The sequence below is a fragment of the Arachis hypogaea genome, chromosome 18 (assembly GCF_003086295.3).
Source record: "Arachis hypogaea cultivar Tifrunner chromosome 18, arahy.Tifrunner.gnm2.J5K5, whole genome shotgun sequence".
Classification (NCBI taxonomy): domain Eukaryota; kingdom Viridiplantae; phylum Streptophyta; class Magnoliopsida; order Fabales; family Fabaceae; genus Arachis; species Arachis hypogaea.
In genome coordinates, this window is record NC_092053.1 from 34627424 (window position 1) to 34771602 (window position 144179).

At 35.1% G+C, this 144179-nt stretch overlaps 3 protein-coding genes, 2 long non-coding RNA genes, 2 other non-coding genes and 1 pseudogene across 14 annotated transcripts; 5 read left to right on the forward strand and 3 right to left on the reverse strand.

Annotated features, from left to right (window-relative positions):
• The first annotated feature begins 2437 nt into the window (after nt 1–2437).
• LOC140181189 (uncharacterized) lies at nt 2438–4789 on the forward strand. Its single transcript, XR_011876043.1, has 3 exons — nt 2438–2598; nt 2762–3218; nt 4215–4789. It is a non-coding gene; the product is annotated as an uncharacterized lncRNA (long non-coding RNA).
• A 15358-nt stretch (nt 4790–20147) lies between these two features.
• LOC112773326 (probable leucine-rich repeat receptor-like serine/threonine-protein kinase At3g14840) lies at nt 20148–31202 on the forward strand. Of its 7 annotated transcripts, none has more exons than XM_025818403.3 (24): nt 20148–20510; nt 21223–21406; nt 24023–24094; nt 24174–24242; nt 24325–24396; nt 24481–24552; nt 24897–24968; nt 25069–25140; nt 25248–25319; nt 25411–25482; nt 25635–25706; nt 25992–26063; nt 26650–26712; nt 26855–26920; nt 27004–27039; nt 27140–27180; nt 27584–27960; nt 28567–28762; nt 28861–29022; nt 29195–29313; nt 29445–29655; nt 29785–30022; nt 30250–30400; nt 30598–31202. In XM_025818403.3, the coding sequence occupies exons 1-24, from the start codon at nt 20420–20422 to the stop codon at nt 30985–30987; spliced, it is 3042 nt and encodes a 1013-aa protein (XP_025674188.2). In that variant the 5' UTR covers nt 20148–20419; the 3' UTR covers nt 30988–31202. The 7 variants fall into 7 exon arrangements, with proteins under 7 accessions (XP_025674188.2, XP_025674189.2, XP_072081900.1 ...); XM_025818404.3 differs by having other exon boundaries at nt 28861–29007; XM_072225797.1 differs by having other exon boundaries at nt 20190–20510; nt 24351–24407.
• Nucleotides 31203–65920: 34718 nt separating this feature from the next.
• Nucleotides 65921–66028, reverse strand: LOC112774881 (small nucleolar RNA R71). The gene has a single exon (XR_003189337.1). It is a non-coding gene; the product is annotated as a small nucleolar RNA R71 (small nucleolar RNA).
• A 25188-nt stretch (nt 66029–91216) lies between these two features.
• LOC112773379 (small nucleolar RNA R71) lies at nt 91217–91324 on the forward strand. Its single transcript, XR_003187932.1, has one exon. It is a non-coding gene; the product is annotated as a small nucleolar RNA R71 (small nucleolar RNA).
• A 16558-nt stretch (nt 91325–107882) lies between these two features.
• Nucleotides 107883–117504, forward strand: LOC112773325 (probable leucine-rich repeat receptor-like serine/threonine-protein kinase At3g14840). Of its 2 annotated transcripts, XM_025818402.3 has the most exons (24): nt 107883–108196; nt 108280–108457; nt 109187–109258; nt 109344–109412; nt 110185–110256; nt 110338–110409; nt 111539–111610; nt 111721–111792; nt 111905–111976; nt 112072–112143; nt 112276–112347; nt 112615–112686; nt 113293–113355; nt 113505–113570; nt 113659–113694; nt 113801–113841; nt 114099–114475; nt 114711–114906; nt 115002–115163; nt 115365–115483; nt 115595–115805; nt 115938–116175; nt 116293–116443; nt 116930–117504. In XM_025818402.3, exons 1-24 carry the CDS (start codon nt 108106–108108, stop codon nt 117317–117319), a joined length of 3036 nt encoding a protein of 1011 aa, XP_025674187.1. In that variant the 5' UTR covers nt 107883–108105; the 3' UTR covers nt 117320–117504. The 2 variants fall into 2 exon arrangements, with proteins under 2 accessions (XP_025674187.1, XP_029150863.1); XM_029295030.2 differs by lacking the exon at nt 112615–112686.
• A 6247-nt stretch (nt 117505–123751) lies between these two features.
• On the reverse strand, nt 123752–127653 carry LOC112773042 (probable methyltransferase At1g29790; annotated as a pseudogene).
• LOC112773043 (leucine-rich repeat receptor protein kinase HPCA1) lies at nt 123822–125407 on the reverse strand. Its single transcript, XM_072224896.1, has 4 exons — nt 125356–125407; nt 125038–125273; nt 124017–124409; nt 123822–123851 (listed from the first exon to the last, which is right to left on the reverse strand). The coding sequence occupies exons 1-4, from the start codon at nt 125405–125407 to the stop codon at nt 123822–123824; spliced, it is 711 nt and encodes a 236-aa protein (XP_072080997.1).
• A 386-nt stretch (nt 127654–128039) lies between the features above and the next one.
• Nucleotides 128040–128998, forward strand: LOC140181520 (uncharacterized). Its single transcript, XR_011876209.1, has 3 exons — nt 128040–128127; nt 128217–128285; nt 128875–128998. It is a non-coding gene; the product is annotated as an uncharacterized lncRNA (long non-coding RNA).
• Nucleotides 128999–144179: the final 15181 nt, after the last annotated feature.

The following is a 144179-nucleotide window of genomic DNA, read 5'->3' on the forward strand; positions in this document are numbered from 1 at the left end:
TTTCATTCTTTTGTTTTAGTGTTAAATTATTATTGTTCTGTCTACATGGTATGGAAGCTGTCTCAATTTTCTCTTCCAACTCATGATGTTATTGTCAGGGGTGTTATTCTTTTAGAATTCGAGGTATGTGCAAATTTTTCATAAGACTTGTGTAACTGTGTTTTGAATTGTAAGCTAATTTTTTAGAGGAATTTATTAGTCATGGCATGGTAATTAATTGGCATGTTCATTGATTTCTAGTCATAGGTTTGTTGTTAGTTATTTACTATTAAATTTTTTGGATTTAGAAAATCTATTTTATAATTTGAATGCTAAATGGATGATTAAGTATCATTTTTTCTATTTTTTAATTTAAAAAAATATTGTAAAATCTCGAAATATATTATATTGAAACCGTTAAAAAAATTTATTTACTTGCAGATAAATACAGTTGCACATGATGAGGGTCACCATATTATATTGAAAAAAAACAACTTATATTGGAAGATGCTATTTCTGATCTTTCTCTGGTATATTTTCATTTTTTATTCATCCTTTTATTGCCTTTATGTTTTATGATAATTTGGTTGTTGATGAATATTATTATCCTATTCAAATTGAGCATGATAAAAGTCATGATGTTCATTTGGTCCTTATATTATGTTAATTTACACTATATCGTTGTTTTCTTTAGTATTGAATATGATTTTATTCTTTGTTTGGTCACTAGTGAGTATGGTTGGACTACAAAATGGAGAGGATTATGAAGACTCAAGCCTTGAGAGATAACGGCATGATTGGCTATATATCTAATAACAAGACTATGGAAATCAACCCTGACATACATTGGCATTAGGGAAGAACTGACGAAGAGAATGGAAGCTGATGAAATTAGGCATTTATTTGGTTTTTTTTTTGTTGAAGTTCATGAGAAAACATGTATTTTTTTTTGGTTTAGTTATGTGTATTTTGATTTGAATTGGCAACTGAAAGTATATGTCTTAAAAATTTATTTAGTTGAATTTGAAATAACTTTTTAATTTAATATATATGCAATATATTAGCTTATTAGCTTATATTTTCTTTCTATTTATTAAATTTAGTTTAAATAATTAAATTTTATTAAAGTATGCTATATATCTTTTTAAAAAGTCAATTTCAAATAAATTTAGATAAATGTTACTTTAGATACCTGAAAAGGCAATACAGAAAAACTTAGATAAGTGTTGCTTTAGGTTTATAAAAAAAGGTAACTTAAAAAAAATTTGAACAAGTGTTGCTTTAGATACATCAAAAGGCAACTTAAAAAACTGGACAAGTATTGCTTTATGTATTAGAAAATACAACTCGTAAAAAGTGTTGCCATAAAGTTTTATCTAAAGCGTTGTGTTTGGATCCTCTAAGGCAACCCTTTCGTGGAGTTGCTTTTTTTTGTACAAAAGGCAACGTTTTTTAAAGGTTGCCATAAAAAGGATTCCCTTTGATACACAAAAGCGTTGCCTTAGACCAAAGGTAACGGCCGTATAGCCAACCCTCCAAAAAGCATTGCGTTTTGTCGGAAAGTGTTGCCTTTGATAAAAGGCAACACTTTTTCTTATTATAGGCAACGTTTTTAAAGGGTTGCCTCAGCCCGAATTTGTTGTAGTGTATAAAAAATATTAAAAAAGTGTTATTTATAATTAAGGATCCAACTCTTAGCTCATTCAGTTATGTTATATTTATAACTAATGACTCTATCTATTTGAATTTTAAAATAGGTTATAATCTATGGTATCCATAGCAAATATATTTATAACATTCTCCGATCCTTTGGATGTCCATAGTGATAGTAGTAGACTAGTGGTATACTATTTTATAATACGTTAAGTAGTTGCCTCGTTAAAAATCTTACAAAAAAAGTTCCAAGTGGCCCGCTACAATATTTTGGAGTTGAGACAACATTTAAAAAGTGTTGCCTAAAAATTAATAAAAGGTTGCCTTTGATCAATAGCAATGTTTTGGGACTTGAGGCAACGTTTTTAGGGGCCTTGCAGATGCGACCGTTGCCTTAGGTCAAGGCAATGCTTTTTTGCTTCAAAAGCAACGCTTTTGAAGACAACTCTTTAGAAGCGTTGCTTATTCTTTAAAATAAACAACGCTTTTAAACTGTCTTTTAGGCAACACTTTACACCTGTTCTTTTAGCTGTTACGCTTCAACTACTAGTAAAAAGCGTTACCTATTCTCTTGAGTATGCAATACTTTAAAATGTTGCCTATTGTTTAGAATATGCGACACGTCACTACTACATTTTGAAGATTTAGTAACATTTCTCTTTTAACATTTGTTAAAGTGTTAGTAATGGTCATAAAATTCAATATTAAGTAACATTTATTTATAAATGTTAGCAAATATATTTAGTTTTTAAAAAACTTCCTAAAAATGTTACTTATTGTCAATTAAAAGTCACTCCCAATTCCCAAATAAACAAATCTGAAGGGTAAATAGAAACCACTTACAATCATTCTCACTCCTCCTCACGTTGGGTAAAACGTTGTAAATCCTATCTCGTTCCTCTTGAGACCTCAATCATCTCTTGCTCTGCCTTCAGATTCAAATTCTCGATTTCACTCTCCACTGCGGTAAGCATTTTCTCTCTTCTTTAATTTTTTTTTCTATTCATGGAGTTGTTCAATTTCTCAATTGTTGTTGATTTCGAGCGATCCAGATCTGAATTATTGCTACTCATTGTTGCTGCCAATGCTTGTCTAGTTAACTATCGTTATTGTCACCATCGATGTGTAGGTAGGCCCTCCGTTGCTTCTGGCTTCACTACAAAAAAAGGGTTTAAAATGTCATTGATATTACGGCGGTTCTAATATCCGAACATTATGACATTTTTGGTTGCTGCCATAATTACCTTTGTGTTTGGTGGTGGTTCTGGTGATTATGGCAGTTTTGAACCACTGTTTTCACACGTATATAAAATAAAAAAACTGCTCGTTGTTGCTGCCAATGCTTGCCGAGTTAGCTATCGTCATTGTCACCGTCGATGTGTAGGTAGGCCCTCCGTTGCTCCTTGCTTTGTAGTCATCGCAGAACCGCCTCCGATCTCGGTCAGGCATCGTCTCTGTCACGACAAACGCGAACGTCACTACTGATGACCCCACGAGAAAAGCGAGTTTGCTGGACTCATCAAAAGATGTTCTGATTTCTCTATTATTGTTGCAATCTGCTACTTTCTTCGTAATTGTTTCTGAGAGTAAGTGATTTTCTGGATTTAGAGTTAAATTTGATTGTAGTTCTAAAATTAGATACTAAAATCCTGCATGATCTGACATTACTGTTGATTCGTGGTTGTTGTTTTGGTTGAAATTTAAATTTGAAATTTGAAATCCCTTTCATATAGATCATATCTATGTTACCATGGCAGTAATGTAAGTAATGCAAGAGTGACCTTCAAGTCTAATGCTTCATTGGTAAACCCTTACTCTGTTTCTCTCTGCATTTGCTTCATGTCTTTTTCCTTGTACTTAACAACTTTCGAAACTTTCTATTCGAAAATTATTTGCTTTCTTATTTTTACAGTTAGAATTAGTATAAAGTTCACTTTTTTATGAGCTTCTGTCTCTAAATTTGCACTTAAATTTTTGGTTCTGTAATTTGTAGTTCCATTTCCATGCAAGTTAGAGAAGGAAAATTGAAGTAGTACATAAGTTGATTTGATATATTATAATGGTAAATAGAATTAAATGGAAAATTATTATTCTCTATTAAAAATTTTGATTTTTTTATGAAGTAAAAATGATGTTAGGATTCACAGTTTAGGTGATCATTAGGTTTAACTCTTCCCATTAGAGGCTATTCTCCTTTATTGATGCAGAGTTGTTGAGATATATCTATAAATTAAGTGTTTAGTACTTTGTCGATTCAGATTTCAGAATGTGAAATAATTATCTTTTATATATCTTAAAGATGTACCTTTTTTTGCTTATCAAGGTTGGCAAAAAAAAATTCAATATAGAGTATAAGGTTCTGGTTCTGTGTATATTCTCTATGCTTACTTCTTCTACTCATAACAGTAATCTTGCTGTAAGTTTAGGGAATTATTTTGAGATTTTTTTTATGCACTGTAGGTTTAAATTTATGTTCATCAAGGGAAAGACTGGGTTCAATTGGTGCATAACTCTTTGAAATTGTTGGGAAATTTTTATATTTAATTTCAAACTTTCTCAAGTTTTTTTGTTTAATTTTACAGCAGCAGAAAATGCCAGCATCACACATGGAGTCATAAAACCATCTTGAGAAAATATTAACTAGTGTCACTCTCTTGCTATTTCTTTTGCTATAGCTATGAATCTAAAAGCAACTTTAAACATTTCTAACAATGACCTTAGAAAGGTGCTATCTAGTCACTCATTCAATATAAAGACCTAGTTTTGCATTTGTGATAGATCTTTTCTTTATTTTAGCCATTTCCTGATCATACCCTTTAGCTATTCAGTATTCAATCTTGTATCACTCAATTATTTGTATTTACTTTTACTGGGGATATCTCAGTAGCATTATTGATTTTGATTATGAAGCATGAGTTCATCAGAGGAACAAGGCGTTGGAGCACATTGAACACTATATGCTTGACGGAATTGTTTACTTTGCAGAGATAATGTGAACTCGCTTGAGTTGTTCGACACCTTGAAAGACATCAAGTATAAAACAATATAATCTAATTTCTTTCGCACCATGATTTTTATGTGGTTTTTTTTATTATATTGATGTGCTTGTGATCCGTGGCAGTTGCAATTATATAATGAAGGTTGAGTCTTTGTTGAATTTTGTTAATTTTCTTTCTTCAATCATCATGATTTGTATATGAGTTGTTAACATGTTATTTTTTGTTACTAATATATCACTAGTCATTCCAAAGAAAAGTTGAAGAATGATAAGAGATTAAAGACAAATGATGAATAACGCATATGCATTTTCTGAACCAACTAGATAGATATCTTCCTCATTTTTAACAAACATGCTAATTCATTTTATCTTGGTTGTATCAGTGCTAACAATACTATTAAAAATTACCGAAGTCACTCAATGACAAAGAAATGAGAAGTATCCTCATCTTTTGGTTTTTACCTAAATGTTTCTACTTCTAGTTTCTACACATTTCCAATAAAGCCAGCTAATATTTTAGAGAAATTGAGATAATAATAGTTCTTCTCTTTCTACCTTCATTCATGTTAAAAATGTTATAATGTAATTGGTTTATACCATTATAGTTATTTTTTTATCCTTCTTCTAAATTAGTATATGCATGTATGTTTTATACCTTAAGCAATCATTTTATTTAACTTTTTTAACTCTAGGGAATTTATTTTCTATATTGCAGGCAACTAAAGATTGTTTTACAAATATATTTAAAATATTAGAAATTTATATATGGGTAATCACAACGCATATTTACATATTATGTTTAATGTTTTGCTGATATAATGAATATGAAATTGAAAAAAGATGGTAGTGTTACTATATTTATTTTGTTTTAAAGTATTTTTTATTTAAACATGTAATATATTAATTTTCTTTTGAATATTTAATTTGTCTTGCTTCAATAGTTTTTTTAAACGATAATGACTAGTAGTGTCTATTAATTATAAAAGGTATATGTAGTTAATCTAGTTTATTTAAAGTCTAATAATATAATTTTAATTTTTACAGAATAATTTTTTAAAAATAAATATTAAAAGGTTTTTGGAGGTTCAGATCTTGTAGGGAATAACCAAATTTTTTTTAATTTGAAAATTCTATTTGGGGGAGGGGGTTTAAACCTCCACAAAAGTTGACGAAAATGGCCACTCAATGCCAATAAAAACTCCCACAAAAAGGACAAAAAATACCACTAATTAGAGTTGTGACGGTTTCATAAAAATGCCACAAAGAGCCTATGGCACCTCAAATTTTGGAGGCTTTTGAAACTGCCACAACTTTTTTTGTGGAAATTTTAAACCACTAGAATTAAGAAAAAACTACCACAAAAGAGAGAAATTCTTGTAGTGAATGCACCAATAGCATTAAAATAAGGTATTTCAGGACCATTGAGCTCTTCATTACTTTTCACAAGGTCAAAATAGATCTTTATCCACATCTAGTAATATCACTATCATTGGAGTACTCAATGGGTATGTCTTGTCTAAATAATTTTTTTTTAATTTTCTCAATATAAGTTGACTGATGGATGAATATACCATCTTTTAAATGTTCAATTTGTAAACCAAGGCAAAATTTTGTCTTGCAAAGATCTTTCATTTTAAATTCTCTTTTTAAATAATCCACAATTTTGGTATCCATCTTTCATTAAGTATTCACCGAGACATTTATACAACATAAGTCCATATTTTTTTAATCCATACAAGCATTTTTTAAGTATTACTGAACAAATATCCGAAGAAATATTATATGCTTCAGGCAATTTGAATCTCTCAAAGATTTTCATATAAATTTCTTTATCAATTGAGCCGCATAAATAGGCTGTAACAACATCCATTAGACGCATGTTAAGCTTTTCATACACATCTAGACTAATAAGATATCTTAATGTAATTAAATCCACCACAAAATAATATGTTTCCATATAGTCAATACGAGACTTTTGTGAGAATTCTTGTGCTACTAATCGTGCTTTATATCTTTCTATTTTATTTTTCTCATTTCGTTTGCACACAAAGACTCACTTGTATTTCATTGGTTATCCATACAAGCATTTTTTAAGTATTACTGAACAAATATCCGAATAACTATTATATGCTTCAGGCAATTTGAATCTCTCAAAGATTTTCATATAAATTTCTTTATCAATTGAGCCACATAAATAGGTTGTAACAACATCCATTAGACGCATGTTAAGCTTTTCATACACATTTAGACTAATAAGATATCTTAATGTAATTAAATCCACCACAAAATAATATATTTTCATATAGTAAATACGAGACTTTTGTGAGAATTCTTGTGTTACTAGTCGTGCTTTATATCTTTATATTTTATTTTTCTCATTTCGTTTGCACACAAAGACTCACTTGTATTCCATTGGTTCTATACCTTTAAGTGTTTTTGACTATAGGACCAAAAATTTCATATTTTCTAAGAGAAGTTAATTCAACTTGAATTACGTCTTTTTATTTTAGCCAATCATCTCTCTATCTATATTCTTTGACAGATTTTGATTCATGGTCTTCGTCTTGCTTTACTAGTTCAATAATAATATTATAAGCAAAAATATTGTCAAACCACTATACTTTCAGTCTCATATTTTTCTGATAGTGACATAACTTATCAAGATCTCTTCATTTTCAGATATCTGAACTTCTTCCAAGTTTTTATCAATATTTATGTTTCCTAGTCCTCTTTGAGTACTTGCCTCTATATTAATTATCTTTTTTTTTTCTGGGGATGTTTATTCTTAGAACCGATTGGCCTTCCACTCTTTAGATGTGATTTTCTTTCATTTGCACTAACAACTTGTCCTTATGAGATACTTATTCTTATTAGTGCATTTGCAGTTGGAATGTGAGATTTTGTTACTTTCTTTAGGTCAATAAATGCGTCTGACAATTGATTTGAAATATTTTGTATATGACTTAACTTTTATACTTCTAGTTCATATTGTCTAAGTACGAGGATCTAAATGTGATAACGACAATATATTTCAAGTAATTTCTTTTTTCAACTACTTATTTTTTACTCCTAATTTCGAAAAAATTGTTTCGTCAAAGTGACAATAAAAAAATCTTGACTTATATAAATCACCCGTCATAGGTTCAAGATATTTTATAATTGACGGGGATTCATAACCAATATATATCCCCAATCTTCTTTGGGGTCCTATCTTTGTGCGTTGTGATGAAGCAATTGGGATATATACTACACATTCAAATATCTTGAGATGAGAAATTTTTTACTCCTAACTCCAAGCCAATTATAATGAGGAGGATTTAAGAGAACTTGTTGGTCTGATGCATATAAATGCCACTACAACACTTTAGAGTTGAGATAATATTTAAAAAGTATTGCCTAAAAGTTAATAAAATATTATCTTTGATCTATAGCAACGTTTTGAGACTTGAGACAACGTTGTCTCAAAAAAGCGTTTAATTATTAAATAAATTTATACACAATAAAATTTAAAAAAAAATACCTCAGCTGAAATTCTTAAGAATTATAGGGACTTGAGACAAGGCATAGTTACCCAAATAAACAAATAAATAAAACTCCTCAATTGCATAAATTCAGATAGCAGAAAATTTTTGCTTAAATTATAAAGTTCACTTGAGTTGAGTCTTTGCCACAAACAACTATTTACAGTTACGTATACACACATGCAAAATGCATTATAATGCATATAATTTGAATTTAGTTCAGTAGTCAACAGTAACTAGAGACTAAATTAATAGTAATTAGATAAGTTTGTAAGATGTATGGATCAGTTTCTAAATCTATTTTGTCTTTATATAACAATGAAAAGAAGTTTGGAGACCCCTTGAGTTCAGATATCATATTCCCATTAATTTCTACACTCAATTTTCACAATTCCCTTTACATTTATCTTAAATCCAAAGTATTTCTGCTAAGGTCAAATACATCACATTTTTGTAACTTTTCTCAAATATCTCTTTTAAGAAATTTAGTTTTGTTTTCCATTTATTTATGAAAATTTTCGTTAAAATGTACCTTTATTTTTACACATTTTTTACCTAAGAAATATTTTAAAAACTTAAAAAGTTTTCTTAATAAGTAAAAGCTTTAATATCTTAACAAATGTATCAAACAATAACTAATAGCAATGGAAAAAATTTCAATTATCCTCTTAGTAATAATTATAAAATTAAAGAGTAAGAATATAGATAAACAATTTGGAGACTTCTTTATAATTATTAGTGATGGTTATCAGTGGCTAAGAGAAGGGGGAGTTGAATCTTAGCCCCTTTTTGCTGAGTAACACTTGCTGCCTTTTTAAAATGATTTAGGAGATATTTCTATTTTTTGTCTCGTCACTAGTCAAGAGACATTTTCTTTTTGTCTCGTAACCAATGAGGAGATATTTTTCAATTTTTTCTCCTACGAACAAAATCAGATACTGAGTAGAAGAGAGAGAAAGAATCACACCCAAAAGTATCCTAGTTCAGCTGCTAAGTGCAATGCAGCCTACATCCAGTCTCCATCACAACTATGATGGAATTTCACTATAATCAAACAGATTACAGACACCAATTCTCCCTAGGAACTACCCTTCCTATCCGGGACAAGTCCAGAATTTATCCCCAATCCTGAACTTGACTTGGTCACCTACCAAGCTTTCAACTGCTAAGTGCTAACCCAACTTGTAAGGGGATTCCCGCAGAATCATGATACATAACATATAGATGTACAAAGGACCTCTAAGATACCTATGGCTTTTTCTTTAATTTTGTACACTCTTCCTTTTTCCGCTCACTAGCTTTTTCATACAAACCTCACACTGTTTTTCTTTTTCACCATGAGACTCAGACAGAGAAAACTAAAGAAAATACAAAATAAAATACATTGAAAGAGAAGAACTTCTGTTAGCTTGGGTAGCTATGAGAACTCTGTGCTTACTCTCCTTGCTTCAAACCTTGGCTGTTCACCCTTATTATAGAAGGGGAAGCCTCCAAGGTTGAAACGGTTCAACCGAGCCAACTTTTTCTTCTTCAACATCAAGACCGGTTCGGCCAGAGAGAGAAGAGGAAACCGAATGCAAAATCCAACATGAAATTACCTCACTCTCATCCCATCTCATCAAGCTTCATCAATCTGAGCCTTCCATTTTGACTTGGTCCCCAAGAAGGATTCCTGACCCTTGATGAACACTTGATCCTTGACAGCTCCTCATGCTCCACTTCTGCTTCCTCCTTCACATAGCTACAGTAGCTACCTTTTGTGATGGATGACCACAAAGTAGAGACGAGCCATATCCAAGGGATCTTTTTCTCTGACCGAATGGATCGCTTCCATCTTTAGGCATGGTGATCTTGAGGCTTTTTCATCACATCTTACCATTAGTGGTAAAGATCTCAGCCACACCATACCTTGGATCTTCTTTTTGTTAAGGCCATCATCACCTTAGCCTCTTGCTTGTTCATAGTTTCTCTGTGATTTTCTCTGATAGTTTGCTTCAATCTTCTTTTCCTAGTAGACATGACCGAAAGAGAGAAGAGAGAGAAGAGAGAAAAGCTTTGGAAGTAATGAGTGAAATCAATTAAAATCAATTAAAACTAACTTCCCCTATTCTTTGCTTAGTAACGTGTAAAACATTAAAGGCCATCAAATCAATTTGAACTTTCTCTTTCCTATTTCCAAGGCATGCAATAAATTCAAGTTAATAAATTTTGAATTCCATAACCCATTGGAGATGGGAATGGTAACCGTGGAAAGCATGCAATCAATTTAATTAAAATTTGGATTCCACCAAAGTGAATTAGTAACCAAAATATGCTTCAACAAAATTGGGCCCCTTTGTTTTTGTGATCAACGTATGGCATCCTTGGGCCATTTCCTTCTTTATGTGTTTTATCAATATGGGCTTATGATTTAGGCTTATCTTCATTTCAAATTTCAGCCACTTTATGTTTGAATTGACTTTGCACACAGCTAAAATAATTCTTTGACTAAAGTGGGCTGCTCTATCTTTTTGACCCAATAGGAAATTAATTTCTTCCTTCTGCATACTAATAAACATATCAAACAAACCATTGGAAGCATTAAATAAGACACTTAATTTTACTAATTTCTTAATTTATATTTTAATAATGTTTGATCATCATTTAATTAATTATAAGTTTTCTAAACTCAACAATCTCCCCCTTGATGACAAACATTATTAAAGCTGAATTGAAAGGGATTTGGATTAGAAAACTCCCTTGATGATTTGGCCGAATCCTCCCCTTTCAATTGTTCAAAATACTCCCCCTTAATGTGTGCTTGATTAACACAATATTCAAAAAAGCAAAAATTGTGTACAAGCTCCAAAGGATTCCTAAAATATAAAAATTTCAAGAATTTAGATCCTTTAAGACCGAGCCATATTTTCACAAAAAAATATTTTTCAAACACCTTAATAAAATTCCATAGTCTAGTCAGCACATATGCATTTGAGCAAATAAATTTATCAATGACAATCAAAGCTCAAGTCGAAATTAATCCACTAACACAAAGTGCTCAAAACAGAACCAGATCAGAACATAAAACAGAGCAAAATAGGACAACAAGTCAATGAAATATAACAGTTTTAATTAAGCCCTTTTTCTCTTCTCCCCCTTTTGTCATCAAGGAGGGACCCTACAAAAAAATAGAGAAAAAGCAATGCAGTCCATAATAATTCAAGACAAATGAAAATAGTTCTACTGAGTCAAATACACAGAGAGCAAAATAACAGAGCATTCAGTAGCAGCAGCAACAGGGAGCAAACTTAGGCATCAGAATTTTCTTCATTAGATTCCAGAACATCATCTTCTTTCTCGAAAGGAGCTATGTCCTCATCAACTGAATACAAATACTTTAAGAGCAAGTTTACCCTTTCATGAGATTTTAGCCAAGCCTTTTTATTTTGCAATGCAAGCTTTCTAGCTTCTTTGCTGGATTTTACAATTTGCTTGGTCATGGTAGCAAACTCCAAGAGAACATCTTTACCTTTATCATGTTGGTACACCACCACCTTTGATCGTGGACACTTTATTCTCAACAGGCTCATTACTCAAATCAACATTAAATTGCTCAAGCAAGTCAAAAACATACCATATGGCAAGTTACTCCTTTTATCACTTTTCACACAGTCTCATAAATGACGAATCATAAAGTAAGCTAAAGATATGGGAATGGAGTTCAAAACAGCATAAAGAACAAGGGTTGTCACAAATAGCTATCCTCTTATATGATTCGCTTTTTAGGAGTAAAAGAACTGTCATTAATGCTAGGAACAAACCTTCTCTTTTAAAACAAAATCATTAATGAAAACAGTTTCAAAAATTAATTTGTTATTATTTTAAAAAAAAAAAACATGAAAATTGAAAATACAAATCATGAGGAATGACAAAAGATTAAAACTGACATGAATTGAAATGGAGTAAAGTGATGGCATGTTGAAAAATTAATTTCAAAAATTAAAAGAGTTTTATGATTTAAAGATAATGAGTCCATATTATGTTAACAAAGTTTGTCTTACATAGGCCCAAAAGATGGTTACAGCATGCTGGATGGGCAATAGGGCACAGTTCTCCAAGTTTAATCCACAAATTTTCTGGGCTTTATATAAGTCTTCCTTTGAAGATTTCATCACTTGCCCAGATTTGTCTCCTTGCTGCCTACGAGACAAAAATAAACAAAATCAATAAAATCACAATTTTTCAACAGAACTTAAATCCAGCATACCCAAACTGTTCCTTAATGAACAGAACCTATCTTCACACAAAGGTTTAGTGAATATATCAGCAAGTTGTTCTTCGGATTTCACAAATTAAATATCAATAGTACCTTTTTGCACATCTTCTCTTATAAAATAATATCTACCTCAATGTGCTTAGTTCTAGAGTGTAGAACAGGATTTTTAGAAATGTTTATTGCACTCATATTATCACAAAATAAAGGTATACTATTGATTTTTAATTTATAATCCTCTAATTGTGTTTTTAACCAAATTAATTGAGAACAACAAGCAAAGACAAATATGTATTCAGCTTCAGCTATGGATAGAGAAACTATGACTTGTTTCTTGCTTAACCACATGTTTAGTGAGCTTCTAAGGAAGCAACACATTCCGGATCTGCTCCTTCTATCCACCCGATCTTCCACATAATCTGCACCACAAAACTCTACTGCACAGAAATCATTAGATCTAAGATACCATAAACCAAAGTTACATGTTCCCTTAATGTATCTAATGATTCTTTTGACGGCTGAAAGATGGGATTCTTTTGGGTGAGATTGAAACCTTGAACATACACCCACACTTTGAACAATATCCGGCTTAGAGGATGTAAGATACATAAGTGAGCCAATCATTCCTCTATACCGTGTTTCATCTACATCTTTTCCACTTTCATCCATTTCAAGTTTAGTATTCGGATGCATAGGTGTTCCATTGGTTTAGAGTTTTCAAGGCCAAATTTCTTGATTAAATCTTTAGCATATTTTTCTTGGTGAAAAAAAATGCCACTAGGAGTTTGTTTAATTTGGAGACCAAGAAAGAATGTTAGTTCTCCCATTAAACTCATTTCAAACTCACTAGTTATGAGTTTTCCAAAATCTTCACACAAGGATTCATTGGCTGATCCAAACACTATATCATCCACATAAACTTGAACAAGAAGAATATCATCATTAGATTCTTTGATAAATAAATTAGTATTGGTGGTACCCCTTTGAAACCTATTTTCCAACAAGAATGCACTAAGCCTTTCATACCAAGCTCTTGGAGCTTGTCTAAGCCCATAAAGAGCTTTTGAAAGTTTGAAAACATGATTTGGAAATTCTTTATTTCAAAATTGGGGGGTTGTGCCACAAATACTTCTCTATCTATAAATCCATAAAGGAAAGCACATTTGACATCTATTTAGAACATTTTAAACCCCTTGTGAGCAGCATAGGCAAGAAGCAACCTAATTGCTTCCATTCTTGCTACCGGGACAAAAGACTCATCAAAATCAATACCTTCTTCTTGATCGTAACCTTGGGCCACTAATCTAGCCTTGTTACAAACAACACTACCATCCTCACCCAATTTATTTTTGAAGATCCACTTAGTACCGGTTACCTTCTTACCATTAAGATTGGGTACAAGTGTCCAAACTTCATTCTTTTCAAATTGAGCAAGCTCCTCTTCCATGGCTTTAACCCACGAGGGATCTTCAAGTGCTTGCTTTATGTTGAGAGGCTCTAATTGGGATAAGAAAGCAACATTGCTTGGCTCAACTTGCTTCTTGCTTGAGGATCTAGTGGTCACGCCTTGGGATGGATCACCAATGATAAAATCATGGAGGTAACCCTTCATAAACTTCCATTCTCTTGGCCTTGGAGGTAAGGGTCTGCCTTGATGAGCTTCAGCAATCTGATCTGTTCCGGATTCTCTTACTGGTTCAGAAGACAAAACTGAAATGTCTTCTCTATTCTGATGAGACAATTCTGGACAGACAGATTCTTCACTTGGGACAGTTTTGGGGTTTTCTTCACTGACTTCCTGGTTGACCATATCTTCACAACCTACATCATCCTCTACCACAACACTAGGAATAGAATTAGTATCACAAAAAGACACGTGTATAGATTCCTCTATGGTTCTATGTTCTTTGAGGTAAATTCTATATGCTTTGCTAGTGGTGGAGTATCCAACAAACATTCCCTCATAGGATTTTGGATCAAATTTTCCAAGATTTTCTTTATTATTAAGCACAAAACATTTGCATCCAAAAATATGGAAATACTTAAGATTAGGAGGGGTTCCTTTTCATAGCTCATAAGGAGTTTTCTTTAACCTTTTTCTAATGATAGTCCTATTCAAAATATAACAAGCTGTATTTACAGCTTCAGCCCATAGAAATTTTGGAACCTCATTTTCACATAGCATAGCATTTCTTGAAGGCTTCTATTCCTTCATTCAATCATCCCATTTTGTTGAGGTGTTCTAGGACATGAAAAATTATGAGCAATTCCAAAATCATCACAGAATTTATCAAAATCTTGATTTTCAAACTCTTTTTTGTGATCACTTCTCAAGTGGGCAATTTTCAAATCTTTTTCATTTTGAATTCTTTTGCAAAGAGTTGAAAAATCATGGAAAGCATCATTCTTATAAGCTAAGAAAAGCACCCAACCGAATTTAGAGTAGTCATCCACCACCACCAAACCATAATATTTTTCTCCTAAACTTTGAGTTTTTGTTGGACCAAAAAGATCAATATGCAATATTTCCAACGGCCTTTTGGTAGAAATTCCATCTTTTGGTTTAAAAGAGGATTTTACTTGTTTGCCTAATTGACAAGCATCACAAGTAATATCCTTATCAAATTTAATGTTCGGAATTCCTCTTACTAAGTTTTTCTCAACAAGTTTAGAAATTTGGTACATGCTTGCATGACCCAATTTCTTATGCCATAGCCATTTTTCAGATTCAAGAGAAGTAAAGCATGCCACTTTTTGATCTTTTAAATCCTCAAGAGTTAATCCATACACATTATTACATCTTTTGGCTTCAAACAAGATTTCACCAGATTTTTCACAAATAACTAAGCAATCCAATTTTCTAAAGATAACTTCATACCCAAGATCACATATTGGCTAATTCTTAGCAAGTTGTGTTTCAAACCATCAATAAGAAGAACATCATTTATGAAAGAAGAGAAACTTTTACCAACTTTTCCAATGGCCACTATTTTTCCTTTTCCATTATCGCCGAAAGTGACAAACCCTCCATCATATTCATCAAGCTTAATGAGGAAGGTTGTCTTTCTAGTCATGTGCCTTGAGCATCCACTATCCATATACCACATATTGTCCGTTCACTTAGATGCTAGGCAAACCTACAAAATAAGCTCAAGTGACCTTAGGTATCCAAATCTTTTTAGATCCTTTCACGTCAAACCATCTTCTTTGTCCCAAGCTATTGTAGTCACAAACAATTATACAAACTTTGTTTCCAATCATTCTTTTATCAAAGAAGCACTGAATAGGAAAGTGACCATTCTGGTTGCATAATCTACAAAATCTGTGAGTAGCTATTTTCACAAAGCTTGTTGGGTTTTGAAACCTTACATCATTTGATGATGATGCCATGTTTGTAAAAGAAGATTTTTCAACAGATTTTGCAGTTTTATGAAAATCCAACGCAACATTGTCATAAAGAGGTTTTTGACTAGCCAAGAGTTGATTTAAATTTTCTGAACTTTGAGCAAAAGTGGCTAAGTCTTCTTTTAGTCTTTTTACCTCTTTGAGCAGCTTCTCATTTTTTTAAAACAATTTAGATATGCAACACAGAATGCTATTTTTCACAACCTTTTATTTCAGCTTTCAACCGCTTGTTTTCTTCGACAAGATTAACAGCGGTTTCAGCCTCTCTCAATTTTTCTTTAAGAAAACTATTTTCAGCTTTAAGAATTTCAATTTGAGACTCAATATTTTGGTTTTCATTTAAGAAGTATCTAATTTTTTCAGAAAGGTGATCTATCATGAGATGAAGGTCTTCAGTGTCAGGGTTATGAAAAACTACCTGTTCTACGTAATCTGCCATGAGGCAAGTTTGAGATTTGGTTTCTGATTCTTCATCTTCATCAGAATCATTTTTCAGGTCTTCCTAAGAGGCCATTAGTCCTTTCTTGTTTCCCTTCTTTGGCTGGTCCTCCTTCTTCAGTTTGGGGCAATCAAATTTGAAGTGCCCCACCTCTTTGCAGTTGTAGCAGATCACTTTACTAGAATCTTTCCTTGGTTTCCTTGAACCACTTCCTTTGCTCCTTTCCTTTAGCTTCACAATTTTCCTGAATTTTTTAGCAAACAAAACAAATTTATTTTCAGAAGAATAATCACTGTATTCATCATCCAGGGGGTCAGTAACCGATTTAAGAGCTATTCCTTTCCTTTTTGTATCCTTTTTCAAATAAGTGTTTTCAAAAGCAAGTAAGTTTCCTCTCAAATCATCATAAGTCATGGAATCAAGACCACTACTCTCAGAGATTACTATTGCCTTAGTTTCCCATTCTTTTGTGAGACTTCTCAAAATTCTCCTCACAAGCACAGATTCAGGATACGTGATCCCCATAGCATCCAAACCATTGATGATGATATTGAATCTTTCGAACAGTTCATCAATTGATTCTCCTTCCTTCATTGAGAACATTTCATACTCTCTGTTTAGCATGTCAATTCTAGTCTTCTTCACTAGGGTTGTGCCTTCATGAGTGATTTGTAATTTGTCTCAGATTTCCTTTGCTGTTGTGCATCTTGATACCCGTCGGTATTTCTCGAAGCTGATTGCACAGTTAAGCAAGTTGATAGCTTTGGTGTTGAGCTCCACATTTTTTCTGTCCTCTTCGGTCCAGCTAGCTTCACCTTTGAGAGAGACCGCACCATTAGCTCCTGTGGTAGTTGGGAATTGAGGACCTTCTAGGATTATCTTCCAGAGTCTGTAATCTACTGATTGGACAAAAATCTTTATCCTTTCCTTCCAATAAGTGTAGTTCTTTCCATTATAGAGATGAGGTCAGTTGCTTGACTGTCCTTCTGTTAGAGTGTAGGCCACCAGGTTTGAGCTACTATTTTCTACCATTAGGATCTTTTCTCTAAGCTGCAAAGCTTGATCTTTTTGAGACCAAGCTCTGATACCAATTGATGGTTATCAGTGGCTAAGAGAAGAGGGTTGAATCTTAGCCCCTTTTTGCTGAGTAACACTTGCTGCCTTTTTAAAATGCTTTAGGAGATATTTCTGTTTTTTGTCTCATCACTAGTCAAGAGACATTTTTTTTGTCTCGTAACCAACGAGGAGATATTTTTCAATTTTGTCTATTACGAACAGAATCAGATACTGAGTAGAAGAGAGAGAGAGAGAGAGAGAGAGAATCACACCCAGAAGTATCCTGGTTCAGCTGCTAAGTGCAATGCAGCCTACATCCAGTCTCCATCACAACTATGATGGAATTTCACTATAATCAAACAGATTACAGACACCAATTCTCCCTAGAAACTACCATTCCTATCCAGGATAAGTCCAAAATCTATTCCCAATCCTGAACTTGACTTGGTCACCTACCAAGCTTTCAACTGCTAAGTGCTAACCAACTTGCAAGGGGATTCCCACAGAATCATGATACACAACACATAGATGTACAAAGGACCTCTAAGACACCTATGGCTTTTTCTTTAATTTTGTATACTCTGCCTTTTTCCGCTTACTGGCTTTTTCTTACAAACCTCATACTGTTTGCCTTTTTCACCATGAGACTCAGATAGACAAAACTAAAGAAAATACAAAATGAAACACTTTGAAAGAGAAGAACTTCTGTTAGCTTGGGTAGCTATGAGAACTCTGTGCTTACTCTCCTTGCTTCAAGCCTTGGCTGTTCGCCCTTATTATAGAAGGGGAAGCCTCCAAGGTTAAAACGGTTTAACCGAACCAACTTCTTCTTCTTCAACATCAAGACCGGTTCGGCCAGAGAGAGAAGAGGAAACCGAATGCAAAATCCAACATGCAATTACCTCACTCTCATTCCATCTCATCAAGCTTCATCAATCTGAGCCTTCCATCTTGACTTAGTCCCCAAGAAGGATTCCTGACCCTTGATGAACACTTGATCCTTGACAGCTCCTCCTGCTCCACTTCTGCTTCCTCCTTCACGTAGCTACAGTAGCTACCTTCTGTGATGGATGACCACAAAGTAGAGACGAGCCATACCCAAGGGATCTTCTTCTCTGACCGAAATGGATTGCTTCCATCTTTAGGCATGGTGATCTTGAGGGTTCTTCATCACATCTTACCATTAGTGGTAAAGATCTCAGCCACACCATACCATGGATCTTCTTTTTGCTAAGGCCATCATCACCTTAGCCTCTTGCTTGTTCATAGCTTCTCTGTGATTTTCTCTGATAACTTGCTTCAATCTTCTTTTCCTGGTAGACATGATCGAAAGAGAAAGGAGAGAGAAGAGAGAAAAGCTTTGGAAGTAATGAGTGAAATCAATTAAAATCAATTAAAACCAACTTCCCATATTCTTTGCCTAGTAACGTGTAAAACATTAAAGGCCATCAAATCAATTTGAACTTTCTCTTTCCTGTTTCCAAGGCATGCAATAAATCCAAGTTAATTAAATTTTGAATTCCATAACCCATTGAAGATAGGAATGGTAACCGTGGAAAGCATGCAATCAATTTAATTAAAATTTGGATTTCACCAAAGTGAATTGGTAACCAAAACATGCTTCAACAAAATTGGGCCCCTTTATTTTTGTGATCAACGTATGACATCCTTGGGTCATTTCCTTCTTTATGTGTTTTATCAATATGGGCTTATGATTTGGACTTATCTTCATTTCAAATTTCAGTCACTTTATGTTTGAATTGACTTTGCACACAGCTAAAATAATTCTTTGACCAAAGTGTGCTACTCTATCTTTTTGATCCAATAAAAAATTAATTTCTTTCTCTTGCACACTAATAAATTAAACAAACCATTGAAAACATTAAATAAGACACTTAATTTTAATAATTTCTTAATTTATATTTTAATAATATTTAATCATCATTTAATTAACTATAAGTTTCCAAACTCAACAATTATTATTTGAACAGCTAATTATTATTAAAAATATCTGCAGAGTCACTGTCCTCAACTTTCTCACTTTTGGCTTCCCATATTTAACCCGTTTTTAGAGAAATAATTAGACATATTAATTAATTCCTGAATTAATTAAATTACTACTATTGCTTTGTTGCTGTATCATCTCAGCAAATCAACTCGATTCTCTCTCTCTCTCGTTCACATGTATCCAACTTGGAAACACTGTTTTTCTTTTACTTAATTTCATGCCTAATTGACTTCAACTTACCTACATGTTAAGCTATTCATACTTTTAAAATACTACTGTAATTTATTCAAATCAAATAAACCTTAATAAATAAAGTCAACAGTCTTTCTATATACTAACTCAGATTCAATAATTAATTTATATTAATACCAAATTGACAATTTTCAATTTGTGGAAGAAAACTAGTAAATCCAATTTACAATCAAACGCAAGAAGAACACGTATTTCAAGGTTTGAAAACGTATACTACTATTCATCAAAACACATATAATTTAGAGTTTTAGACCCTGCTATTATTTTACTTTTTATGAATTTATATCTACTTTACAAAAACATTTTAAATTAATTTATTTTTATTAGTCTTGCATGCATATTTATTTATTTATTTGAATAATAAATGTTTATTTTTCCATAATAATTTACATAAAATATGACTACTAGCAGGGTAGACATACCAAAAATTTGTCTACAATTTGTTGTTAAGACTCAAGTACGTAGTCCGTAGAAAAGCAGCATCATCAATTATATTTTATTTCTAACAACTTTTCCATGAAGAAGAATATAAGCTGGCAACTGGCAAGCTAAGGATCTTTTTGGCTTCATCTTTATATCTTTATACTCGATCTTCTATATACTAGTACTTTTTAGTTTCTATCATTAGTGTTATCTTCTATTTTTCTTTCCTTCGTTATCTCTTTCACTGGCCTCTTATCTTTCACCAAGCTGCCACCATCATCAATTTTTATTTTGTTTTAGGATAATTCATAGTTAGTGTTATAGTAAGGTTCAATAATTAAACTTTTCAATTGAGAAGATTCATTTCCTAAACTTAAGATTATATTCTTCTTGCTTTGGCATAAAAAGAGTCACTAAGACTATAATAAGTAACATGAATTTTTCTCCTCTTTTCTACTTTTGGCTTCTTGCTTTTTGTTGCTTCGCTTTTTTGGCTAATGGAGCTACTCTCGTAGAAGATGAAGGTACGTACATATGTAGATGAATATAGTTTTTTTTTTTAATCCAATTTAATATTAGTAGAACTGCTTGATTCTGCAAGCTTAATTGTTGTTTTATATAGTTTAGTTTTTCTTTTATTTATTTATTTATTTTTAAAGTATAGTTAGTTTATAGTAGAGAAAACTTAACACTGCCACTATAAGTCACCCCATTGTTTTCGGAGTTTGGGGTATGAAAGTATTGTCTTTGATTGAAGACAACACTTTCTTGATGTTTAATTAAGACACTGCTTCAACTTTTTGTTGTGTTATATATGGTTTTTATAATGTCATTTTTTTTTAAATTTAAGTTGATAAAAAATAACACATAAAAGATTATATTTTTAATACATCTTTTTACATAAGAGTTTTTTTAGAATTTGTATGAATTTTTATAAGTTTTTTTTATTTGTCTTATGTTAAAATTTATTTTTTAGGTTCACTAAGAATCAAACTTTAAATTTTTAGATTTAAAAATTTTAATAATATACCATGAAATTAATTCTTTTAAAATTTTAAATTAATAAAATGAGGAACATAACAGTGATATCTCTAAGTTAATAATATCAACGTAATATAGTCTCATATAATATATAGTTAAAAGATACAAATTGAAATTAGGAGGAAAAAAAATATAGTATGAATCTCTAATTTACTTTTAATTTGAATTTTTATTTGAATATTTATGTATATGTAGTGGAAGTGATGAAAGAGATAGCAAAGAAGGTTGGGAAGAATGACTGGAACTTCAGCGTGGATCCATGCAGTGGATTAGAGAACTGGAACTCATCAAACGCAGTCAAAGGAATGCTAATAAATGCAGTGACATGTGACTGCTCCTTTGCCAATGCCAATGTTACTGTTTGCCATGTTGTTAGCATGTATGCCTCTCAACTTGATTATTCTGTGTGCTTTTGTCTCATCTTTTGCATTTCTTTTATACAAAGTAGTATATTAATTATAATAGGTTATATATATATATATATATATATACTACTATTATTATTAGGATAAATACCTTTTTTGACCTCTGATCTTTTATCCGAAAAACGATGCGCACCTTAATCATACTTAAACTTCAACTAAGTCTCCATCCATTAAAAAAAATAGACAGATCAACTTCTGCTATCGGATGACAAAAAGTTGTCACTCACGTATCAGGTAACAGTGCCCGTATCATCACCTCCAAATAATTGCAGGGACTAAAAGCTCCATCCCTGTTCCTTCTTCTTCTTTTTCCTTCTCCTTCGGTTTCTCCTTCTCCAGTTTCTCATCCTCATCTTTTTTAAAATTCCAACCTATAATATAGCCAAACTCACCATACCCTTGTGATTAACATAAATTCCAATCATATTCACTTACGATTATGATAATCATACAATCAATAATCAACACAACAAACACAATTAAGTTCACCAATTTTATCATAATCGCATAACCTAGGGTTTAAGAGAATAATACTTAATTTCACTAAAGATCTGCTACCTCAAAGTAATTAGGTGACAGAGATTGTGAGGTTGGTTAATGGTGGCTGGCGGTTTCTCTGGTGCATTTTCAGCAACTAACAACAGCAGCGACAAGATGGCGGCAGTGACGATTTGACAGCTCAGAAACTACGACATAAACAAGGGAAGCAAGATGCAGAGACGGCGACAGCAGTAATGGCATCGGCAACTCCGGCGGCATCAGTTCTATGGAATTAGAACGACAATCACAGTAGAATAAGCAGAACAAATGCAAGATAGCTATGGTGCAGGAGAATGGGGAGCAGAAGAATGACGGCAAAAGTACACATGGTAGAGACGATTACAGTGCAGAAAGGCAAAAGCAACAACTAACGAAGACTCATCCTCGAATCGGCAAATGCAACAGCAATGGGGGACTGGGGAAGAAGTAGGGCATGACATAGGAGTAGGAAAGGAAGAGGAAGAAGAAAAGAGAGGTTGGTTCGATGATGGTGGTGCCGCGGTAATGGTGGTGAAGGTGAAGCTTGATGATGATAGTGATGGAGAATGGAGATGATGGTGACTTGCCAAAGAAAAAGGAGAAGAAGAGGAGAAAAAAAAAGAGAGGAAGAAGAGGTGAAGAAAAGAAGAGGATTTTTTTTGGAGATAGATTTTTAATCTCTATAATTATTTGGAGTTGACACATCAGCTTCAATCTGACACGTTACTCTTGCAACCGTTTATCAACTATCAAGAGTTGATTTGTCTATTTTCCTTAATGAATGAGGGTCTGATTGGAGTTTAAATATGATTAAGGTGCATTATATCTCACAAAAAAAATTAAGAATTAAAAAAGATATTTACTCATTATTTAATCATTATTACCTTTTTGTATTCAATGTTCAGTTTGTCTACTTATTTAATTATTATTATTATTATTTTATTGTTATGAAGTCATGAAAATTATTTTTTAGAATTATATATTAAATGATATATACAGTATTTTAATTACTTTTAGTTTTACAATCCCATTTTAATTTATTGGCAAGGGAGCTGAGAGTCTTTTTCTATAAAGTGAATTCTGTCCTTTTTTTTTTAAACGTTTTATTTTTTTCACATTTTTATGGTTTCTTTGATTAAAATTAAATCTCTTCATATTTTATATCCTTTTATTATCATCTTCTTTTAATTAATGATAATAACCATAATTATAGTGGTTGTAGTAATAATTTATAATAATTTGAGTTCAAAAATAACAAGAATAGAAAAAGAAAAAGATAATAACATAAAAAAATTTCCAAAAAAAATTAATTTTAAATAAAAATACAGTATAACAAAATAAAATATTTGAAATATATTTAAAAACTAAAAAAAATATTAAAACTCATTTCAAACATTGAAATAAAAAGGGTAGCCTCAACCAAATTGAAATAATCTCCTTTAAAAATGGAGCGTAGAAGAATAATTTTAACTTTTTTAGATATGTTTTTGTTTTATTTTTTAGATTATTTAAAATTTAAAAATATAAAATTAAAGTTAGTTATATTTTAAAATTTGATTAATTTAAAAGAATAATTTTTGTCTAACATAAGAAAATATTTAAGTATTTTTATAAAATTAAATAATAATTTTTTATTTTATTAAATTATAAAAATATTTTAATATAAATAATAATATAATATATATTTTTTAAAATAAATTTAAATATTAATATAAATAATATAAGAGGAATGCTAGGGGCTAGTAACTTTTGTGATTTGTAGCCATCAAATAGCCATCAATGATAATTTTAATGGTGTGAGATTGGTGTGAAATTTCATCCAATGGCTCACTCTTCTTTGCTGATTATATGCTGGCCAGAATTTAACAAAGTTACTGGTCCCTAGACTTTTCCATAATATAATCCACATATCGTTTTTTTATTCGTGCAAAATTTTATCGTACCAATAAGTAATGAGTTATAATTTTATTGTATGGAAGCAAACACCATAATAATTTATGAATTTTCATGATTGGATTATTGAACGGGGGCAATGATATTGGTACGTACAGTGTTCTAAAGTACCAGAATCTTACGGGCACACTCCCAAGTGAACTAGTGAAGTTGCCATACCTCCAAGAAATGTAAGTATTTAATTCACTTTTCAAGTTTTCATCATCACCATCTATCATTCTTAGTTTCTTACTTTGTTTATTGTTACAGTGACCTCACCCGCAACTACCTTAACGGCACAATTCCACCACAATGGGGCTCCATGAAACTTGTCAACATGTAACTCCTCTCTCACTCACCCTTCGTTTCATTATATTAGTTCCATGAAACTAATTCTGCACATTTTCTTAAATTGTGACAGTTCCCTTCTTGGAAATCGACTAACAGGTTCAATTCCAAAGGAGTTGGGAAACATTACCACCCTGAAAAGTTTGTAAGTTACTGGTAATAATGTACACAAAATTTCTAAGCTTTAAAGTGTGATGAGAATTTCTGAAGGAATTTCGGAATTGTGTAGGGTTTTGGAGTTCAATCAACTCACCGGAGAGCTTCCTCCTGAGCTTGGAAATCTTTCCCAGCTTGAAAGACTGTAAGCGCTTTATATACAGTTGCCATTTTGTAATTGTTGTGGTTGAGTTTGTTATTTATATTGTTGAGAAATGGTTTTGAGTTTTCGGATCATGGAAGTGCTAGTTTAGCATTTAGCATTTAGGGTTTACGTTTGCAAGAGTCAAGCAGCATAATTATTTGTTTATTGACTGATTTTTCAAAATTTTAACTTATTTGCCTGTGATTTGGTTATTTTACAACAGTTTGGATAATCATTTGACGCAAAATTCATTTCCAAGTTCACTAATTGCTTTAAGTTGCTTGCATTTTTATAGAAACCTAAAGTGTTGAATTTATCAATTCTAAACTTCAACTTTTCTGTAGGCATCTTACTTCGAACCATTTTACTGGGAATCTACCTGCTACATTTGCTAAGCTCACTAAATTGAATCACGTGTAAGTAATTGGTTTTACATATTCCATTTACAATTCTCTACACTGTTGTTTGATAACAATAATGTAATGTTTCTGTGTTCCTTTCTTTCTGATACTGCAGTCGACTAGGCGATAATCAATTTTCTGGAACTATACCAAATTTTATTCAGAGCTGGACTACTCTTCAGAGGCTGTGTGAATCTTTACCTTATTCCCCTGAAATTTAACCTTTAGCTGTTTCTTTTGAAATACATATTAGTTATAATTGGTTGACCAAAGAATTGTTCTTAATTGTGCCAGGGTGGTGCAAGGGAGTGGTATGAGTGGACCAATTCCTTCTGGAATTTCACTTTTGAAAAACCTCACCGACTTGTAAGAATGGTGTTCGAATTGTAGCCAGTGAAGTTTCAAAATTAAATTTCTCTGTGATTGTTTCTTGACATGCTTAAAACCTGTCATGCAGGAGAATCGCTGACTTGAAAGGACCAGGATCTTATTTTCCACCACTTAGTAACTTGACAAATCTAGAAACATTGTGAGTATTATTCTTGGAGCATCATTTCTTTTCCTTGTCATTTTCATTTTGTGAGTTAATAATGCCTCGGTAAGGAATCTATTTTAACAATGAAAAAAAGAGATACTAATGCCTTTATGTTCCAAATTGAGATTTTGTTGAACTGTTTGCAGAGTACTGAGGAGTTGTAATCTGATAGGAACAGTGCCTGACTATCTAGAGAATGTGACTACACTAAAATCACTGTAAGTAATGCTTTATAATCTCTTTTCGACACTTTTTTTGTTGGCATTATGCTTTAATTTTTTCTTTTGGCTGTTCTAAAGATTAATTTTTTATTCAGAAATTGAAGCCACTCATAATTCTTGCTTTTTTTTTATTTGATGAAGTGCATGCATCAACAATCAACATGCTTCTCAGTTCAGTCTTTTGATTACAATATAGGAGGTTAAAATATTTTAAGTTGACTTTTTGAAGCCATTTCTTTTCTCTCTTAAATAATACTTGCTTTGGACATAACTTCTTTTCAGAGACCTTAGTTTTAACAAATTAAGTGGAACCATTCCAAGCTCCTTCAGTCGCCTATTGAACATGAACATACTGTAAGAAATCTTCTCTAACTTTTTTATTTTTTGGTATGAGGACAGATATTTCTCGGTAATCTGGTTATGTTACTCATTTTCCTCTGGTGTCTAAGATTCATTAAGGAGTTAAGTATACCTGCGTACTTTAACACTATAGAATGTATCAATAATTGTAAGATTCAAATGTATATGATTCTGACACTAAAAGTGGTATCCGAAATTTCGAATCAGTTGATAAAGTTGAAATGGATTCATAAAGATTGTAAGAGAACCTAGTTTAATTGATTAAGAACTAGGTTAACTTGTTTGCAACAAGACGCCAAGCACCTTTATAAATATGTAATATGGTGAGTTGGGCATAAACACATGAATATATTCTAAAAGAGTGAATTTAATTGACTTTATTGCTAGTTATGTTCTCATTTCTGACACGAGATTATGCTATCATGTCATTGATCAATCTCATCTTAATCAAAATAAATATTGATATTGCAAATCCAGATGAATCAATTAAAGGATTTTAGGTAAAGATCCAAATTACCATTCTAAATTTCTGATTATTCTAAGTTGTAGAAATTGATTTCTTCACATTGTGTTTACGTAGGTACTTAACTGGAAACCTTTTTACTGGACCGCTACCTAATTGGATAGCTAACCCAGACTATACGTGAGCAATTTTTTCATATTACTTTATTGAATTGTAGTATATGTTTTGCTTGGTACGTTACTAGACCATTATTCTTTGTATTCTTCTTTGCTACCAAGTGCTCCATTTACTTTATTCTGAATAAGTTCATAAATTGATACAGAGATCTTTCATATAACAACTTCAGCATCAAAGAGCCAGAGCTGTTGACTTGTCAACAAGGAAGCGTGTATGAATCATTTCATCTGTACCTTTTGTTTTTGATAATTTTAGGAATTTATCTGAGACTTGTTTATTTACTGTGTGCTTCAGGAACTTGTTTGCATCATCTATGAAGGAACATAACTTGTATGTTCTATAACATCTCTGCTAAATCATTTCCCTCTAAAGCTGGAACTGATATGATGTGATTATGCTCACTTATTATGGCATTTTTTATTTTTCTCAGGGGAGTTGTTCCATGTTTGGGAAACATTAATTGTTCTAAACGTAAGTTGATTTCCTGGAATTCCTAGACTATTAAGATTTACTATTGCTCAAGGGACAAAGGGAAACATAGAATTATCTTATCAAAGTTTTCATGCTTGTAAATTGATCACTGTTGGACCTTGAACTTAACTGCTAAAGTGAAAAGATGACAAGAAATAACATATCATATTTAGTACTCCATCCAGCTCAAACGAACTGTCATTTTGATATTTTCTAACATTCATACATCAATATATACTTCAGTTTATCGCCCTTTTCTTTTTTAGTTAATGAGAGAAGAAAATAGATGCCAGAAATAAGAGAATAGAGAAACAATATTTGGTTAGATCTCTTTTTTTATTTGATTAGATCTTCTTTTTGTGCTGGCTTCCTTTGATTTTTTTTCACCCATTTCTTGTCCCAGCTTCATATTCTCTCCATATAAATTGCGGTGGGAAACTCATAACTTCTAGTGGGAATATTACATATGATGAAGATACACAAGAAGCTGGACCGGCAAGATCTCTTCGTGCCGGATCAAACTGGGCAGTTAGCAACACTGGTCACTTCTTTGATAGTAGTTTTGGGGACTATTATACATGGTCTAATACATCTAAGCTTACCATGAACAATGCTGAATTGTACACGAATGCACGTGTTTCTGCACTTTCTCTGACATATTATGGTTTTTGCATGAGAAATGGAAGCTACACAGTAAATCTCCATTTTGCTGAGATAATGTTTACAGATGATCAAACATATAGCAGCCTTGGAAGGCGTGTATTTGACATCTATATTCAGGTTTGTGTTTTCATTGTATTACCATTTCCATCTAAATGTTTAATAATAACAACCTCATTTAGGGAAAAGGATTTCTTTTTCTTATTGTTGTTGTTGTTTGTTTAACATTAATGAATTGTCCTTTAGTATCCTCTTTAGGCCCATCTTTTTTAGGAGTTTCAAGTGTAAACCAAAATTTCTCAACCATAACATGATCATATCAAGTTTCCAAATGAATGGATTTCCGCTACTTTATCTGTCGAATTAGGGAATCCTGAAGCTTGACCGGCTTGACAGGTGCCTCTTTATTTCTATTTCTTTTCCCGTCAAGAGATCTTCTTTTATTAGTACTTTTTTCCAAGATGGAGAATGTTGCCCGACTCTTCTTCTTTCTTTACCCGCTTTTCCTCGAAGACTGCAGAGCGTAACTGGCTTTTCTCTTGTCTCCTGAGCCCGAACTTAGCGACTTGACTGTGTGAAGCATATTCAGTTGTGCCAATTGTTTGATTTGATTCGATTTGATTCATTAGATTCACTCACTACTAGTATTTGAAATCAATTTCTGGACTAAAAATATGAAAGCTGTAGCCAACATGAACCATGTGTATTTGAATTGAAATATTGCAGAAGAAATTGGTCCTAAAAGATTTTGATATTGCAAAAGAAGCAGGAGGAGTTTGTAAGGCAATCATAAAGAAATTTACCGCTAATGTGACCAGCAGCACCTTGGAGATTCGCTTACAATGGGCTGGGAAAGGGACAACAGCTATTCCATTTGGATCAGTATATGGTCCTCTAATATCAGCTATATCTGTAAATCCTGGTCAGTTGTACTTTTCTTTCAAGTTCTATTTTTACTTTTCTGCCGTAATCTTCATCATCTGATCTAATATGTAAATGTCCTATATCTTAATCAAGCAGACTTTATGCCACCAGTGGAAAAAGAAACTAACAAAAGTGGAAGTGGCATATCTGTGGGGGCTATAGTTGTAATTGTAATTGCTGGAGCACTTGTTATCGTCTTCGTATTTGGTATATCCTGGCGGCGAGGATGTTCAGGACAAAAAGGTTCATTATATAAAGGTCCAATACCATAATTTAACACATGAACTTTGCCTCCTTGTCCTTTAAATCGACTTTCCAGCTCGGCTATGACGAATTTGTTTTCATTGTTGCTGATCAATGTTCTTGCCAATGACTTCAGAATAATTTTTCCAGAATGATTTGTCTTAATATGTTTGGGTTCAATTAACAGATCTACAGGGTTTGGATCTAAAAACCGATGTATTTACCTTGAGGCAAATCAAAACAGCAACTAACAATTTCGATATTGCTTATAAGATTGGACAAGGAGGGTTTGGTACTGTTTACAAGGTATTCTGGACATCCAACATATTCATTTTGTTTAGTGTTTGAAGATGTATAAATAGCATTGCTTTCTTTTTGCTTCACTAAAAAAATTAGAAATAAGAAAACTTCATATTTATACCAATCTGAAAATGCAGGGTGTTCTTTCAGATGGCACAGTAGTGGCAGTTAAACAGTTTTCTTCTAAATCGAGGCAAGGGAATCGCGAGTTCATAAATGAGATTGGCATGATTTCGGCTTTGCAACACCCCTGTCTAGTTAAGCTCTATGGCTGTTGTATGGAGGGAGATCAATTGTTGTTGATATACGAATATATGGAAAACAATAGCCTTGCTCGTGCTTTGTTTGGTAATTTGTTTTCCTGTCTATGAATGCTTGGTATCTCTTCTGTTGATAATATATAATGCTGCACACATGTATATATTTTAGTGAACACTTGGTTATGTCTTCTAATTCCTATGACAACTGAAAATGTAGCCCAAGAAAAAGGTCAACTGAAATTGGATTGGTCAACAAGGCGCAAGATTTGTCTTGGCGTTGCTAAAGGCTTGGCTTACCTCCATGGAGAGTCAAGGTTAAAGATAGTTCATAGAGATATCAAGGCCACCAATGTATTACTGGATAAAGATCTAAACCCAAAGATATCTGATTTTGGTTTGGCCAAGCTTGATGATGATGGACTTACCCACATAAGCACTAGAGTGGCTGGCACCTAGTGAGTTCTATACTTTATTTATTTTTAAGTCAGTCTAGTAATTTTATTATTTAACACTTGTATATTGCAGCTAAGATGTAGAGAGAGATGGTTACTAAGATACTCTACTAGTCCCTAAATCATCAATCTTAAACCTCAGCCTATGCTACAATTTCGGCTATTTATAACTTATGAATTTGAAAAATGGATATCTACCACTACTAATGTATGAATTTTCTATATTGCAGTGGATATATGGCTCCAGAATATGCAATGCGCGGTTATTTGACGGACAAAGCAGATGTTTATAGTTTTGGAATTGTTGCCTTGGAAGTAGTTAGTGGCAAAAGCAACAATATGAACTGGCAAAAGGAAGAATGCTTTTCTCTTCTTGATTGGGTAATACATAACCTCATGATCCTAATGCATATTATCTTCTTTGCTAAATCTGTCAAGTCTAATTGCTTCTTGGCCAACTACCTATATCGATTCTATACTTCATTTTCACTGCATTTGGTTAGAAATATTAATGCCTTAGATTCAGTTGCAGATTGCTGACAGGATTTAACAAAAATCTTGAATTTTGTGTTTTGCAGGCTCTTCTCTTGAAAGAAAAAGGTGATCTATTGGACCTAGTTGATGAGAGGTTGGGTTCAGACTTGAACGAAAATGAAGCAATGCTCATCATCAATGTGGCTCTTCTATGCTCAAATTTCTCTTCATTGCACAGGCCAACCATGTCTTCAGTGGTAAGAATGCTCGAAGGCAAAAGCGCAGTTCAAGAGGCCATGCCGGACACAACCCAGGTATTCGATGAGAAGAAGTTAGAAATGATGAGAAACTGTTACCAACAGAGAGGAAAACATAAGATTCCAGACACTCATGAACATAGCACCTTAATAGTTGAAACTGCTGCTTTTATGACTAATTCAGAGGTCCATTCAGCCAACATGGATTCTTCTTCCTGGGAGGAAAGTACTAGATGATCTTCAAAAATTGCATAACTTTGTAGCAACCAAGGTGGAAATATCTGCCTTCTTTTTATTAAAAGTTTATTTTGGTACCATAAAATTAAAATTACAAGTGTATCATAGTTTTTTCTTTCCTGAAATTTCAAAATTAACCATTGCCCGATCAACTAACCAATATTGCATGACGTTGACCTGTGATGGTATAAAATATGATACTCTTTTTGTCAGCATCATTTGGCATTTTAAAATATCATTTATCATGATATATCAATAAAACCATAATAGTGGATTAAAGATTCTAGTAAAGCATGAAATGATATACAGATTATAGAATGTAATTCTAAGGATTAAAGGGAAGCACACTTGTGATTTTAGCATAGGTATCAAAACTAAATCGACAGTTGACTCGACTAAACTACTGGGTCATTAGATTAATGATTTGACTGTTGGATTACTGATTGAACTGTTTGATTCGATAATAATTAATTAAATAAATAAAATTATAATAAAATAAAATTCTAAATAATAAAATAAATAAATACATTTATGATTTAATACAATATTATAAAATTAAAAGACAAAATTATTGTTAAATGATAATTAAATTATATGTAAATTATAATGTAATCATTATTTTTATATAATATATAGTTTTGTTGGCACTTAATAACAATGTTGGCTGATTAGTAGAGGTAAGACTATGACAAGGTTAGTGGTTCAATTTCCAGCTGTAGTACCTTTTTTTACTCTAAATTCAAAAGTCTAACTGCTAGTATATGGTGGACTACCTAGTTGCTTGTGAAATAAAAGAAATGTCAGAAGATCATTGGAATTTATTATCTTTAGTTATTAATTTATTATTTAGTTATCAATTTAATTTTATTAATTTAGTTTTTTTTTAATTTAATAATTAAATAATATATTTTATTTTATTTTTTTTAAATATTAATAATTAATCAATAGTTAAAAATAATAAATTCTGATGACTTTTTAATATTTTTTATATTATAATATTATAATTATTCGGATAAAAAAGAACATAACTGACCAAGGGATTAAAGTCGTAATTGATCTCACAGGATAAGGCCGAATACCACAACGGATATGTCACCGCATTCCGTAACCATTGAATCCTGACATATAATGTGCCATAATGAGCACTAAATGCCGGGAAAATGGCAGTTTCAAAGGGCAAAGACTAAAAGGGAGAAGCAACCAACAGGTAAACACACGAGAAACTCATTTTTTACCTTGCACACTACTGACTTTAATATCAGAGTGTCTTGCAGGTTGCCCACCTGGCCTGGTTCTGCATTTGTCGAAGTTAGAATCTCATGTCAACACCTCTCTAGATTGTGACCTCACTCCGAGCTCGAACATTTGGCGCTATCTGTGGGGATCCCGCTTTAGTAAGAATCATGGCCAAACGAGGGATTCAATTTACCATTAATTTAGAAACTCCATTGAAGAGCCAACAACTGGAAGATGGACACGAGACAGACGTCACACCAAGTCGCGAGGAAGTCCCTCTTAGCTATGAAAATCGTGAACCTATCAACCAAGAAGCCCGTCATTTCGCTGGCCTTAGAGATGACTATCACCATGCCATGCAAGAAATGCGACATAGGGTGCAAGAATTGGAATGATACCAATTGGAACTTCAACGGCAATTAGCTGACTGCTTGTTATCCAGGCAGTCTCGTTCCCAAAGTCGCCCAGCTAAGGAACGGGAGGAACCTCACCTTGGAAATCGTGAACACAAAAGGGAACACCGGCGAATTTCACCTTCTCTCCTGCGTCGTAAAGACGATAGAAGGTCACCTCGACGATATGGCGATTCTCGGGCAAGAGAAGAGTCACGATCTACCCACTCTAAAAGGAGGCGGACTCCGCAAAGGAGTCTGACTCCGCAAAGGAGTCTGACTCCTAAAAGGCATAGGGAGTCTCGATAACACATCATCATGGATCAGACCCCATTTGCCTCCCACGTTCTTCAAGTTCGATTGCCAAAGAATTTTGAAAGCCCACGGACTTAAAGTATGATGAAAAGATAGATCTTCAAGAGCATATTGATGCCTTTGAGGGCAAGATGAATTTAGAATGAGTTGAAGATGCAATCTAGTGTAAGGCTTTCCTGATAACGCTGTCGAGACCTGCCATGGTATGGTTTAACATGCTACCTACTGGGTCAATCTCCTCCTTTGTCGATATTAAGGTCAAACTTTTAGCTCACTTTACTATTAAGAGAACTCAAACAAAATACCCAATTTCCTTGTTAGGAGTAGATCAAAGGGTGGGTGAGAGCATTGGAGACTACTTGGATTGGTTCAACAAAGCGCTTTTAGAGGTGAACACATGAACCCCTGAAGTTGTGTGCTTATGCTTGATTGCTGGATTATTTGAAGGAGATTTCCGTAGGCACCTGACCTCCAAGGACATAAAATCCATGGAAGAAATTCACTAGATCGCATTGGAGTACATGCGAGACGAGGATGTGTCAAAGGTAGTTTCCATCAAAAGAAAGAATCCAGCACCATCTCCTCAGAAAGGTGGGAGCTCGAGACAAACCTCAACTCCAAAACCTTCAGTTCCTCGAGTCAGAAAGTTCACTTCCTACACTCTCCTAGTGACCTCACTTTTCGAAGTTTATCAGCAAGTCTCTCATCGAGGCATCTTACCGAAAGCAAGGCAGATCCGACCAAGAGCCTCGTTAAATAAATCCCAGTATTGTGACTACCACAAGACTGAGGATTGTATGATCTGAAAGATGCCTTGGATCAAGCAATCTAAGATGGGAAGCTTCCTGAATTCGTTCAACACGTACGATTGCCAAGACAGCGTAACGAGGATGAAGATTGGGAAACCAAAAACCCGAGGAGCTCCAGACCTCCAGAGAGTATGGAAGATACAACCCAAGTCATGGTCAATATGGTAATTGGAAGAAATGGGTTGCCAAGGTCCAACAATATTGTAAAAAAAGATTTTAAAGCCTCGACCTCGGAAGTTCTCAAGGTAACAAGCATTCCAGTAGTCCAGTTCACAACGGAAGACTTTCAGATGGCCATATCAGATGAGGACAAACCCCTAGTTATCATGGCTAGATTGGGTAATGGCATTATAAAGAGGATTCTCATCGATATCGGCGCGGACTCAAACCTTCTTTTCAGGAATGCATTCGATGCCCTAAGGTTAAAGAATCAGCACCTAAAACCTCATCTCCCGGGAGTTGTTGGCCTGGGGGATCATTATATCAAGCCAGATGGAGCCGTGGATCTCCTTTTTACGTTAGGAGAAGGCATGAATATAAGTGCAATACAAGCCAAGTTCGTTGTCCTTCAAGATTCTACAGCCTACAATGTCATTTTGGGGAGGAAGACACTTAATGATTTGTGCGCGTTCATCTCAACCAAGTTCTTGATCATGAAGTTCCTGATGGCGGACAATTGGCTTGCAACGATTTGAGGAGATCGGGTGTCTGTAGTCAAGTGTAGCAAAGCTAGTCTCACACTCTGCGATAAGACCAAAGAGTCTACTAGAGTCTTCCTTGTTGACTTAGACACCCAAATTCAAGAGAACCTGAGGCCTGAGCCTAACAGAAAGCTTGAAAATTTTTAGATCAGGGACAAGTGAAAGAAATACACAATGATTAATAAAGAGCTACCTTACCCCCTGAAATCAGAACTTCAAAATTTCTTGAGAGGTAATGTAGACTTATTTGCTTGGGAACCTGCTGATATGCCCGAAATAGATCCTGGATTCATGTCTCATCAATTGGCTATTGATTCCACCTTTAAGCCGGTTGCACAGCAACATCGAAAGATGTCACCCGACCGAGCAGTCGAGGTCAAAACCCAAGTCTAGGGATTATTGGATGCCAGATTTATTTGAGAATTAACTTATTCCACTTGGTTGTCAAATGTGGTGATGGTGAAAAGTCTAATGGGAAGTGGTGAATGTGTATAGACTACACCAATTTAAACAAAGTATGCCCAAAGGACTGTTTCCCTTTACCCAACATAGATAATATGATCGAATCTTCCTCGGGACATCGGGTTTTAAGCTTCTTGGATGCTTATAATAGTTATAAGCAAATCCCGATGCACAAAGCTAACGAGGAAAAAACAGCTTTCATTACCCCGGAGGGGATTTATTGTTATACTATAATTCCTTTTGGTTTAAAAAATGCAGGGGCAGCATACCAAAGGCTAATGGCGAAAGTTTTCAAGCAACATATGGGGAAGAACATGGAAGTATACATTGATGATATGCTGATCAAAACCAATGAAGACTCTAATCTGATCAAAGACGTCAAAGAAGTATTTGATTGCCTCCCGACTTCACAGGATGAGGTTGAACCCAGCGAAGTATGCCTTTGGAGTTTAGGGAGATAAATTCTTAGAGTTTATGGTTACCCAAAGAGGCATAGAGGCCAATCCCGAGAAGTGACAGGTAATCTTAGACTTGTCGAGTCCTCGGAATCTCAAAGAGGTTCAAAGGCTGACAGGTCGGTTGGCTGCCCTATCAAGATTTTTGGGAGCCTCTGCCACTAAAGCCAAACTATTTTTTAATTTAATGAGGAAAGATGTTGACTTTGCTTGGACGAAAGAATGTGAGGCTGCTTTTCAACATTTTAAAAACTTACTTTCATCCCCTCCTATTTTGGCAAAACCCAAGCATGGTAATGCTCTGTATCTATGTTTGTCTGTGACTGAAAAGACCATGGCTTCAGCCTTGGTCTTAGAAGATAAGGACAAACACTAACGACCAGTATATTTCATTAGCAAGGTCCTTCAAGGACCTGAGCTGCGATACTCAAAAATTGAAAAACTTGCTTTCGCATTACTCACATCGGCACGTCAGTTTACGCCAATATTTTCAAAGCTATCTAATAATTATGCGAACCGATCAACCGATCAAGAAGATTTTGCAAAAGCCCGACCTCATAGGTGGATGATAAACTGGTTCATTGAGTTATTCCAATTTGACGTGTGTTATGAACCACGCTCAGCCATCAAGACTCAAGCGATGGTCGACTTCCTAGCTGAGATTATGCACCCTGATCCCAATATACCGATATAGGAGATTCACATGGATAGAGCTTCCAATGTCTGGTATGGAAAAGTAGGCCTCATCTTAACCAAAGGGAAAGACGTGGTGATTGAGGCCTCCATTAAATTTAACTTTCTTATTTCAAACAATCAAACTGAGTATGAGGCTTTGCTTATAGGGGTGGCATTAGCTCGGGATGTCAGAGCAATGGATGTAACTGTGTTCAGTGATTCGCAGTTAGTGACCTCTCAAGTTAATGAGGAGTACCAAGTAAGGGACCCGATATTACAACAGTACTTGAAAAAAGTACAACATGAGGTAAAGACCTTCGATTCTTTAGCGACCTCCACTAAGCGCCACCGCATGAGCTCGTATCCGTCATCCCGACTTGGCCATTCGCTAAATGGAGGTTGGACTTATTGGGACCTCTTTCACAAAGTCCCGGGTAGGTAAAATATCTTTTAGTTGCTAGACTATTTTACCAAATGGATCGAAGCTGCACCATTGTCTAGCATCAGCTCTGCCCAATGTTGAAAATTCATCTGGAAAGACATCATAGCGAGGTTTGGAATTCCCAAGTCCATATTCACGGATAATAGGACCCAGTTCACAGACGTGAGATTCTGAGAATTTCTGTCCGACTTAAAATCCAACAAATATTTGTCTCGATGGAGCATCCTCAGGCAAATGGGCAAGTCGAGGTCGCAAACAAGGTAATCCTAAATGGATTAAAGAAGAGACTGGATGAACATCTCGATTCTTGGGCTGACGAGGTGTTGTCAGTGCTGTGGTCATACCAACCTACAGTGCACTCCACCACCAATGAAACTCCATTGAGACTCACTTGCAGTAAAGAAGTCATAATCCCAGTAGAACTCAGAGAGCCAAGCCCAAGAATGATTTTAGGGACATCGACAACCCATGAAAGCTTGGATTTAATTGATGAAGTCAGAAATATGGCCAACCTAACAGAACAAGCTCTGAAGCAAAGGGTGGCCAAGAGATACAACACAAAAGTCCGGCCTAGAAGTTTTCAAAAAGGGGACCTGGTTCTAAGGCAAGCTGATGCCGGGGTACCAAGAATACGGGATAAGCTAGCTCCAACCTGAAAAGGACCCTTCAAAGTGAAGGAAGTGTTGAAAAAAGGTGCATACAAGCTAGAAACCTTGGATGGCACCGAGATATCGAGAAGCTGTAATGCAACCCATTTAAAGAGGTACTTTTCTTAGGAGATACTAGCACCTTCAAATAATCCTCTTTTACTTTATAGAATAAAGGAACTCTTTTGGTAGGAAATTAGGTTTTTAATGAGGCCCCACTTGTACTATTCAAAACTCTCTTTTGTAATCTTCAACATACATATTTGAATTGTTTAAAGTCTTTTGAGTTTTGAGTCTTACTATGAATCCGATATTACGTGTGAAAAAACGTCAGTTTACTCGTTTAAAATCGAAATCGAACTAAAAGTAAAGTTCGAAGCAAACAATTTAACGAATGAAAAGGCATGCGATGAAGTAGTATAAAATGAAATGCTAAGAATTCAATAACCCCAGACATAACGGGAATAATAAATGTTAAATCCCAAAAAAGAAACGAAAAAGTTACTGTAAAAAGTGTCACAAACACCGAGGTACCAACCTCAAAACACTTAGAAAATAAGTAAAGAAAATTGTATGTAAATTATAACAGGGAAACAACTTTCCCATCCATGACTTTTTTGAAAGCATCGACTTTAGAGACGTCCAAGTCGGGAGCCTTCAGTTTGATCTGTTCCAAAATATTTTTCTTAGCATAAAAAACGTCGTCGATAGCAGCTTGCTCGTCCTTCCTGACAGAAAGATTGAGTTCTTCAATCTTCTTCAACTCGGAAACCTATTTCTTCAAGGTTGCCTCCCTCAAATCTGAAGCAGCTTGAGCTGGCTTCAAAGATTTTACCTCATCCTTCTGGAAAGTTTGCTTGGCCTGAAGAGCAATAACCGAGCTATTGAGATCCTTAACTTGGTTGGTGGCCTCAGCAATCATCTTTTCCTTAGCAAGGAATTCTGAGTGGAGACTCATAATCTCCACCTCTGCATCCTGAACGTAAGTCGCAGAACACATAAGCATCATTTGGACCCGAGGAAGGGTATCCTCCAGTGGCATCTTGGCAAGAGCTGCCCGAGTGTCTTCATCCATGAAGTGTTTGTCCACAAACTCAGGAGTCTGGAATCCCTTATCCAAAACAAGCCTGAAGGTCAGAGGTGCAGAAACAATAGCATCATCTTGGTCAATATTCCTAGGCCGTGTTCAAGAAGGAGAGTTGGTAAAAGAATTTTCCTCCACAACGTATACCTCAGGGCATTGCCCCTCCCCACTCCCTTCCACTCCCCGAGACTGTGGTTGAGGACTTATGGTAGCAGAAGACGAAACCCTGTTGCCACTAACTATGATAGGAGGTTGGATGCCAACCTCCTCATTATCTCGGCGATAGCGGCAAGTCCCTTAGCCATGTCAACTGAAAAAAAAAAAAAACAAAGGGTAACTGGTAAGATGAAGAAGTTGAAAATGAAATAGAGACATGAAAAGTTGAAAGCTTACTAATGGCAATTTGAACAGCCTGCTCGTTTATGAGAATATCTCTCAGAATTAGTGGACGCTCATTCCACAGCATTGTTAATAAATTGATACTAAGGAGCTCGTCAGTGTTCACGCTGGAAAGTTGAATTTTCAGCAAAGAGACATTCTAGTTCCAATAAAGATTACATTTTTTGGCACCCTCCAAAGTCAAGAAGAAAGGAGTGGTGCCCTCAATCCCCTCAATATTAAAAAACTTTGTTTTGAATCCATGGTAGGATTCTTTAAATAAAGTAAAAATTCTTCTATCCGGGACACCTCGAAAAGAGATGAACCCGCGACCTATGACCTATATGGAACTGTCAAAGTAAAAATGTAGAAAAAGACCCTAAGTATGGATACAATATCCAAAAACAAGCACAGGAACTCAAAACCTCGGATAATCGTCTAAGTATTGGGGTGAAACTGTGAACGAGCACACCCGGTGTGAGTCAAAATACTCACCTGAAAATCAAAAAAGGGTAAACGAATCCTAATTCTAGAGAACAAAGTTTCATACATCCATAACCAATCCATGACAGTGTCGGTGTGCTTATTTATGTGACACAAACGGTTTTCGAATCTCAAAAAACAGAAAAAATGTATAAATTACTAACATCAAAATAAAAAATGATTTGGGCTTCTCGTAGATTATCGAGCTCTTCTTGCGTGATAGTGGATGGAGTGGTTTGGATCTCCTCGGATACCCAGATGTAGATGTATGTCCACCTCTAGTTCGTTATTCATCCTCTGGATAGGAGCAGCTCAGGGTCTCGGCAAGTTCGCACCACCACTCACACGAGTCACGATTACCTTTTTCCTAGCCATCACTACAGGGGGACCACCACTACGTCAGTATCACCACCAAAATGTAAAATTCTAATGGTACAAAATTTCGACTAAAGAAGCAAAACAAAGTCTAGGAAGCACAAAAATGGGGGCAAGCAAAATCACCAAAAACTTTTGGAAAAAACTCAAAACAAGTGGTGTCCCAACTACATTTAGCCTAATCAAAAGAAAAATAAAACACGTGGAAAACTACAAGAAGCATCAAACAGCGTCCACAAAACAGGGAGAATGAACAAAGATTCACAAACGAAAAACTTCAAAAAAGAGAAAATTACATGCAAGAACAAAAGTGTATCAGAATCACTAACCTTAAAAATGTTGATAGAAGGAGTATCGATGATAATGAACGCATTGAGAGAAGAGAAGAAACTGCTCGCATAAAGGAGAAAAAGAAGAAGAAGACTCTATTCACGCGAGTGGAAGAATTTTTGGAGAGAGTGGGAGAGTTTTAGTAAAACATGAAAATAAAAGGTAAAGTAAAAAATAAAATGTTATTTAATTTCAAACTAATATTGTACCAGAGAAAAAGTAGAATTGATGGTTCGTGGAATGAGGAAATTATAACCATTTTTCAAATTAAAGAAAATTGAACAGTTTCCTTCAATGAACCCTTTAAAATTTCTATCTAAGGTTGCCCTAACCCTATAAACTCGAATGTCATCGACTCGAAAACCCGGGTCTAAGAATCCGAGTTGGAGGTACTGTTCCGGACAAAAGAGAACATAACCGATCAAGTGATTAAAGTCGTAACCGATCTCACGGGGATAACGGCCGGATACCACAACAGATACGCCACCGCATTTTGTAACTGCCGAATCCCGACAAATAATGTTTCATAACGAGCACTAAATGCCAGAAAAACGATAATCTTAAAGAACAAAGGTTAAAAAGGAGAAGTCTTAACAAATATACACACGAAAAATTCACTTTTTACTTAACATACTACTAATTTTAGTATTAAAATATCTTACAAGTTGTCTACTCAATTTAATTCTACATTTGTTAAAGTTAAAATCTTCTGTCTCGACCTTTTTAAACCGTGACCTCGTTTCGAACTCCAACAATAATATCCCAAGTGCATGATAGATGCACAGTTGTCAGGTTCAGCAAGGATCGATTTTATTCGGGTTCAACTGATTTTTATCGGGTTTAACAGCTTTGACAGCAGAAACAGTCTTGGACTTCGATTGGACTAGCTTGAAATCTGACTCGCTAATTTTTTTACTCGAAACATCGGTCCAATCCGAGTTAGATAACTAGGATTATTTTAGGCACATCAACTCGAGTATTTGCACGCAAATTTGTAGACTTTGGGGTTCATCTACTTCAAGGAAAGAGACTGCTAGAGAGTATCAACTACCATAAATTTATTGACAGGCCGAATGAGGCCGAAATAAGAGTCTCATGAGAATTTGAAATATAGCAATAGCTCATTTTTCCACATAATAATAATTTAGTAAAAAACGAGTCTCAAGAAAACGTGCTAGATTTTGCAAATTACTATATTAACTTGCTGACAATAACACGTAATTTATTTTGGTCTTGTGTATGAAAAATGATAGCATCTTTCCAAAGGTGGTGGTTGTTTACGTGTCAATTTAAGGTCATGTTCAGTGTAATAGACCAATAATTAATAAATCATGTTTCTTTTGTATTATTCTAAGCCAATCATGTTTGAATATATTAATGTAGATCCGTGTAAATCTTAGCTTACATGTTATATGTGGAGTATTTATTTAATTACTTTGCCTTATGGTAACATTGATAATGATTTCAATGGTATATGGGCCAAAATTCAGATTCAATACCATAGGTGTTGTGAATGTGATTTTACCACATGAAACGAGAATAAAAGATAGATGGAGTCATGGATTATTGGATTTAATGAAAGGTGCTTGCTGTTTAGTTAGGACGGATAGAGAAATTTTAATACGGAGGGTAGATGAACTTTTTTATTATTTTTTATTATATTTTTATTTTATAAAAATAATTAATATATAATTATTTTTTATGAGTTGGTTTTTCAAAAAAATTATGTATATATATTTTATAATTTTATTTTTAATATGACAATTACATAAAAAAAATAATAATATCAATAGTATATTATAAAATTGTAAAATATTAATAATTTATAGTGTATTTAATTAAAAATTATCACATATTTTATTAATTAAAATTAATTCTTTTAAAAATTTTAAAAAATTTAAAAATAAATTATAAATTATTAATTATTTGAAAGATATAATATCTTTATAGAATATAAGATATAAGATATTTTTTTATATTTTTTTAAACAACATAAATTTAGAAAAAAATGAGTATTTTTTATAAGAAAAGAATATCTAAAGTATATAATATGATTACTAAAATATAACTACGTAAGTCATCATTAATATTGTATATAATAATATAAATATTAATATGTTAATATAAAAAAACAAATGAATTTTTTTAAACAGATATATAAATTATTATATAAAAGCTAATTTGAAATATACAAATACTTAAAGGTATAATATTAAATTGGTTAAGCAAAAAATATAATGAGTTAAATAATTAACACATAAATTCATCACATAATAAAAAAATATAAATAAAACTACTAAATTATTTAATATTTTTTATTTCTTCAAACATATATCTCATATATAAATATAATTTTTTTTTAAATTTTAGGGGGTCTCGTCTCCCTCCGTCCCTGTGTCTAGCTACTTTTCTGTATACAGGACAAAAAATAATTAAGAATTTTGTTGAAATAAAAAGTTCCTCAAAAGTTCCACCCTACCCAAGATTATGAAGGTGGATTGTGATTTTGGGATATTTGAAAGGTGAAAATTTTTTAATTTACATCATTTTATTCTATGGTTTTCTTTTCAACAATTTGTTCCGATTTTTACGTTAATTTTTGTATTATAAATTTATAGTTGTGCTTTGGCCACATTCTTTTTATTCTATTGTAAGACAATTTCTCAATTGGGAGATGATATATTTTAATTTCAATCAGAAGAAATTGGTTGATCTTTGATTATGGTTTTAGAAATATAGAATTATATATGGATTTAGCTTGCTTTTGAATATTCTAATCTTTTGATTCATCGTTGAATATTATTCCTTCAATGCCTTCTCGTTTTTTATTTGGACTTTTCAAGTCTCAACTAACCAAAGCAAGCTAAATCATTTCCTTTCATTTTCTCCTCTTGTCTTCTTTATTAGAAAAAGCGGATCAGGTTGACCCATTTCCAAATTTCTTCATTTCACGGATTGGTAAAACATATTCCATCAACATCAACTAATTATCTGTATATATTTATACATTTTACATATTTTACATATTTTTAACTAAGACTTTAGTAAGCTCAAATAAATATTTTAAATTGGTTAATTAGATTTATTTTAGTTAATTAATTTATATTAGTGTAAATATTAAAATGAGCCTAATTAACTATTTTAAAATGCTTATTTGATCATACAAAAATTTTAGTAAAGTTATCTTACGATTGAGATGTTGAGATTGTCACGTTATTATTATTATTAGGGATAAGTACTTTTTTCGTTCCCAAGGTCTGGGGTCGAAATCAAAATCGTCCCCAACCTTTTTTTCTTATTAAAATCATCATCAACGTTACAAAACGTTATAAAATCGTCCTTTTTTACTTCAATTTTATTTTTTTACCAAATTACCCTTCATTATTAAAAAATTATAAAATAAAATAAATAAAAAAAGAAGAAAAGGGGTGGGGACTGGGGAGAGAAAGAAATGGGGGAGGGGGGAGGCCGCGAGAAAAAGGGGGAGGGGAGGAAGGAGGGGGGAGAGAAGGGGGACCGCCGCCCTGCCCTGCTACTTTGCCGTCCTGCCGCACCGCACCGTATCACTGCACCACCGCACGACCATCTTCTTCTTCTTCTTCTTCTTCTTCTTCTTCTTCTTCTTCTTCTTCTTCTTCTTCTTCTTCTTCTCCATATCGCTGCACCACCGCACCGCCACCCTGCCGCACCGCACCGCACCGCACCACCGCTTCTTCTTTTTCTTTTTCTTTTTCTTCTTCTGTGAACTGGATTTTTGATAAAATTTGTTGTTGTTGATGAAATTTATTGTTGCTGAAATTTGAATTTCTGGATTTTTGATGAAATTTTTTGTTGTTGATGATGATGATGATAACCATGAAGAGACGAGCATGAGGAAGGGGGTGGGGGTTATGGTGAGGGGGTGGGGGGTTACAGTGAGGGGGTGAGAGAGTGGGGTGAGGGGTGGGGGGTTACGGTGAGGGGCTTGATGGTGGTGGTGGTGGTGGTGGTGGTGGTGTTGATGGTGGTATGGTGTTGTTGCTGTTGTTTGGTGTTCTTGGTGTTGGTGTTGGTGGTGGTGTTTGTGTTGGTGGTGGTGGTGGTATTGGTGTTGGTGTTGGCATTGGTGGTGGTTGTGGTGGTAATGTTGGTGGTAGTGGAGGTGGTGGGGTGAGGAAGGTGAAGAGGAGAATGATGATGATGAGGGTATTTTGCTCCAAAAATTCGAAAAAGGATGATTTTAAAGCGTTTTTGAAGGTTGAGGATGATTTTAATAAGAAAAAAAGGTCGGGGACGATTTTGATTTCGACCCCAGACCTTGGGGACGAAAAAAGTACTTATCCCTTATTATTATCATGTTTCAAGTTCGCACAATATTAACGGCGAGTTGCACTGATTTAGTCTTTAAGATCTTAATTGTATTAAATTAGTTTTTTAGATTCGAAAAAATACACCACATTAGTCCTTTTTTATTTTCTGTCACTAGAGCACTGACGCCTGATGAGCGGATAATTTATACGCTTTTTGGCATTGTTCTTACATAGTTTTTAGTATGATTTAGTTAGTTTTTGGTATATTTTTATTAGTTTTTAAATAAAAATCATATTTCTGGACTTTACTATGAGTTTTTGTGTTTTTCTGTGATTTCAGGTAATTTCTGGCTGAAATTGAGGGACTTAAGCAAAAATCTGATTCAGAGGCTGAAGAAGGACTGCAGATGCTGTTGGATTCTGACCTCCCTGCACTCGAAGTAGATTTTTTGGAGTTACAGAAACCTAATTGCCGCGCTCTTAATTGCGTTGGAAAGTAGACATCCAGGGCTTTCCAGAAATATATAATAGTCCATACTTTGCCCGAGTTTAGATGACGGAAACTGGCGTTTAACGCCAGTTTTCTGCCCTATTCTGGCGTTAAACGCCAAAAACAAGTTACAAACTGGCGTTTAACTCCAAGGAAGACCTCTACACATGAAAGCTCAATGCTCAGCCCAAGCACACACCAAGTGGGCCCGGAAGTGAATTTCTGCATCATTTACTTAATTCTGTAACCCTAGTAACTAGTTTAGTATAAATAGAACTTTTTACTATTGTACTAGGGGTCTTTTTCCCTATTTTCGAATTCATATGCCATTTGGGGAGGCTGGCCATTCGGCCATGCCTAGACCTTGTTCTTATGTATTTTCAACGGTAGAGTTTCTACACACCATAGATTAAGGTGTGGAGCTCTGCTGTTTCTCATGAATTAATGCAAAGTACTATTGTTTTTCTATTCAACTCAAGCCTATTTCTTCTTTAAGATATTCATTCGCACACAAGAACATGATGAATGTGATGATTATGTGACGCTCATCACCATTCTTACTTATGAACGCATGCCTGACAACCACTTCCGTTCTACATGAAAACAAGCTTGAATGCGTATCTCTTAGCCTCCATTCCGAAAGATCGGAGTCTTCGTGGTATAAGCTAGAATTATTGCCGGCCATTCTTGAGATTCAGAAAGTCTAAACCTTGTCTGTGGTATTCCGAGTAGGATCTGGAAAGGAATGACTGTGACGAGCTTCAAACTCACGAGTGTTGGGCGTAGTGACAGACGCAAAAAGATCAATGGATCCTATTCCAACATGATCGAGAACCGACAGATGATTAGCCGTGTGGTGACAGCGCATTTGGACCATTTTCACTGAGAGGATGGGATGTAGCCATTGACAACGGTGATGCCCAACATACAACTTGCCATGGAAAGGAGTAGGAATGATTGGATGAAGACAGTAGGAAAGCAGAGGTTCAGAAGGAACAAAAGCATCTCCATACGCTTATCTGAAATTCTCACCAATGAATTACATAAGTATCTCTATCTTTATTTTACGTTTTATATATCTTTTAACTATTAAAACTCTATAACCATTTGAATCCGCCTGACTGAGATTTACAAGGTGACCATAGCTTGCTTCAAGCCGACAATCTCCGTGGGATCGACCCTTACTCACGTAAGGTTTATTACTTGGACGACCCAGTGCACTTGCTGGTTAGTTGTGCGAAGTTGTGAAAAAGAATTAAGATTATGAACGTGCGCACTAAGTTTTTGGCGCCGTTACCAAGGAATGAACAATCACAATTTCGTGCACCAAGTTTTTGGCGCCGTTGTCGGGGATTGTTCGAGTTTGGACAACTGACGGTTCATCTTGTTGCTCAGATTAGGTAATTTTATTTTAATTTTAAGTTTTTATTTTTATTCTTTTTATTTTCGAAAAATTTAAAAAAAAAATTATTCTATGGCTTCAGAATTTTTAAGAATGAATTCTAGAGTTTCACGATGATCTGTTGAAGTCTGGCTGGCTGTGAAGCCATGTCTAATCCTTTGGACTGAGATTTCAACTTATCATCACAAGAGTCCGTGGACTCCCATCTGATCAGCTGTTATATGCCTGATTTGTATGCTAAAAGCTTGGCTGGCTAGTAAGCCATGTCTAATTCCTGGACTGGAGCTTTAGACTAACATTGCATGATTCCTGGAATTCTCATTAGAAATTTTGAAATTCTTATTTTTCTTTTTCCAATTAATTTTCAAAAAAATAATTTAATAAAATCATAAAAACCAAAATTTGATGTTTCTTGCTTGAGTCTAGTGTCAATTTTTAAGTTTGGTGTCAATTGCATCTTTTTAATTTTTCATTAAAATTTTCGGAAATTCATCATATGTTCTTCGTGATCTTCTTTGTTTTGATCTTTGCATTTTCTTGTTGTGCATCTTTTCTTGTTTCTCATATGCATTTTCAATTTGTTAGTGTCTCAACATTAAAAATTTTTAAGTTTGGTGTCTTGCATGTTTTTCTTTTCTTGAAAATTTTCAAAAACATGTTCTTGATATTCATCTTGACATTCAAAGTGTTCTTGGTGTTCATCTTGACATTCAAAGTATTCTTGCATATTTTTCTTGTTTTGATTCATAATTTTTATGTCTTGTGTCTTTTTTTATGTTTTTATCTCTCCTCATTAAAAATTCAAAAATAAAAAAAAAAATCTTTCCCTTATTCTCTCATAAATTTTCGAAAATTTGAGTTGACTTTTTCAAAACTTTTTAAAATTTAGTAGTTTCTTATGAGTCAAGTCAAATTTTCAATTTAAAAATTCTATCTTTTCAAAAAATTTTTTAAAATCAAATCTTTTTCATTTTTCTTTCATATTTTCAAAAATTCAAAATGATTTTCAAAAATCTTTTTCTTATTTTTGTTTCATATTTTCGAATTCATTGCTAACTTTTAATATTTTGATTCAAAAATCTCAAGTTGTTACTTGCCTATTAAGAAAGGTTCATTCTTTCAATTTTAAAATCCTATCTTTTAGTTTCTTGTTAGTCAAGTAATCAACTTTAATTTTCAAAAAATCAAATCTTTTTAATTTTCTTTTTAAATCTTTTTCAAATTAAATTTCAATCATATCTTTTTCAATTTCAATAATATATTTTTCAAAATCAATTTCAAAATCTTTTATAACTTCTCACCCTTTCAAATTTGATTTTCAAATCTTTTTCAATTAACCACTTAACTTTTTGTTTGATTTTAAAAATTTACTATTTCAATCATATCTTTTTTTAAAACCACCTAACTACTTTTCTCTCTCTTATTTTCGAAAATCACTAACTTCTTTTTCAAAAAAAAATTTCTTTTCATTAACTAATTGTTTTAAATTTTAATTTAATTTTATTTTCCTTCTTAAATTTCGAATTCTAATTAATAGTCAAAATAAAAACAAAAATATTTTGATTTCATTTTATTTAATTTTCTAATTCTTCCCCCTCTCATCTCTTTCTATTTATTTATTTATTTACTAACACTCCTCTTCCACTTAAAATTCGAACCCTCTCCTCTTCTCTGTGTTCGAGTTTTTCTCTTCTCCTCATTCTATTCTTCTCCTCTTATACTCACATAAGGAATCTCTATACTGTGACATAGAGGATTCCATATTTTCTTTTTTGTTCTCTTCTTTTTCATATGAGCAGGAACAAGGATAAGAACATTCTTGTTGAAGCTGACCCAAAACCTGAAAGGACTCTGAAGAGGAAGCTAAGGGAAGCTAAAGCACAACCCTCTGGAGAGGATCTGACAGAAATTTTCGAAAAAGAAGGAGACATGGCCGAACCTAATAACAATGGTGGAGATGTAAGGAAGATGCTTGGTGACTTTATTGCACCTTCTTCTAACTTCTATGGAAGAAGCATCTCAATTCCTGCAATTGGAGCAAACAATTTTGAGCTTAAGCCTCAATTAGTTTCTCTAATGCAGTAGAATTGCAAGTTTCATGGACTTCCAATGGAAGATCCTCATCAGTTTTTAGCTGAATTCTTGCAAATCTGTGACATTGTCAAGACCAATGGAGTTGATCCGAGGTCTACAGGCTTATGCTTTTCCCTTTTTGCTGTAAGAGACAGAGCTAGAACATGGTTGGATTCACAACCTAAGGATAGCCTGAACTCTTGGGATAAGCTGGTCAATGCTTTCCTGGCCAAATTCTTTCCTCCTCAAAAGATGAGCAAGCTTAGAGTGGAAATCCAAACCTTCAGACAAAAAGGAAGGAGAGTCTCTCTATGAAGCTTGGGAAAGATATAAGCAACTGATCAAAAGGTGCCCTACTGACATGCTTCCAGAATGGAGCATCATAAGTATATTCTATGATGGTCTGTCTGAGTTGTCAAAAATGTCATTGGACCATTCTGCAGGAGGATCTCTTCACGTGAAAACCCCTGTGGAAGCTCAGGAACTCATTGAAATGGTTGCAAATAACCAGTTCATGTACACCTCTGAGAGGAATCCTGTGAACAATGGGATGCCTCAGAAGAAGGGAGTTCTTGAAATTGATACTCTGAATGCCATATTGGCTCAGAACAAAATATTGACTCAGCAAGTCAATATGATTTCTCAGAGTCTGAATGGATTGCAAGCTACATCCAACAATACTAAAGAGGCATCTTCTGAAGAAGAAGCTTATGACCCTAAGAACCCTGCAATAGCAAAGGTGAATTACATGGGAGAACCCTATGGAAACACCTATAATCCTTCATGGAGAAATCATCCTAATCTCTCATGGAAGGATCAACAGAAGCCTCAACAAGGTTTCAATAATAATGGTGGAAGAAATAGGTTTAGCAATAGCAAGCCTTTTCCATCATCTTCTCAGCAACAGACAGAGAATTCTGAACAGAGCCATTCTGGCCTGGCAAACATAGTCTCTGATCTATCCAAGACCACACTAAGTTTCATGAATGAAACAAGGTCATCCATTAGAAATTTGGAGGCACAGGTGGGTCAGCTGAGTAAGAAGATTACTGAAACTCCTCCCAGTACTCTCCCAAGCAATATAGAAGAAAATCCCAAGAGAGAGTGCAAGGCTATAACCTTACTTGGTGTGGCCGAATGCCCAGAGGAGGAAGAGGACGTGAATCCCAGGGAGGAAGACCTCTTGGGATGCCCTCTAGATAGAAAGGAGTTCCCCTATGAGGAACCAAAGGAATCTGAGGCTCATACAGAGACCCTAGAGATTCCATTGAACCTCCTTCTGCCATTCATAAAGGAGTTCCCCTATGAGGAACCAAAGGAATCTGATGAATATTCTTCCTCTGAAGAGGATGAAGATACCATTGAAGAGCATGTTGCTAAATATCTAGGAGCAATCATAAAGCTGAATGCCAAGTTATTTGGTACTGAGACTTGGGAGGATGAACCCCCCTTGTTCACCAATGAACCGAGTTCATTAATGAGGCAAACATTACCTCAGAAGAAACCGGATCCCGAAAAATTCTTCATACCTTGTACCATAGGACCATGACCTTTGAGAAGGCTCTATGTGACCTTGGGTCATGGATAAACCTCATGCCCCTCTCTGTAATGGAGAAACTGGGAATCTTTGAGGTATAAGCTGCAAGAATCTCACTAGAGATGGCAGACAAATCCATGAAACAGGCTTATGGACTAGTAGAGGACGTGTTAGTAAAGGTTGAAGGCCTTTACATCCTTGCTGATTTCATAATCCTAGACACTGGGAAGGATGAGGATGAATCCATCATCCTTGATAGACCCTTCCTAGCCACAACAAAAGCTGTGATTGATGTTGACAGAGGAGAGTTGGTCCTTCAGTTGAATGAGGGCTACCTTGTATTTAAGACTCAAGGTTCTCCTTCTGTAACCATGGAGAGGAAGCATGAAAAGCTTCTCTCAATACAGAGTCAAACAAAACTCCCACATTCAAACTCTAAGTTTGGTGTTGGGAAGCCACAACCAAACTCTAAGTTTGGTGCTAAGAGGCCCCAACATTTCTCTGATTTTCTGTGAGGCTCCATGAGAGCTCACTGTCAAGCTATTGACATTAAAGAAGCGCTTGTTGGGAGGCAACCCAATGTTATTTAATTATATCTATTTATTTTCCATTGCTATTTTATGTTTTCTTTAGGTTGATGATCATGTGAAGTCACAAAACTACTGAAAAATCAAAAACAGAATAAAAAACAACATTAAAAACAGCTCACCCTGGAGGAAGAGCTTACTGGCATTTAAACGCCAGTAAGAAGCATCAAACTGGCGTTTAACGCCAGAAAGAAGCATCAAGATGGCGTTAAATGCCAGAAACAAGCACCAGACTGGCGTTTAATGCCAGAACAGAGCATGGAATTGGCGTTTAACGCCAAGAATGGGAGAAAAACTGGCGTTAAACGCCAGAAACAAGTAGCAAGCTGGCGTTTAACGCCAGACATGCATTCTAAGGGCGTTTTGCACGCCCACTTGGAGCAGGGATGCTAAGTCCTTGACTCCTCAGGATCTGTGGATCCCGCAGGATTCCCACCTACCCCACCTCTTCTTCTCTCCTCTTCACACCTTCTCATAACACTCTTCCCCAAATACCCTTCACCAATCACCTTATTACCTCTTCCCCAAATACCCTTCACCAATCACTTTATTACCTCTTCCCCATAAACCCCACCTACCTCTAAATTCAAATTCTTTTCCCTCCCAAACCCAACCCTAATAGCCGAAACCTAACCTCCCCCACCCCTATATAAACCCCTCAACACTACTCCATTTTCACACATCACAACCACTACTTCTCCCCCTTGGCCGAACACACTCTCTCACTCCATCTCCTCTATTTTCTTCTTCTTCTACTACTTTCTTTCTTCTTTTGCTCGAGGATGAGCAAACCTTTTAAATTTGGTGTGGTAAAAGCATTAATTTTTATTTTTCCATAACCATCAATGGCACCTAAGGCCAGAGAAACCTCAAGAAAGATGAAAGGAAAGGCAATTGCTTCCACCTCTGAGTCATGGGAGATGGAGAGATTCATCTCAAAGGTCCATCAAGACCACTTCTATGAAGTTGTGGCCAAGAAGAAGGTGATCCCTGAGGTCCCTTTTAAGCTCAAAAAGAGTGAGTATCCGGAGATCCGACAAGAGATTAGAAGAAAAGGATGGGAAGTTCTCTCTAATCCTATTCAACAAGTCAGAATCTTAATGGTTCAAGAGTTCTATGCAAACGCATGGATCACTAGGAACCATGATCAAAGTATGAACCCAAACCCAAAGAACTGACTTACAATGGTTCAGGGGAAATACTTAGATTTCAGTCTGGAAAATATAAGGTTAGCATTCAACTTGCCAATGATGCAAGAAAATGCACGCCCCTACACTAGAAGGGTCAACTTTGATCAAAGGTTGGACCAAGTCCTCATGGACATATGTGTGGAAGGAGCTCAATGGAAAGTTGACTCAAGAGGCAAGCTGGTTCAATTGAGAAGACCAGACCTTAAGCCTGTAGCTAGAGGATTGTTGGAGTTCATCCAACGCTCAATTTTCCTACTAGAAACCGGTCTGAAGTTACTGTATATCGGGCCATCATGATCCATAGTATCATGATTAGGGAGGAAGTGGAAGTTCATGAGATTATACCTCAAGAACTCTACAAGGTGGCTGACAAGTCCTCCACTTTGGCAAGGTTAGCCTTTCCTCACCTTATTTGCCACCTCTGCAATTCGGCTTGAATTGACATAGAGGGAGACATCCTCATTGATGAGGACAAGCCCATCACCAAGAGAAGGATGGATCAAACAAGAGATCATGGACCTCAACAAGAGCATGAGAAAATTCCTCACCATGAAATTCCTGAGATGCCTCAAGGGATGCACTTCCCTCCACAAAACTATTGGGAGAAAATCAACACCTCCCTAGGAGAATTAAGTTCCAACATGGGACAACTAAGGATGGAACACCGAGAGCACTCCATCATTCTCCATGAGATTAGAGAAGATCAAAGAGCTATGAGGGAGGAGCAACAAAAACAAGGAAGAGACATAAAGGAGCTCAAGAACACCATTGGATCTTCAAGAGGAAGAACTAGCTGCCATCACTAAGGTGGACCCGTTCTTTAATTTTCTTGTTCTTATTTTTTTGTTTTTCGAAAATTATGCTTTATGTTTATCTATGTTTGTGTCTTATTACATGATCATTAGTGTCTAGTATCTATGTCTTAAAGCTATGAATGTTCTATGAATCCATCACCTTTCTTAAATGAAAAATATTTTAATTACAAAAGAACAAGAAGTACATGAATTTCGAATTCATCCTTGAAATTAGTTTAATTATTTTGATGTGGTGACAATACTTTTTGTTTTCTGAATGAATGCTTGAACAATGCATATGTCTTTTGAATTTGTTGTTTATGAATGTTAAAATTGTTGGCTCTTGAAGAATAATGAAAAAGGAGAAATGTTATTTGATAATCTGAAAAATCATAAAATTGATTCTTGAAGCAAGAAAAAGTAGTGAAGAACAAAGCTTGCAAAAAAAATGCGAAAAAAAAAGAAAGAAAAAAATTGGCGAAAAAAATAATAATAAAGAAAAAGAAAAAGCAAGCAGAAAAAACCAATAGCCCTTAAAACCAAAAGGCAAGGGTAATAAAAAGGATCCAAGGCTTTGAGTATCAGTGGATAGGAGGGCCCAAAAGGAATAAAATTCTGGCCTAAGCGGCTAAACCAAGCTGTCCCTAACCATGTGCTTGTGGCGTGAAGGTGTCAAGTTAAAAGCTTGAGACTGAACGGTTAAAGTCGTGATCCAAAGCAAGAAAAAGGAGTGTGCTTAAGAACCCTGGACACCTCTAATTGGGGACTCTAGCAAAGCTGAGTCACAATCTGAAAAGGTTCACCCAGTTATGTGTCTGTGGCATTTATGTATCCGGTGGTAATACTGGAAAATAAAGTGCTTAGGGCCACGGTCAAGACTCATAAAGTAGCTGTGTTCAAGAATCAACATACTGAACTAGGAGAATCAATAACACTATCTAAATTCTGAGTTCCTATAGATGCCAATCATTCTGAACTTCAAGGGATAAAGTGAGATGCCAAAACTGTTCAAAGGCAAAAAGCTACTAGTCCCGCTCATTTAATTGGAGCTAAGTTTCATTGATATTTTGGAGTTTATAGTATATTCTCTTCTTTTTATCCTATTTGATTTTCAGTTGCTTGGGGGACAAGCAACAATTTAAGTTTGGTGTTGTGATGAGCGGATAATTTATACGCTTTTTGGCATTGTTCTTACATAGTTTTTAGTATGATTAGTTAGTTTTTAGTATATTTTAATTAGTTTATAAATAAAAATCATATTTCTAGATTTTACTATGAGTTTGTGTGTTTTTCTGTGATTTCAGGTAATTTCTGGCTGAAATTGAGGGACTTGAGCAAAAATCTGATTCAGAGGCTGAAGAAGGACTGCAGATGCTGTTGGATTCTGACCTCCCTGCACTCGAAGTGGATTTTTTGGAGCTACAGAAACCCAATTGGCGCGCTCTTAATTGCGTTGGAAAGTAGACATCCAGGACTTTCCAGCAATATATAATAATCCATACTTTTCCCGAGTTTAGACGACGCAAACTGGTGTTTAACGCCAGTTTTCTGCCTTATTCTCGCGTTAAACGCCAGAAACAAGTTGCAAAGCAGAGTTAAACGCCAGAAACAAGTTACAAACTGGCGTTTAACTCCAAGGAAGACCTCTACACATGAAATCTCAATGCTCAGCCCAAGTACACACCAAGTGGGCCCGGAAGTGAATTTCTGCATCATTTACTTAATTCTGTAACCCTAGTAACTAGTTTAGTATAAATAGAACTTTTTACTATTGTACTAGGGGTCTTTTTCCCTATTTTCGAATTCATAAGCCATTTGGGGAGGCTGGCCATTCGGCCATGCCTAGACCTTGTTCTTATGTATTTTCAACGGTAGAGTTTTGATAAACCCATATTTTATGATATATATTGTGCTCAATTCAAGAGATTTATTAATCCTTCACCCACTTATTCATGTAAATTGCATGGTTTTACTTTTCCTTCCTTATTACGTGATATATGTGAAATACATGTTTCCTATGCTTTAAAATTATTTATTTTTATTACCATTTATTACCATTCGATGCCGTGATTTGTGTGTTAAGTAGTTTCAGATATTCTAAAGGCAGGAATGACTTAAAGAGTGGAAAGGAAACATACAAAAATAGAAGGAAAGCACAAAATGGAGTTTTTGAAGAAACTGACAGTGACGCGAACGCGTGGACGACGCGGCCGCATGCCCAGCGCGGAAAGGCAGCAACGCGAACGCGTGATTGACGCGGACGCGTGCCATGAGCAGAACACAGATGACGCGGACGCATGAGCGAAGCGAACGCGTGACAAGGAAAACTCCAGATGATGCGACCGCATGACCCACGTGAACGCGTAACAGACGCCACGCACCAGAAATTACAGAAAATGCTCCCAGCGATTTCTGAAGCCCTTTTTGGCCCAGATCCAAGTCCAGAAGGCACAGATTAGAGGTTATGAAGTGGGGGAATGCATCCATATAGGGGGATCGGCAATTATTCATTTTTGGATAGTTTTAGATGTAGTTTTTAGAGGGAGAGGTTCTCTCCTCTCTCTTAGGTTTTAGGATTAGGATTTCTCTTAATTTTAGGATTACTTCTCTTCAAGTGCAGGTTCAATGTTTCTCTTATTTATTTTCTACTTTTATTATACACCTTTAATCATTATTTATCTTTTCAATTTGGCTTATGCTACATTCATGTTATGATTTTCTTAATTAATATTACTTGAGGTATTTCAGTTTATGATTGTTTTATTCTATTTATGAATGCTCTTAATTTAATTTAGATATTTTCTTCCTTTTGGCTTTGGTTAAGTAATTGGTAACACTTGAGTTGTCAAACTCAGCAGTGGTTGAAATTGGCAGATTCCTAATTAATCTAGATCGCTCTAAAGCTAGTCGTCCCACAGGGATTGACTAGAACTTGAGGATCAATCTAATTAGTCCACTTGACTTAACTAAGTGGGATTAAAATCCAATTCTCATCACACCTGATAAGGATAACTAGGATAGAAATTCCAAACTCTCATACCTTGCCAAGAGTTTATTTTACAGTTATTTATTTATTTTTCTTGTCAATTAAATTGCTTGTTCCTTACTTTCAAAACCCCAATTTACAAAACTCATAACCAATAATAAGAACATACTTTCCTGCAGTTCCTTGAGAAGACGACCCGAGGTTTAAATACTTCGGTTATCAATTTATTTAGGGGTTTGTTACTTGTGACAACCAAAACGTTTGTAAGAAAGGACTTTTGTTGGTTTAGAATCTATACTTGCAACGGAAATTTATTCTGAATTCTAGATCACGCAAAAGTTCTCTCTTCAAAATGGCGCCGTTGCCAGGGAACTGCAATCGTGTGCCTTATTATTGGTTATTGTAAATATTTTTCTTTTATTTGTTTAATTGTTTTTGTTTTTTCCTTTTTAATTTTTTTAGCCACTATGAATTCTCACCCCTCTCGCTTTGAGTTTGGTCCTAATATTGTTGAAAGGAGTGAAAGCTATAACAGGAATATGCATCAAGGTCTAAGCAATCAAAGATGGATGGAGCCAAGAGGATTTGATCAACCCTTTAGGCAACAACACCCTCCAAGATATTATGGACAAAGACCATTATACAATGCAAACTAAGCTAATAGATATGGTGGATAGCCTTGTAACTACCAACAAGCCCCACCCTGTGCCTATAGACCATCCTCTCAACATAACTTTGGACCACCACACTCACAAGCTCCTTTTCACCATTCACCACCATACAATCCTTATCTACCCCAATTCCAATCCGATTACTCCCAAACACCACCACTTCCCTATGTACCATGTCCAAATTCATCACCTCGAGAATCACAGGCTCGCCTCAAGGAAACAGTAGATCAACTTCATACAACCCTTCATCAGCTGGAGCAAGCAATACATCAATTATCTTTCAGACGTTTAAACCCTCAAGGAATTCCAATAGCTTTATGTGGAGAATCTAATGACGAACGTAGTATGAAGGAGACATTAGAAACCCCAGAGGGCAGTAATGAGCATAACTTTGTTTTGGAACAATTGGAGGAAGCTCAAATTACCCAAGAAGAAGAAGTACTGATTGAAGATTTAGGAGATGCTGAACCTCCATGGGAACCCAGAGTTGCGAAAAATTCCGTCAAGGACGTTACAATTGATGCTAAGGAGGATAGTGCACAAACCCCAAGGCAGGTATTTTATGAAGAACTAGACGGAATGACCCAAGACGCACGTTTTTTTGATGATGATAATCTCAAGTCAAGTTCTCCTGGTAATGAACTTGCATCCGCAAGTGAATTCTCTGGGATTGAAGAACCTTATCCAAGTGAATACGAAGAAGATACGGAGGTAGATTTCTCTCAACCTCCAGCTTATGACTTGAGTGATGAGGAAGACATAGAAGACTTTGATTAGGACGATGTTGCATTTGAAGAATTCTGCAAGGAAGTGGAGAAATTCACAGAAGATCACAAGAGAGTAGAACTTACAGAACCACTGGAAACACCTATCCCAAGGCCATTACCACCCAATACAAGCTTCAAGTGGGTACAATCCTTAACCTTTAACTTTGTTTTTCCACTTGAATATGGTTTACTTGAAACAGATGGCCAGCTTAGAGCTCTCTGCGGCTTTAAGAGTAAGAGGGAAATGGCTCGTACTCAGAGCTGGTGCACAAGGTTCAATAAGTTCCACGCTTCAATTCAAAGTGCACGGATTGGTCTCATGTTCAATCGAATGGATCTTGGAAAACGTTTGGTCATCTTGGTGAGAATCTAATTTCTAAACCGCTCGGATGGAAAATATAGATCAAGACGAAGGCGGATTTAATAGCAAGGTTTGGGATCCTGGAATCTATTCTGACATTCGTCACCCCGGGAGCCTAAGGACCTGTTTGAAGCTGCTCAAAAGCTTCACATGCCTAGTTTGGGATCCCGGAGGCTGTTGGCTTTCCAAACATTGGTGGAGATTTCTAGATGAATTTAAGCATAAGCCGCCATAACAGGAAGCTCATCCAATGTCCAACTTAAGGACTTTAACTAAAAGTGCTAGGTGGGAGACAACACACCATGGTATGGTCGTCTCTTTTTCAATTTTTATTTTGTACTGTTTGATTTTATGTTTTTTTTTTTATTTTATTGAACCTGGATGCTATTCATAACATTTGCATTTAGCATTGCATACTGCATAATTGCATACCTTCAAAAAAAAAAAGAGAAGGCGTGCGACGCGATTACATCACTAAAGCGTTCGCGTCAGTTGCGAAAAAACCCCCACGCGTTCGCGTCATTCACGCGGCCACGTGATCTAGAAATCGGCGTAAATATCCAACGCCCAGAAATCTGGGCTGGAATCGTGCGGCTGTCGTGCGCTTAGCACAAAACGGCCCACGCGTTCGCGTCCATCACGCGAACGCGTCACTTGCACAAAACCCTTCCCACGCGAAAGCGTGAGCGACACATTTGCGTCGCGTGGATTGCACAACACCCCAAAGGAGACAGAGAGTTGCGCTGAAACGATGCTGGAATTGTGCGTTTAGCACAATTTCCAGCGACGCGGTCGCATGCCTCACGCGACCGCATCATTCATCCTTTTACCCATTCCATGCGATCGCATCACCCACGCGATCGCGTCAACCCCCCTGTCCACCAAAGCCACGCGACCGCGTGCCCCACGCGTTCGCGTGGATTCAAATTTATTAACCCCCAGTGACGTGAAATCCTACCCCGTCGCGCCCCCCATTCCCCTTCTTCTCCCTTTCTTCTCTGTAACCCTCCCCTGCGCCCATCACCACCACCCCAACCACCTCCACCGGCCGCACCACCGTCGACCACCCAGCCACGATCGCGACACCACCCCCTTCTTCCTTCCCTCTCTTTCTTTTCTTTCTCTTCTCTTCTTCCCTCTACCACCGCTGCCCTTCCGCGACCACCACCACCACCACGCCATCACCGCCGCGCCTCCCACCACCATCACCCTCACCCCTTCCTTTCTCCCTCCTTAACCCCCTCCACCGGTCACCTCACCTGAAACTCCACTGCCACCACAAACAGCCACCGCACCACCACCGCACAGCCCTGTTCCGTCACCGCACCATCGTGCACCTCCCAGCGCCACCGTGACCACACCCCCGCCATCTCTCAGTTCCTTAGATTAGTTCATATGCCTACCAGGTTCCGCCAAACGCCACCTTTCTTTCGTTCATAATTATTTGCATATTTTTTTCAGTTATGTTTAAATTTAGGATAGTTAGAGATGTATGTTGTAGTGGATTCTAGGTGGTTAGGTAGCTAGGATGTGGTTAGTGGATTTAGGCCTGATTAATTGCGTTGTTCTTGCTACTTGTTTTATAATTTTCACAATTCTGCTGTTGCTGTGATCTAAGTATTGTTCATATGATGTTCTTACTGTTCATGCTGCTATTGCGACTGCTCTTTCATGTTCATATTATTTATATCTATTTGCAGTTTATTTTACTTTATATGAACTATTCTGCTTGCTATTTATTTTCCGGGAACATCCAATTTTAGCTGGAATGCTGCCCAATTTTTTGTAAATCGTTTTAATTCTCATTCATGTATTGGTTTTGGCACTTTCAATTTTGCTTTCCTTAGCTTTCACCAAACCAATTCATGAATGCACGGGCCAGCATTCTTATTCCTTTTGTTTTCCCGGTTAATAAATCACATTATTGATGATTTGATTTCAAATTTTCGTTACTGGTATATCAATATGAATCATCAACAACTTGATTTCCTTGCTTGAATATGAGTTGTCTGTTGCTTCAAATTGTGAAATTCTTGTTACTTAGAAACCAATCATCATGCCACTTACTCTGACTTTCTTTTTACTAACTTACTGATTTTTGCTTCCTAACCTCTTTTTCAATTTAAAACCACTTTTAACTTTCTAACAACCCCCTCTGATTTTTGACTAACTCCTTACTTTTACTTTTTAACTCAAGGCATGATTATGCTTTTTCCTAATTAACATGAATTCTATTTATATTACATTTTGGATTGAACTTTCTCATATCAGCTTTTTAAACTCCAAAACACTCCAAAATGCATCATTATTCAACTCATTTCATTATTCTACTGCTCCTTTGCCACTTTGTGCTTATCCTGTTAATTGCCTACTTGTTTTTCTACTTTTATTATATCCTAGATTTATGTTTTTCAGGATGTCTGACCCTCAAAGAAAGGGAAAAGGAAAGGCAACAACTGGCAAATGGAAAAGAGGTGAATCCTCTATGTCCCTCCTAGAGCTTATGCATGATGACTCCTGGCGAGAAAAGCATTTTACCCCGCAGGAGAAGGCTGACCAGCTCCTCCCTGCCAATGATCCAATTAAGTTTGCAAACCGATACTGTGAGCTGAAGTATCCAGTGTTTGCTACCTCCAGAAATCTGTACCTGGAGAGAACTTTGAAAATTCCAGAAGAACTACAGCAGTACACCTCCGATCAGATCAAACAAAGAGGCTGGTTCTTCTTGGAGAGAAATTTGACTGAGGTCAATGCTTCCTAGGTAAGAGAGTTTTACTGCAATTATTTCAAGACTTCCCTGGATGTAGTGCACCTCAGAGGGACACAGATACTGGTCACTGAAGAGGCCATTGAGGATATTCTGCGCCTTCAGCCTAAGTCAGATCAGCCTGACGGTTACCAAAAGGCTAAAGAGGACATTCGCTTTCTGAGATTTGACTGGGATGCTATCAAGGAGAGGATAGCCCTTGACCCTACTATCCCATGGGTCATGGGTAAGAACACCACCATGCCTAAAGGAATCAAGCGGATATACTTGAATGATGAGGCTCGGCTCTGGCACCAGATCCTGAGTAACTTTATTATGCCGAGCACTCATGAGACGGAGCTGCCTGCTGCTATGATCACCTTTCTCTGGTGTGTGATGGAGGGTAATGACCTGTATCTGCCACGTTTCATCTGGCACTATATGGCCAGGGTCCATGTCAGAGGTACCCTCCCTTTCCCTTACCTGGTCACCCAGCTAGGCCGTCGAGCTGACGTGCCTTGGGAGGATGCTGATGAGAAGCCACCTGCTGTGGACTGCAAGAAGATCATTCCTCACAGTAGGAACTTTCTGGCTTTAGGCTACAGACCTTCATTCCTTACTGCTGCTGATGAGACAGCCACACCTTCAGCTGCCCCCTCTTCTTCCACTGCTGCACCTGCCCCACCCACTGCACCTCCAGCTGCTCCTGAGCCTATTTACCATTTGGTGCATCGACTCTTCACCCGCTTGGATCGTATGGAGCGTCGCAACAAGCGACGCTATGAGCACGTCAAGTTGATGATCCGTTCCGACGGCGACATTCCCTCCGAGCCTGACACCCCTTCTGATACATCTGAGGTGGAGGAGGATGCTCACGAGGAGGAAACCCCCACCCAGGCTGCACAGGCAGGACTGGAGCAGGCTGCGCCACAGCAGGGGGAGCCACACCAGATACAGGCCGCAGATCCAGAGATTCCTATCTAGTCAGAGCCTCCTCTACAACAGACAGATCCTCCCACGCTCATCCAGTCTGTAGATCCTCAGACCACTACCGAGACTCCAGCAGCCCATCCTTCCAGTGATGACACTCCTTCACACCCAGCTTGAGTGAGCATCGAGGACGATGCTTTATTTTAAGTGTGGGGAGGTCGCCATCTCTGGCGTATTTTTTGGTGAACCACTATAGACTCTTTTATTTTATTTTGGTTATTTTTCTGTATTTTTATCTTTATTTTTATCTTTCAGTACTTATACATTGTTCTTTTCATGTGTTTTTACTCTATTTTTTGCATTTTGCACTTTAGTTCATATTTTAGCCATTTAGTTTAGTTTGCAATTCTAAACTTATTAGTTATAGAAAATGTGGATTAATTAGTATAGTTTACCCTTTAGCATGTGATAGTTGGTTTAAATTGAAAATAAAAAGGAAGTAAACTAGAGACTTTAACAGAATAAAAACAATCCACACACCTTGTATATAAAACATAACATGTTAGTTAGTTAACAACATTTCATCAAGGAGGAACACTAAAACTTTAAAGCCACCCAAGAAATTTTACATTGAGAATAATGGGAACTCTTAAATTTTACTTGCATGACATGTATAACTGATATATGAATTTTGAGCTAGAGAACACACAGCCTGTGAGTTTTGAGCTTAATTGTATGGTTACATTCAAACCATGAATTTTATTCCTGTGTGTTTTGTCCTTCTTTTTTATTCTGATGTTCTTTGCTTTGTTTTAATCTATATGTCCAATTATAGAGTATAGATACATACTAAGAGATGATTGAGGCCATTACTTGTTTAGCTCACTTATCCCAAATAAGCCTACCTTTTACATCACCCTTGTTAGCCCCCTTGAGCTTTTAAACCCCTCTTGTTATATAAACCACATTACTAGCCTTAAGTAGAAAAACAAAATAAAAATCCCAAGTTGAATCCTTGGTTAGCTTAAGATAGAAATTGTGTATTGTTTAAGTGTGGGAAACTTTATGGGAACATGGATGATAGAAACAAGTAGGAAAGTTAAAAAGAATAAAGATATTTCAAAATAAAAGTTTGGGAAAGCATGCTCATGTGAAATCAAAAAAATTGAATTACCATGTGCATTAAAAAAAAAGTTTATTTTCAGTATTTAATTAAGGGGATACAAAAATTCTCCAATTGCAAAATAAAAAGAATCAATGCACATGGGATAAAAAGTTAATGCATGAGCTTGCAATACAAAGTGAGAAAAATCTGGGCAAATAGGTTAAGAAGCTTTGAATTACAAAATATGTATGTTAAAGTGAGATCTTAGATTAATCAAGGATTTACTTATTAGCTCACTTAGCCTTATACATATACCCTAACCTTTACCTTGGCCCCATTACAACCTTGAAAAAGACCTCATGATTTTTTGTATGTTTGTATTCTATAATTGTTGATTGGTTAGATGAAGAACAAGGCTATAGAAAGTAAGGACAAAAAGAAGAATAGAGTGATTAACCCAATAAATACTGAGTGACTAGAGAGTAAACACAAAATCCAGTGAGAGTTCAATAGCTCATTGATGAGCGGATAATTTATACGCTTTTTTGCATTATTTTTACATAGTTTTTAGTATGATTTAGTTAGTTTTTAATATATTTTTATTAGTTTTTAAATAAAAATCACATTTCTGGACTTTACTATGAGTTTGTGTGTTTTTCTGTGATTTCAGGTAATTTCTGGCTGAAATTGAGGGACTTGAGCAAAAATCAGATTCAGAGGTTGAGGAAGGACTGCAGATGCTGTTGGATTCTGACCTCTATGTACTCAAAGTGAATTTTTTAGAGCTACAGAACTCCAAATGGCGCGCCCTCAATTGCGTTGGAAAGTAGACATCTAGGGCTTTCCAGCAATATATAATAGTCCATACTTTGCCCAAGTTTAGACGATGCAAACTGGCGTTCAATGCCGGCTTTCTGCCCTATTCTGGAGTTAAACGCCAGAAACAGGTTGCAAAGTGGAGTTAAACGCCAGAAACAGGTTACAAACTGGCGTTCAATTCCAAGAGAAGCCTCTACACGTGTAAAGCTCAATGCTCAGCCCAAGCACACACCAAGTGGGCCCCAGAAGTGGATTTCTACATCATTTACTCATTTCTGTAAATCCTAGTAACTAGTTTAGTATAAATAGAACTTTTTACTATTGTATTTACAATCTTTGGATGTTTAGTTCTGAGATCATGGAGGCTGGCCATTCGGCCATGCCTAGACTTTGTTCTTATGTATTTTCAACGGTAGAGTTTCTACACACCATAGATTAAGGTGTGGAGCTCTACTGTTCCTCACAGATTAATGCAAAGTACTATTGTTTTTCAATTCAAGCTTATTCCTATTCTAAGATATCCATTCGCACACAAGAACATGATGAATGTGATGATTATGTGACGCTCATCATCATTCTCACTTATGAACGCGTGCCTGACAAACACTTCCGTTCTACATGCAAACAAGCTAGAATGAGTATCTCTTAGATATCTAATACAGGGGACCGAGTCCGAGATATTAGAATCTTCGTGGTATAAGTTAGAACCCATGGACGGCCATTCTTGAGATCCGGAAAGTCTAAACCTTGTCTGTGGTATTTCGAGTAGGATCTGGGAAGGGATGGCTGTGACGAGCTTCAAACTCGCGAGTGCTGGGCGTAATGACAGACGCAAAAGGATAGTAAATCCTATTCTAGTATGATCGAGAACCGACAGATGATTAGCCATGCAGTGACAGCGCATTGGAGCATTTTCACAGAGAGGACGGGATGTAGCCATTGACAACGGTGATGCCCAACATACAGCTTGCCATGGAAATGAGTAGGAATGATTGGATGAAGACAGCAAGAAAGCAGAGGTTCAGGAGGAACGAAAGTATCTCTATACGCTTATCTGAAATTCTCACCAATGAATTACATAAGTATCTCTATCCTAGTTTATATTTTAATTATGTTTTAATTATCAATTCTCTATAACCATTTGAATCTGCCTGACTGAGATTTACAAGGTGACCATAGCTTGCTTCAAGCCGACAATCTCCGTGGGATCAACCCTTACTCACGTAAGGTTTATTACTTGGACGACCCAGTGCACTTGCTAGTTAGTTGTGCGAAGTTGTGACAAAGTGTGATTCACGTTTGAGAGCACCAAGTCTTTGGCGCCATTGTTGATGATCGCAATTTCGTGCACCAAGTTTTTGGCGCCGTTGCCGGGGATTGTTCGAGTTTGGACAACTGACGGTTCATCTTGTTGCTCAAATTAGGTAATTTTATTTTATTTTGAAGCTTTTTATTTCTTATTTTCGAAAATAATACAAAAAAAAATTTCTTTTTCGTTTTTCCCAAAATAATTTTCGAAAAAACCAAAAAAAAGTTTAACAAAATCATAAAATCAAAAATAATTTGATGTTTCTTGTTTGAGTCTAGTGAATTGTATGTTGGGTGTCAATTGCATGCTTTTAACTTTTCTTAAATTTTTGAAGAACACATGCATTGAGTTTCTTTCTTGTTCTTCATGATCTTCAAGTTGTTCTTAACAAGTCTTCTTGTTTGATCTTCATATTTTTATGTTTTGTGTCTTTTCTTGTTTTTCATATGCATTCTCAATTTGTTAGTGTCTCAACATTAAAAATTTTTAAGTTTGGTGTCTTGCATGTTTTTCTTTTCTTAAAAATTTTCAAAAATAAGTTATTGGTGTTCATCTTGACATTCAAAGTGTTCTTGGTGTTCATCTTGACATTCATAGTGTTCTTGCTTGCATTATTTGTTTTGATCCAAGATTTTCATGCATTGAGTCTTTTTGATGTTTTTCTCTTTCATCATTAAAAATTCAAAAAAAATAAAAAAAATATCTTTCCCTTTTTTCACTCATAAAATTCGAAAATTTGAGTTGACTTTTTCAAAAATTTTTAAAATCTATTTGTTTCTTATGAGTCAAATCAAATTTTTAATTTTAAAAAAATTCTATCTTTTTCAAATCTTTTTCAAAAATCAAATCTTTTTCAATTTTCTTCTTAATATTTTCGAAAATTTAAAAATCTATTTTCAAAATCTTTCTCTTATTTCGATTTCATATTTTCAAAATTAATGCTAACAATTAATGTGATTGATTCAAAAATTTTAAGTTGTTACTTGCCTATTAAGAAAGGTTCATTCTTTAAATTTTAAAATACTATCTTTTTGTTTCTTGTTAGTCAAGCAATCAACTTTAATTTTCAAAATCAAATCTTTTTAAATTTCTCTTTCAAATCTTTTTCAAAATAAATGTCAATCACATCTTTTTCAAAATCAATTTCAAAATCTTTTCTAACTTCTTATCTTTTCAAAAATTGATTTTCAAATCTTTTTCAATTAACTACTTGACTTTTTGTTTGATTTTAAAAGTTCACTATTTCAATCATATCTTTTTCAAAACTACCTAACTAACTCTCTCTTTCTAATTTTTGAAATTCCTCCCCTCTTTTTCAAAATTTCCTTTTAATTAACTATTTGTTTTAAATTCTAATTTGATTCAATTTTATTTTTCTTTTTAAATTTTCGAATTCTAATTAATATTTAAAATAAAATCAAAAATATTTTTATTTTATGTTAATTAATTTTCAAGTTTTTCTCTTCTCCTTCTTCTATTCTCCTCTTCTTCTACTCACATAAAGGAATCTCTATACTGTGACATAGAGCATTCCTTTTCTTTTCTGTTTTCTTCTTTTTCATATGAGCAGGAATAAGGATAAGAACATTCTTGTTGAAGCTGATCCGAAACTTGAAAGGACTCTGAAGAGGAAGCTAAGGGAAGCTAAAGCACAACTCTCTGGAGAAAATCTGACAAAAATTTTCGAAAAAGAAGGAGACATGGCCGAAAATAATAACAATGCAAGGAAGATACTTGGTAACTTTACTGCACCAAATTCCAACTTACATGGAAGAAGCATCTCAATCCCTGCCATTGGAGCAAACAATTTTGAGCTAAAGCCTCAATTAGTTTCTCTGATGCAACAGAACTATAAGTTTCATGGACTTCCATCAGAAGATCATTTTCAGTTCTTAACTGAATTCTTGCAGATCTGTGACACTGTTAAGACCAATGAGGTTGATCCCGAGGTCTACAGGCTTATGCTTTTCCCGTTTGCTGTAAGAGACAGAGCTAGAATATGGTTGGATTCTCAACCTAAAGATAGCTTGAACTCTTGGGATAAGCTGGTCACGGCTTTCTTAGCCAAGTTCTTTCCTCCTCAAAAGCTTAGTAAGCTTAGAGTGGATGTTTAAACCTTTAAACAGAAAGAAGGTGAATCCCTCTATGAAGCTTGGGAGAGATACAAGGAACTGACCAAAAAGTGTCCTTCTGACATGCTTTCAGAATGGACCATCCTGGATATATTCTGTGATGGTCTGTCTGAACTATCAAAGATGTCACGGGACTATTCTACAGGTGGATCCATTCACCTAAAGAAAACGCCTGCAGAAGCTCAAGAACTCATTGACATGGTTGCAAATAACCAGTTCATGTACACTTCTGAAAGGAATCCTGTGAGTAATGGGATGCTTATGAGGAAAGGAGTTCTTGAAATTGATACTCTGAATGCCATATTGGCTTAGAATAAAATATTGACTCAGCAAGTCAATATGATCTCTCAGAGTCTGAATGGATTGAAGGAATCATCCAACAGTACTAAAGAGGCATCTTCTAAAGAAGAAGCTTATGATCCTGAGAACCCTACAATAGCAGAGGTAAATTACATGGGTGAACCCTATGGAAACACCTATAATCCCTCATGGAGAAATCATCCAAATTTCTCATGGAAGGATCAACAAAAGCCTCAACAAGGCTTTAATAATGGTGGGAGAAACAGATTTAGCAATAGCAAACCTTTTCCATCATCCACTCAACAACAGACAGAGAATTCTAAGCAGAATCCATCTAGCTTAGAAAATATAGTCTCTGATCTATCTAAGGCCACTATGAGTTTTATGAATGAAACAAGGTCTTCCATTAGAAATTTGGAGGCACAAGTGGGCCAGCTGAGTAAAAGGGTCATTGAAACTCCTCCTAGTACTCTCCCAAGCAATACAGAAGAAAATCCAAAGAGAGAGTGCAAGGCCATTGATTTGACCATCATGGCCGAACCTACAAGGGAGGAGGAGGACATGAATCCTAGTGAGGAAGACCTCCTGGGACGTTCAATGACCAATAAGGAGTTTCCCTTTGAGGAACCAAAGGAATCTGAGGCTCATCTAGAGACCATAGAGATTCCATTGAACCTCCTTCTGCCCTTCATGAACTCTGATGAGTATTCTTCTTCTGAAGAGGATGAAGACATTACTGAAGAGCAAGTTGCTAAGTACCTTGGTGCAATCATGAAGCTGAATGCCAGACTATTTGGTAATGAGACTTGGGAAGATGAACCTCCCTTGCTCACCAATGAACTAAATGCATTGGATAGGCAGAAATTACCTCAAAAGAAACAGGATCCTGGCAAATTCTTAATACCCTGTACCATAGGCACCATGACCTTTGAGAAGGCTCTGTGTGACCTGGGGTCAGGAATAAACTTAATGCCACTCTCTGTAATGGAGAAACTTAGGATCTTTGAGGTGCAAGCTGCCAGAATCTCATTAGAGATGGCAGACAACTCAAGAAAACAGGCTTATGGACAAGTAGAGGACGTGTTAGTAAAGGTTGAAGGCCTTTACATCCCTGCTGATTTCATAATCCTAGACACTAGGAAGGAAGAGGATGAATCCATCATCCTTGGAAAACCCTTCCTAGCCACAACAAGAGCTGTGATTGATGTGGACAGAGGAGAGTTGGTCCTTCAACTGAATAGGGACTACCTTGTGTTTAAGACTCAAGGTTCTCCTTCTGTATCCATGGAGAGGAAGCATGAAAAGCTTCTCTCACTGCAGAGTCAACCAAAGCCCCCACAGTCAAACTCTAAGTTTGGTGTTGGGAGGCCACAATCAAACTCTAAGTTTGGTGTTGAACCCCCACATTCAAACTCTAAGTTTGGTGTTGGGAGGTTCCAACCTTGCTTTGATTATCTGTGAGGCTCCATGAGAGCTCACTGTCAAGCTATTGACATTAAAGAAGCGCTTGTTGGGAGGCAACCCAATGTTATTTAATCATATCTATTTTATTTTCTTTTTGTTATTTCGTATTTTATTAGGTTGATGATCATGTGGAGTCACAAAAACTACTGAAAAATCAAAAACAGAATGAAAAACAGCATACCCTGGAGGAGGAGCATTCTGGCATTTAAACGCCAGAAACAAGTATCTGTCTGGCGTTTAACGCCAGAAACAAGCATCTACCTGGCGTTAAACGCCAGAAACAGGCTACATTTGGGCGTTTAACGCCAGAAACAAGCAACAGTCTGGCGTTAAACGCCAGGATTGCACAGCAAGGGCGTTTTACACGCCTAATTGGAGCAGGGATGTTAAGACCTTGGCCCCACTGGATCTGTGGACCCCACAGGATCTGTGGACCCCACAAGATCCCCACCACTTCTTCTCTCCTCTTCACACCTTTCCACAATATTCTTCCCCAAAATAACCTCCAATAATCACCTCCAATTCCCCTCCAAAACCATCATACACCCACCTACACCCACCCACTCAAATTCAAACCATCACTCCTTCCTTTTCACACATCATAACCACCTTAAACCCCCAGTGCCCGAACCATTCACACACCTCCATCTCCTTTATTTTCTTCTTCTTCTACTACTTCCTTTCTTCTTTTGCTCGGGGACGATCAAAACCTTTTAAGTTTGGTGTGGTAAAAGTATTGCTTTTTGTTTTTCCATAACCATTTATGGCACCTAAGGCCAGAGAAACCTCTAGAAAGAGGAAAGGGAAGACAAAAGCTTCCACCTCTGAGTCATGGGAGATGGAGAGATTCATCTCAAGGGTCCATAGCTCAGTGGTAAAGCATTTGACTGCTCAACAAGAGCATGAGGAAATTCCTCACCATGAAATTCCTGAGATACCTCAGGGAATGCATTTTCCTCCACACAACTATTGGGAGCAACTAAGGATAGGAGCACCAAAATCACTAGGGATGGAACAACAAAGACAAGGAAGAGACATAGAGGAGCTCAAAAGCACCATTGGTTCTTCAAGAAGAGGAAGACGTCACCCTCACTAAGGTGGACCCGTTCCTTAATCTCCTTGTTCTTATTTTTCTGTTTTTCGTTTACTATGCTTTATGTTTTATTTATGTTTATGTCTTTACTATATGATCATTAGTATTTAAGTGTCTATGCCTTAAAGTTATGAATGTCTTATGAATCCATCACCTCTCTTAAATGAAAACTGTTTTAATTACAAATGAACAAGAAGTACATGGTTTCGAATTCATCCTTGAAACTAGTTTAATTATTTTGATGTGGTGACAATACTTTTTGTTTTCTAAATGAATGCTTGAACAGTGCATATGTCTTTTGAAATTGTGGTTTATGAATGTTAAATATGTTGTCTCTTGAAAGAATGATGAAAAATGAGAAATGTTATTTGATAATCTGAAAAATCATAAAATTGATTCTTGAAGCAAGAAAAAGCAGTGAATACAAAAGCTTGTAGAAAAAAAAAAGAGAAAAGAAAAATAGCAAAAAAAAAAAGAGAAAAAGAAAAAGAAAAAGCAAGCAGAAAAAGCCAAAAGCTCTTTAAACCAAAAGGCAAGAGCAAAAAGCCAATAGCCCTTAAAACCAAAAGGCAAGGGTAAATAAAAAGGATCCAAGGCTTTGAGCATCAGTGGATAGGAGGGCCTAAAGGAATAAAATCCTGGCCTATGCGGCTAAACCAAGCTGTCCCTAACCATGTGCTTGTGGCGTGAAGGTGTCAAGTGAAAACTTGAGACTGAGCGGTTAAAGTCAAGGTCCAAAGTAAAGAAAAGAGTGTGCTTAAGAACCCTGGACACCTCTAATTGGGGACTCTAGCAAAGCTGAGTCACAATCTGAAAAGGTTCACCCAGTTATGTGTCTGTGGCATTTATGTATTCGGTGGTAATACTGAAAAACAAAGGGCTTAGGGCCACGGCCAAGACTCATAAAGTAGCTGTGTTCAAGAATCAACATACTGAACTAGGAGAATCAATAACACTATCTGAACTCTGAGTTCCTATAGATGCCAATCATTCTGAACTTCAATGGATAAAGTGAGATGCCAAAACTATTCAAGAGGCAAAAAGCTACAAGTCCCGCTCATCTGATTGGAGCTAAGTTTCATTGATATTTTAGAATTTATAGTATATTCTCTTCTTTTTATCCTATTTGATTTTCACTTGCTTGGGGACAAGCAACAATTTAAGTTTGGTGTTGTGATGAGCGGATAATTTATACGCTTTTTGGCATTGTTTTTACATAGTTTTTAGTATGATTTAGTTAGTTTTTAATATATTTTTATTAGTTTTTAAATAAAAATCACATTTCTGAACTTTACTATGAATTTATGTGTTTTTCTGTGATTTCAGGTAATTTCTGGCTGAAATTGAGGGACTTGAGCAAAAATCAGATTCAGAGGTTGAGGAAGGACTGCAGATGCTGTTGGATTCTGACCTCCCTACACTCAAAGTGGATTCTCTAGAGCTACAGAACTCCAAATGGCACGTTCTCAATTTCGTTGGAAAGTAGACATCCAGGACTTTCCAGAAATATATAATAGTCCATACTTTGCGCGAGTTTAGACGACACAAACTGGCGTTCAACACCAGCTTCCTGCCCTATTCTGGAGTTAAACGCCAGAAACAGGTTGCAAAGTGGAGTTAAACGCCAGAAACAGGTTACAAACTGGCGTTCAACTCCAAGAGAAGCCTCTACATGTGTAAAGCTCAATGCTCAGCTCAAGCACACACCAAGTGGGCCCCAGAAGTGGATTTCTGCATCATTTACTCATTTCTGTAAACCCTAGTAACTAGTTTAGTATAAATAGAACTTTTTACTATTGTATTTACAATCTTTGGACGTTTAGTTCTGAGATCATGGAGGCTGGCCATTCGGCCATACCTAGACTTTGTTCTTATGTATTTTCAATGGTAGAGTTTCTACACACCATAGATTAAGGTGTGGAGCTCTGCTGTTCCTCACAGATTAATGCAAAGTACTATTGTTTTTCTATTCAATTCAAGCTTATTCCTATTCTAAGATATCCATTCGCACACAAGAAAATGATGAATGTGATGATTATGTGACGCTCATCATCATTCTCACTTATGAACGCGTGCCTGACAAACACTTCCGTTCTACATGCAAACAAGCTAGAATGAGTATCTCTTAGATATCTAATACAGGGGACCGAGTTCGAGATATTAGAATCTTCGTGGTATAAGTTAGAACCCATAGACGGCCATTCTTGAGATCTGGAAAGTCTAAACCTTGTCTGTGGTATTCCGAGTAGGATCTGGGAAGGGATGGCTATGACGAGCTTCAAACTCGCGAGTGCTGGGCATAGTGACAGACGCAAAAGGATAGTAAATCCTATTCCAGTATGATCGAGAACCGACAGATGATTAGCCATGCAGTGACAGTGCATTGGACCATTTTTACAGAGAGGACGGGATGTAGCCATTGACAACGGTGATGCCCAACATACAGCTTGCCATGGAAAGGAGTAGGAATGATTGGACGAAGACAGCAGGAAAGCAGAGGTTCAGGAGGAACGAAAGCATCTCTATACGCTTATCTGAAATTCTCACCAATGAATTACATAAGTATCTCTATCCTAGTTTATAGTTTAATTATGTTTTAATTATCAATTCTCTATAACCATTTTGAATCCTCCTGACTGAGATTTACAAGGTGACCATAGCTTGCTTCAAGCCGACAATCTCCGTGGGATCGACCCTTACTCACGTAAGGTTTATTACTTGGATGACCCAGTGCACTTGCTGGTTAGTTGTGCAAAGTTGTGACAAAGTGTGATTCACCTTTGAGAGCACCAAGTCTTTGGCGCCATTGTTGATGATCACAATTTTGCATACCACTCATCACCATATATCTCTGCTTAAATTGTTAATTGTCTTGCAAGTTTGAAAAATATTTTTACCCATCTCAATTGTTAAAGTGCTTTAACATTATCCAGGGTTTGGCTACGCATATATAATTCCTTGAGAATGTGAATTAATTTAACTACATGTAAGTTTTATATACAAGTTAATAAAAATCAGAATTGCATGACTCATTTAGGTAGTTGCATTTAGGATAGATTGCATTGCATGAGATTCCACCACTTTAACCTTACCTTACTCTTTATCTTGGACTTATCATGAGGACATGCTATTGTTTAAGTGTGAGGAGGTTGATAAACCCATATTTTATGATATATATTGTGCTCATATCAAGAGATTTATTCAATCCTTCACCCACTTATTCATGTAAATTGCATGGTTTTACTTTTCCTTCCTTATTATGTGATATATGTGAAATACATGTTTCCTATGCTTTAAAATTATTTATTTTAATTACCCTTTATTACCATTCGATGCCGTGATTTGTGTGTTAAGTAGTTTCAGATATTCTAAAGCCAGTAATGACTTAAAGGGTGGAAAGGAAACATACAAAAATGGAAGGAAAGCACAAAATGGAGTTTTTGAAGAAACTGGTAGCGACGCAAACGCGTGGACGACGCGGCCGCATGCCCAGCGCGGAAAGGCAGCGACGCGAACGCGTGACTAACGCGGACGCGTGCCATGAGCAGAACACAGACGACATGGACGCATGAGTGAAGCGAACGCGTGACAAGAAAAACTCCAGGTGACGCGACCGCGTGACCCACGCGGACGCATGACAGACGCCACGCACCTGAAATTACAGAAAACGCTCCCAGCAATTTCTGAAGCCCTTTTTGGCCCAGATCCAAGTTCAGAAGGTATAGATTAGAGGTTATGAAGTGGGGGAATGCATCCATATAGGGAGATTGGCAATTATTCATTTTTGGATAGTTTTAGATGTAATTTTTAGAGGGAGAGGTTCTCTCCTCTCTCTTAGGTTTTAGGATTAGGATTTCTCTTAATTTTAGGATTACTTCTCTTCAAGTGCAGGTTCAATGTTTCTCTTATTTATTTTCTACTTTTATTATATACCTTTAATCATTATTTATCTTTTCAATTTGGCTTATGCTACATTCATGTTATGATTTTCTTAATTAATATTACTTGAGGTATTTCAGTTTATGATTGTTTTATTCTATTTATGAATGCTCTTAATTTAATTTAGATATTTTCTTCCTTTTGGCTTTGGTTAAGTAATTGGTAACACTTGAGTTGTCAAACTCAGCAGTGGTTGAAATTGGCAGATTCCTAATTAATCTAGATCGCTCTAAAGCTAGTCGTCCCACAGGGATTGACTAGAACTTGAGGATCAATCTAATTAGTCCACTTGACTTAACTAAGTGGGATTAAAATCCAATTCTCATCACACCTGATAAGGATAACTAGGATAGAAATTCCAAACTCTCATACCTTGCCAAGAGTTTATTTTACAGTTATTTATTTATTTTGCTTGTCAATTAAATTGCTTGTTCCTTACTTTCAAACCCCAATTTACAAAACTCATAACCAATAATAAGAACATACTTCCCTGCAGTTCCTTGAGAAGATGACCCGAGGTTTAAATGCTTCGGTTATCGATTTATTTAGGGGTTTGTTACTTGTGACAACCAAAACGTTTGTAAGAAAGGACTTTTGTTCGTTTAGAATCTATACTTGCAACGAAAATTTATTCTGAATTCTAGATCACGCAAAAGTTCTCTCTTCAAGTTTCTACACACCATAGATTAAGGTGTGGAGCTCTGCTGTTTCTCATGAATTAATGCAAAGTACTATTGTTTTTCTATTCAACTCAAGCCTATTTCTTCTCTAAGATATTCATTCGCACACAAGAACATGAGGAATGTGATGATTATGTGACGCTCATCACCATTCTCACTTATGAATGCGTGCCTGACAACCACTTCCGCTCTACATGAAAACAAGCTTGAATGCGTATCTCTTAGCCTCCATTCCGAAGGATCGGAGTCTTCGTGGTATAAGCTAGAATTATTGGCAGCCATTCCTGAGATTCGGAAAGTCTAAACCTTGTCTGTGGTATTCCGAGTAGGATCTGGGAAGGGATGACTGTGACGAGCTTCAAACTCACGAGTTTTGGGCGTAGTGACAGATGCAAAAGGATCAATGGATCCTATTCCAACATGATCGAGAACCGACAAATGATTAGCCGTGCGATGATAGCGCATTTGGACCATTTTCACAAAGAGGACGGGATGTAGCCATTGACAACGGTGATGCCCAACATACAACTTGCCATGGAAAGGAGTAGGAATGATTGGATGAAGACAGTAGGAAAGCAGAGGTTCAGAAGGAACAAAAGCATCTCCATACACTTATCTGAAATTCTCACCAATGAATTACATAAGTATCTCTATCTTTATTTTACGTTTTATTTATCTTTTAACTATTAAAACTCTATAACCATTTGAATCTGCCTGACTGAGATTTACAAGGTGACCATAGCTTGCTTCAAGCCGACAATCTCCGTGGGATCGACCCTTACTCACGTAAAGTTTATTACTTGGATGACCCAGTGCACTTGCTGGTTAGTTGTGCGAAGTTGTGAAAAAGAATTAAGATTATGAACGTGCGCACCAAGTTTTTGGCGCCGTTACTAAGGAATGAACAATCACGATTTCGTACACCAACGCCGTCAGTGATGTGGCCAATTCTTATCATGCTGGACACAAAAATGATTAAATGACATGGCATAAAATTTGATTAGCTCCAATTTGATCGTTGTCCCCCTTTTATAACCTAAATTGCTTCCGTGATTTTTTCCTCTTCTTCTTCTTCTCATTTTTTTCTGGTTCTTCGTCTCCTTACTCCCTTCTGATTTTAGGATCATGATTGCAAGTGGAAGACAGAGTTTCATGCGGTCCAACACAAGGATTTTCAATCGAAGTAGAGTATTGAGTGTTCCACAGTGGTGTGGGTGTGGCTGCCGTCCTGTTCTTTGGTGGTCCACAATAGAGGCTAACTCTAACAAGCGATTCTTTAGGTGACTACAATGTTAATGGAAAGAGGTGGTGTGGTTTATTTGTCTGGACTGACATTGAAGAAGAAGACGTCGGTGGAAGGGTAATTTATACCAAGGATGGTGACCAAGTGAGGGTGAATTTGGCTTGGAGAATTAGAAAGTTAGAAGCTGAAGTTAGAACTCAAAAATTATACATGCATGTTATTGTTGGCTTGTTTTATGATTCTGCTGGTTTCATGTTGGTAGTTAAAGTTTGAGGATGAATTTGTTTTAATGTGTTTGGAGTTAATGTGTAGTAGAAGAAAGAAAAAGTGTCATTGCAAATGTTCAAGTTGTTAGTCATGTTATAAACATAAAGTAAATTTTTTCTGTCATCCAACAAAATTATTGAAAAAATATTACAAAAAAGAATCAAGGTGGAACAAATTGTCATATATATATATATATATATATATATATATATATATATATATATATATATATATATATATATATATATATATAATGAGTTTCAAGAAAACTAACAATGACTTTTAACAAGTTAAATCCTTGTCATATCAGTGGCAATTCTCTCACAAAAATAAAGACTAGTTTTAAATTCAAAATACACCCATAGCAAGGATAGAGAGTGTCATCATTCTTATATTGTATCCAAATAGATAAATAATCTACTGTCATAAACCTAAGCCACAAAATAAAAGTATCATTCACAAAAAGATTCATAGTATCATTCAAAACGGTCTACTGCCATCAATTACATCTTCATTTCTTTTTTTTTCGATGGCTTGAAGCCAGGCGTTGGGATAAATTTCAAGAAATTGGCCAGTCTGAAAGCTGTGGCTGAACTTGTTCCTTGTAATGGATACAAAGTGACCAATCCTGATGGTGGTGAGGACCTCCTTCTGGTCTGCAACTTGGATGGCCTCGTAAATGGACCCTATTTCCTTTAAATAGTACATAAATTTAGTATGAATGTGCACAATAATTTTAAATGTGGTCTGTTAAACTAAATGGACCTACCTTTTGAGACTGTTGTGCATTTGAGTAGTTTAGTTGAGAAAGTTTGATCTCAACTTTCTGGACATCAACTGCTACAGTAACATGATGAGCTTGAGCAAGTGCATCTAGAGGAGCTTGAGCAGGTGCATCTGGAGGAGTTTGAGCAGGAACATCAACAGCATCTACTGCAACAGAATTTGGATCAACAGTTGATCCTAGTGTTGCATTTTCTTGTGCATTGGATTTTGTCTTAGCAGCAGCAAGCGCAGCTGCAGCAACAAGAGCAGATGCAACATCAGCTGCTTCTTCTTTGAACAACTCCTCTTTGTGTGTCCCTTCTGTAGGTAGTATCTGCAAGTGAAGAGTTTAAGTTGTCTCTTTAGGACCCCAGTAATCTTAGATTTTTTGCTTCCTCCATTGCCCTCACTGCATCCTTTCTCCTTTTCTTTGTGAGTGGTCCAGTCTTTTTCTTGGTCTTTGGAGTTTGTGGCCTATTGTGCTCAGATTTCTCTCACAGGATTTGTCCAGGCAAAGAATTTATATAATGTGCATAAGTGTCTCTATATGAGTCCATGATGAGCCATTTATGACAAAAATCTTCAGGTATTTTATTCACCCTTGCAAGAGCTACACAAGCATGCACACAAGGCATTCCTAAAGAAAATAACAAACAATGCAAATGTATTATTAAAGTATTTAAATATTTGCAAAAAAGAGGATCTAAATGCTGGTTAATTACCTGTTAACATCCAAAACTGACATGTGCACAGCCGCTTGCCCAAATCCACTACCATGTCTGTTGGATGACCATGCACTTCAAACTTCTCATACTCATCATCTCTAGTTCAGATTGGCATTCCATTTTTAGACTCCTTTCTAATCTTGTCTAATCTACTTTGAACCACTGGTGGTAGCTTCCCTATATGGTTGGCAAGCTTAACTTTATTTTTAGCGATTGTTCTCATCACAAACGTTCTGACCTCCTCAAGTAGAGTGATGATTGGCTTGGGTCTTGCTTCTTTAATTCTTGCATTAAAGACCTCGCATGCATTATTGCAGATATTGTCAAGCTTTAGGCTATGAATAAATGCTAACTTTGTCCATGAGTCCCTAGGCCACTTGTTCAGGTAATTTCAAGCATCTTCATTAATTTTCTTAATCTTCTTCATGTTGTCAGAGAAATCTTGATATGTAGTTGATCTTGCGTATTCCCAGAATAATCCCCTTAATTTTAAATCTTTTTACTGCTTGTTAAAGTTTCTCCATAGGTGTCACACGCAGAATCTATGGTGGACATGAGGCATGACCTCGTGGACAACAGAAATCAGACTCTGCATGCGAACACAACAATTAAGTAACTTTTGTTGTGATACAAAATAGTCCTTGAGATACAATAAATGAACCCATAATGGTCCCTAACATTTATTTAATGAACCTGAAATGGTCCTCTACCTTTAAATCATTTCCTATCTTTGTTCCTATGTCAGACTACTCATAAAGAATCATGCAAAATATTCTATTAAAAAAGTACACAGCTTTTCAGACCAACATGTAACAAATAACTGAATAACATTATTAACTAGCAATTATTAACCTTAAATCCATTACTTATAATAAATAACAATAACCAATTCCATTTTAGACTAATAGAATGTACTATGAAAGGGCAAGGTATATCTTTTGCTTGTCACTCATAAAGCACCATTTGTTTTCTTTATAGTCTCCGAGGTCTTCATAGAGTAGCTCCAAAAATCACTTCCAATTCTCCGTATTCTCCATATCCACAATTGTCCAAGCTATAACATATATGTGATGATTTGCATCTTGACCCACTGCTGATAAAATCTGTCCTGCAATTTGTGTTTTACAGAATACCCTGTCTAATCCAATCAGTCGCCTACACCCTGCCTTAAACCCATTCTTGTAGCCACTAAGACAAACATACATCTTTTGAAAAATCACCTCTCTATCTGGTTGTGAGATGGTGCCAATTCTCACTGTTGATCCCGGATTACACTTTAGGAGTGTTTTACCGTAGTTCCTCACCATTGTATATTGGACCTTCTCATCTCTGCTCTAGCATCTGTCAAGGTTCTAGAAATCGAATTTCTATTTAACACCGGGTCATACTTAGGCTTGAAGTACACAGCTGCCTCACATTGTCTAAAGTTAGGATACTTCCTAACCTTCTTCACTAACTTGCTAGTCAACCAACTCCTATTTGCAGCTTGGTTGGTGGCTTCTCTAGGACACGTGTGGTCGTCATTGAAAGTTTTTATCTACGAACATGTTTTCTTATGATCCCATGAGGCATAAACCACCCAATTGCACTCCTCAACCTTGCACATAGCCCTACATCTCACAGTATTATTCTTAATAAACTGAATCCGTCTACCTTCTTCAATTGTAAACTCCCTCACTGCCTCTCTAAACTCATACTTTGCATTAAAATTCATTCCCACCTCAAGTTTTAAATCAACAAAATGAATACCATCTCTAAATACTGGAAAAACATCATCAGGCTCTTCTTCTAAAAATTCATCTTCTGAAGGAAGAGGAGTCTTCATCTCCTTGGAATGCCAAGAGTTCGCCCCATCAGACTCTACTCCAGGGTCCAAAGCATTATCTAGATCTTCATCTCCTGTGACAGGGACTTATAAGAAACTTAAGTCCATCTCACACTCCTCACCATCCACCACCAATGTATCATCATCATTAATTAACTTTCTCTTAGACTTTGCAAAAGCTTCTGCAGGTGCATGCTTCAACTTAGGGTCTCTTTTCTTAGCTTGACAATTTTTTCAACTATGTCATCACCACTTGAGCTATCATCTCTTCCAAGTTTATATGAACTGTCCTTTGTGGTGTGTTCATCTTTAAAACAAGACAATATCAGAACTTATTTTTTCTTGTGTGGTTGCTGGACTTGCCTCACTCTTGAAGCAGACTTTGTGCAATAGGCTTTAGTGTTGAATTTGGACTTTAGATTTATTTTGGGCTTGGACACAAATTTTGGGTTGGGCTTGGGCTTAAACACACACTTCGATTGGCCTTGGACTTGGAAGAAGATGTAGTATTAGACTTTAGCTTTGAGTTAGCCTTTGACTTGGGTTTAGTTTTTGGGGTAACTGGAGGAGTCTTGCTAATAGGCTTTGCAGTAGTAGCTTGGCTAGGATTAGAGTTGGATGTGGTAGTGGGTTCATTTTTTTGGGGTATTGAATTATTAGCACCAGAATTTGTTGGTTCTGTGTTATTGGGTGGTGAATGATAAACCCATATTTTATGATATATATATATATATATATATATATATATATATATATATATATATATATATATATATATATTGTGCTCAATTCAAGAGATTTATTCAATCCTTCACCCACTTATTCATGAAAATTGCATGGTTTTACTTTTCCTTCCTTATTATGTGATATATGTGAATTACATGTTTCCTATGCTTTGAAATTATTTATTTTAATTACCTTTTATTACCATTCGATGCCGTGATTTGTGTGTTGAGTAGTTTCAGATCTTCTAAGGCAGGAATGACTTAAAGGATGGAAAGAAAACATACAAAAATGAAAGGAAAGCACAAAATGGAATTTTTGAAGAAACTGGTAGCACGCGAACGCATGGACGACGCGGCCGCATGCCTAGCGCGAAAAGACAGCGACGCGAATGCGTGACTGACGCGGACACGCGCCATGAGTAGAACACAGATGACACGGACGCATGACCGAAGCGAACGCGTGATAAGGAAAACTCCAGGTGACGCGACCGCGTGACCCACGCGGACACGTGACAGACGCCACGCACCAGAAATTACAGAAAACGCTCACAGCGATTTCTGAAGCCCTTTTTGGCCCAGATCCAAGTCCAGAAGGCACAGATTAGAGGTTATGAAGTGGGGGAATGCATCCATTCAAGAAGATCTCCAATTATTCACTTTCCAGAGTTTAGATGTAGTTTTTAGAGGGAGAGGTTCTCTCCTCTCTCTTAGGTTTTAGGATTAGGATTTCTTGTTATCTCAATTTAGTATTCCAACTCTTTATCAGGTTCAACATTCCTTTACTTTATATTTCTCTTTTATTTTCAGATACTTTAATGCTTTCCTTTAATTACTTTTGTTGCCAAATTGGCTTATGAACCATTCATGTTTAGATTTGTTTTTCTTTTTAATATAATTTGAGGTATTTCAGAATTATGACTGCTTTTCTTTATTTATATTAATAATTTATATTTTCTCCCTTTTGGCTTTGGTTGATTAATTGGTAACTCTTGAGTTGTCAACTCATCGTGACTGATAATTGTTATTTTTACCAATTGAATTAAACTCCAATAACTCTAGTCCTTTCTTAGGAATTGACTAGGACCTGAGGATCAAACTAATTGGTCCACTTGACCTTCCTTTGCTTTAGTAAAGGCTAACTAAGTGGAATTAAAACTCAATTCTCATCACCATTGATAAGGACAACTAGGATAGGACTTCCAAATTCTCATACCTTACCAAGAGTTTATTTTACAGTTATTTATTTATTTTATTTTTCATTTAAATTACTTGTTCCTTACCTTCAAAACCCCAATTTACAAAACTCATAACCAATAATAAGAACATACCTCCCTGCAGTTCCTTGAGAAGACGACCCGAGGTTTAATACTTCGGTTATCAATTTATTTAGGGGTTTGTTACTTGTGACAACCAAAACGTTTGTAAGAAAGGACTTTTGTTGGTTTAGAAGCTATACCTGTAACGAGGATTTATCTGCGAATTTCTAGACCACGCAAAAGTTCTCTCTTCAAAATGGCGCCGTTGCCGAGGAACTGCAATCGTGTGCCTTATTATTGGTTATTGTAAATATTTTTCTTTTATTTGTTTAATTGTTTTTGTTTTTCCCTTTTTACTTCTTTTAGCTACTATGAATTCTCACCCCTCTCGCTTTGAGTTTGGTTCTAATATTGTTGAAGGGAACGGAAGTTATAGCAGGAACATGCATCAAGGTCAGAGAAATCAAAGATGGATGGAGCCAAGAGGATTTGATCAACCCTTTAGTCAACAGCACCCTCCAAGATATCATGGACGAGGACTACTATACAATGCATACCAAGCTAATAGATATGGTGGACAACCTTGTAACTACCAACAAGCCCCACCCTGTGCCTATAGACCATCCTCTCAACATAACTTTGAACCACCACACTCACAAGCTCCTTTTCACCATTCACCACCATACGATCCTTATTTACCCCAATTCCAATCCAATTACTCCCAAACACCACCACTTCCCTATGTACCATGTCCAAATCCATCACCTCGAGAATCACAGGCTCGCCTCAAGGAAACAGTAGATCAACTTCATACAACCCTTCATCAGCTGGAGCAAGCAATACATCAATTATCTTCCAGACGTTTAAACCCTCAAGGAACTCCAATAGCTTTATGTGGAAAATCTAATGACGAATGTAGCATGAAGGAGATACTAAAAACCCCAGTGGGTAGTAATGAGCATAACTTTGTTCTGGAACAATTGGAGGAAGCTCAAATTATCCAAGAAGAAGAAGTACTGGTCAAAGATTTAGGAGATGATGAACCTTCATGGGAATCCAGAATTGTGAAAAAATCCGTCAAGGACGTTATAATTAATGCTAAGGAGGGTAGTGCACAACCCCCAAAGCAGGTATTTCATGAAGAACTAGACGGAATAACCCAAGACGCAAGTTTCCTTGATGATGATAGTCACAAGTCAAGTTCTCCTAGTAATGAACTTGCATCTGCAAGTGAATTCTCCGAGATTGAAGAATCTTCCCCAAGTGAATACGAAGATGATGCGGAGTTAGATTTCTCTCAACCTCCAGCTTATGACTTGAGTGATGAGGAAGACATCGAAGACTTTGATCAGGACAATGTTGCAGCTGAAGAATTTTGCAAAGAAGTGGAGGAATTCACAGAAGATTACAAGGGAGTAGAACTTACAGAACCACTGGAAACACCTATCCCAAGGCCATTACCACCTAATACAAGCTTCAAGTGGGTACAATCCTTAACCTTTAACTTTATTTTTTCACTTGAATATGGTTTTCTTGAAACAGATGGCCAGCTTAGAGCTCTCTGCGGCTTTAAGAGTAAGAGGAAAATGGCTCGTACTCAGAGCTGGTGCACAAGGTTCAATAAAGTTCCACGCTTCAACTTGAAGTGCACGGATTGGTCTCATGTTCAATCGAATGGATCTCGAAAAATGTTTGGTCATCTTGGTGAGAATCTAATTTCTAAACCGCCCGGATGGAAAAATATAGATCAAGACGAAGGCGGATTTAAAAGCAAAGTTTGGGATCCTAGAATCTATTCTGACATTCACCACCCCGGGAGCCTGAGAACCTGTTTGAAGCTACTCAAAGGCTTCACATGCCTAGTTTGGGACCCCGGAGGCTGTTGGCATTCCAAACATTGGTGGAGATTTCTGGATGAATTTAAGCGTAAGCCGCCATAACAGGAAGCTCATCCAATGTCCAACTTAAGGACTTTAACTAAAAGTGCTAGGTGGGAGACAACCCACTATGGTATGATCGTTCCTGTTTCCATTTTATTTCGTTTTGTTTATTTTTATATTGTTTTATTTTCATTGAACCTGGATAGTATTCGTAAGCATTTGCATTAGCATTACATACTGCATAACTGCATAATTGCATATTTAAAAAAAAGGAAGGCGTGCGACGCGATCGTATCGCTCAAGCGTTCGCGTCAGTTGCGAAAACCACCTCCCACGCGTCCATGTCATTCACGCGGCCACGTGAACTGGAAATCGGCGTAAAAATCCAATGCCCAGATATCTGAGCTGGAATCGTGCGACTGTTGTGCGTTTAGCACAAAACGGCCCACGCGTTCGCGTCCCTGACGCAAACGCGTCACTTGCAAAACATCCATCCCACGCGAAAGCGTGAGCGATGCGTTCGCGTCGCGTGGATTGCACAACACCCCAAAGGAGACAGAGAGTTACGCTGAAACGACGCTGGAATTGTGCGTTTCGTACAAATTCCAGCGACGCGGTCGTATGAGCCATGCGACCGCGTCATTCATCCTTTTTCCTATTTCATTCGATCGTGTCACTCACGCGATCGCGTCAACCCCATTCCACCCTAGCCACGCGATCGCGTGCCCCACGCGTTCGCGTGGATTCAAATTCACTAACCCCAGTGACGCAAAACCCTAACCCCCCCCCCCGCGCCCACATTCTTTTTCCCCAATCCCCTCTGCTCTCTCCCCCTCCCCTGCGCCCATCACCACCACCCCAACCACCTCCATCGGCCGCACCACCGTCGACCACCCAGCCACAACCGCGACGCCACCCCCTTTCTTCCTTCCCTCTCTTTCTTCTCTTTCTCTTCTCTTCTTCCCTCCACCACCGCTGCCCCCTCCGCGACCACCACCACCACTGCGCCGTCACCGCCGCGCCTCTCACCACCATCACCCTCACCCCTTCCTTTCCCCATCCTGAACCCTCCCACCACCATTACCCCCACCCGGAACCCCCTGCCACCAAACAGCCACCAACCGCCGTGCCGACCACCCTATTCAGCCACCACACCACCGTGCCCCTCCCAGCACCACCGCAATCACACCCCCGCCATCTCTCAGTCCCCTAGCTTAATTCATACGCCTACCAGGTTCCGCCGAACGCCACCTTTCTTTCATTCATAGTTATTTGCCTATTTTTTCAGTTTATGTTTAAATTTAGGATAGTTAGAGATGTATGTTGTAATGGATTCTAGGTGGTTAGGTAGCGAGGATGTGGTTAGTGGATTTAGGCCTGATTCATTGCGCAGTTCTTGCTAATTATTTTATAATTTTCGCAATTCTACTATTGCTGTGATGTTAGTATTGTTCATATGATGTTCTTACTGTTCATGTTCATACTCCATATATGTAAGTGCAGCTTTATTTTAATTTATATGAACTATTCTGCCTGCTGTTTATTTTCCGGGAACGTCCAATTTTAGCCGGAATGCTATCCAATTCTCTGTATATTATTTTGATTTTCATTCTTGTTTTGGTTTTGGCAATTTGAATTTGGCATTCCTAAGCTTTTCCAAACCACTTCATGAATGCACCGGCCAGCATTCTCATTCCTTTCGTTTCCTGGTTAATAAATTGCACTTTTGATGATTCAATTTTACTTTTTGCTATTTCTATATCTATATGAATCATCAACAACCTGATTTCCTTGCTTGAATATGAGTTGACTATTTTTTTTTAATTGTGAAATTCTTGTTACTTGGAAACCGATTCTCAATGCCACTTACTTCAAGTTGCTTTTTAATAACTCACTGATTTCCGCTTTCTAACCTCTTTTTCAAATTTAACCACTTTTGACTTTCTAAACTTGCCTCTTTACTTTTTAACTAACTCCTTCAACTTTTTACTTCATGGCATGCTTTTGTTTTTCCTAATTAACAGGTATTTTACTTATAACATATTTTGGATTGTAATTTCTCATCTCAGCTTTTTAACTCCAAAACACTCCAAAATGCACAATTATTCAACTCATTTCATTATTCTACTGCTCCTTTGCCACTATGTGCTTATCTTGTAATTTGCCTACTTGTTTTCCTGCTTTTATTATATCCTAGATTTCTGTTTTTCAGGATGTCTGACCCTCAAAGAAAGGGAAAAGAAAAGGCAACAACTGGCAAACAGAAAAGAGGTGAATCCTCTATGTCTCTCCTAGAGCTTATGCATGATGACTCATGGCGAGAAAAGCACTTTACCCTACAGGAGAAGGCTGACCAGCTCCTCCCTGCCAATGATCCAATTAAGTTTGCAAACCGATACTGTGAGCTGAAGTATCCAGTGTATGCTGCCTCCAGAAATCTGTACCTGGAGAGGACTGGTACGCAGAATCGTGATTACACTTTAATTATGTAAAATTCATTGCTCTTTCTTTCCCTGGAAATGGCGCCAAAACATGATGCCAAGACCATGGTTCACAACTCTGTGTAACTAACCAGCAAGTGCACTGGGTCGTCCAAGTAATACCTTACGTGAGTAAGGGTCGAATCCCACGGAGATTGTCGGTATGAAGCAAGCTATGGTCACCTTGTAAATCTCAGTCAGGCGGATATCAAACAGTAATGGGTTTTCGAAAATAAATAATAGAATAGGGATAGAGGTACTTATGTAAATCATTGGTGAGAATTTCAGATAAGCGAATGGAGATGCTTTTCGTTCCTCTGAACCTCTACTTTCCTGCTATCTTCATCCAGTCAGTCTTACTCCTTTCCATGGGTGGCTTTATGTGATACATCACCATTGTCAACGGCTACTTTCGGTCATCTCTCGGAAAAATGATCCAATGCCCTGTCACGGCACGGCTAATCGTCTGGAGGCATCACCCTTGTCAATGGCTTCATCTTATCCTCTCAGTGAAAATGATCAACGCACCCTGTCACGGCACGGCTATTCATCTGTCGGTTCTCGATCATGCTGGAATAGGATTTACTATCCTTTTGCGTCTGTCACTAACGCCCTGCAATCGCAAGTTTGGAGCTCGTCACAGTCATCCAATCATTGAATCCTACTCAGAATACCACAGACAAGGTTTAGACCTTCCGGATTCTCTTGGATGCCGCCATCATTCTAGCTTACGCCACGAAGATTCTGGTTAGGAGATCTAAGAGATACTCATTTAGTCTAAGGTAGAACGGAAGTGGTTGTCAGGCACGCGTTCATAGGGAATGATGATGATTGTCACGTTCATCACATTCAGGTTGAGGAGCGAATGAATATCTTAGAAGCGAAATAAGATGAATTGAATAGAAAACAGTAGTACTTTGCATTAATCTTTGAGGAACAGCAGAGCCCCACACCTTAATCTATGGAGTGTAGAAACTCTACTGTTAAAATTACATAAGTGAAAGGTCCAGGCATGGTCGAGATGGCCAGCCCTCAAAACGTGATCAATAGATCAAAAAATAATCCAAAGATGGTAAATACAATAGTGAAATGTCCTATTTATAATAAACTAGCTACTAGGGTTTACAAGAGTAAATAATTGATGCATAAATCCACTTTCGGGGCCCACTTGGTGTGTGCTTGGACTGAGCTTTGAGTGTTGCACGTGTAGAGGTCCTTCTTGGAGTTGAACGCCAGCTTTTGTGCCAGTTTGGGCGTTCAACTCTGGTTTTGGATCCTCTTCTGGCGGTGGACACCAGAATTGGGCAGAGATCTGGCGTTGAACGCCAGTTTGAGTCGTCTATTCTTGGCCAAAGTATGGACTATTATATATTGCTGGAAAGCCCTGGATGTCTACTTTCCAACGCAATTGGAAGCGCGCCATTTCGAGTTCAGTAGCTCTAGAAAATTTACTTTGAGTGCAGGGAGGTCAGAATCCAACAGCATCAGCAGTCCCTCTTCAACCTCTGAATCTGATTTCTGCTCAAGTCCCTCAATTTCAGCCAGAAAATACCTGAAATCACAGAAAAACACACAATCTCATAGTAAAGTCCAAAAATGTGAATTTAACGTAAAAACTAATGAAAACATCCCTAAAAGTAACTAGATTCTACTAAAAACATACTAAAAACAATGCCAAAAAGCGTATAAATTATCCGCTCATCACAACACCAAACTTAAATTGTTGCTTGTCCCCAAGCAACTGAAAATCAAATAGGATAAAAAGAAGAGAATATACTATAAATTTCAAACTATCAATGAAACATAGCTTCAATCATATGAGCGGGACTTATAGCTTTTTGTTTCTTGAATAGTTTTGGCATCTCACTCTATCCATTGAGGTTCAGAATGATTGGCTTCTATAGGAACTCAGAGTTCAGATAGTGTTATTGATTCTCCTAGTTCAGTATGATGATTCTTGAACACAGCTATTTTATGAGTCTTGGCCGTGGCCCTAAGCACTTTGTTTTCCAGTATTACCACCGGATACATAAATGCCACAGACACATAATTGGGTGAACCTTTTCAGATTGTGACTCAGCTTTGCTAAAGTCCCCAATTAGAGGTGTCCAGGGTTCTTAAGCACACTCTTTTTTTTTTTTGCTTTGGACCTTGACTTTAACCGCTCAGTCTCAAGTTTTCACTTGACACCTACACGCCACAAGCACATGGTTAGGGACAGCTTGGTTTAGCCACTTAGACCAGGATTTTATTCCTTTAGGCCCTCCTATCCACTGATGCTCAAAGCCTTGGGATCCTTTTTTTTTTCCCTTGCCTTTTTGGTTTTAAGGGTTATTGGCTTTTTGCTCTTGCCTCTTGGTTTTAAGAGCTTTTGGCTTTTTCTGCTTGCTTTTCTTTCTTTTTTTTTTCGCCTATTTTTTTTTCTGCAAGCTTTGTTCTTTGCTGCTTTTTCTTGCTTCAAGAATCATTTTTATGATTTTTCATATTATCAAATAACATGTCTCCTAGTCATCATTCTTTCAAGAGCCAACATATTTAACATTCTTAAACAACAACTTCAAAAGACATATGCACTGCTCAAGCATTCATTCAGAAAACAAGAAGCATTGTCACCACATCAATATAATTAAGCTAAGTTCAAGGATAAATTCGAAACTCATGTACTTCTTGTTCTTTTGAATTAAAACATTTTTTATTTAAGAGAGGTGATGGATTCATAGGACATTCATAACTTTAAGACAAATTTACTAACTACTGATGATCATGTAATGAAGACACACACATAGATAAGCACATAACATAGAAAACGAAAAACAGAAGAAATAAGAACAAGGAATGAATCCACCTTAGTGACGGTGGCGTTTCCCTCTTGAGGAACCAATGATGTCCTTGAGCTCTTCTATGTCTCTTCCTTGTCTTTGTTGCTCCTCCCTCATTGCTTTTTGATCTTTTCTTATTTCGTGAAGCATGATAGAGTGCTCTTGATGTTCCACCCTTAGTTGTCCCATATTGGAACTCAATTCTCCTAGGGAGGTGTTGATTTGCTCCCAATAGTTTTGTGGAGGAAAGTGCATTTGAGGCATTTCCGGGATCTCATGGTGATGAGCTTCATACGCCTCTTGAGCTCCATGAATGGGCTCTCTTGCTTGCTCCATCTTTTTCTTAGTGATGGGCTTGTCCTCTTTGATGAGGATATCTCCCTCTATGTCAATCCCAGCCGAATTGCATAGGTGGCAAATGAGGTGAGGAAAGGCTAACCTTGCCATAGTGGAGGACTTGTCAGCCACCTTGTAGAGTTCTTGAGGTATAATCTCATGAACTTGCACCTCTTCTCCAATCATGATGCTATGGATCATGATGGCCCGGTCTATAGTAACTTCAGACCGGTTGCTAGTGGGAATGATTGAGCATTGAATGAATTCCAACCATCCTCTAGCTACAGGCTTGAGGTCCAATCTTCTTAGTTGAACCGGCTTGCCTTTGGAGTCAATCTTCCATTGAGCTCCTTCCACGCATATGTCCATAAGGACTTGGTCCAACCTTTGATTAAAGTTGACCCTTCTAGTGTAGGGGCGTTCATCTCCTTGCATCATGGGCAAGTTAAATGCCAACCTCACATTCTCCGGACTAAAATCTAAGTATTTCCCCCGAATCATTGTAACATAGTTCTTTGGATCCGGGTTCTTACTTTGATCATGGTTCTTGGTGATCCATGCATTAGCATAGAACTCTTGAACCATTAGGATGTCGACTTGTTGGATGGGATTTGTTAGAACTTCCCAACCTCTTCTTTGAATTTCATGTCGGATCTCTGGATACTCATTTCTTTTGAGTTTGAAAGGGACCTCAGGGATCACCTTCTTCTTGGCCACAACATCATAGAAGTGGTCTTGATGGGCTTTGGAGATGAACCTTTCCATCTCCCATGACTCAGATGTGGAAGCTTTTGTCTTCCCTTTTCCCTTTCTAGAGGATTCTCCGGTCTTAGGTGCCATCAATGGTAATGGAAAAACAAAAAGCTTATGCTTTTACCACACGAAACTTAGAATTTTGCTCGCCCTCGAGCAATAAAAGAAAGAATGGATGAAGAAGAAGAAGAAATGGAGGAGAGGGAGAGTGGGAAGTGATTTCGGCCAAGAAGGATGTAGAGGGGTGTGTTGTGTGAATTTGATGAAGAATGGAGGGCTTTATATAGGGAAGGGAGGGGGGTTTAAGGTTCGGCCATATGGGTGGGTTTGGGTGGGAAATTGGTTTTGAATTTTGAAGGTAGGTGGAGTTTATGAGGTAGGTTTATGGGGAAGAGTGGATGGATGTGAGTGGTGAAGAGGTGATGGGGAAGAGAGTTTGAGGTGATTGGTGAAGGGTTTTTGGGGAAGAGTGTTTATGGGGTTGTGTGAAAGAGAGTGGTGAGAAGAAGTGAGTGGGGGTAGGTGGGGATCCTGTGGGGTCCACAGATCCTGAGTGGATCCTGTGGGGTCCACAGATCCTGAGGTGTTCAAGGATTTACATCCCTGCACCCATTAGGCATGTAAAAATGCCTTTGCACACAACTCTGGGCGTTCAGCGCCAGGTTGGTGGCCATTTTGGGCGTTCAACGCCCATGTGTGTGCCATTTCTGGCGTTGAACGCCAGAACCATGCCTGTTCTGGCGTTCAGCGCCCAGAAGCTGCCCATTTTGGGCGTTCAGCGCCAGTACCATGCTCTGTTCTGGCGCTGAACGCCAGACAGATGCTCCTCCAGGGTGTGATTTTTCTTCTGCTGTTTTTGATTCCGTTTTCAATTTTTATATTTATTTTGTGACTCCACATGATCATGAACCTACAAAGACATATAACTAAGAAAAATATAGTTAGACAAATAAAAATTGGGTTGCCCCCCAACAAGCGCTTCTTTAATGTCAATAGCTTGACAGTGGGCTCTCATGGAGCCTCACAGATATACAGAGCATTGTTGAAACTCTCCAACACCAAACTTAGAGTTTGGATATGGGAGTTCAACACCAAACTTAGAGTTTGGTTGTGGCCTCCCAACACCAAACTTAGAGTTTGACTGTGGGGGCTTGGGTTGACTCTGCCTTGAGAGAAGCTTTTTCTGCTTCCTCTCCATGGTTGCAGAGGGAGATCCTTGAGTTTTAAACACGAGGGAGTCCTCATTCTATTGAAGGACTATTTCACCTCTGTCAACATCAATCACAGCTCTTGCTGTGGCCAGGAAAGGTCTTCCTAGGATGATGGATTCATCCTCTTCCTTTCCAGTATCCAGGACTATGAAATCAGCAGGGATGTAAATGCCTTCAACCTTTACTAACACGTCCTCTACTTGTCCATAAGCCTGTTTTCTTGAACTGTCTGCCATCTCTAATGAGATTTTAGCAGCTTGCACCCCATAGATTCCCAGTTTCTCTATTACAGAGAGGGGCATGAGGTTTATTCCTGAACCAAGGTCACACAGAGCCTTAAAGATCATGGTGCCTATGGTGCAGGGTATTATGAACTTTCCAGGATCCTGTCTTTTCTGAGGCAATGTCAGTTGATCCAGATCACTTAGTTCATTGATGAACAAGGGAGGTTCAACTTTCCAAGTATCAATGCCAAATAATTTGGCATTCAGCTTCATGATTGCACCAAGAAACTTGGCAGTTTGCTCTTCAGTAACATCCTCATTCTCTTCAGAAGAGGAATACTCATCAGAGCTCATGAAGGGCATAAGAAGGTTCAATGGAATCTCTATGGTCTCTAGATGAGCCTCAGAGTCCTTTGGTTCCCCAGAGGGAAGCTCCTTATTGATCACTGGACGTCCCAGGAGGTCTTCCTCCTTGGGATTCACGTCTTCTCCTCTCCTCACAGGTTCGGCCATGGTGCTTATGTCAATGGCCTTGCACTCTCCTTTTGGATTCTCTTCTGTATTGCTTGGGAGAGTACTAGGAGGGATTTCAGTGATCCTTTTATTCAGCTGTCCCACTTGTGCTTCCAGATTTCTAATGGAAGATCTTGTTTCATTCATGAAACTTACAGTGGCCTTAGATAGATCAGAGACTAAGTTTGTTAAATTAGAAGTATTTTGTTCAGAGTTCTCTGTCTGTTGCTGAGTGGATGATGGAAAAGGTTTATTATTGTTAAACATGTTTCTTCCACCATTATTAAAGCCTTGTTGAGGCTTTTGATCCTTCCATGAGAAATGTGGATGATTTCTCCATGATGAATTATAGGTGTTTCCATAAGGTTCACCTAAGTAATTCACCTCTGCTATTGCAGGGTTCTCAGGATCATAAGCTTCTTCTTCAGGAGAAGCCTCTTGAGTACTGTTGGATGCAGCTTGCATTCCATTCAGACTCTGAGAAATCATATTGACTTGCTGAGTCAATATTTTATTCTGAGCCAATATGGCATTCAGAGTATCAACTTCAAGAACTCCCTTCTTCATAGGCGTCCCATTACTCACAGGATTCCTCTCAGAAGTGTACATGAACTGGTTATTAGCAACCATGTCAATGAGTTCTTGAGCTTCTGCAGGCGTTTTCTTTAGGTGAATGGATCCACCTGCAGAAGTGTCCAGTGACATCTTTGATAGCTCAGATAAACCATCATAGAATATATCCAGGATGGTCCATTCTGAAAGCATGTCAGAAGGACACTTTTTGGTCAACTGTTTGTATCTTTCCCAAGCTTCATAGAGGGATTCACCTTCTTTCTGTCTAAAGGTTTGAACATCAGCTCTAAGCTTGCTCAGCTTTTGAGGAGGAAAGTACTTGGCTAAGAAAGCCGTGACCAGCTTATCCCAAGAGTTCAGGCTGTCTTTGGGTTGAGAATCCAACCATAATCTAGCTCTGTCTCTTACAGCAAAAGGGAAAAGCATGAGCCTGTAGACTTCAGGATCTACTCCATTAGTCTTAACAGTATCACATATCTACAAGAATTCAGTTAAGAACTGAAAAGGATCTTCAGATGGAAGTCCATGAAACTTGCAGTTCTGCTGCATCAGAGAAACTAATTGAGGTTTCAGCTCAAAGTTGTTTGCTCCAATGGCAGGAATGGAGATGCTTCTTCCATGTAAATTGGAATTAGGTGCAGTAAAGTCACCAAGCATCTTCCTTACATTATTATTATTTTCGGCTGCCATCTCCTCTTCCTGTTCGAAAATTTCTGAAAGGTTATCTCTGGATTGTTGTATTTTAGCTTCTCTTAGTTTCCTTTTTAGAGTCCTTTCAGGTTCTGGATCTGCTTCCACAAGAATGTTCTTATCCTTGATCCTGCTCATATGACAAAGAAGAGGGCACAGAAAAATAATAATAATAATAGAGATCCTTTATAGCACAGTATAGGGATCCCTGTGTGAGTAGAAGAAGAGGGGGAGACAAAGAATGTAATGTAATGGAAGAAACACAACTGTGAGGAGGGTTGAGATGTGAGATGAGATGTTAGTATATGAATAAATAAATAGAATAAGATGGGAGAGGGAGAATTTTCGAAAAATATTTTTGAAAAAGAGTTAGTGATTTTCGAAAATGGTTTTTGAAAAATGTTAGTATTTTTCGAAAAAATTTTAAAATCAAAAATAAAAATAAGAATAATTAGTTAATTAAAAAGAAATTTTTGAAAAAGAGGGAAGATATTTTCGAAAATTAGAGAGAGAGAGTTAGTTAAGTAGTTTTGAAAAAGTTAAGAAACAAACAAAAAGTTAGTTAGTTAGTTGAAACAAATTTTGAAAAGATAAGAAGTTAGGAGGTTAGAAAAGATATTTTGAAACCAACTTTTTGAAAAAGGTAAGATAAGAAGATATTTTAGAAATTAGTTTTGAAAAAGATTTGATTTTTAAAATCTCAATTAATGACTTGATTCATAAGAAATCACAAGATATGATTCTAGAACTTAAAGTTTGAATCTTTCTTAACAAGCAAGTAACAAACTTCAAATTTTTGAATCAAAACATTAATTGATTATGTTATTTTCGAAAATTTGATATAAAAATAAGAAAAATATTTTTGAAAAATATTTTTGGAATTTTCGAAAATAACTAAGAATTTTGAAAAAGATTTGATTTTTGAAAAAGATTTTTGAAAAAGATAAGATTTTCAAATTGAAAATTTGATTTGACTCATAAGAAACAACTTTGATTTTTTAAAAATTTTTGAAAAAGTCAACTCAATTTTCGAATTTGATGAGAGAAAAAGGGAAAGATATTTTTTTTTTTTTTGAAATTTTTTATGAAAATATGAAAATTATGCAACGCATGAAATTTTTAGATCAAAACAATGAATGCATGCAAGAATGCTATGAATGTCTAGATGAACACCAAGAACATTATGAATGTCAAGATGAACATCATAGACACAATTTTGAAAAATTTTTAATGCAAAGAAAACATGCAAGACACCAAACTTAGAATTCTTTGATGCTTAGGCACTAAGAATTCAAGAATGCATATGAAAAACACTAAACAACACAAAACAAAAAATCATCAAGATCAAACAAGAAGACTTACCAAGAACAACTTGAAGATCATGAAGAACACTATGAATGCATGAATTTTCGAAAAATGCAAGATGCACATGCAATTGACACCAAACTTATAACATGACTCAAGACTCAAACAAGAAACACAAAAAATATTTTTGATTTTTTTTTATTTTCTAATTTTTTTTTGTATTTATTTTTTTCGAAAATTATTATGAAAAAGAAAAATAAGGATTCCAAAATTTTTAATATGAATTCCAGAAATCTTGTATTCTTAGTCTAAAGCTTCAGTCCAGGAATTAGACATGGCTCACTAGCCAGCCAAGCTTTCAATGAAAGCTCCAGTCCAAAACACTAGACATGGCCAATGGCCAGCCAAGCTTCAGCAGATATGGATACTTTTCAAGTATAGAGCAACTAAGTGTGTGAGAATCTCTTCTTTTGTGATGGTAAGTTGAAACCCCAGTCCAAAAGATTAGACATGGCTTACAGCCAGCCAGGATTCAACAAATCATCTTGAAACACTAGAATTCATTCTTAAAAATTCTGAAGAAAAATATATTTTTGAAAAAAAAATTTTTTTGAAAAGAAAACAAAAAGAAAATTACCTAATCTGAGCAACAGGATGAACCGTCAGTTGTCCAAACTCAAACAATCCCCGGCAACGGCGCCAAAAACTTGGTACGCGGAATCGTGATTACACTTTAATTATGTAAAATTCATTGCTCTTTCTTTCCTTGGAAATGGTGCCAAAACATGATGCCAAGACCATGGTTCACAACTCCGTGTAACTAACCAGCAAGTGCACTGGGTCGTCCAAGTAATACCTTACGTGAGTAAGGGTCGAATCCCACAGAGATTGTCGGTATGAAGCGAGCTATGGTCACCTTGTAAATCTCAGTCAGGCGGATATCAAACAGTAATGGGTTTTCGAAAATAAATAATAGAATAGGGATAGAGGTACTTATGTAAATCATTGGTGAGAATTTCAGATAAGCGAATGGAGATGCTTTTCGTTCCTCTGAACCTCTGCTTTCCTGCTATCTTCATCCAGTCAGTCTTACTCCTTTCCATGGCTGGCTTTATGTGATACATCACCATTGTCAACGGCTACTTTCAGTCATCTCTCGGGAAAATGATCCAATGCCCTGTCACGGCACGGCTAATCGTCTGGAGGCATCACCCTTGTCAATGGCTTCATCTTATCCTCTCAGTGAAAATGATCAACGCACCCTGTCACGGCACGGCTATTCATCTGTCGGTTCTCGATCATGCTGGAATAGGATTTACTATCCTTTTGCGTCTGTCACTAACGCCCTGCAATCGCGAGTTTGGAGCTCTTCACAGTCATCCAATCATTGAATCCTACTCGGAATACCACAGACAAGGTTTAGACCTTCCGGATTCTCTTGGATGCCGCCATCATTCTAGCTTACGCCACGAAGATTCTGGTTAGGAGATCTAAGAGATACTCATTCAGTCTAAGGTAGAACGGAAGTGGTTGTCAGGCACGCGTTCATAGGGAATGATGATGATTGTCACGTTCATCACATTCAGGTTGAGGAGCGAATGAATATCTTAGAAGCGAAATAAGATGAATTGAATAGAAAACAGTAGTACTTTGCATTAATCTTTGAGGAACAGCAGAGCCCCACACCTTAATCTATGGAGTGTAGAAACTCTACTGTTAAAATTACATAAGTGAAAGGTCCAGGCATGGCCGAGATGGCCAGCCCTCAAAACATGATCAATAGATCAAAAGATAATCCAAAGATGGTAAATACAATAGTGAAATGTCCTATTTATAATAAACTAGCTACTAGGGTTTACAAGAGTAAGTAATTGATGCATAAATCCACTTTTGGGGCCCACTTGGTGTGTGCTTGGACTGAGCTTTGAGTGTTGCACGTGTAGAGGTCCTTCTTGGAGTTGAACGCCAGCTTTTGTGCCAGTTTGGGCGTTCAACTCTGGTTTTGGATCCTTTTCTGGCGCTGGACGCCAGAATTGGGCAGAGAGCTGGCGTTGAACGCCAGTTTGCGTCATCTATTCTTGGCCAAAGTATGGACTATTATATATTGCTGGAAAGCCCTGGATGTCTAATTTCCAACGCAATTGAAAGCGCGCCATTTCGAGTTCTGTAGCTCCAGAAAATCCACTTTGAGTGCAGGGAGGTCAGAATCCAACAGCATCAGCAGTCCTTCTTCAACCTCTGAATCTGATTTCTGCTCAAGTCCCTCAATTTCAGCCAGAAAATACCTGAAATCACAGAAAAACACACAATCTCATAGTAAAGTCCAGAAATGTGAATTTAACATAAAAACTAATGAAAACATCCCTAAAAGTAACTAGATTCTACTAAAAACATACTAAAAACAATGCCAAAAAGCGTATAAATTATCCGCTCATCAAGGACTTTGAAAATTCCAGAAGAACTACAGCAGTAAACCTCCGATCAGATCAAACAAAGAGGCTGGTTCTTCTTAGAGAGAAATTTGACTGAGGTCAATGCTTCCTGGGTAAGAGAGTTTTACTGCAATTATTTCAAGACTTCCCTGGATGCAGTGCACCTCAGAGGGAAATAGATACTGGTCACTGAAGAAGCCATTGAGGATATTCTGCGCCTTCAGCCTAAGTCAGATCAGCCTGACGGTTACCAAAAGGCTGAAGAGGACATGCGCTTTCTGAGATTTGACTGGGATGCTGTTAAGGAGAGGATAGCCCTTGACCCTACTGTCCCATGGGTCATGGGTAAGAACACCACCATGCCTAAAGGAATCAAGCGGATATACTTGAATGATGAGGCTCGGCTCTGGCACCAGATCCTGAGTAACTTTATTATGCCGAGCACTCATGAGACAGAGCTGCCTGCCACTATGATCACCCTTCTATGGTGTGTGCTGGAGGGTAAGGACCTGTATCTATCTCGTTTCATCCGGCACTATATGGCCAGAGTCCATGTCAGAGGCACCCTCCCTTTCCCTTACCTGGTTACCCAGCTAGGCCGTCGAGCTGACGTGCCTTGGGAGGATGCTGATGAGAAGCCACCTGCTGCAGACTACAAGAAGATCATTCCTCACAGCAGGAACTTTCTGGCTTTAGGTTATAGACCTCCATTCCTTACTGCTTCTGATGAGACAGCCACACCTTCAGCTGCCCCCTCTTCTTCCACTGCTGCACCTGCCCCATCCACTGTACCTCCAGCTGCTCATGATCCTATTTACCATTTGGTGCATCGACTCTTCACCCGCTTGGATCGTATGGAGCGTCGCAACAAGCGACGCTATGAGCACGTCAAGTTGATGATCCGTTCTGACGGCGACCTCCCCTCTGAGCCTGACACCCCTTCTGATACATCTGAGGTGGAGGAGGACGATCACGAGGAGGAGACACCCACCCAGGCTGCACAGGCAGGACCGGAGCAGGCTGCACCACAGCAGGAGGAGCCACAGCAGATTCAGGCCGCAGATCCAGAGATTCCAATCCAGTCAGAGCCTCCTCTCCAGCAGAAAGATCCTCCTACGCTCATCCAGTCTGCAAATCCTCAGGCCACCACAGAGACTCCAGCAGCCCATCCTTCCAGTGATGACACTCCTTCACACCCGGCTTGAGTGAGCATCGAGGACGATGCTTTATTTTAAGTGTGGGGAGGTCGCCATCTCTGGCGTATTTTTTTGGTGAACCACTACAGACTCTTTTATTTTATTTTGGTTATTTTTCTGTATTTTTATCTTTATTTTTATTTTTATCCTTCATTACTTATACATTGTTCTTTTCATATGTTTTTACTTTTTCATTTTGCACCTTAGTTCATATTTTAGCCAGTTAGTTTAGTTGCAATTCTAACTTATTAGTTATAGAATATGTGGATTAATTAGTATAGTTTACCCCTTTTAGCATATGATAGTTTGGTTTAAATTGAAAATAAAAAGGAAGTAAACTAGAGACTTTAACAGAATAAAAACAATCCACACACCTTGTATATAGAACATAACATGTTAGTTAGTTAACAACATTTCATCAAGGAGGAACACTAAAAATTTAAAGCCACCCAAAACAAATAATTTTTTTTTTACATTGAGAATAATGGAAACTCTTAATTTCTACTTGCATGACATGTATAACCGATATATGAATTTTGAGCTAGAGAACACACAGCCTGTGAGTTTTGAGCTTAATTGTATGGTTACATTCAAACCATAATTTTTAATCATGTGTGTTTCGCCCTTCTTTTTATTCTGATGTTCTTTGCTTTGTTTTAATCTATATGTCCAATATAGAATATAGATACATACTAAGAGATGATTGAGGCCATTGCTTGAAATATTTGCTCACTTATCCCAAATTAGCCTACCTTTTACATCATCCTTGTTAGCTCCCTTGAGCTTTTTAATCCCCTCTTGTTCTATAAACCACATTACTAGCCTTAAGCAGAAAAAAAAAAAAAATCCCAAGTTGAATCATTGGTTAGCTTAAGATAGAAATTGTGTATTGTTTAAGTGTGGGAAACTTTATGGGAACATGAATGATAGAAACAAGTAGGAAAGTTAAAAAGAATAAAGATGTTTCAAAATAAAAATTTGGGAAGCATGCTCATGTGAAATCAAGACAATTGAAATACCATGTGCATTAAAAAAAATTGGTATTTAATTAAAGGGATACAAAAATCCCCCAATTGCAAAATAAAAAGAATCAATGCACATGGGATAAAATTTAAGTTAATGCATGAGCTTGCAATACAAAGTGAGAAAAGTTGGGCAAATAGGTAAAGAAACTTTGAATTACAAAATATGTATGTTAGGTGAGATCTTAGACTAGTCAAGGATTCACTTATTATCTCACTTAGCCTTATACATATACCATTACCTTTACCTTGACCCTATTACAACCTTGAAAAAGACCTCATGATTTTTGTATGCCTGTATTCTATAATTGTTGATTGGTTAGACGAAGAACAAAGTTATAGAAAGTAAGGATAAAAAGAAGAATAGAGTGATTAACCCAATAAACACTGAGTGACTAGAGAGTAAACACAAAATCCAGTGAGGGTTCAATAGCTCATCACCATATATCTCTGCTTAAATTGTTAATTGTCTTGCAAGTTTGAAAAATATTTTTACCCATCTCAATTGTAAAAGTGCTTTAACATTATCCAGGGTTTGGCTATGCATATATAATTCCTTGAGAATGTGAATTAATTTAACTACATGTAAGTTTTATATACAAGTGAATAAAAAATTAGAATTGCAAGACTCATTTAGGTAGTTGCTTTTAGGATAGATTGCATTGCATGAGATTCCACCACTTTAACCTTACCTTACTCTTTATCTTGGACTTAGCATGAGGACATGCTATTGTTTAAGTGTGGGGAGGTTGATAAACCCATATTTTATGATATATATTGTGCTCAATTCAAGAGATTTATTCAATCCTTCACCCACTTATTCATGAAAATTGCATGGTTTTACTTTTCCTTCCTTATTATGTGATATATGTGAATTACATGTTTCCTATGCTTTGAAATTATTTATTTTAATTACCTTTTATTACCATTCGATGCCGTAATTTGTGTGTTGAGTATTTTCAAATCTTCTAAGGCAGGAATGACTTAAAAGATAGAAAGGAAACATACAAAAATGGAAGGAAAGCACAAAATGGAGTTTTTGAAGAAACTGGTAGCGACGCGAACGCATGGACGACGCGGCCGCATGCCTAGCGCGAAAAGACAGCGACGCAAACGCGTGACTGACGCGGACATGCGCCATGAGTAGAACACAGATGACGCGGACGCATGACCGAAGCGAACGCGTGATAAGAAAAACTCCAAGTGACGTGACCGCGTGACCCACGCGGACGCGTGACAGACGCCACGCACCAGAAATTACAGAAAACGCTCACAACAATTTCTGAAGCCCTTTTTGGCCCAGATCCAAGTCCAGAAGGCACAGATTAGAGGTTATGAAGTGGGAAAATGCATCCATTCAAGAAGATCTCCAATTATTCACTTTCCAGAGTTTAGATGTAGTTTTTAGAGGGAGAGGTTCTCTCCTCTCTCTTAGGTTTTAGGATTAGGATTTCTTGTTATCTCAATTTAGTATTCCAACTCTTTATCAGGTTCAACATTCCTTTACTTTATATTTCTCTTTTATTTTCAGATACTTTAATGCTTTCCTTTAATTACTTTTGTTGCCAAATTGGCTTATGAACCATTCATGTTTAGATTTGTTTTTCTTTTTAATATAATTTGAGATATTTCAGAATTATGACTACTCTTCTTTATTTATATTAATAATTTATATTTTCTCCCTTTTGGCTTTGGTTGATTAATTGGTAACTCTTGAGTTGTCAACTCATCGTGACTGATAATTGTTATTTTTACCAATTGAATTAAACTCCAATAACTCTAGTCCTTTCTTAGGAATTGACTAGGACTTGAGGATCAAACTAATTGGTCCACTTGACCTTCCTTTGCTTTAGTAAAGGCTAACTAAGTGGAATTAAAACTCAATTCTCATCACCATTGATAAGGACAACTAGGATAGGACTTCTAAATTCTCATACCTTGCCAAGAGTTTATTTTACAGTTATTTATTTATTTTATTTGTCATTTAAATTACTTGTTCCTTACCTTCAAAACCCCAATTTACAAAACTCATAACCAATAATAAGAACATACCTCTCTGCAGTTCCTTGAGAAGACGACCCGAGGTTTAATACTTCGGTTATCAATTTATTTAGGGGTTTGTTACTTGTGACAACCAAAACGTTTGTAAGAAAGGACTTTTGTTGGTTTAAAAGCTATACCTGCAACGAGGATTTATCTGCAAATTTCTAGACCACGCAAAAGTTCTCTCTTCAGTGAGGTATTATCAGCAAAGACAGTGAACTTATTAGCACCAGAATTTGTTTGTTTATAGTTGTTGGAGAATGGAGTCTCATCAGCAGAGGCAGTGGGTTTATTAGCTTGGTTTGGGATCTTGTTTGGTAGGGGTTCATTGTCAAATTCATCACCAACCACTCTAATCTCATCATGGTCATCATCAACATAAACAACAATCTCATTCCCCTCAATAATTTTTGGTGATAATACTGCATGCTCAAAGTAAACATCAACCAGTTCATCATTCTTCTCAACCATGAAACACATCTCTCTCAATTCATTATCAGAATCCAGAGCTCTTAAACTACTGTCTAAACTCCTCCTAGGAACATGCCACCAACATTCTTCTATCTTATCATATCCTAGTTCTTTATAATAATTTCTCACCCAAAATACATCTAAAGTATCTACATCAATGTCACTAACACATGCCTTCTTATCAGAAAAATAAATAGTTATCCCTTTCTCATCTTTTGAAATTTTCTCCCATGGTGGAACATAATATCTAATTGCACATCCATCTGCATGGTTCAAAAGAATTTATTTTCATCACCAGTTACACAAATAATCACTTTAAGAAAATTTTCATCAACTACAATCATAGATGGCGCAGCAAATATCAAAATAAAACACAATTATCAATCATGAGAAGATATTAATTGTTCCACCATTGGAACAGAGCATAAAAAGAAACTCCTAAACACAGTTCAACAAAACATCAAAATAAAATCCTAGCACAAAATCTACTTCAAAACTTGTGAATTAACAATATACAAAACAATCAACCATGATCAACAAACATCAAAGTATTCCTTAAAATTAAAAAAAATAAAATTTTACTCTCCTCACTAATCTCGGTGACAAAACAGAAGATCCTTATAGTGGCAAACGAACTCTTTAGACAACTGTACAGTGTACATCGTGTTCCAATGCTTTCCAGAAATTTTATTGCAGCTACTAGTTCCTATTTTACATTACTCAGGAAGAGAAAAGGTTTTTTTTCTACGTCACTCATCATGAAGAAGTTGAAGTCAAAGATTGGAGACAAAAGAGGGATGCTAACGTTTTGTTTTCTATCACATACAAACGGTGTCGTTCAAAGGGGTGTTTAGCGCCAAATTAGAAATGACGCCGCTGTTTTATTGTGTCCAGCATGGCAAGAATTGGCCACGTCACTGACGGCGTCAGTACTCCGGTGATGGAAAATAGAAAAAGGACTAACGTGGTGCATTTTTTTAATTTGGAGGACTAATTTAGTGCAATTGAGATCTTGAGGACTAAATCGGTGTAACTCACCAATCTCAGGTACCAAAGTGGGGCTTAACTTGTTGAATTAGAGGCAAATGAAAATTCACAATTTACAAAGTTAGGCGTCAAAATCTATTTTAACAAGTGTTGTGAATTTCAAATATCAAATTGAATATTACTTCAATTATTAGCACTAACATTATATAGCCTATCTAGAGAGTTCTATACAAAACTTACAACCCTACCACATACCGTACACATATGAAAAGTGTTTAATTTTGATGCATTGGTCGTGTAAAGTGTTTTACACAGTTGTGCAATCACATTCATTCTTTTAGATAAACATTCACATGGTTATTATAAAAAATTGTTATTTTTACTAATGTGACATTACGTAATTAAATGCACGTGCAAGACTTTTTTTTTCAAAGTTAGGAGTGAGACTCGAACACAAGATCTCTAACCTCTAGGTGAGGATGGAAAGACTATGACATTCGAGCTCTAATTTGTTGGCACGTGTAAAATTACTTTACACTAACAGTACATCAAAATTAAATTCTTAATTTTTATAGAAAAATTTTAATTTTTTTAAAATATTAAAATTCTAATAATTTTAATCGTTGACTTTAATTAATATATTATATATTTTTATAATAAAAATCAATAGCTAAAATTACTAAAACAATAATATTCTAAAAATATTTAAATTTTTTTATTTTAAATTATTATTTCGATATTTTTTATTTTAAATTATTATTTCGAATACTATTCAATAAATAAAAGATTAACTTGATAGTATATATATATATGAGCTTGATGTCTAATTTCTATTTTTTATTTTAACCCTCTCAATAAAGAGTAATTGATATAAGTATTTAGAAATGGTCAATAATATTCTAAAAATATTTAAATTTTTTTATTTTAAATTATTATTTCGTATACTATTCAATAAATAAAAGATTAACTTATATATATATATATATAGGAGTTTGATGTCCAATTTCTATTTTTTATTTTAACCCTATCAATAAAGAGTAATTAAATGAAGTATTTAAAAAAGGTAAAAAATATAATTATTATAAGCTAACTTTTCTTTATTTATAGTGCGGTTACATTTTTATTTTACGCATAATTTTTGTTCAGTTTAAAATATTTTACACATTTATACAATTACATCTATTTTTTATGATCATTCACGCGGTCAATATAAAAAGTAGTTATTTTTATTGATATGACATTACGTAATTGGATACACGTGTAAAATTACTTTACATTAATAGTGCATGAAAATTAAATTCATAAATCAATTATATATTGAAACACTTCTATTTATTTTTTTTTGTCTCCAACAAAATTGCAAGTGAATCGACTTATGATTATTGAGCATGCCAAAAGAATTGCAAATTATTATCAAAAACTCCATTTTCATGGAAATTATGAGAGAAGTGGTTATAAATTTTTTATACTAGGTAGTATAAAAAATATTTTTTTATACTAAATTAAGTCACAATAACTGAGACAAAAAGATAGAGTACATATTTTTTGTAATTTTATAATTTATATAAATAATAAAAAATGAAGTGATTTTTAGAAAAAAAGGATATATAATAGTAAATATTTACCTAAAAATAAATTATTTTATTATTTTTAAAATTTTAAAAAAATATAAAGATAAACAAAATTAGTCTTAATTTAATAACCACTTCGTATTGTTATGAGTACTGTGTTTTAACTGTTAGTTTGGTCTTTTTTAAATAATAAATACAAATAAAAAATTCATGCATACAAACTTTCATTTTAATACAAACTTTCACAAAAATATATTCAAAATACAAACTTTCATTGTCCATTTTCATAAACTTTGACGCACAAAAGCTGTTTACAAGAATTTGCTTGGAAATTAAATATATCCCTTCTTGTGTATCAAATAACTAATGAAGGATCTTTACGTACACCAAAATTTTAAATAACTATGTGGTTAGATGATACAAGCTATATCAATAAAATAATATTATAAATAAAAAATTTAATTTTCTTTTCACAATATAAATTTTTTGAAAAAAAAAAAAAAATATATATATATATATAATAAATTTTCTATTTGTATTTGTTATTAAAAATGAGATGAAATTAAAAGTCAAAATACAGTATTTACAGAAAATATGTAATAATATTAAACAGTTATTAATTTTTTCTTTTTTTATCCTCACCTTTTTTAAATTTCATAAATAATAAAAGAATTTATTTTTATTCAAAAATTCATTAAAATATATTTTTTTCTCTATAAATCACTTTATTTTTTATTATCCATATAAATTATATGATTATAAAAAATATATATTCGATCTTCTCTTCTTTTTTTTTGTCTGTAACTTTATCCAATATAAATAAACTTCTTTCATATTATCTAGCATCACCCACAAATTATTAAAAATTTATAACTATTTTTCTCATATTTTTTTATAAAAATAGAGTTTTTAATGATAACTTGTAATTCTTTTGGCATGCTCAATCATAAGTTTTTGGAAAAAAACATAAATAAAAATATTTTAATATATAATTGATTTAATAAGTAGGAGAAAGATACATAAAAATAAAAAAAGAATATAATAAGATAGAAATTTACGTACAATTATTTTTATATGAAGTTGATTGTTAAAAATGGTTAGATTCTAATTTAATCAAACATGTTAAATTATCTAACGATTTTTAGGTATTAACTTCAGTTGAAGACAACTGCATGTAAGTCTCTCCACCGAATGAAAAAATAATTGCAATATGAACGAAGAAAGTTAACTAATAATTATATTTTTAATCTTTTTTAAAATGTAATTATATCAATTACTCTTTATTGATAGGGTTAAAATGTATTATTAAAAATTAAACTCCAAACTCCCTATATCTCTTTTATATATTATTATAGATGATAATGATAATAATAAAATGATAATAATAATAATAATAATATAATGTCAATACATAGAATTTTGTGTTAAATTTTCTCTTTTTTATTTTAATCCTATTAATATACTTTAAAACTATTTTTGCAATTACATATTTCAACCATAGAGTTCAAAAAATTCACCCATAACCGATTCTTCGATTTTTTACTCCAATAATCTATCTTTTCAATTTTTTTCACCTTTTTTCCAATCCTCCTTACTTCTCTTCTCCATTATGGATACGTTTTTCTATATAAAACAATTATTTGCATGAATTTTTGTGATTTTTTAAATTTGATGATGAGTATGTCAAATGTTAATTTTCAGGATTATATTTAAAAAAAAAGAAAAAAATAATTAAGAAACAAGAAAGTGTTTAATCAGTGATAAGTATTTTTTTTACAGATTTTATGTTTTGAAATATTCATTTAAATTATATTTGTTTAGTTTTACATTAATCTTAATTTGTATAATGTTGTTATGAATATTTTTTTATGTGAATATTATATTTTAAAATAATAGTAAAGTTTCACTCTAATTATTCTATTAATTTTTTTAATCATAAAAAATTTATCTTTTTCATTTTTTTTATAATTTCTTTAATTCTTACTGCTTCTTCTCTCATTGCTCAATGCACTTTTCTATTTCCCCTTTACTTCCATCCACTCCAATTACAAATTTTATTCAGCTGTGTTGCACTTACTAATTTCACGCATCATTTCTACCTATATTTTTATTTCCCTTCAGTTTTTTAACCAATCTATACTTTTAGTCATTCATCTATCTTTTAAATTTGTCTTCAATCTTTCATGTATATAGATAGTTCTCTATTTTTCTCTTTCTCACGAATTTAATTTTAAAAAAATTATTATATCTTTTTATCCGATGTGTCATTTATTTAATTTTTTTTATATATTTGTATCTATAAATGATGAATTGAAAAAGTTTATAAATATTTTGTTAACTCATTTTTTAAAATTGTTTTGCATGGGATAATATTTATTTTTTATTTTATAAATTATTAATTATATAGAGTATTGTATTTAAAATTTGAGAACATATATGACTGTTTATTTTTAAATTAAACTAAAATAAATAAATTATATTATAAAAAATTTATGAATTTTGTCTTCTAAAATATTATTTATTTGATATATGGCATTGGTTATTTAATTGGCATATAAAGGACGTTAGAAAGTATGTATCTATTAATGATAGAATAAAAAAGTTCCATGCATCTAATGATATAATGCCTTCTTTTTATATACATTGATTGCGTGAATAATCATTTAAAATAACGGATATAATTGCACGATTGTATAAAATATTTTATACCATTTAGTGCATCAAAATTAAACACTACTTTTGTTAATGTTTTTTCCTTTTTAATCTATTTTACATTAAATAATATTATTTTTTATTAATTATTAGATCGATATATAACATTAAAGATGTGACAATATAAAAATATTTGTTAGTTGATTTTTTCAAATAAACTAACAACCCAATAAATATCTATATTCCGTGTTCTATATTTTTTACTGTTTGAATGCAACTTTCATAATTTTTTTTTCTTTTTTCTTCTATTTGATGGGCATGTAAGTTTTAATTTATTGTTTTTCTTATATATCTTTTATTTTTAAATCATGTTATTTTATTAGATTTTCTAATTTATTTTATTATATTTTTTTATTTTAAAAATTTTAAAATCTAAAAAATTTTCTGTTTAAACGATTCTAACCATATGATCAAAAAGTGATTTAAGAGAATATATTTAAATTTAGACAATTTATTGAGTGTAACTGAAATAAATATATTAAAATAAAATAAACATAATTGTTAATTTAACATTTATTAATGGATAACTACGAGAAAAAATATTGCATAAACAATAGAAGGATTTAATTTTGATGCATTGTTTTTTTTTTTTTTACCAAAGATAGGAGACTCGAATCCGCAACCTCTTAATTGAGTATGGAGAGACTATGCCATTTGAACTATTATTTATTGGCTAAAAATTTAGAAAGATAAGAGACTCGAACCCGCAACCTCTTAATTGAGTATGGGGAGTCTATGCCATTTGAGCTATTACCCATTAGCATTTTGATGCATTGTTAATGTAAATAGTTTTACGTATGTATTCAATCACGTAACGCTGCATCAACAAAAATAACAACCTTTCACATTGACTGCATAAATAGTTATCCAAAAGAACGGATGTGATTATAACAGTGTAAAATATTTTACCCTATCATTACATCAAAATTAAATTCATAATAAAAATAGGGTGATAACTTAGAGACTAATTTAGACAGCAAAAAAAAAAAAGTAAAATACGCAACAAAAAATTATAGAATTTTATTTTTTGGTCAGTGGTGCAAAGTTAATATATAATATAATAAATGGTAATATTCTCATACATAACAACATAAAACTTAATATTACCCTTTTGTGGAGCTCCTCTGCCCTTTTATGGTCTTTATGTTTATTTTTATGCTTTATTTTAATTTTGTTAAAAAAATTAATATCATTTAATTTAATTTTTAACTTTTAATATAAATAAAAAGATGTGACTTTTGATGTATTAGATAATTTAACAATATTTATTATAGAAGAAATTAAAAATATTTTGATCTAAATTTTATTTAATATTAAGTGAGGATTAAAAAGTAGACCAAAACTATGAATTCAAAATTTTTTTATCTCTCTTTATGTAATGTTTTACTTTAGAATAATAAGATTCACATTAAATTATGAAACTAATGTCATTTTTACGGTATATTATTTCAAAACATGCAAAAAAAAAAATAATAAAGTATAATTTAATTAATGTACAAAATAAAGCAAATATAAAACTTATATAGTAGCAGTCAAATATAAAAAATAATGAGAGTCATCTATCCTAAAATACTATATTAAGCTATAACTTAAATTTATAATTATTATTAGTAAAAAAATTTATAATGATGTACTATTTTTTATTATATTAGTTAAAAATAATATGTTTTGATTTTTTTAAGATTATTGATATTGAATTTTGATTATATTTTATGTCTCAAATTTCTTCATAATTGAATAATAAAATGACTTAACACGTAAATTACGAAAAGACTATAATTTTTATACATCTATTCAGAAGATATAAAAAAATATCTTTTAACAAAATTTTAACAATTCATAAAAGTTATCAAAATAAATAATTATCGATCTGATAGACAAAGTTAAAAGTTATGATAATTATATTTGATGATAATTAATTATGATGATTAAAACGGTGACAATATATATATATATATTATATAAAAATAATGCATAATATAGAAGGAGGATATAATATAACTATAAATTATTAATTTAAAAAATAATCAAATTAAAAATAATTTAAAAAATTAAATATAAAATTAAAAATAAAATATTTTTATCAATTAAAATTATGCACAAAAAAAATTTTAAATATAAATTTTTATCTCTATTTCAAATTAAATATTATTAAAAAAAGTTTAATAACATTTATAAATAATTAATATATAAATAAAATTTATAAATTTTTATTTTGATTTTATTATAACTTATAAGTTTTATATAACTTAATGAATTTTATAAATTTTATATATTTTAAAAATTAAATAACTTATAAAACTTTTATATTTATTTTTAAATTATTTTATTAAATTTATAATTTTAAAAATAAAAATATAAAAATTAATCTTTTTAAAAATAATAAAAAAACGATTGAACATGCCAGTTGAGCCGCCACAATTATATACAGCCATATGTCTGTCTGTCTGCCTTCCGTAACCCAGGATACACAATTAATTAAATAATGTCGGCTTCTTCAATAACTAACATCAGCATGTCTTGGTATTCCAATGTGCTACCTTCTGCAATTGTTGAACCCTGACCCTCTTTGCATTCTTCTTAATTTAATTATTTTATTAATTTAATCTCCATTTTCAAGTATCATCAACAAAATTTCCCCACACCATGAAACTCGTGACTCTCTTCTTCTTCTTCTTTCTCTCCTTTCTCATTACATCCTCATTTGTTTCTGCAGCCACTCTACAACAACAGGAAGGTAACATTTACATATTTGTTCTTTCATAATAAGTTAATCATGATGAGTGTGATTTGTGATGAAAAATTGAAATTGTGAATCAGTACAAGTTCTGAAGGAGATAGGAAACACACTTGGGAAGAAAGATTGGGACTTCAGCGTAGATCCATGTAGTGGAGAACGAAACTGGTCTTCCCCTGCTTCCAAATCTTACTCGACACTAAATGCTGTCACTTGTGATTGTTCTTTCTCTAATAACAATCTCTGCCATGTTGTTAGCATGTGAGTGTCATACTTTTACTAATTTCATATTCTATGATTACTTAGATGATATATTTTGAGTTTAATTTTCACGCTTTAAGCATGGGGTGAACTATGAACTAAATATAAGTGATTTCTATAACTAGCTCAAAAGCTTTCATATTTTGTGTGTTGAAATTAAATTTTTGAAAATTTTCAAAATTAAATTACAATACTTTTATAAAAGTTAAATTTTTCTAAGAGATTAAAATAAACAAGAGTTTAATTTTGATGCTTTAAAATTTTATATAATCACCCAATTTATCTATATTTCTAGATGACCATTCACATTGTCAATTACTACTTTTTGTTAACTTGCCGTAATTTGATTCACTTTTAAAACTGTTTTACACAAATTAAATTTAATAAATAACATTAAATTCTACGACTGAGTAAAGTCCTAAATCTTAAACATTCTTATGCAGCCCTAAAGAAAAATGCTAATACTCATAGGAAGTAACCACCAACATGATGATAACTATCCAAAAATTGTGTATAATAAATTGTCAATTTTCTTGAATTTTGGTAGTGTGAGTGATTAATTATTTTAGGCTCTCAGCGTATAAGAAGTATTACGAAAATATTAATAAGAATGAGAAAAAAAAGGAGTCAATTTTTTGTTTTATATGTTTTGGTTTTAAGGAATACGTTAGCAAATATGGTCTGAGTGTGACAATTATTGTGTTGATGAATGAGATTTATCCTACACAGAGTTCTTAAATCACAAAATCTATCTGGCACTATTCCTCCGGGGTTTGCAAAGTTGCCTTACCTGCAAGAAATGTAAGTAACCACACTCACATTTTCTTTTTCTTTTTCTTTCACCACTATCTTCGCTCTCACTTACTTGGTTTTCTCTCTGTTACAGTGATCTCACTCTCAACTACCTTAACGGCACAATCCCAAAACAATGGAGTTCCTTGAATCTTGTCAACCTGTAAACTCTCCCTTTCTCTCTTCTTTTAAGGAAAACATATGATTATAGGGAATGTAATGAATCACTAGTAATGCTGGATTCAATTATCTGGTCAATATGTGTAGTTTAATCATATCACTGGTAATATTGCATTCCAAAGTGATTGATGTACCTTTGAAGTGGAATTCTAATAATACCAAAAGCTTATGATTCCCAAAAATCTGTCATGTTTTCTACCCTTTCAGTTCTTTTTTGTTTTCTCTCTCTCACTCTTGTACATTCGTTAATCAATATATTTATATACAAGTATTAAGATATAGAGTAATAGCCCGAATAAGTCCCGAAGAATTTTTAGTTGGGCACTTTAATCCTCAACAAATTTTAATCATCAAATTAGTTCCTAACCTTTTATTTTGGGACTGATTTTTCTAATGAATAAAAGTTTGGAGACTAATTTGATGATTAAAATTTGTTTAAAACTAAAGTGTACGACTAAAAATTTCTTAGGAATTGATTTGGGATATTATTCTAAAATGTATTAATATGTGGGCATACCAAATTTTGACAAACAATGAAGGAGTATCTTCCTTGAGATTTAATCTTTCAAGTGCAATCTTCAATCCTACTTTGAAAAATGGATTTTGTATACCATATACAGAAATTAAGGCATGATAGTTTAAGTTTGAATAAGTATAGATTTCTGTAACGCAAATGTTAAACATAATGTCAATGCATTGCTGAATTCTGGACTTATAAAAACTGCAATCATCACATATTTCTTAAATTGTGGCAGTTCCCTTTATGGAAATCGAATATCGGGCTCAATTCCAAAGGAGTTAGGAAACATAACTACCCTGAAAAGTTTGTAAGTTATTTATTGTTCATACTAGAGTTTCTCCAATAGAAGTTTCATGAAAATTGCTGAATTAATTTGAAAATTGTATAGGTCCTTGGAGTTCAATCAACTCTCTGGTGAGCTTCCTCCTGAGCTTGGGAATCTTTTGCAGCTTGAAAGATTGTAAGCCCTTTGTAAACACTAGTCGTCTTATAATTGCTGAGGTTTAGTAATTTTTGTTGTTGAGAAATGATAGCCTGAATAAAATAGGCAGGTTTTCAGTTTTCAGATCATGAAACAATGGTTATTGAATGGATTAATGTGATGAAACTACATAACCGCATTGGATGCTGTAACAAACCAGGAGAGATCAAATCAGAATTTAACTCCTTTTAAATTTACTTATAGAAGGAGGGGAAAACACGTGACTGATTGAAATTTCAAAATATTGTTACTCCACATGTTTAGGGAAGTAGTTAGGATATGGATATTATAAATAAGGAAGCTGAAAAGCTTTTAGGTAGGGAATAAGTGGAGTGGTTATTTAGTGGAGAGTTTGGCCTCTCGAATGCCAAGTGAATCTTCTGTCATTACTTGTTCTTTCTTCCTTCTTTTCTAAATAATATTTCCTTGAGAGTATCATCTTGATACCTCAACCTTTCTCTATCCTATCTACTATCTCTCACCTCCTATTACTCTAATTGCTAATTATCTGCTACTGTACCTCTTGATATTCTGGAGTTAGTAAGGAAACCCTTAACAGATGCTTTGGTGGAAGTTCACCTCATCCCTTAACCATCTGGGGTTACAATTCCTACTCATGAAAATGGGATACATTTCATAGCCATCATTTCTTTTTGGAGATTTCTCATGGCAAGGGCATTAGTCATTATGGTCAGCAGTAGATATGCTAGCTTTGACCAAACAATAAAAAACTTATCCATCAATGCATGATTCAAAAATCGTAATTATGTGTATTTCAAAATTTACATGGCATGCTTTTCATTTTGGTACTTTACCAAAGTTTGGATAATCATTGATGCAAAATTGATTGCCAAGTTCATTAATTGTTATAGGCATAGTAGTTAGAATCTCGATTTAATTCTTAAAATCTTTTCTATATTACAATTTTAAATGAGTCAATTATTTTACAAAATTTTTAATAGGTCCGACGATTTTACGATTTAAATCTTATTTTATAAAATCCATAAGTGTTGACATTTATCCATTCTAGACTTTGCTCAATATATGGCACCCTGTTATAAGAGCGCCTTGTATTCTAATTTGTTTTTGTTTTATTTTATTTTTATAGGCATGTTACCTCCAACTTTTTTACTGGGAATTTACCCGCAACATTTGCTAGGCTCAGTAAATTGAATCACGTGTAAGTGTCTATATCTCTCTATTCATTCCTTTTACATCCCCTTATAGGCTTATACTGTAGTTTAATTTCATTAGTAATGTATCTTTGTTGATCACTCTCTTATTCTTCAGTCGACTCGGCGATAATCAATTTTCCGGAGCAATACCCAATTTTATTCAGAGCTGGACAAGTCTTCAGAGGCTGTGTGAATCTTTGATTTCTCCTGTGAAATTTGAACCTTACGTTGTTACTTTTTTTTCTAATTACACATTATCAATTGGTTTACCAAAGGAATGGTTCTTATAATTATGTTAGGGTGATCCATGGGAGTGGTATGAGTGGACCAATTCCTTCCGGAATTTCACTTCTGAAAAACCTTACTGACTTGTAAGCTTGGTGTTTTGAATTGTAGCCACCAATGCTTGAAAATTCAGAACTGCTTAGGTGTTGTGTTTTCAACATGCTTAAAACATGCTTTGCAGGAGAATCAGCGACTTGAAAGGACCAGATTCTTATTTTCCACCACTCAGTAACTTGACAAATTTGGGAACACTGTGAGTTTAATGCTTGCATCTTTTTTCTTTTTATTTTGTGAGTTAATAATGCCTCACTAAGAAATGCTCTTAGCAATGGGAAAAAGTTGATAGCAATGCCTTTTTGATCCTCAATTGTTGAATTGTTTCCAGAGTACTGAGAAGTTGCAATCTTATAGGATCGGTTCCTGACTATCTTGGAAATGTAACTACTTTAAGATCATTGTAAGTGATGCTTTATTCTTTTCAATTACTTTTTGTTGGCAATATGCTTCTAACTCAGAAGTTTGATGCACTGAATGTACTTTTTTCAGAAATTAGAGACATTTATTTTTTTTGCATATTGTGCTTGTTTATTGGATAGAGTGCATCGATACGTTTCCTCTCATCAGTCTTTTGATTACATTGTAGGAATTAAACATTTTCATGTTGACTTTTTTATTTCTTTACTCTCTTAAATAATACTTGTTCTGGACATCATTTCATTTTCAGAGACCTCAGTTTTAACAAATTAAGTGGAAGTATCCCAAACTCCCTTGGTGTCCTAACAGACATGAATATGCTGTAAGAAATCTGTATTAGTTTGTTATCTTTTCTTACACTGAAAATGAGGACACCAGAAATTTTCTAGTTTTCTTGTGTTATTCAATTTCCTCTAGCAGCTAAGATTCATTAGAGTTTTATAGTTCACCTACAATTATTACTGTAAAAACCATCAACAATTGTAATAATCAAATGAATATATAAAATTGATATTTACAGTGGTTGCCAAAAATTTGCATCAGTCAATAAATACCATTTTATTTTCATTACTTGTATAATCCAAGTATCAAAATTCTAGCTTTAACACTGAACTGGCACTCAAACAAAACCTAAAGCTGATTGGATTCATAGAGATTCCTGCTCAACCTAGTTGAAGTAGATCAAAACAATGTTAACTTGTTTGCAACAAGATAGCAAGCATTTTATACATATATGCATTGACTTGTGTAAAAGCACAATGCACATACTCCAAAATAAGTATCGATAGTGCGAACCTAGATAAATTAATTAAAGGATCCTAGGGGAAGATCCAAATTATTGAGGAAATAGGATTTTATTTACTAGTTTCAACCTTGTGGTTATTCATCAATTTGTACAAATTGACTTCTTGATAATGTTTTTACCTAGGTACTTAACTGGAAACTTTTTCACTGGACCACTGCCGAATTGGATTGCTAACCCGGACTACACGTGAGCAATTCTGCATTACTTTTATGATTTCTTGCATTAAAGTAAATGTTTCGCTTAGTACATTATTCTTAGGATTCTTCTGTGCTACCAAGTGCTCCGTGCAGTGGTTTTAGTCCATCTTTGATTCTAATTAGTTCATATATATGCAGGGATCTTTCATATAACAACTTCAGCATCGAAAAGCCAGATCAGTTGACATGTCAACAAGGAACTGTGTAAGAACCATTTCATCTTAATACCTTTCATGTGTTTGTCAATTCTAGGAATTTATCCGAGACTTGACCATTTCTTAATGTGCCTCAGAAACCTATTTGCATCAGCTTTGAAGGGAAATAACTCGTAAGTTTATACTACTCATGCTAAATTATTTTTTTGATACTCATATGCATATAGCTTGAACTGATGCTATTATGCTCACTTTTTATGCCAATCTATATTTTCATAGGGGAACTTATCCATGTTTGGGGATCACCAGCTGTCCTAAACGTAAGTTGATTTGTTATCGACCCTCACCTCATTGTTTACAATATAGAGTTGTAGAAGTCTTCTCACATGTAATAATATGATTGATAGTTGGGATGTATTTATAGTTACTCAAATGATTAGAAAGTGCTAAGTGAAAAAGTAATTGTTTCTTAACATGTTAAATTGTAAATGGATATTTTTTACTGCCACAATATTCTCTAGAACCTGTTTATTGTGCTTGCTTCCTTTTATTGACTTTTTGCATATTTCATTTCCAGCTTCATACTCTCTCCATATAAATTGTGGTGGGAAGATCATAACTTATAATGGAAACATTACATATGATGAAGATTCACAAGAAGCTGGACAAGCAAAATCTCTTCGTAGTGGATCAAACTGGGCAGTTAGCAACACTGGTCACTTCTTTGATAGTGGGGTTGTGGACTATTATACATGGTCTAACACGTCTAAGCTTGCTATGAACAATGCCGAGCTGTACATGAATGCACGTGTTTCGGCACTTTCTCTGACATATTATGGGTATTGCATGGGAAATGGAAGCTACACAGTAAATCTCCATTTTGCTGAGATAATGTTTACCGATGATCAAACATATAGTAGCCTCGGAAGGCGTGTATTTGACATATATATTCAGGTTCGTGGTGTCATCATTTCAACTTTTTCAATGACATGTATGAGCAATACCTTCTGGTATACACTTTTTTAACTAAATCTAATCTTTAATAGAATGGTACAAAGTAGTCAGTTGTCTCAGTTCTTTGATTTGATTTGTTAGATTCACTCACCATCATTCGAAATCAATTTCTAGACTAAAAAATATAGAGTTGTACACAACATGAACTATGTGTATTTGGATTGAAGTATTGCAGAGGAAGTTGGTGCTAAAGGATTTTGATATTGCAAAAGAAGCAGGAGGAGTCGGTAAGGCAATCATAAAAAATTTTACAGCTAATGTGACTAGTGGCACCTTGGAGATCCGCTTACAATGGGCCGGGAAAGGGACAACTGCTATTCCATTTGGATCAGTATATGGTCCTCTTATATCAGCCATATCTGTCAATCCAGGTTACTTCTACTTTTCTTTAGTTTCTTTCCTCTTTTATTTTTGTCTGCCTTGACTTTCATCATTCAATCTTATGTATTTTATCATAATCTCACAGACTTTACACCACCATTGGAAAAAGAAAGTAACAATAAAGGAAGTGGTATACCTGTGGGGGCTATCCTTGGAATTGTATTCGCTGGAGCACTTGTCATTATTATGGTATTTGGTATAGCTTGGTGGAGAGGATGTTTAGGACAAAACAGTTCATTACATAGAGGTAAGAACTAAGATGCTACTACAGCTTGATATGAATTTGCTTGCATAAATGCTGATTAATTATCTTGTCAACTCTTAAATACAAACATGGATTATCTTTTTCATTTATGCCAATGTTCTTATAATATGTAATATGTAAATTTCCGAAAACAGATATCTTAATTCATTTTTCATTCTCCTCTTGTTTGGCTTCAACTAACAGACCTACAGGGTTTGGATTTAAAAACCGGCATATTTACCTTAAGGCAAATCAAAGCAGCAACAAACAACTTTGATATTGCTTGTAAGATTGGAGAAGGAGGGTTTGGTCCAGTATATAAGGTATTGTGGACAATCGGTTAAATTATTTTATTAGAATTTGAAACAGTATCATTTTTCTTTTCTAGTTTCTAGTGCACTAAAAAAAATAGTTACAACCATCTGAAAATGCAGGGTATTCTTCCAGATGGCACAGCAATAGCAGTTAAACAGCTTTCTTCTAGATCGAAGCAGGGGAATCGCGAGTTCACAAATGAGATTGGCATGATTTCTGCTTTGCAACACCCATGTCTAGTTAAGCTCTATGGCTGTTGTATGGAAGGAGATCAAATGTTGTTGATATATGAATATATGGAAAACAATAGCCTTGCCAGTGCTTTGTGGGGTAATGTTTCTTTTCTCTGTATATTTGAGTTTGGTATCTCTTTCATTAATAATCTAAAATGTTGTATACAAAATATATATGCATGATCATTTGGCTATGTTATCTAATTTTTCTGTTACTATTGCAATGAAGGCAAAGAGAAAACTCAACTGAAATTGGACTGGTCAACAAGGCGCAAGATTTGTATAGGCGTTGCTAAAGGCTTGGCTTACCTCCATGGAGAGTCAAGATTAAAAATAGTTCATAGGGACATCAAGGCTACTAATGTGTTGCTGGATAAAGATCTAAACCCAAAGATATCGGATTTCGGTTTAGCCAAGCTTGATGAAGAGGGTCAAACACACATAAGCACTAGAGTGGCTGGCACTTAGTGAGTTCTTTCTTTTCTTAAAGCATTTTAAGAAACTTCTTTGAGATCTTTGTGACTTATGAATTTTGAAAAATGTATCTACATTGTTACTGAATGTATGAATGTTCTATGTTGTAGTGGATATATGGCACCCGAATATGCAATGCGTGGTTATTTGACAGACAAAGCAGATGTGTATAGTTTCGGAATTGTTGCCTTGGAAATAGTTAGTGGCAAAAGCAACAACATGGGCTGGCAAAGGGAAGAATGCTTCTCTCTTTTTGACTGGGTAACTTATCCTCTTGTATCTGCTGCATTTATTTCAATCTGATTGATTGTCCTTTTCGAATATATATGAAGATTATGATTGTTATATTGAAGTTTCTTTAAAACTTTCATTCAATTTTTCAGGTATTGCGACTTTTGTGAGAAATTCGTTCGTGCTCCTAGAACTCATTAATTCTTACTCTAGAATTCAAACGTCACAACCGCTTATTGTTTAATTTTGATCAACCTTTTTACTGTTATGAATTAAAATGAGTGGTTGTAAATGTTTCTAGAACACGCATTAGAAGCATGCAAGAATTTCTTGACTTTACTATAATCTTCAGTGTCTAATTGCTTCTTGCTCAACTATACCGATTCCCTACTTTATTTTCATAACAATTTTATAGAGATAGCTTAGTCCCTTAGATTCAATCAATTTTGGTTTTAATTTATTTTGTTTGCATATTGATGACAGGAATTAACTACAATCTATAATTTGTTTTCGCAGGCTCTTCTCTTGAAAGAGAAAGGTGATCTAATGGACCTAGTTGATGAGAGGTTGGGTTCACACTACAAAAAAGATGAAGCAATGCTCATCATCAACGTGGCTCTTCTCTGCACAAATACCTCTCCATTGAACCGGCCAACCATGTCGTCAGTGGTAAGCATGCTCAAAGGCAAAACCGCTGTACAAGAAGTGGTGCCGGACACGACGCAGGTATTTGGCGAGAAAAAGTTAGAGATGATCCGAGAGTATTACCAACAGAAGGGGAAAGATAAGATTCCAGACACTGAAGATGTGAGCACATCAACTAATGAAACTGCTGTATTTGTAGCTAATTCAGAAGACAATTCAATCAACATGGATTCTTCTTATTGGGAAAAAAGTGGTAGATGATCAACAGATATCTCCATGTATATTATTTCATATTGTAATCCAACCAATGTGGAAATATCTTGCATTTTCTCTATGTGATGTTGTATTTTATAGTTTATAACACTGAGTAGGACAACAACTTTGCACAAGGTTTTGTAGACTCCAAGGATCAAGAGAGGTAAATACAAACTGGAGATGTATTTAAAGCCCGGTTTGTAGATTGTCATTTTGATGAATCAAAATTTTCAACATTAGGGGAAGAGAATAAGCTTCCTGAAAAGGAACTTAACTGGAATGCATCATCGTTGATGCATTTAGATCCTCGATCAAGGCAATGTGAACTAGAAGTTCAAAAGATTATACATTTGCAAAGAATAGTAAATGAATTGCCTGATGCATTTTCCGATACAAAGAGGATAACTAAATCTTATATACCAGCAGAAAATGCTCCAATTCGAATTGATATCCCAGTAGGACAAGTAGCCACTGAAGCAAATTCACGCCAGAAGCGTGACAGGTCTGTCGGTTCCAAAGACAAAAATCTTCGAAAGAGAAAAGAGGTAAATATTATTCCTGTTGAAAAAGACATAGTAGAGACACCTGCAGTTATCCAAAATTCTGATATAACGCCAGAAGATGTTCAGGTACCTGAAAATTGTGAAAATGACGAGATCTCGATAAATTATGTCTTTACAGGAGAGAAATGGGATCGAAATAAGACAATTGTCGATGAAATATTTGCATATAATGTGGCATTAAATATCATGCATAAAAGTAAGGATCTTGAGTCAAGATCAGTCGAAAAATGTCGACAAAGGAATGATTGACCAAAATGGAAAGAAGCCATGAAGGCTGAGTTAGACTCACTTGCAAAACGTGAAGTCTTTGGACTTGTAGTCCGTACACCAAAAGATGTAAAACCTATTGGATACCGGTGGGTATTTGTGAGAAAACGAAATGAGAAAAATGAAGTTGTGCACTACAAAGCCCGACTTGTGGCACAGGGTTTTTCACAAAAGCCCGGTATAGATTATGAAGAAACGTATTCCCCTGTAGTGGATGCGATAACATTGCGTTATTTGGTCAGTTTATCTACATATCATAAACTACATATGCATTTAATGGATGTAGTAACAACTTATTTGTACAGCTCATTAGATCATGATATCTATATGAAAGTTCCTGAAGGATTAAAGATATCTAAATCATCCAATGAATATTCGCAAAGGTTATACTCAGTCAAATTGCAAAGATCTTTATATGGTCTGAAGCAATCTGGACGAATGTGGTATAATCGTCTTACTGAGTATCTGGCCAAAAATGGATTCAAGAATGATGATATCTGTCCATGCGTTTTCATAAAGAAATCTGCATCTGGGTTCATTATAATTGCTATATACGTTGATGATTTAAATATCATTGGAACTTGGAACTCCTGAAGAGATTCCAACAATTATAAAAACTCTAAAAGAAGAGTTTGAGATGAAATATTTTGGAAAGACTAAATTTTGTCTCGACCTGCAGATCGAGTATACAAAAAAATAAGATCTTTATTCATCAAGTGACATACACAGAAAAGATTTTATATGGATAAGTCACATCCCTTGAGTATACCAATGATCGTAAGATCTTTGGATGTGGAGAAGGATCAATTCCATCTTAAAGAAGAGAATGAAGATATCCTTGGTCTTGAAGTACCATATATTAGTGCCATTGGAGCGCTAATGTATCTTGCTAATAATACGCAACCTGACATATCATTCGCGGTGAATTTACTAGCAAGGTATAGTTCCTCTCCAATCAGAAGACATTAGAGTGGAATCAAGCAAATCTTTCGATATCTTCATGGAACGGTTGATATGGGATTGTTTTATCCCTATGGATCCAAGTCACAACTAGTTGGCTATGCAGATGCCAGATACTTGTCTGATCCACACAAAGGGAGATCTCAAACAGGATACCTGTTCACATATGGTGGTACAGCTATATCATGGAGGTCCACGAAACAGACGATTGTTGCAACATCCTCTAATCATGCCGAAATACTAGTGATTCATGAAGCTAGTCGCGAATGTTTTTAGCTCACGAGTTTGATCCAATATATTCTGTCATCATGTGGACTGATTGATCATAAGATAGCTCTAACTGTCCTGTTTGAAGATAATACAGCATGCATTACTCAACTTAAAGGCGGATACATCAAAGGTGATAGAACAAAGTATATTTCTCCCAAATTCTTCTTCACTCGTGATCTTTAAAATCAAGAGACAATTGATATCCAACAAATCTGCTCAAGTGACAATCTGGCAGATTTATTTACAAAGTCACTCCCAAAACCCTCCTTTGAAAAATTGGTACATCAGATTGAGATGCGTTGATTTTAAGATATTAAATGATGTCGATAAGAGAGGGAGACTGTACTCTTTTTTCCTTGGTCAGGTTTTTTCCCATTGGATTTTTCTTGACAAGGTTTTTAATGAGGCAGTCCCCATCACAAAGGATATTGTACTCTTTTTCCTTCACTAAAGTTTTTTCCATTGGGTTTTCTTTAGTAAGGTTTTAATGAGGCATAATCCTAAATGGTCATCTGATAAACCCATATTTCATGAGTTCTTTTGTGCCTAATTTGAGTGATTTATACAATCCTTCACCTACTTATTCACATTAATTGCATGGTTTTACTTTCTCTTCCTTATTATGTGATGTAAATGAAAAACATGTTTCCTAAGCTTTAAAATTAATTAATTTAATTACATTTATTTCCATTCGATGCCGTGATTAGTGTGTTGAGTAGTTTCAGATTTTCTAAGGCAGAATGGCTAAAAGGATGGAAAAGGAAACATACTAAAATGGAAGGAGAAAGCAAAACGGAGCTTTAAGGAAACTGGTATCCACGCGATTGCATGGATGACGCGATCGCGTGCCAAGCACGAATCAGCAGCGACGCGGCCGCATGATTGATGCGACCGCGCGCCTTAAGCAGAACGCATATGACGCGGTCGCATGACTGACGCGACCGCGTGGCAAGGAAAAGCTCCGAATGACGCGACCGCGTGACCCACGCGGACACATGACAGAGGCCACGTATCAGAAATTACAGAATACGCCCCCAGCAATTTCTGAAACCCTTTTTGGCCCAGATCCAAGTACAGACTGCATAGACCAGAGGTTATAAAGTGTGGGAATGCACCCATTCAAGAGAGCTCGCATATTTTATTTTCAATGATTTAGATTTAGTTGAGAGGGAGATCTTCTCTCTCTCTCTCTCTTAGGATTTAGGATTTCTTCTTGTTTTAAGAGTGACTCTCAATCCAGGTTTTATATTTCTTTGTTTTAAACTTCCCTTTCACTTTATTTATTTCAGTATCTGAATTGGCTATTTACCTTTATAATTGAATCTATGAATTCTTCCATGTTACAGACTGTTATTTGAATTAATGATAATTGAGGTATTTTCAGTTTATGATTGTTCTCTTTGATTTAAATTACCATTGCTTCCCATCTAATGACATTTTTATTATTCCAGCAATTTTACTCTTTCCCTTTTTGGTCCTGGTTAAGAATTCAGTAACTCAACAGTCATTAGACTCAACATAACTGATAATCGTTATCTTGCTAATTGAGCTGAACTTAAGTAATCCCAACCCTTTCTTAGAAAATAAACAGGATTCAAAGGTCAATTTAATTAGTCCCTTGACTTTCCTTTGCTTTAGTAAAGGTTGATCAAGTGGAATTTAGATTCAACTTTCATTATAGTTGAGAGAGATAACTAAGTTGGACCTCTAATTTCTCTTACCTTGCCAAAAGTCTGCTTTACAGTATTTATTTATTTTAATTGCCATTTACTTTACTTGTCATTTAAATTACTTGCTTCTCATCTTCTAAACCCCGATTACAACCTTTATAGCCAATAATAAGAACATACTTCCTCGCAGTTCCTTGAGAAGACGACCCGAGGTTTGAATACTCGGTTAACAATTTCTAAAGGGGTTTGTTACTTGTGACAACCAAAACGTTTGTGCGAAGGGATTTTTGTCGGTTTAGAGACTATATCTACAACGCAACTGTTTCTATGAATCTCTTTACTGGTAAAAACCCCAACGCCATCATCCAAGGGAGAGTGTTGTGATAAATATGATGATGTGGATGACCATTCAATACATGGGCGATTGATTTTCCTATGAAAGAGTGAAACTCCCAAGTTAAATTGAGCATTAATGAAGTTTGAAAATTCAAAGCTTCACTCATGTATAAATAGAGGCTTAAACCTCAGACAATAACATCAATAACAATTCTTTCTCTCTATTTATATTGTCTATATACAAAACTTTTCCTCTTTCTTTCTTTCATACGTTACTACATATATATATATATATATATATATATATATATATATATGAATCATCTCTTTTATATTGAGATAGAAATTGTGGTGAATATTACTACTAGAGTTATCTAATTATATTTTGTATTTGTTACCTCTTTCTTATTTATTTACTTAGTTATTTTACAACACTCGACTCCGATGGTGAGATATATGTATTATTATAAAAAAAATTATTATTAAAATAATATTTATAGTATAATTTAGATCGATTTATAAAATAAAAATTGATACAATTTATTATTATTTAAATCAAATTAAATAAATTTACAAGTAAAATTTAAATATAATATAAATTTAATTAAAAAATTAGTTGTAAATTGATACTGACTTAGTTTAAGTCATTAATAACTACTCTTTTTGCTCTATTTTTAAGTATTTTCTATCTGTTGTAAAATTAGATGGTCTTAAATAGTTAATCACTCTTACAAACTTATAAATCTTTTATTTTTTTACATTCTCAATATGATAAATGACCATGTAACAAATAAAATTTAAAATATAATAATTTAAATTTAAAAATTAATACTCCAGAGAATACATACAAAAATTTAAAAATTTAGAAATGTTAGATAAAAAATTAATACATAAAAAAATTAACACTCCTTTTAAAAGAATACATACAAATTTAAAATATTAACATTTAAAAGAGTACATAAAAAATTAAATTTTTTTAACTAAAATAAAAGGTTTGTATATATAAAAATTTAAAATTTTTTATCAAAATTTTTTATGCACTCTTATGAATACTAATTTTTAAATTTAAATTGAAAATGTTAGAAAAAATAATAGGTTTGTAGATTTGTGGGAGAGATTAATCACTTATTTAATTTTGTTAAAAAAAATTAATTATTTAAATATAAAAATATGTTATAACATGGAATAAAAACTATTTGTGAGTGGGAAAGTAGTCATTATTGACTTCTCTCGAGAAACTACTTGAATTTATATTTTCTAAAAGGGAAAGTATGTGGAACCAATGGAATATTTGTACGATACGTACAATGGAAGTTTATGGAGTATTAGAGATATAACTATTAGTGTTACCTTTTTTCATTAGCGTAAACTTCTGGGATGAGTGGTATCATGACCTGGTATTAGAGCTTTAGATCCGAAAAGTCAAGAGTTCGATAATTGATGAACTCCAAAATCAGCTTACGCAACGGTACCAATTTATTTTTAAATTTTATTTTGTTTAATTTAAATTGTACTTTTTTATATAAATATTTTTATCAAATTAAATTTTACTTGTAAATTTATCTAATTTTATCTAAATATTAATAAATTGTATCATTTTTTATTTTATAAATCAATCTAAATCATACAATATATATTATTTTAATCGTAATTTTTTTAATTATACATATATCTCGTTATGTATTTTTTTTTAGTTTTTATATATCTAAGTGTAAATGAAATATAAGTAATTTTAATTTGTTTACCGTGTAAACAAGATATATAAAAAAATAAAAAATAATAAATATATTATTAATTATTTATATTCATAAATAAAATATTTAAATTATTTATTTATAAAAAAATTCAACAAATTTCAATAGACTTAATTTAAAGGCCCAGACAAATAAGGAAACTAAAACATCGTCTTGGCTCTTTTATTGCCTCAATGTCTTTCAAATCAGCTAAAGGAAATGTACCATTTCTTTAGGCATCATTGACATTAACGACATCTCCACAATATTCACACTCAATACCTTCTAATCCGGTCACAAACTCATTGTGGACCCAGTTACTTCTAAATTCACAGCGATACTCGATCCTTTAATCTAAGCTCTTAGACTATTTTATATTAAATTTCAATAATATACTAGTCTGCCAATAGTATACTGGTCTGCCAATAAAGGACACTGACTCACCTGAAACGCTTCTAATCTTTTAAATTAATTCAAACTGAACTACAAACACCACCTATCTTTTAGTTATCCACTCATTATCAATAGCAATCATATTTACATATATAAACATATGAATATTCTCATATTTGTATATATTATATTTATTTTATTTATTTAATAAAAAATCCTAGCATAATAACAGTTTGTACTTGTGTATGTTCTTAACAACACCAATATAATTCATAATTATAGAAATATATATACAGGAAGAAAATGAAAAAGAGACTTAAAATGTTGATGATGTTTCACCTTTTAGCTAACATTTACAAACTCATTATCCAAAGATTTTTCTACTTTTCTCTTACCCTGGATCTTAGAAGACTTATCTAGGCTCATGCTCATTGTTTTTTTTTTGTATATATTCCGAGCTTGAATACAAGGATCCACTGCTATAAGGTTGATGGAAACTCTCTAAGCTTACCTCATTATGTTGAAAACTTGATGAAGTTGATGGTTCAGATTCAGCAGCAGGGTCCAAACCAATTGAGTGCAATATGATTTCAATCTCTTTCACTACATCACTCATTGGAGGCCTCTCAGCTCCTGATTCTTCAAGGCACATCATTGCAAGATCAACAAACTTGTCGAAACCATTCAGGGCCAAGCCATCTCTGATGGCTCGGTCGATGAGTTCATGCAGGCCATACATGTCCTTAGTCTTGTCAATTGAATTCCTGACCACTTTCACAATGTATTTCCCTCGTTCTATCGGCTTTCTTCTGGTTATCAGCTCTAGCATCAGTACTCCAAACCTATACACATCACTCTTCTCAGTCAACTGCTGACTTATGTAGTATTCCGGATCCAAGTATCCCTGTATTAAAATTAGAATGAAAATTATATTACCTTGTGATACAAGTTTGAGAAACTATAGCACTATACAATCAATCATCAAATGGTATCTGGAAACGATTGGTACCCCTAGAGTTGAGTTGTTTAATTGATTTGTGCTAGTAGGTCGAGTTAATACAAAGGATCGCTTGAGTAACTTCGGCATAATTGCTCAAAATGATAATATGTGTGTGATGTGCAACAAGGAAGTTGAATCTGTCCAACACTTATTTGTTATTTGTGAGTTTGCTTGGCAGGTTTGGTATGCGTGGATTGCTCGGGGTCCATAAGAGAACATTTTGAGAGCTGGAGGACGATGCCTGTGAGAAAAGACGAGCGTAACACATGGTTAGTGGGGTTCTTCTCAGTTATATGGAATATCTGGCTTTGTAAAAATGAATTCATTTTCCAGAATAAGACAACGGTCGTGGTGGAATGCATTGCTAGATCGTTTTGTAGTTCGAAAGAATGGTGTGAAAATAATTCATGTTGTTGATGGCTATATCGGAGATGACATAGGAGTTGCTTCGTTTTTTTATTGTTGTATGCTCCACCGAGTGTGTTGAACTTGTTTGTCTTTCAAAAAAAAAAATCAATCATCAAATACTAACCATTGTTCCTTTAACTTGAGTGGTGACATGATCTTTCCCATAATCTAATATTGGTTTGGATAGGCCAAACTCAGCAACTTTTGCATCAAGCTTCTCATCCAGCAAAATGTTGTTTGATTTGATGTCCGTGTGTATGATTGGAGGATCGGCGTGTTCGTGAAGATAAGCGAAACCCCTTGCAGCTCCAAGGGCTACTTTTATCCTTCTATGCCACCCAAATCTGATACCTGATTTCCCTGCATAGATCACATCATATGCATGCTATAAAATTACAAAACTAATTTCTGAAGTAAGTTCAAGCTTGATGTGTAAAAGAACCTGTGATAGTATCCTTCAAGGTTCCATTTGGAACAAACTCATAAACCAGCATCTGTTCCCCTTCTTCAAAGCAGAATCCAACTACTCATATATAACAATTTAAATTCACAATTGAATAAAATTTGAAATATTCATGATAACTTTTTAATATTGCTTTATAATAAAAATCTGGTATTAACTTCCTTAGCCAAGTTAACTAAGTTATCAGTAATAGAATTATCTTCCTTAGATATTTTAAGTTTTTAACTTTTTCATTGTAATTAAATATTTTTTCCTATGGAAAAAAAAGAGAAAAAAAATTGAATAAAGAAAATCTCAATCAGCTAAACACGAGAATTTCATGCTTGGATGCAAATTTTAATAAAGGTTTACTTTGTTTACAAGCCACTGAATAATAATTGAATGTTTATACTATAGCAATTTGCTAATTTCCTCATTGAATTAGTATAAAATTACTCTTTTCAAAAAAAAAAAAAAAAGTACTAGTTGTTGGACCTAAAGATCTGTGTTTCAAACTGTGTACAATAGTATTAACTATAATTAAAAAATAGGTTTAACTACACAAGAAGATTACTAATTAATTTTTTTTATAGATAATATATAATTTAAATTTTCAATATAATAGTTGTATATTTACTATAGTTATAGTAATTTGACTATTGCCAAAAATCATAAACTTTTTGTGTTTACCAAAAAGAAGGTACTGTGTATATTAAGAGTCTTTGGCCTACAGAAAAGATATGAACATAAATTTTCACTAATTCACAAGATAATTGTCGCACAAATCTTTGTTCACTAATTTATCTTAAGCATTATATTCTCATGCATACCTCAAATCACTGGTTTTACCAACAATGCTGAAATGTACCATTCATTCTTCTGAATCCCATCAAGATCAAGCTTTCTACCAGCGTGCCATCTAAGTCTGTTGAACCCAAATCAAACATTGGCAAATAAGTTCCATTAACCTGTGATCCAAAGCAGAAGAAATGTTCAAGCCAGAAAATCCCCCCTGGCCTCAACACCCTATACACATCATATAGCAAAAACTCAAGCATAGTCTCTGGCAACCAATTCCCTATGAATTCCATGGAATGAACAATATCAAGTGTGTTCTCAAAGAATGGAAGCCTCTGAGATATGCTGAGATGAATTGGAATCAATCCCCTTGATGTGATGCAATGAAGTGGCTGAATGGACTGTCCAAATCCAGTGTGCTTGTGATGATTGTCACATTCCTTTCTTTCATCCTTGCAGCAAATGTCCCTGTTCCACCATCAATGTCAAGTCCAATATGGATCGTGCTGTCGGATCTTTTCGTCCCAAGAACTTGGTCTATCATCAAGTCCACCATCATCAAAGATCCACCTACCTTTTTCCCTTCCTTGCAGATCAAAGCAATCTTTACAGTACCCTTTATTGTTCTTCCTCTCAATGAGGCACTTGTGGCTCTTACAAGTATAAGGATCCCAAACAATGTTGCTATCTGGTGGAATTTCCCAAAGGCTATCTTGCAAATCTTGATTTGGCTCAACAAAATCTTTTGGAGACTTGGGATGGCACCTTCTTTTAGGGAGTGGCTCACACCCTTTTGACACAAGCATTTGTGCAAACACCTCATCTGCAAGGCATTCACCTCCTATGTCATATGACATGTATTGGTTCAACTCATCTTGGAACCTCAAACACACCGCACCAATTGGAGAGTGAATCTCCTCTGATCCTATCCATTGCGAGTATTCGAAAGGGAGCTTGTAAGAGGCAAGTGCAAGATTAAGCTCTTCATTCGAAGACCTTTCGCCATTATTGTTTCTAGAATATTGCTTATCTTGTTGGCGCGTTGTAAGATCAATGAACAATGCTTGGACAAGAAGGTTAGTTGAATCGAGCCTACGGTGAAGCTCAGACAAAAGTGAATGGCTAGCAGCAAGTTGAGATTTTGTGGCGTTGAGTTCTTGCAAGATTGAGTTAAAGTTATTATTATGATGAGGAGGATGATGATACAAAGAGCTAAATGGGCCAGTAACAATGTATATGTTGACAAGGTTTGTGACTATTACTAGCACAAGGGGATTCAACTTATGTTTTAGGGTGTGACTATGACTATGTCCATGTTGATGATCATAACCTTGAAGCTTTTTTGAATACTCTGCTTGCTCTTCAGCTTCAATTCCCATTTCTTTCATCCCTCAAAAGGCTTAGAAACGATGGGGAAGAATTGCAAAGACAAAAATAAAATTATCAACATGGAACTAATGATGCTTCACAAATATATATTGGTTTTTCACAGTACTCTAATTCCGATAGATCAAAGACTTATCTACGGCTGATTAAAATTTTATTTAATGATTTATTGCTGACCAATAAATTATTGTACATTAACGAAAATTGATTTAATTGTATTTTAATAGATATACTATAAAATGGTTTCTTTCCAAATGCATCAATAATATTTGGCACATGTTTATTAGTTTATTTAGCAAAATATTTGTGAAGTAACATACATATGATAATTATTATCAAACAGAATTATGCAAAATAAATTGTCCGTTTCTTGAAGTTTACTATTATGGTTTGTTATTTTACATTCTCAATGTATAAAATCAATAAAAAAATATCCTTTTCAAAAATAAATATGTTAACAAGTGTGATGGGACATGCGAGTATGGCAATTGATGAAAAAATATATGGCCTATACAGAGTTCTAAAATCACAAAATTCTTCTGGCACTCTTCCGCCGCAGCTTGCAAGGTTGCCTTACCTACAAGAAATGTTAGTTCCACACTCACATTTTCTGTTTCTCTTTCAAATTCTATCACTATCTTGGTTCTCACTTACTTAGTTTTCACTGGTTGTTATAGTGATCTCACCTTCAACTACCTTAACGGCACAATTCCAAAGCAATGGAGTTCCTTGAATCTTGTCAACATGTAATTTCTCTCTCTCTCTCTCTCTCTCTCTCTCTCTTTTTCTCCTTTAATTTGGTCTCTCATATTTTTCTTCGTTATATGAGGAAGATGAAAATGTCTTAGATGCACCAAGTTGAAGTTGGTGCATTGTGCACTAAGCTATTGAATAGTGTGAGTGATTTTGCGTTAGGGTGCAGGATGCAGATTTATACCATTGGATTACCTTGATGCATGATCTACCAAGTTCAATCCCATGCATCGTAGCATGGTCTGTGTAGAACATATGATTATAGCTATTTTTAGTGTGAAATGTTTCACTCTCTTAGCCCCTCAGATTCGATTATACTAATTTCATTCAGTGCTTGACATTTCAATCATGGTTCATGTTTCATGATAATGTCTACTATTAGTTAGCTTATGATCTAAACTTTGTCAAATATAGAAATGAGTTAGTACAATTTTGTAGGACACTAAGAGGGTGTAAATCTAATAATTTCTTCATTTCATCATTTTCATGTGCATGTTGTTTTAGTTTGAAGTTGTTAATTGTCTTTTGCTTTTCTTATGAAACATGATTCTAATATTAAATTTTAATGTTCCCTTTCGCCAGTTCTCTTTATGGAAATCGTGTAACAGGTTCAATCCCAAAGGAACTAGGAAATATAACCACTCTCAAACGTTTGTAAGTTTCTGGTTTTCCAACATAGCATTTCTGTTCCAGTGGAAATTGTTGGGAGCAAATTAAAGTTTATTGAAACATTGTAAGCCCTTTATAATTGTTACTATTATTATTTCAGAAAATCAATGTGTTACCATTTTATTATTATTTTACTGATTGGTTTCTACTTCTAAAGTTTTAAATATATGGTTTGTTCTTTGACTGATTGGTTTTTGACTTCTTACTTCTAATAATTTTACTGAAGAGTTGCCTGCATCATTTGCTAACCTCACTACACTGAAGAACATGTGAGCTTCCTTATTTTTTTCTTCTGCCTATTTTGTTTCCCTAGGCTATATGTTATTCTAGTATCTAGTATCTAGTTTTAAGTTTTGTTTCTTGCTAACCATCTTGTAATGCAGTCGACTAGGTGACAATCAATTCTCTGGATCAATACCCAATTTTATTCAGAACTGGAAAAGTGTTGAGACAGTGTGAGAAATTTTTCCCTTTTGCTTTGTGATCGTCAACTTCTTTTCTATTGTTTTATTCATTATTGTCAACTTTTCATCCTCCTCCATGCATAAGCTACACAATTTTCATCTTATAATTGCAATGCGCCTCCTATTCTAACGTCCGAATAATCTGCAACATCAACAACCTCATTTCCTTATCACCAGAGGATATAATTAAAATCACAGTGAAAACATAGTATGTTCAAATAATTACTGCAACAAACTACTTTAGTTGAGTAAGAAGTAAAAGTGTAAAACTAAAAATTTACTGTAGTTGTATAATAGAAGTTTACAAATATTGAATTAGAGAATATCTCCACAAAACTGGCACGAAAACTTCCTCAAATAATCACTACTATACAATTTGGGAAGCACAAAAGAATATAACTTTCATTTTGTAATATAATAAATCTCTTGTATGTCTTCATATTACTGGGAAAAAAATATTTTGTTTCAAACATTCCTCCACCCCAACAAACCCCTTTTTTTTCTTGTGAATAATAAAAATATTTAACTATAGAACTAATAATGGTAATTTGCTGCATACTCCATGCAAGAATCAGTTAAATCAACACAAAAACAAAAACATGTAAAATGAAATTTTCCAATTAGATATAGATACCATTAAAGAATAAAAACTAAGGCACACCATCTCAAAACAATCAATAGAACATATGAAAAGAACAATGACAACAGAAATATATAGATAAAGGAACATCACTATATCTCTCAGGAAAGCCCAACTCCAATTAGATATATTTTCATACTATTTGAATTCTATTGGTATGTTTTTATTTTGTTGAATTAATCTAGTTTTATTCAAGTAATTTAAAATTTTTAATATAGGCAGATATAAATTAAGTTAATAATTTATTTTTATTTAAAATTTTATAATTTAAAAATAATAAAAATATACTTATTTTTTAATTTAAAAACTTAGTTTATCAAAATTTAATAAAATTGTTAATTTAAATTACATCCATTTAAATTTTAAATTAAATTTTCTATAAATATAAATTATTTAAATAAAGTTAGATTAATTAAAAAATAAAAGCAAAATTGATTATTACCTGTCCTACCCAACCCAACTCACTGGCCTCATATCCTAGCACGCACTTGCTGCTAGTGTTTTTGTGTTATTATTATTATTATTATTATTATTATTATTATTATTATTATTATTATTATTATTATTTTAGTCCATATCATATTTTTTTCTACTCCATAAAGTTATTAGCATCATATCATATGGATAACACAATATTTAGACTAAATCGAAACATAATACTCTAAACTCTATAATCATAAACACTTATTGAACCTCCCAAATTATAGAATTTATAGTGATTCTGGACAAAATTCTAAGTAGTGATAACATATTTATTAAAAGGGAGGAGTTTAGAGTAGTTTTAATCATGTGAAATTAACAGTTAAGAACTGTTAAATCATGATTTAATCAAACTTATCAAATTTTTTAACGATTTTTAAGTTATAGCTTTACATAGAAACAACAATACGTGTATTTTTATCTTTTTTTAAAACTAGCCAACTAGTTAATCTCGAAATTGAAATTTAATTTTCTAAACATAAGTGAAATTACTAGGATTTTTTTCAAAAATTGGTTGAGATAAACAAAATATGATAGGCCATTGTTGTCAAACTCTCGAGTTAACTCGTAAACTCGTACGAGTTTACAAGTTTAGATATGGAATCGAGTTGGCTCGGGCATAGACTCTATCCTGAGTAAACTCGGATAGACTCAGCTAGACTCGGTCAAACTCAGACAAACTCGTGAGTCTAGGACCGAGTTAGCGAGTTTGTGTTTTTCTTCATTTTTGCTCAAAAATGCATCATTTTGAAACCAAAAAAACACTTTTATTTTATTAGGGTTACGATAACACTCCCAAAGAATGAAAGAAAACTCACTCCCAACTCACTCATCTGCGTCGTTTCTCTCAAGTCTCACTTTCTCCATGTTCTTCCGCAGTCGCTGTTTCCCGTCGAGCTACTGTTGTTCGCTTGCGTGTGCTACCTCTGCTCTGATTTGCGCCATTATCTTTGTGAATTTTACCTATGTTGTCCTCTGCTTTGTATTCTTTACATCTTCACTATCCACAACTCCATCGTGCTATCACCGTTCACGAGTTCGACTACTTCTCCTACAATCCTATCTCTACTCTGGTTTGCACCGTCGTGAAATCCATGACTATTTGTCGCCGTCGTTTCGTGCTGTTGCTGCACCCTCACCACTGCTGCCTGCTGCACCCTTGTCTTCAATATGCTGTTGTTGGGACTTTGCCCCTTCTTTTCTTCTGTATCCTCTATTTTTTGTATGCCTTTTGCCCTTTCTTTCAGCCTTTGCTTCTTGATTTAGTTTTTTTTGTTTTATGCTTTTTAAATTTTATTGCTTCTAATTTTAGCCTATTGCTTATTGTTTATGTTAGATGGCGAGATGGTTCATCCAATCATATCTAATTAGTAATTAATTATTTTGATTAGAGTTAATTTGATTATTTGATATTGTTTAATGTTCAATTAAAGATTTAGTGTTACAGATTTAGAATTTTTAATTTTGTGTGTTCTATGTGTATTTGTATAAGAATAATTATAAAGGATTTGAATGTGTATTTTAAAGTATTTGTTATAATGTATGCTATTATTTTAATTTATTATGTGTTCTAAGATTGACATTATTAATTTTGAAGGGTTAGAATTGAGTAAATATACATTATGTGTATATATATAAATAACAGGTGAACTCGTACGAGTCTATGAGTTAACTCGCGAGTCGAGTCTAGGCAAGTTCCACGAGTTTACTTAGACTCGCGAGTTTGACAACCTTGTGATAGGCTCAATTTTATGGAAATGGAGCCTATATGTGCGCTTTTCATCGATATGGAATCAAGGGGGCTAGACATGTATGTGGGGCAGATTTTTGGCAGCTTTTGGGAGAAGAACTCGGACCGTCCGAGTTCTTCGTTAGTGAATTTCTCTCCCCGAAAACGCATGGTCTGATTTGGGGTGGGGAGGAAAAAAGTTTTGGTGCATATAAATCGGACCCTCCGATATGCTTGAGTTGGAAGAGCAACTCGAACGGTCCGAGTTGCATGTAGTTGAAGAAGACTGGAGTCGGACCGTCCGTTTTGGCTAGGGATGGCAATCTTCTTCATGAACCGGTTTATGAAAACGCATGGTCCGATTTGGTTGTTTAATATATTTTTGAATGAAGTTAACCTAGTCGAATGGTCCGAGTTGAGTATAGAGTCTATATAAAAGTGTGCAGCGAGTTAGTGTTAGGTTACCCGTCTTCTTCCCCTTCTTCAGCGCCGCTTCCTCTGTTTCGTATTTCTGGGTCTCTTTCATACTTGTTCTAAATCACAGAAGTTAGTAGTTAAGGTTATGTTCTTTTTTTTGGTGATTAGGAGAAATGAGTGACAAAGTACTACTAAAGGTGTATTATTTTGGTCAGATTTTATTACAAACGTCTGAAGGAGTAAAATTTATTTGTGAAAATTCACTAGATGTTGTTATTCCTTTTATCATTTCCTTTGAAGAACTCAAAGGTGTGATCTGTGAGAAGATTGATTCTGAGAGAGCAAAAAAAATATCCTGTGTTCTATACAGATATCCCATACCGGTATTTGGTGGGTTCGTCCAATTTCAAACAAGATATGTGACGGACGAAGCGAGCATGCAGGAGATGTTTTCAATGTATATTGAAAACCGGGCCCAGATCTCGTTCATCGAGTTGTATGTTGAGTTTGAACAATCTGAGGCTGACCGAAACATTCTACGGGAAGATTATAATAGTGACAGTGAAGAAGAGTTCGAAAGCAACTACGAATGTGTTGGTGCAGATGGAGATGAAGATCATGGTGACAGAACTATGGATCCAGATGTGACAGAGGTGGCAGATGCACTCGCAAACGATATGCCATTTGGGGAGCCTTCATTCATGCGAGTTCTAGACTTGGAAGCCATGCATGTTCCGGAGTTTCCGAAATATATGACTGCAGGTACGTTATTAAAAAATAATAGTTTTTTTTATTTAGTTATTGAATTATTTATGAATGAATTATTATTTATTAACCATTATTTTAGCATGCGTTGATGTCATGTATGTGTTAGATATTGAACCGGTTGACCCGATCCTATGTAAAAAAAAAATTAAAAAATAGTAAGAAGTTAAAAAAATAAAAGTCAAAATATGTGTTTACTAACATTTGAAAAATATAACGTTATTTTAAACCAATATAGAACATAGAAGTTAATATTTTATTATTATTTAAATAATAATAAAATTCTCTACATTATGAAAATGAAACTTAACGTGTGTTTGTAGATATCACTTAGAGAACCGGACCGGTTAGTATTTGGTTCATCGGGGTTGACGGTCGAACCGGTCGGTCTGGGCCGGTTTTTTACATCTGACGTTCATGTCCGTATTTGTGAAAAAAGTTACACAGTAACATGATGTTAGGGTTGGATTTATATCATACTTGATGCAGTGAATATTGATTTATCTCGGTTTTGAAATATATATGTATTTATTGAATTTTTTCCCATGCTGGTTGTCCTGGCAGAAGTTCCTACTGTCGCAGATGGTGAATTTGCTGTTGGAATGGAGTTTAGTTCCCGGGAAGCTGTTATTAAGGCGATAAAAGAGTATACCATACGACAAAGCGTAGACTACCGAGTGTATGAGTCTGAGCCTTTGACATTTTATGCCAAGTGTACACAGTATGGGTCAGGGTGTGATTGGCTTATCAGGGTTAGTCTGATCAGCAGGAAGTATTGTTGGGTTATAAGGAGGTATAATGGTAGTCACACTTGTACCAGAGCCACCATTTCACAGGATCATTCGAAGCTGGACTCCATCACAATTGCAGAAGCAATAAAGCCATTGGTTGAGGCTGACCCCTCCTTAAAGGTAAAATCGGTTATAGCAGAAGTGCAATCGAAGTTCAACTACACCGTTAGTTATCGGAAAGCATGGTTGGCTAAGCAAAGGGCAGTAGAAAAAATATTTGGAGGTTGGGAGGCATCGTACGAAGCGTTGCCTATATGGTTTGAGGCCATGTGTCATACAGAGCCATCAGCTGTTGTCCATTTTGAGACTATGCCTGCATATCAAGGTGATGACTTGGTCGGTGATATTCGGGTACTGCATAGAGTATTTTGGAGTTATTACCCCTGCATCAGGGCATTCAGACATTGTAAGCCAGTTGTCCAGGTGGACGGGACTTACTTGTACGGAAAGTATAAGGGTTGTCTACTAGTCGCAGTTTCACAGGATGGCAACAACAATATCGTCCCAATTGCGTTTGCTATTGTCGAGGGAGAGACTTCTGATGCATGGCACTTTTTTCTTAGTAACTTGCGTCAACATGTTGTCACTCGGGATGGTGTGGGACTAATATCCGACCGACACGAATCCATCAATGCAGCTGTGGAACGGAGTAACGGAGCTTGGTCACCTCCTAGAGCTTTTCATATGTTCTGCATCAGGCATATAGAGTCGAATTTTCTGCAAAAATTCAAGGCACCGTACCTCCAAAAATTGGTCGTCAACATAGGTAACCATTTACTAAATTTAAGTAACTTATTAACAGAAATAACCTTCAATATTTGTTTCGACATCTATAATTATTCTTTTTTTTTTTGTTGCTATCCTCTAGGATATTCGAGGACGGTGTGGGAGTATGAAGTGCGTTACCAGCGATTATGGGAACGGGGGGAAGCGTATACAAACTGGTTAAACCGAATTCCTCATGAACAGTACGCATTGGCGTTTGATAGTGGATACCGATGGGGTCACATGACAACGAATCTAGTGAAATGCATCAATTCAGTGTTGAAGGGTGCACGCAATCTTCCCATTACTGCTCTTGTCAAGGCAACATTCTACAGGCTGAACGAGCTTTTCACCAAAAAAAAAGAGCGGAGGTAGAAGCGCGGATTAATGCTGGCCATGTGTTCTCCGAAGTCGTGACCTCGAAGTTGCATGCAAACCAACTTGCATCAGAAAACATTCAGGTCAGTTGCTTTGACCGGCAGAATGAGGTCTTCGAGGTGCGTGAGATGCCAAGTGGACTGGAGTTTGCAGTCGATCTACGTGGCCTTCGATGTGACTGTGGTGAGTTCCAGGTGGACCGGATCCCCTACAGACATGTGTTCGCATGTTGCGCCAACCAGCGACTGGATTGGAAACTGTATGTGCATGATGTGTATAAGATGGACTAAGTTCGGCGGGTGTACCGAGCAAGATTTAGGCCACTAGTTAACCCGACGACATGGCCTGCGTACAACAGTCCTCGCTTCGTACCGAATCCGTATCTGAGACGTGTCTCGAAAGGGCGCCCCAGGATGACGCGCTTCTTGAATGAGATGGACACGCGAATGTTACGTCGTCCTAGGCGATGTACGCTATGTGGAGCTGAGGGACACAGTCGTAGTAGATGCCGTCAGTCAGCTGGTACAAATGCCGACAGAGATGCTCAGTAGGTTCACATTGTGGTAGGTGTAGACCGGCACTAGTATGGCATGGGTTGTCCATTTGAGATAACTTGACCTGATATGTGTAACATTGTATAACGTTTTTAATTTGTTTTTATTTTAAAACAGTTTTTATTTTATAACATTTTTAATTTGTTTTTATTTTAATGTGTACCAGATGTATGTGTTAAAAAATAAAACTGATACGTATCACAAAAATATATTATAATTTGCGTACTTGTTGAACCGGCAGATCCGCATCACAGCTTTCCTGGTTGAATCGATTGGTCCGATAATCAGGTTTTCTGGTTGAACCGGCCGGTCCGGTTCAATCAGTTTTTCTGATTGAACCGACCGGTCCGCTTCACAGGCTTTCTGGTTGCACTGGCCGGTCCGGTTCACAGTTTTCCTAATTGAACTGGCCGGTCCGGTTCATAGTTTTCTTGATTGAACTGGCTTGTTCGGTTCACAGGTTTTCTCATTGAAGCAGCCAGTCCGATTCACAGGTTTTCTAATTGAACCGGCCGGTCCGGATTCACAAGTTTTCTAATTGAACCGGCCGGTCCGGATCCACAGCTTTTCTAATTGAACCGGCTGGTTCGGTTCACAGCTATCCTGATTGAACCGGCCAGTCCGTTTCACAGGTATCCTGATTGAACCGGCCGGTCCGATCCAATTTTCACATCAGTACATATACGATACCTGTAGCTTGTTATAATATGATCTCAATTGTCCAACTGAGTTATATTGACATGATATCTATAGCAATATACTCAGCTTTTTATGAAACCTTAATACGTAGTCAAGATCAATAATACCTGAATAGGGTCCTTAATGCATAAATACTCTAAACATACAATATAAATCTTACCATAGTCCATCTCAGTAATTCAAAATGTCCAATAGATACAAATTAGTCTAAACACAGTCCAGGTGATTAATACTTAAATAAATAATTTACACCACAACTACTTTCTCATGGCCCACTTCACATCATTGACAAAATTCTTGCATTTCTTGGCCGCCTTTTTGAAGACAGAAGGAGTGTAGCGACTAGCGCTACGACGTGGTGGATCAATCCTCAGATTGTAACCTTTGGAGGTTTCATCCGGAGTGCGTGCCTGACCTGTATACAATTTATAAAAAACAATTAAATGTAGTACATCAGGTAATCAAAGCAAGACATATACCACATATCATTTACTAAAAGTCAAACAAAGATGCCAATTATGAACAAAAAATAAATAAGTAATCGAACATGTAAAGTAAAATACAAAACATAATACTATCATTACGAGATTCCTCATCCTCATCGAACTCCTCTATTTCATCATCCTCATGATCCTCCTCGTCATCCGAGTCATCTACTAGATACGCATCGGTCTCTTTCTCGAGTGTGTTAGCATTTTCCTCAATGAGTCCCATGGAAACACGGTTAGGGTTCTGACTAAAAAAAGCTCCGCGTCCACCGTCACTCTTACTAGAGTTAACCGACACAAACCCCCCAGAAGCAACTGATGAGGTATGGCCCAGATACCTCGCATCCAATGAATACCTACCTGCCATGAACTTAGGCTGATGTCCATATTGTGATAGTCCAGGATCTGCAGACATCAACCCAAGCAACTGGCTAAAAGAACCTCCTTCTCCTGTTTCAAACAGTGAGGTTCCCCAATATTGTTGACTTATTGGAACTGATGGGGGGAACTGTGTCTGAGGTACATACTGGCTTGAGGACTGAGGTTGTTCTTCTGGAATCGGGTTTGGAGGTAATATATGCGGCGAATGTGGCTCTTGTCCTTCATTGTCATCATCCATATCCTGACTACCCTCATCGGTATCCTGATTATCCTCATCCAAATCCTGATCACCTTCATCGATATCCTGATCACCTTCATCATTATCTTGACCCACAAGATTTGACAAGTTCAAGTGGTCCCCATATTTTGATCGGTACCAATGCATGTAACTATTTAGTAGATGATGTGAAGGCATGGGAAGCTCAGATAGAACGTAGTTATACCTGTTTGACCATTGCATCACCCAATTTGAATGACTCAGTTCCGTGGCCCAATTAAGATTCTTGGGACCAGTCAGGATTTCTCCGTGCGCCTTGTCTAGATTCCGCTCCTGACTAGGTAGTCCCTGAACAAAACCAAACTGTCGCCTAAACCTATCGGTAGCATGCCACTCGATACATTCAAATGATACCAACGGAACTGTAGCGCTCCAAATAACCGACTGCATGTAGATTTCAGGAGGAATGATGTTCGGATCCACGCGATCCACAGCATAAGCAACCCAAACAAACTGGAAAAAATAAAGGAACCTCATGATCACAGTCCACAATGCCAATTACAATAACAATGCTGTATAATTATGTCTCAGACCCTAAACCGAAAACTAATACTACTTTAATTAAAACACACCTGCCCTTCCTGAAGTTCGTCAAATGCCTTCCTAAAGTGAGCTAACTTCAGATATCTATATCGTCGGTCACCACGCTCCCAGTTCCGCCACCTAATATGATATATTCAATTACCTCAACTAGCATTAACTGAATCTTAAATATCAAGATACGGGTACATTGTAACAAATTATTACCTGTTTGCTAGCGAAAAACTTCGAGGTTCCCTAGGTAGCGGCGATAGATATGGCAGCCTGATCCAAGCCCAACAGAGTAGAAGTGTTAGTGGACCATCTATTTCCTTGCAGTTAAAACGGGATGCCTGGCATAATGCCCTGTAGAGATGTGCTAGGCATGCCGCTCCCCAACTATACTGACCAATACTAACAAAATCACGTAGCAAGGGTAGAAATTTCCAATGCACTCCTGCCCCAGACTTAACCCCAAACAAGATCGTCCCGATCAGCAACATAATATGGCACCTCACATACCTCTGTATACTGATATCCTCAATCAACTCTAAATTTTCTTTTAGATTCCGCAGCCAGGTAAGTTTTATGCAACTACCTCTACAATCCGACTTACGCGGTGCAACTCCAAATTGAATCAAACACTCCGCCTCCAACGCTTCAAAACTGCTCATTGTCATCCCTATGACTGGAAGACCATCTGTGGGAAGACCAAGAATCAGAGCTACATCTTCAAGTGTCACAACACATTCACCAATGGAAAGGTGAAACGTATGTGTCTCTGGGTGCCAACGTTCAATTAGAGCATTTACCAATGCTTTCTGACACTGCACTATCCCAATCTGAGACACATGATAGAACCCGGTAATTCGCAAATGATCCTCCACCCTTTCGTTGTACCGATCCGGAGGAACTGGATCGTTACATGTCAACATTCTTGATTTCTACAAAAAAAAAACATAACAAATTACTAGTCAAATTATTAAGAATTACTAACATACCATCATCAATCATTTTACTGAATCCTTATATAACTAATTCTTGTAACTTCTAAATTTATTTAATTAATCCTCAAAATTATTCATAACTGCAAATGAAACTCATTACAAATACATATATTTCTAATCATAATTCTCAACAATATTACAACATCTACAATAATATCGAACGTTAATTACTCTTTTGTTAAAAATATTTTCCTCTGTAATAAAAAATATTAACAATCAGTATATGCCATCATTCATATTCTAACAATGGTAATAATTAACTTGCTAATAATAATTACTAGAATTAAAAATATTTAAATATTCTCATAAAAAAATATCTAACATGGCTTAATTAAAATAACCTTACTAATCAACTCAGCATTAACACTTTATCACAATAACAATAACATTTAACCAAAATCGATAACAGTTATAGTTAATTTTTTAAAAACACATTTAAATAACATTGGCTTACAAATAATAATTATACTAAAAATAAAAAAATTTAAAAAAATTTACATTATCTACTACTTATTACAGTCGAAAACACAAAACATAACAACAACATAATCATAAAAAATTTCCTAATCATGATATATATAATTAATAATCTGTAAAAAAATTTTAAAAAAAATCTAACAAATATTCAAAAATTAGTCATAACTATTCTATTTATATTCTTCAACTGCACGTCTAACAACAACATAATCATAACAAATTTCCTAATCATGATATATATAATTAATAATCTGTAAAATAATTTTAAACAAATCTAACAAACATTCAAAAATTAGTCATAATCATTCCATTTAAGTTCTTCAACTGCATGTCTAACAACAATATAATCATAAAAAATTTTCTAATCATGATAAATATAATTAATAATCTGTTAAAAATATTTTAAAATAATCTAACCAATATTCATAAATTAGTCATAATCATTCTATTTATATTCTTCAACTGTATGTCTAACAATAATCATAATATTGAAATTTTATATTTTAATAATTATAAATATAAAAAAATTAAAAAATTTAAAAAAATTTAAAAAAATACTTACATAATCAGGATCATTGAAATAATGACTAATATGAAGCTCAGATCGATCAACATCTTTAACTTTGTATTTTTTTGGCATTGTTGTTGCTCCTCCACCATGCAAAACCCAGAGAAAGGAAGAAGAAGGTGACTCTGAGAGTGAAAGGTTAGTGAGTGAAGTGTGTATTCGGATGGTGAGAGAGGGTGCTTTTCTTTGTGTGTTTATTAGGGGCACCGTTTATGGATCAGCGGGGAAGCGACGCGTGTCCATTGTTAGACCAACTCGGACCGTGCGATTGGTCCACTGGAAATCGGACGGTCCGTGAAGCTCAGCCAACTCGGAGGGTCCGAGTTCCTCACCAACCTGAGCCAAATGCACGCTACTCGGACCGTGCGTTTTGTGGCTTGAACTCGGAGGGTCCGAGTTGCTTCAGCCCTGACACCACAACTTGGTTACACACCTCCCACCCCCATATCATACTCATACACCAGCTAGGGAACAATATGTAAATTAAAAAGCGAAATATGATATGTCTATTAATTAGCAGAAAAATATAGTTAAAGAACCAACTTTTAACTATCCACACTAACCAATGTTGTTTTTTAATTGTAAAAATTCTATTTTTAGAAGGTTTAAGATTTAACTTGTAAACAAAATTTATTTTAAAAAAGTTAGTTGAGATTGACGAAAAGAAATAAACTTTCTAATTAAATTTTTATTGATTTTTTTTATTTTAACTCTTAATACATAATTATTGTAAATATATGAAAAAAAAACATTCTAGCTATTCATCATTGTAATTTCAAATTATAGATATAGCGATGTTAAACAAAATTTATTTTAATGTATTTTTGCCCCTATGATTAAAATTGTTTGGGGCTGTTACGAGTTGGAAAGGTTTAAGGTTTGGAGGGTTTAGCATTTAGGGTGTGAGACTTTGGATTTATGGTTTATAATTAATTATTTAGAGTATTTGTAGGGTTTAGGATTTAGAAATTTTATGTTTGGATGGTCTAGGGTTTTGCGGTTTAGGGTGAAGGATTTAGAATTTAAGATTTTGATTTATGCTTTCGGATGTAGATTGTTTGCAGGGTTAAGCCAAATAAATTTAGGTTTTAGAGTTTGAGAGATGTATGGTTTGAAAGGTTTAGGATATTTGTAGAGTTAGGTCAAATATTTTTAGAGAAGATGACATTTTTCTTCTTTACAAAATGTGTAATGACATTCTCTTTATCTCTAACCCTGAAATGTATACTTTTCTGTCTCCTCTACTTTGAGGGTTAAACGACACGGCCGCATGTGAGGAAGTGAGGTGGCGGAAGCTTGATATTGACGTGTGTTGGTGGCGTTCTGGATAGAGGAGACAATTTCTTATGCGAAGCAATTGTGCCAGTATTGTGTCAGACGTCATGTGAGTTAATTACGTTTATTTAATCTTCAATTCTAATATATGATTTAGTATAAGTTGTCTTCTTGAGATAATTGAAAATTTAAAAGAAGAAATGAGATATCTATTTATGAAGTGGTTAGATAGAGTTTTTATAAATATTTTTATATTTATTTTTAAATTTTGCAATTAAAAATAAAAAAGCAATAAACAATATAATTTTGTCACTTTTATTATTTTTACTTTATTTTTCTTATTTTAGACTAAAAAGCATTTGGAAATTTTTTTTTAAGTTTTAATTTGAAGTGTATAAATTTGTTATTTTGACCTTATTTTTCATACCTGCTAATGTGCTCCCCTAAATCTTAAACCCTATTAACCATAAATAATAATAAAAGTACAATTATATATCCTATGTTCTTTTTTATCAAATCCAGTTAAATCGTTATAGCATTCAGAAAAGAATCAAATTTCAACAAATTATAATTAACAAGTTTTAGTTTCGTTATTATTAAACAAGTATACAAAATTCTACTATTTTTCCATGATAAAGCTTTTTTAATTTTATTTTCATGTTAAAGTAACTTTATTTTATTTTAATAACTACGAAATTAGTTTATATTTATTATATCGTTATGTACTATATGTATACATCTAAAAATGATATTATTAATAAAAAATATAATCATTAGAACATAACTATATTATAATTAATAACAATATATGATATTTATTCATACATATTTAATCTCATTTATATTAATAATTATGAATAACAAAAAATATAATTAATTTAAATAAAAGTGAATATAAAATAAAAATAAAATGTAAAAAAATTATTGTATTTTTTTATTATGTAACTAATAGTTAATAGTTAGAATAGTAAGGAGTAACATAGTTTAGTGGCATGGAGAGCAAGCAGGCATGAAGAAGACCAAAGTTTGAGGCTCATCTTTGTCGATATTTTCTATTTTCTCTTAAACGGTTTGGTTGAATCGGTTTTAGACAATTTTAATCGTCTTCGACTGAGTCTTAACGTTAAACAGTTCACAGCTTAGACCGTACCGGATGGAAGTCCGGTTCATCGATTTTACGGTCGAATCGGCCATTCCAGTTCAATTTCCACAACTGTGAAAAATACTAAATGGTTCGGTGGGCCTTTTGGGCCGGTATGATCCATGCTTTGGTTCATAAATAAAAAAAATATTATTATTATATAAGAGTATGCCACCAAAATAGAAAAAATAGGAGCTTAAACTAAAAAAAAAAGAATATGCCATTAATAAAAAATAAGAAATATTTACAGAGTTGTTACTGTGGGTGAAGAGAAGACAGTTTGGCGACTGAATCACGTAGTAATATTCAGTGTCCACGTCCACACCGTGTCAGCATCCATCATAATCCTGCAATGTTGACTGTTTGTAGAGACTAGAAAGAGATGAGTGGAATGAAAATAGATTTCTGTGTGAATAAAATTCTAGTTGTATAATTTTTTTATTTTTTTGTTACAGTAGAATTAAATTTTTAACGTAGATCTTTTGTCTGGAGTGATGATTTTATTTCTATGTTTTATATTATTTAGTTGGTGTTAATACTTAATAATAAAGAAAAATACTTAATAATAGTTATCATGTCTAATTTTAAATATTATATTATTATGTTTGACGGTAACATATTTTATTTAAATTAAGGTATTCATGGTAGTAATGAATTAAATATTACTTATAGGGACTTAATTAATAAACAAAATATCATACTATTATTGAAGAGCTCATTTTTTACGTCAATAATAATAATAATAAATCATGTATTCAATTGTTAATCTCATGTCATTGTTATTGTTGATACTAATACGAAGAAACTTAATATTTTAATAATATATAATAATAAAAGAAAATAAGTTCAGTTATTATAAAATAGATTGTGGTAATACTTTTTTTTAATTTATTTGTTGAGTAGGAGAGCTTGACTGTATGGTTTAGTTGAGGTGGCTCTATATCGGGTGTTTGGCTTTCAGATAGAGAAAGAGAAGCCCTCTGAGACAGTGAGTTATCCCTACCAACTTTTGTGAAAAGCAGTAGGCATGGACATTGGAAAGTACCGGTTTTATGCTGTCCGGAGGAGACAAGTTCCTGGCATCTATACGTCATGGGAGTACTGTAAAAAACAAGTTCATGGGTTCAAAGATGCCAAGTTCAAGTGTTTTCGCATCATAAAACATGCCTAAAGCCTGGTTTGGAGTGATAGATCCAACATTGCTGCCGCCTCTACTTTCGAAGCTTTCGATTACAGTTAATCTTTAGACGGCACTATTGCAGCAACCATTCTCTCTATCCACACAGTTCAACGCCATGCAAGTAGGCCCAACAGTGGGAGAGTCATCACAGAAGACAACCGTTCGTTGTTTTTAAACACCACTAGGTAAATGGCAAGTGTTGGTATGGTTATGATTTGTGTGT

Bases quoted from the DNA above. Each gene is read 5' to 3' on its own strand.
- LOC112773326 (XM_025818403.3), top strand. From the start codon at position 20,420: ATGAATTTTTCTCCTCTTTTCTACTTTTGGCTTCTTGCTTTTTGTTGC. The intron at 21,407-24,022 runs GTATGCCTCTCA...TGGTACGTACAG, and splicing joins GTTTGCCATGTTGTTAGCAT to TGTTCTAAAGTACCAGAATC. The intron at 29,656-29,784 runs GTAATTTGTTTT...CTGAAAATGTAG, and splicing joins CCTTGCTCGTGCTTTGTTTG to CCCAAGAAAAAGGTCAACTG.
- LOC112773325 (XM_025818402.3), top strand. From the start codon at position 108,106: ATGAAACTCGTGACTCTCTTCTTCTTCTTCTTTCTCTCCTTTCTCATT. The intron at 108,197-108,279 runs GTAACATTTACA...ATTGTGAATCAG, and splicing joins CACTCTACAACAACAGGAAG to TACAAGTTCTGAAGGAGATA. The intron at 110,257-110,337 runs GTAAGTTATTTA...AAAATTGTATAG, and splicing joins ATAACTACCCTGAAAAGTTT to GTCCTTGGAGTTCAATCAAC.
- LOC112773043 (XM_072224896.1), bottom strand. From the start codon at position 125,407: ATGCTGGTTTATGAGTTTGTTCCAAATGGAACCTTGAAGGATACTATC. The intron at 125,274-125,355 runs GTTCTTTTACAC...TGATCTATGCAG, and splicing joins CTTGAAGGATACTATCACAG to GGAAATCAGGTATCAGATTT. The intron at 123,852-124,016 runs GTAAGCTTAGAG...TGTAAATGTTAG, and splicing joins CAAGTTTTCAACATAATGAG to CTAAAAGGTGAAACATCATC.